Source organism: Zea mays, chromosome 10, assembly GCF_902167145.1.
Source record: "Zea mays cultivar B73 chromosome 10, Zm-B73-REFERENCE-NAM-5.0, whole genome shotgun sequence".
Classification (NCBI taxonomy): Eukaryota; Viridiplantae; Streptophyta; class Magnoliopsida; order Poales; family Poaceae; genus Zea; species Zea mays.
Window position 1 is genome coordinate 143,098,709 of NC_050105.1, and position 141,398 is coordinate 143,240,106.

General features: G+C 45.3%; 10 protein-coding genes and 1 pseudogene across 18 annotated transcripts in view; 3 read left to right on the plus strand and 8 right to left on the minus strand.

Annotated features, from left to right (window-relative positions):
* The first annotated feature begins 9,379 nt into the window (after positions 1-9,379).
* LOC100282688 (scramblase family protein) lies at positions 9,380-24,890 on the plus strand. 2 transcript variants are annotated; one of them, XR_004853004.1, is made up of 11 exons: positions 9,380-9,909; positions 13,785-13,871; positions 13,974-14,015; positions 14,128-14,172; positions 14,507-14,572; positions 14,641-14,697; positions 14,805-14,866; positions 20,990-21,110; positions 23,078-24,321; positions 24,412-24,518; positions 24,635-24,848. XR_004853004.1 is itself a non-coding variant. In NM_001155595.2 (11 exons), the coding sequence occupies exons 1-11, from the start codon at positions 9,610-9,612 to the stop codon at positions 24,663-24,665; spliced, it is 996 nt and encodes a 331-aa protein (NP_001149067.1). In that variant the 5' UTR covers positions 9,380-9,609; the 3' UTR covers positions 24,666-24,890. The 2 variants fall into 2 exon arrangements, 1 of the variants encoding a protein (NP_001149067.1); NM_001155595.2 differs by having other exon boundaries at positions 24,244-24,321; positions 24,635-24,890.
* A 2,326-nt stretch (positions 24,891-27,216) lies between these two features.
* On the minus strand, positions 27,217-33,523 carry LOC100501926 (uncharacterized). 3 transcript variants are annotated; one of them, XM_035963171.1, is made up of 6 exons: positions 33,318-33,523; positions 30,915-31,100; positions 28,472-28,869; positions 28,195-28,339; positions 27,626-28,086; positions 27,217-27,541 (listed from the first exon to the last, which is right to left on the minus strand). In XM_035963171.1, the coding sequence occupies exons 2-6, from the start codon at positions 31,020-31,022 to the stop codon at positions 27,463-27,465; spliced, it is 1,191 nt and encodes a 396-aa protein (XP_035819064.1). In that variant the 5' UTR covers positions 31,023-31,100; positions 33,318-33,523; the 3' UTR covers positions 27,217-27,462. The 3 variants fall into 3 exon arrangements, with proteins under 3 accessions (XP_035819064.1, XP_035819065.1, NP_001353872.1); XM_035963172.1 differs by having other exon boundaries at positions 30,915-31,092; positions 33,318-33,481; NM_001366943.1 differs by lacking the exons at positions 30,915-31,100; positions 33,318-33,523 and having other exon boundaries at positions 27,417-27,541; positions 28,472-28,972.
* Positions 33,524-37,762: 4,239 nt separating this feature from the next.
* Positions 37,763-43,582, minus strand: LOC103642031 (uncharacterized; annotated as a pseudogene). The gene is made up of 5 exons (NR_151622.1): positions 42,860-43,582; positions 38,836-42,429; positions 38,664-38,750; positions 38,165-38,579; positions 37,763-38,064 (listed from the first exon to the last, which is right to left on the minus strand). The product of NR_151622.1 is annotated as an uncharacterized protein (transcript).
* Positions 43,583-63,060: 19,478 nt separating this feature from the next.
* LOC100272676 (uncharacterized) lies at positions 63,061-68,022 on the minus strand. Of its 3 annotated transcripts, XM_008663337.3 has the most exons (14): positions 67,491-68,022; positions 67,283-67,390; positions 67,005-67,125; positions 66,769-66,898; positions 66,386-66,464; positions 66,213-66,301; positions 65,239-65,331; positions 64,924-64,950; positions 64,738-64,824; positions 64,490-64,561; positions 64,209-64,339; positions 63,652-63,859; positions 63,497-63,576; positions 63,082-63,415 (listed from the first exon to the last, which is right to left on the minus strand). In XM_008663337.3, the coding sequence occupies exons 1-12, from the start codon at positions 67,804-67,806 to the stop codon at positions 63,706-63,708; spliced, it is 1,407 nt and encodes a 468-aa protein (XP_008661559.2). In that variant the 5' UTR covers positions 67,807-68,022; the 3' UTR covers positions 63,082-63,415; positions 63,497-63,576; positions 63,652-63,705. The 3 variants fall into 3 exon arrangements, with proteins under 3 accessions (NP_001352930.1, XP_008661559.2, NP_001352929.1); NM_001366001.1 differs by lacking the exon at positions 63,497-63,576 and having other exon boundaries at positions 63,061-63,427; positions 67,491-67,933; NM_001366000.1 differs by having other exon boundaries at positions 63,159-63,576; positions 67,491-67,933.
* Positions 68,023-72,396: 4,374 nt separating this feature from the next.
* Positions 72,397-76,051, minus strand: LOC100101538 (growth-regulating factor 5-like). Of its 2 annotated transcripts, NM_001112554.1 has the most exon segments (5): positions 72,397-72,580; positions 72,672-73,100; positions 74,210-74,609; positions 75,473-75,669; positions 75,809-75,972. In NM_001112554.1, coding segments are annotated over 5 exon segments (1,125 nt in total). In that variant the 5' UTR covers positions 75,904-75,972; the 3' UTR covers positions 72,397-72,576.
* Positions 76,052-84,120: 8,069 nt separating this feature from the next.
* Positions 84,121-85,727, minus strand: LOC100281097 (EF hand family protein). Its single transcript, NM_001154016.1, is given in 4 exon segments — positions 84,121-84,571; positions 85,032-85,104; positions 85,219-85,330; positions 85,481-85,727. Coding segments are annotated over 4 exon segments (513 nt in total). The 5' UTR covers positions 85,536-85,727; the 3' UTR covers positions 84,121-84,298.
* A 120-nt stretch (positions 85,728-85,847) lies between these two features.
* On the plus strand, positions 85,848-89,503 carry LOC100280313 (uncharacterized). 2 transcript variants are annotated; one of them, XM_020545020.2, is made up of 7 exons: positions 85,848-86,304; positions 86,422-86,504; positions 86,757-86,834; positions 86,901-87,019; positions 87,158-87,252; positions 87,541-87,618; positions 87,720-89,503. In XM_020545020.2, the coding sequence occupies exons 4-7, from the start codon at positions 86,977-86,979 to the stop codon at positions 89,352-89,354; spliced, it is 1,851 nt and encodes a 616-aa protein (XP_020400609.1). In that variant the 5' UTR covers positions 85,848-86,304; positions 86,422-86,504; positions 86,757-86,834; positions 86,901-86,976; the 3' UTR covers positions 89,355-89,503. The 2 variants fall into 2 exon arrangements, with proteins under 2 accessions (XP_020400609.1, NP_001146711.2); NM_001153239.2 differs by having other exon boundaries at positions 86,175-86,304; positions 86,911-87,019; positions 87,720-89,495.
* Positions 89,504-93,374: 3,871 nt separating this feature from the next.
* LOC100192474 (Multiple organellar RNA editing factor 2 chloroplastic) lies at positions 93,375-96,386 on the plus strand. The gene is made up of 4 exons (NM_001137694.1): positions 93,375-93,751; positions 93,829-93,926; positions 95,255-95,320; positions 95,984-96,386. Exons 1-4 carry the CDS (start codon positions 93,414-93,416, stop codon positions 96,133-96,135), a joined length of 654 nt encoding a protein of 217 aa, NP_001131166.1. The 5' UTR covers positions 93,375-93,413; the 3' UTR covers positions 96,136-96,386.
* A 1,599-nt stretch (positions 96,387-97,985) lies between these two features.
* LOC100279590 (putative putrescine-binding domain family protein) lies at positions 97,986-101,114 on the minus strand. The gene is given in 6 exon segments (NM_001152587.1): positions 97,986-98,609; positions 98,685-98,846; positions 98,967-99,149; positions 99,341-99,475; positions 100,223-100,471; positions 100,632-101,114. Coding segments are annotated over 6 exon segments (1,593 nt in total). The 5' UTR covers positions 101,091-101,114; the 3' UTR covers positions 97,986-98,204.
* Positions 101,115-101,385: 271 nt separating this feature from the next.
* Positions 101,386-104,283, minus strand: LOC100384464 (uncharacterized). Its single transcript, NM_001176996.1, is given in 2 exon segments — positions 101,386-102,227; positions 103,898-104,283. Coding segments are annotated over 2 exon segments (816 nt in total). The 5' UTR covers positions 104,138-104,283; the 3' UTR covers positions 101,386-101,651.
* A 35,595-nt stretch (positions 104,284-139,878) lies between these two features.
* The window catches only part of LOC100217185 (uncharacterized), a 1,678-nt gene continuing 158 nt past the window's right edge, over positions 139,879-141,398 (minus strand). The window contains exons 2-3 of the mRNA NM_001143545.1: positions 141,148-141,392; positions 139,879-140,238 (exon numbers count right to left, since the gene is read on the minus strand). Of these exons, the coding sequence (NP_001137017.1) occupies positions 140,092-140,238; positions 141,148-141,291 (291 nt within the window). The 5' untranslated portion in view covers positions 141,292-141,392 and the 3' untranslated portion in view covers positions 139,879-140,091. The remainder of the gene's footprint in view (positions 140,239-141,147; positions 141,393-141,398) is intronic.

Below are 141,398 nucleotides of genomic sequence, written 5' to 3' on the forward strand. Positions count from 1 at the left end.
CCCTAAGGGTTTGCCTCATCCAAAGTAGTTGCGCGCAACAATGACCTGCGGCAATATACTCGGCCTCGGCGGTAGAAAGAGTTACGGAATTTTGCTTCTTTGAAGCCCAAGACACCAAGGATCTTCCCAAGAACTGGCAAGTCCCCGATGTGCTCTTTCTATTGATTTTACACCTCGCCCAATCGGCATCTGAATAACCAATCAAATCAAATGTGGATCCCCTAGGATACCAAAGCCCAAACTTAGGAGTATAAACTAAATATCTCAAGATTCGTTTTACGGACGTAAGGTGAGCTTCCTTAGGGTCGGCTTGGAATCTTGCACACATGCATACGGAAAGCATAATATCCGGTCGAGATGCACATAAATATAGCAAAGAACCTATCATCGACCGGTATACCGTTTGATCGACGGATTTACCTCCCTCGTCGAGGTCGAGATGCCCATTGGTTCCCATGGGTGTCTTGATGGGTTTGGCATCCTTCATTCCAAACTTACTTAGAATATCTTTAGTATACTTCGTTTGGCTTAGGAAGGTGTCTTCTTGGAGTTGCTTCACTTGAAATCCTAAGAAATACTTCAACTCCCCCATCATAGACATCTCGAATTTTTGTGTCATGATCCTACTAAATTCTTCACATGTAGACTCGTTAGTAGACCCAAATATAATATCATCAACATAAATTTGACATACAAACAAGTCATTTTCAAGAGTTTTAGTGAATAAAGTAGGATCGGCCTTTCCGACTTTGAATCCATTAGTGATAAGGAAATCCCTAAGGCATTCATACCATGCTCTTGGGGCTTGCTTGAGCCCATAAAGCGCCTTAGAGAGTTTATAAACATGGTTAGGGTACTCACTATCTTCAAAGCCGGGAGGTTGCTCAACATAGACCTCTTCCTTGATTGGTCCATTGAGGAAGGCACTTTTCACGTCCATTTGATAAAGCTTAAAGCCATGGTAAGTAGCATAGGCCAATAATATACGAATTGACTCAAGCCTAGCTACGGGTGCATAGGTTTCACCGAAATCCAAACCTTCGACTTGGGAATATCCTTTGGCCACAAGTCGAGCTTTGTTCCTTGTCACCACACCATGCTCATCTTGCTTGTTGCGGAAGACCCATTTGGTTCCTACAACATTTTGATTAGGACGTGGAACTAAATGCCATACCTCATTCCTAGTGAAGTTGTTGAGCTCCTCTTGCATCGCCACCACCCAATCCGAATCTTGTAGTGCTTCCTCTACCCTATGTGGCTCAATAGAGGAAACAAACGAGTAATGTTCACAAAAATGTGCAACACGAGATCTAGTGGTTACCCCCTTATGAATGTCGCCGAGGATGGTGTCGACGGGGTGATCTCGTTGGATTGCTTGGTGGACTCTTGGGTGAGGTGGCCTTTGTTCTTCATCCTCCTTGTCTTGATTATTTGCATCCCCCCTTGATCATTGCCGTCATTTTGAGGTGGTTCATTTGCTTGATCTTCTACTTCACCAACTTGAGCTTCATTCTCATTTTGAGTCGGTGGAGATGCTTGCATGGAGGAGGATGGTTGATCTTGTGCATTTGGAGGCTCTTCGGATTCCTTAGGACACACATCCCCAATGGACATGTTCCTTAGCGCGATGCACGGAGCCTCTTCAATACCTATCTCATCAAGATCAACATGCTCTACTTGAGAGCCGTTAGTCTCATCAAACACAACGTCACAAGAAACTTCAACTAGTCCCGAGGACTTGTTAAAGACTCTATATGCCCTTGTGTTTGAATCATATCCTAGTAAAAAGCCTTCTACAGTCTTAGGAGCAAATTTAGATTTTCTACCTCTTTTGACAAGAATAAAGCATTTGCTACCAAAGACTCTAAAATATGAAATGTTTGGCTTTTTACCGGTTAGGAGTTCATAGGATGTCTTCTTGAGGATTCGGTGTAGATATAACCGGTTGATGGCGTAGCAGGCGGTGTTGACCGCCTCGACCCAAAACCGATCCGAAGTCTTGTACTCATCAAGCATGGTTCTTGCCATGTCCAATAGAGTTCTATTCTTCCTCTCCACTACACCATTTTGTTGCGGGGTGTAGGGAGAAGAGAACTCATGCTTGATGCCCTCCTCCTCAAGGAAGCCTTCAATTTGTGAGTTCTTGAACTCCGTCCCGTTGTCGCTTCTAATTTTCTTGATCCTTAAGCCGAACTCATTTTGAGCTCGTCTCAAGAATCCCTTTAAGGTCTCTTGGGTTTGAGATTTTTCTTGCAAAAAGAACACCCAAGTGAAGCGAGAATAATCATCCACAATAACTAGACAGTACTTACTCCCGCCGATGCTTATGTATGCAATCGGGCCGAAAGATCCATATGTAGGAGCTCCAGTGGCCTGTCGGTCGTCATTATGTTCTTGTGTGGATGATGGACACCAACTTGCTTTCCTGCTTGGCATGCGCTACAAATCCTGTCTTTCTCAAAATGAACATTTGTTAGTCCTAAAATGTGTTCTCCCTTTAGAAGCTTGTGAAGATTCTTCATCCCAACATGAGCTAGTCGGTGGTGCCATAGACAACCCATGTTAGTCTTAGCAATTAAGCATGTGTCGAGTTCAGCTCTATCAAAATCTACTAAGTATAGCTGACCCTCTAACACACCCTTAAATGCTATTGAATCATCACTTCTTCTAAAGACAGTGACACCTACATCAGTAAATAGACAGTTGTAGCCCATTTTGCATAATTGAGATACATAAAGCAAATTGTAATCTAATGAATCTACAAGAAAAACATTGGAAATAGAATGGTCAGGAGATATAGCAATTTTACCCAAACCCTTGACCAGACCTTGATTTCCATCCCCGAATGTGATAGCTCGTTGGGGATCTTGGTTTTTCTCATAGGAGGAGAACATCTTTTTCTCCCCAGTCATGTGGTTTGTGCACCCGCTGTCGATAATTCAACTTGAGCCCCCGGATGCATAAACCTACAAAACAAGTTTAGTTCTTGACTTTAGGTACCCAAACGGTTTTGGGTCCTTTGGCATTAGAAACAAGAACTTTAGGTACCCAAACACAAGTATTGGAGCCCTTGTGTTTGCCCCCAACAAACTTGGCAACTACCTTGCCGGATTTGTTAGTTAAAACATATGATGCATAAAAAGTTTTGAATGAAATGTCATGATCATTTGATGCATTAGGAGTTTTCTTCTTAGGCAACTTAGCACAGGTTGGTTGCCTAGAGCTAGATGTCTCACTCTTATACATAAAAGCATGGTTAGGGCCAGAGTGAGACTTCCTAGAATGAATTCTCCTAATTTTGTCCTCGGGATAACTGGCAGGGTATAAAATGTAACCCTCGTTATCCTGAGGCATGGGAGCCTTGCCCTTAACAAAGTTGGACAATTTCTTAGGTGGGGCACTAAGTTTGACATTGCCTCCCTGTTGGAAGCCAATGCCATCCTTGATGCCAGGGCGTCTCCCACTATAGAGCATACTTCTAGCAAATTTAAATTTTTCATTTTCTAAGTTATGCTCGGCAATTTTAGCATCTAATTTTGCTATATGATCATTTTGTTGTTTAATTAAAGCCATGTGATCATGTATAGCATCAATGTTAACATCTCTACATCTAGTACAAATGGTAGTATGCTCAACGGTAGATGTAGAGGGTTTGCAAGATTTTAATTCTACAACCTTAGCAAGCAATATATCATTCTTAGTTCTAAGGTTGGAAATAGTAGCATTGCAAACATCAAAATATTTAACTTTAGCAATTAATTTTTCATTTTCATTCCTAAGGCTAACAAGAGATAAGTTCAATTCTTCAATCTTAGCAAGCAAATCATCATTATCATTTCTAAGATTGGGAATTGAAACATTACAAGCAATAGAATCAACCTTAGCTAATAAATTAGAATTCTCATTTCTAAGGTTGTCTATAGTCTCATGGCAAGTGCTTAGCTCACTAGATAATTTTTCACATTTTTCTACTTCTAGAGCATAAGCATTTTTAACCTTAACATGCTTCTTATTTTCTTTAATAAGGAAGTCCTCTTGGGTGTCCAAGAGATCATCCTTTTCATGAATGACACTAATCAATTCATTAAGTTTCTCTTTTTGTTGCATGTTGAGGTTGGCAAAAAGAGTGCGCAAGTTATCTTCCTCATCACTAGCATTTTCATCACTAGAGGATTCATATCTAGTGGAGGATTTAGATTTAACCTTCTTCTTTTTGCTGTCCTTTGCCATGAGGCACTTGTGGCCGACGTTGGGGAAGAGAAGGCCCTTGGTGACGGCGATGTTGGCGGCGTCCTCGTCGTCGGAGGAGTCGCTAGAGCTTTCGTCGAAGTCCCACTCCCGACAAACATGGGCATCGCCGCCCTTCTTCTTGTAGTACCTTTTCTTCTCCTTTATTCTCGCCTTCTTGTCGTCACCCCTGTCACTGTCACTAGAAATAGGACATTTAGCTATAAAGTGACCGGGCTTACCACACTTGTAGCAAACCTTCTTGGAGCGGGGCTTGTAATCTTTCCCCCTCCTTTGCTTGAGGATTTGGCGAAAGCTTTTGATGACGAGCGCCATTTCCTCGTTGTCGAGCTTGGAGGCGTCGATGGGTGTTCTACTCGGTGTAGACTCCTCCTTCTTGTCTTCCGTCGCTTTGAATGCGATCGGTTGAGCCTCGGACGGAGAAGGACCGTCAAGCTCGTTGATCTTCCGTGAGCCCTTGATCATAAATTCAAAGCTCACAAAATTCCCAATTACTTCCTCGGGGGTCATTAGTGTATATCTTGGGTTGCCACGAATTAATTGAACTTGAGTAGGGTTAAGGAAAATAAGAGATCTTAGAATAACCTTAACCACCTCGTGGTCATCCCATTTTTGCTCCCGAGGTTGCGCACTTGGTTCACCAAGGTTTTGAGCCGGTTGTACATGTCTTGTGGCTCCTCCCCTTGGCGAAGACGGAAGCGACCGAGCTCCCCCTCGATCGTTTCCCGCTTGGTGATCTTGGTGAGTTCATCACCCTCGTGCGCCGTCTTGAGCACGTCCCAAACTTCCTTGGCGCTTTTTAGTCCTTGCACCTTGTTGTACTCCTCCCTACTAAGAGAGGCGAGGAGTATTGTTGTGGCTTGGGAGTTGAAGTGCTCGATTTGGGCCACCTCGTCCTCATCATAATCCTCATCCCCTACGGATGGTACCTGTGCTCCAAACTCAACAACATTCCATATACTTTTGTGGAGTGAGGTTAGATGAAATTTCATTAAATCACTCCACCTAGCATAATCTTCACCGTCAAAGGTTGGCGGTTTGCCTAATGGAACGGAAAGTAATGGAGTATGTCTAGAGGTACGAGGGTAATGTAAGGGAATCTTACTAAACTTCTTGCGCTCATGGCACTTAGAAGTTATGGAGGGCGCGTCGGAGCCGGAGGTAGAAGGTGATGAAGTGTCGGTCTCGTAGTAGACCACCTTCCTCATCTTCTTTATTTTGTCGCCACTCCGATGTGACTTGTGAGAAGAAGTCTTCTTTTCCTTCTTCTTCTCCTTCCTCTTCTCCTTGTTGCGGGACTCTTCCGATGAAGCCTTCCCATGGCTTGTAGTGGGCTTGTCGCCGGTCTCCATCTCCTTCTTGGCGAGTTCTCCCGACATCACTTCGAGCGGTTAGGCTCTAATGAAGCACCGGGCTCCGATACCAATTGATAGTCGCCTAGAGGGGGGGTGAAGAGAGCGAAACTGAAATTCTCAAAAATAATCACAACTACAAGCCGGGTTAGCATTAGAAATATATAATTGAGTCTGCGAGAGAGGGTGCAAAACAAATCACAAGCGAATAAGGAGTGAGACACGTGGATTTGTTTTACCGAGGTTCGGTTCTTGCAAACCTACTCCCCGTTGAGGTGGTCACAAAGACCGGGTCTCTTTCAACCCTTTCCCTCTCTCAAACGGTCCCTCGGACCGAGTGAGCTTTCTCTTCTCAATCAAACGGGAACAAACTTCCCCGCAAGGACCACCACACAATTGGTGTCTCTTGCCTTGGTTACAATTGAGTTGATCGCAAGAAAGATTAAAAGAAAGCACGATTGCAAAAGCCAAGCGACAAGAGCGACAAATAACACACGGATCACTTTCTCTTTCAAGTCACTAATCACTAATGATCTCTTTTCTCAATTGTGAAACTTGGAGAGATGGAGGCTTTGAATGTGTCTTGGAATGAATTGCTAGCTCTTGTATTGAATGTTGAAGGTTGGAATGCTTGGGTGAAGTGAATGGAGGTGGTTGGGGTTGTATTTATAGCCACCAACCACTTCCTAGCCGTTGCTCCATTCTGCCGACCGCGGACGGTCCGCCCGCCTGGTCCGGACGGTCCGCGCCTGTAGATCAACTGCTGAAAACGCAACGGTCAGCAGTAACGGCTACATCAACGGCTATATTGTATTTAATGTGTCGTCAGATGTCAGATAAAGCCAGTCGCGGACGGTCCGGTCATGCACCCCGGACGGTCCGCGAGGACGCTATAATTCATTTTTCCGAACCCGTCACCTTCGGGTTTTTCGGTTCCTCACCTACCGGACGGTCCGCGCCTGAGGCCGGACGGTCCGCACGAGATCACAGACGGTCCTTGCTTTTCCTCCGGACGGTCCGTAGTGCAGACTTGGATTTTTGCATTGGTTCTGTCCGAGGGTTATCCTGGTGTTGCGGACGGTCCGCCGCAAGGGCCCGGACGGTCCGCGCTTGGTCTATTTTTCCAAAAAGCTTCTCCTATCCGGAATAATCTACGGTATTCCGGACAGTCGATTTAGTATAGTTGTAGATGAACCTTTGGCACCTGTAGAACATATAATCTAGAGCAAACTAGTTAGTCCAATTATTTGTGTTGGGCAATTCAACCACCAAAATTAATTAGGAACTAGGTGTAAGCCTAATTCCCTTTCAACGACCTCACACCGTTCCAGGCGTGGTACGGGAAGAAACCACCCGTGTACTTCCTAAGAGTGTTCGGGTGCGTCGCCTACATCAAACACCTGCGTCCGCACCCATCCAAGCTCGAGGACCGTGGTCGGAAGGTGGTCTTCATCGGCTACGAAGAAGGAGCGAAGGCGTACCGCTTCTATGACCCCGCCACGGAGCGCGTCCGGGTCACGCGCGGCATCGTGTTCGATGAAAACGCGTGCTGGGACTGGGGGAGCGCCACACCGAGCGATAGCTCGGTGCCGTTCACCGTCGAGGAGGAGTACGGGTTGCGTCGTCAAGCACCGGCATCATCTGCGCCCGAATCCCCGTAGCATGCTGCGAGTCCGGCGCCACCCCTGCCGAGCACGCCGTCGTGCACTGGAGGAGTGACGCCACCAGCTTCTGGAGCGGGCTCACCCATTATGGGCTCGACGTCGAGGCAAGAGCCCTCACCAACAACTGCTGCGCCGAACGCCACCGAGGTGACGTAGGTGGAGTTCACGACGCCGTTAAGCACCGACCCGAACCTCGACGCGGACGATGATGAGGACCTAGAGCACCGGTACAGGACAGTCGAGAACGTTCTTGGCACCAACACCGTGCCTGGGCGGGCTCACCGCGACGTCGAGGAAGCCGAGCTGCACAACGTCAGCGTGGAGGAGCCTAAGTCCTTTAAAGATGCTGATGGCGATCCGAACTGGAATGCGGCGATGGAGGAGGAGCTCAAGTCCATCCGCGACAACGACACATGGTCGCTGGCTGATCTCCCTCGGGATCAACACGCCATCGGCCTCAAATGGATGTACAAGGTGAAACGTAATGAGAACGGCGCCATCGTTAAGTACAAGGCGCGTCTCGTGGCCAAGGGGTACGTGCAGCGCCCCGGCATCGACTTTGAAGAGGTGTTCGCCCCCGTCGCGCGGCTGGAGTCAGTCCGGCTGCTACTTGCCATTGCCGCACACTTCGGCTGGGTCGTTCACCACATGGACGTCAAATTGGCGTTCCTGAATGGGGAGCTTCAAGAGGAGGTATATGTCTAGCAACCCCGGGCTTCGTCGACAGCAGGAACAAGCACAAGGTGTTGCACCTCCACAAGGCTCTGTACGGGCTCCGTCAAGCTCCACGGGCCTGGAGCCAGAAGCTCGACGCCTCCCTGCTCGGCCTCAGCTTCAAGCGCTGTGTCGACGAGCATGGTATGTGCACTCGTGGCAGTGGCACAGGGAGCCTGATCGTGAGCGTCTACGTTGATGACCTGATCATCACCGGAGGCGATGCGGTAGCTGTGAACAAGTTCAAGAGGCAGATGATGAACACCTTCCGCATGAGTGACCTTGGGTTACTTTCCTACTACCTCGGCCTCGAAGTGTCGCAAGGACCAGCCGGCATCACGCTCCGGCAGACTGCGTACGCTGCCAAGATCCTTGAGAAGGCGAGCATGACTGGATGCAACGCTAGCGCCACGCCTATGGAGCCTAAGCTGAAGCTGCTCAAGGAGGGAGACACGCCAAGCGTTGATGCAACGGAGTACCGCAGCATCATCGGCAGCCGCAGGTACTTGTGCAACTCCAGGCCTGACCTAGCTTATGCTGTTGGCTACCTCAGCCGGTTCATGGAGGGACCGCGCCAAGAACACCTTGTTGCAGTGAAGCGTGTTCTTCTGTACATTGCCGGAACACAACAGTGGGGGCTGCACTACCACCCACGAAAGAAGAACTCCGGCGCTCCGAAGTTGCTGGGATACTCGGACAACGACCTGGCGAGCGACGTGAACAACCGGAAGAGCACAAGTGGGCTGATCTTCTTCCTGGCAGGAGGTCCGATTGCATGGCAGTCGGCAAAACAAAGGGTGGTGGCTCTGTCTTCATGCAAGGCTGAGTACATCGCTGCTGCAGGAGCTGCGTGTGAGGCGATCTGGCTGGCACGTCTGCTGGCTGAGCTCGTCGGAGGAGCGGTCCTCGCACCCCAGCTCAAGGTGGACAACAAGTCCGCCATCGCCTTGATGAAGAACCCTGTGCACCATGACCGGAGTAAACACATAGATATCAAGTTTTATTTTATTCGGGAATGCTGCGACAGGAAGCTGATCGACGTCGAGTTCATTGGGTATTGAATTTCAACTAGGTGACCTCCTGACAAAGGCGCTCGGACGAAGCAGGTTTCAAGAACTCCGCAATGGGATCGACATGAAGAAGTTAGAGTAGTTGCTCAAGGGCTTAGGAGGGGATTGTTAAAATAAACCCTGAGCACCCGCTAACTATATTTGGTAGTTTATATTGATTAGTGGCTAAGCATGGCATGCAGCATGTCTAGGTTGTTGGGATGACAACAACCGATCGTGGGCATGCCATGATTGTCTCAGTTAGTTTATAACCATGTATGACTGCATGTATTTTCTTTTTATTTTCTTTATAATGAATAGAGACACCAGAAAACGCTAAAGCTTACGGCACCAAATACTTGCTCATGTATTTCATTGTCCATCCTCGTTAGACTTCTGACAGAGACACTGTAGCTGGACTGTACATTGATAAATTGCTAAGCCACATCAGCGGCCATCACACACACGGTCGACGCCATCTCCTGATTCGTCTTCGTCTAGAACGTCAGAATTCACCAAATCAGCCCTCGCGTTTCTCCCTTCCCCCGGCTCCCGGCGTCTCTGCGCTGCGGCCGTACGGCGATGCGGTGGCTATCGAGGCTGCTCTCTCAAGCCGTCGCCGCCAGGAGGGCCTCCGCGGCGGCGAGGTCCAACACTAGTCTCGTCAAGGGAGGATCCCACGGGTTCGCTAGTGGCGGCAGGGATGGGTCACCGGAGGTGCCTCGGGAGTGGTTGCGGAAGCTGTGGGTAGACGAGCTGAAGAAGCAGAAGGAAGCCGCGAGGAGATGGGGCGTCGGCTCATCATTAGAGGTTGCAGGAGCGACCGAGGAGGCACCGTCAAGGAGCTATCAGTACGAATACAGCGGCTCTAACCCCGTGGAGGCAAGCGGATTCTGAAACTCTAATTGAACCTTCCGATTGTATTTTAGTTTGTTTTACATTGTTATGTGTGGTAACATTTGATGGGATCCGACGCTATCTTAGACTATTCAACAAATGAGCTACGGAGAGTTAACAAAAACAGTATACTATCTTATTTTCAGAAATTAAGATGGTTTGTGGAATTGGAGGTCAATGTATATTTGTTAGGCTGAGTAATAGTTAATAAACAGTGTGAGAGTCCTATACTACCGAGTCACCAGGGAGTGGTGCGGATAATTATCTGATCTGAATCCTAATTGTACGCTCCGATCCAAATCCGAGGACAAAAACGGGATTAGGATATGGAAAGGCATTATCGGTTCCACTCTGATCCGTTTGCATCCCTACGAGTCAGTCATCGCAAACTTCTCAGCCATTTAACCATCTGTTGAATTATTGTTCCCTGTTTCTTAATCTTTCCTAATTGTTGGCGCCGATCTGGGCATTTGTACCTGTCTACTTGATGCCTTATCTTCATTGGGAATGTTCCATGTGCTCAAAATTGAACTATTTTCTGTAGCTATTGGAATAACTGATAATATATTTTTAATGTGTTTATTATAGACCGCCATATTAGTTACAGATGTTGCACAAAGATAGTATAGTCATGCATTTCAGAAATTAAGAAATTATTGGAACTGGAGGTCAATATGCATTTGTTGGACAGAGTAAGGGTTTGTTTGGAAGTGAAGTATTTTTATAGTTTTTTTCTCGAACACGCAGGAGAGCTGCGTATCATTTCATTAAAAGAAGGATGATAATTACAATGACCTAAACACCACTCACACAAACACACACAAACAACACTAGTAATAACCACCTTCTAACCGGGGTTGAACACAAAAGCTAGGTCCGAAAGACGGGTCAAGCCTTTGGCCCCCGCAAAACACCACATATTGAACTCATCACTGGCTGAGGTAAGCAATCTAGCTATAGAAGACTGAGCACCATTGAAAACACAGTCATTACGGTGTCTCCAGATAGTCCAAGCCCCAAGAATCACCAAAGAGTTAAGGCCATCTCTAAGGTCCTTAGGAGTAACCTCAGCCGATCTACTCCACCAAGCTTCAAAATTGATATCTTCCATCCCGGGGGAGAGTGCGGACAGGCCGACACGTTGGAGAAGAAGATACCAAATTTTTTTTTTCTCGAACACGCAGGAGAGCTGCGCATCAATATATTAAGAAGAAAAAGGGGAAAAATACCCCGAAACAGACAGACCCACATACACACACAAACACACACACACACACCGAAACCACCTAGCCAGAAAGAACAACTGGAACAGGGGCAGGGACAGAGCGTTTGTCAGCTGACAAACACCCCAACTAAAATAGAGAAAAAACTACACCACCCGTCTTTGAGCTAGGAGGTAAGAAAAACCCTTAGCCCCAGCCAAAGACCACAAGAAAGCTTCCTCCCTGGCCAACCGGACGACCCCCATCAAATTTGGATGGGAGCCATTGAAGACAACACCATTTCTATGTTTCCACAACATCCACGCGCCTAAAGCAACCAAGGAGTCAAAGCCCTTTTTACTCATTCCACCCAACCGAGCACTATTGAAGCACCACCAATGATCAAAATCATCTATATCCTGTCCTGGAAGGAAGTCCTGCAAACCATAAGGCCTTAGCAGCTCAAACCAGAAATGTCGCGCAAAGGAGCAGCCCACCAGCAGATGGTTGATAGTCTCTTCATGCTGATCACAGAGCGGGCAAAGAAGCGACTGAGTCAATCCACGTTTAGCCAATCTATCTGCTGTCCAACATTTGTTGTGAGCCACAAGCCATAGAAAAAACCGACATTTGCCAGGGGCCCAAGTCTTCCAAATTCGGTCAGCCTGCTTGAAAAGCACCGAGCCATGGAACATAGCACTGTAAGCGGATTTTGAAGAATAATCCCCAGAACTAGAAAACCTCCAAACATGACGATCTTGCACATTGGGCTGCAGCAAGGATCCTTCCAAAATCTCAGCCAAATCCAAAAACTGCACCCAGAAAGCATAGGAAAGAGCTCCCTGAACATCTTGAACCCACCTCAAATTAGTCAATGCTTCCTTCACCGATCTACTTTTGGTAACCTTTCTAGGAATAGAGGCAAACACAGCCGGGGCAATCTCTTGGATGCAGTGCCCATGCAGCCATTTATCAGTCCAAAAAAGCGTATTTAATCCATTTCCAATTACAGTGAACACAGCAGAATTGAAAAGGCACACCACTTCCTTTGTGAAATGAAGCGGAAACGCAGCCCACGGCCTCCCTGGATCTGATTTCTGCAACCAAAGCCACCTGACTCTAAGGGCCCAACCAAACAGTTTTAAATCAAAAAGACCAAGACCACCCAATTCTTTAGGACGAGTGACTTTACTCCAAGCCAAGGAACAAAATTGCCTCGCGAGGACACAAGAAACAAGCAAGTGATGAATAGAATCTCCTTCCTAGTCACATAAGGGGCAAGAACTAGGATGGGGAAGACCCCTCTTAGCGAGCCGGTCAGTCGTCCAACATTTATTATGTAGGACCAACCAGAGGAAAAACTGACACTTCGGCGGCGCCCAGGTGCTCCACACTCTTTCAAAGCCTGCCATGGAGGTAGAACCACAAAACATTATCTCATAAGCAGATTTGGCCGAATAGATACCATTGGAAGAGAACCTCCAATAATGTTTATCTGGAACTCCCGGTTGAAGATCAACATCAGCCACAACATCTGCCAGCAAAATGAAATCAGCAATGACCTCCCAAGATACCACTCCCCTTAAATCCCCAATCCATGATGAGCTACACAGAGCATCAGCCACTGTCCTTCGCTTCACCAGCCTTTTAGGAACCAAACTAAAAACATGAGGGGCCAAGTCTGCAATCCTCTGACCCAGGATCCATCTGTCATGCCAAAAAAGAGTGGACTGCCCATCACCCACTATGGAGGCTATTGCCAAAGAGCACAAGCTATCCAAGAACCGGTTTGAATGGAATGGCAAATCAGTCCAAGGTTTGGAAGCCAATACCTTGGTTTTGGGTAATACCATAGTATTTTATGCTACAAGATGTTTGATTGCATTCCTAAAAACTAAGTTTTCAAAACCATAGTATTTTAGATACCACGATATTTTTAGAGTATTGGAAACTCCACTCCAACCCAAAGTTTTCATGGCATGGCTAGCTTTTGCCCAGTACCATGGTTGGGAATGCAGTTTTGAAAATATTGTAGTTTTGAGATACCATAGTTTACAATTGTACGTGACACAAATACTATGGTATAATTTTACCACAGTAAAACCATAGTATTGCTCAAAACCGAGATATGTTTGGTTCCATTGAAAAAACAAAGAATATGTAGAGAGAAGAGAAGAAAACTGAGGTCCTGAGTGGAGTTTCGAAAACTCCAAAAACACCACGGTTTTGGGTAAACCATGGTATTTAAAACTGTGTTTTGCCTGTACAAACCAAACACCATTTGAGTTCCAATACTATAGTTTCATCAAATACCATAGTATTGTTTCAAAACTGCAAAAATACTACACTTCCAAACAGGGCCTGTAATTGTATCAAAACAATGTTTCTCAAAACCATGGTATTTTTGGAGCTAACTAAAACTACAGGTCCTTATTGATTTGTGAATCCTATGCTACCCTGTCAGTTTTTGTAAGCTGCCAGTCATATTAAGAAAAAGTTTAATTATTATCCCCAGTTTCTAAATCTTTTCTACCTTCTTTGCTTGATCGTTCCTGGCTACTTGGTGTTTTATCTTGATTGGCCATGTTTCCTGTGCTCAAATTTGAATTTTCTGTAGCTACTGGAATAGTCAATAATATATTTTTAATGTGATCGTAGGCCAAACTGGCTCCGCTTCTTGCAAGAGCTAACCTCGTCATTGCCAGGGATATTGAGTGGGCAAACATCATGTTTGCTTTTGAGCAGGTGAATTGTGTGTACAGACTAGTGCATGTACAACATTTTTCTGGTTTAAGATGTTTTTTCCATTTCTTTTCAAAATCTCACATATTATCATCTTGACTGCAGGAGAGCAGGTATATCATAATGGACCCACTCTTTCCACAATCTGTAAGTTTTATTATGTCCTTGTTGTAACCGGTTCCCTTGCTGCATTATCTTTATTATGTATTCTAATTCTATATGTTTTAAGCATTGACTTCCTTGTTCTTTTAATGTCCAGCCAGTAGGTTTTATTCGAGAGAAAAGCAACATCATCTTTAGACAGGTATGTCTATGCCTATGTGGTTTCTTGATCCTAGATAAACTTGTGTTAGCTTGTTCTATGGCTTCATGGTATTTTTTTGAGTTAAGTCAAGGATCATATAAATTTCAATTAACCCGCAGAGCTAGAAGGTTTCATTCTAACCATGTTATCGCATACCATCTCAATATTTCACTGCCTTTATTATCTTAAGTTCATAACTGGCATATAGATACTGTGATGCCATGCGTTAAATATGTATTGCCTTTATAATTGTGATATTTGGAACCCTTATAATTGATTTTTACTTCTTGGAGGTTACTAGCGCAAATCCAATCCCCTTTTATTCATGTTTCAGCTACTCAGAACAAGACGGCCATTTGTTGCAGAAATAACTGATGCTATGGGTAACGAGATATTTAAGGTAATATTTCTGCAAGCCACTACGGCATTTTTTAGAAAAAAAAAACTGAATTGTACTGCTGAGTTTAGGTTCGCCGGCCATTTTGGTGGATCAACAGCTCAATTTATGTAGAAGTGAATGATAAGGTATGCAGATATTCTTCACTAGATTGCTCTAACTAGGGTAGGATTATCATCTGCATATGACTATGTGGGGAAGTGCTAATAAAGCTTCATTGTTTGGCTTTCATCAGGAGATAGGTGTAGTCCACAGGCGTTGGCACCTTTGGCGGAGAATTTATGACTTGTACTTAGGGTAATACGGTATTCTGATACATTTTCCTTATCATGTTGACTAAGTTCAAATCTCCCAGTTTATTGAGTCGTTCCCAATTCCCATCATATTGTACTACATGAAACCTATTGGAGAGTGAAATATTAATCCTAATCCTGGGTTGGGTGTGTATTAAATAGAAGAGTTAGATGGGCCAAAGGCCATTACAGTAGGGGTATATAGGGAAATACAGAGAAACCCTAACAATATTCTAACACCCCCATAGTCACAACTCTATCCTGTACAGATGTTGAGACTGGATCGAAACTCAGTGCAAATGGTAGACAGAAGCCTCTTGGTGAGATGTCGACGAATTGCGAAGTTGTCGGGACGCGGAGAATGCGGACATCGTCGACGGTGACGCGCTTGCAGATGAAGTGAAGGTCGATCTCCATGTGTTTCGTGCGCTGATGTTACACGAGATTGTTGGAGAGGTAGACCGCACTGACGTTGTCGCAGTAGACGATGGTGGAGCGCTCGAGGGGGTTGTGGAGTTCCTGAAGTAGCTAACGGAACTAGGAGGCCTTGGCCACGCCGTTGGCCATACCGCGATACTCGGCCTCAACGCTGGAGTGGGAGACAATGGTTGTCGCTTTGAAGACTAGAAGACGAGGTTGGCGTCTAGAAACACGGCTTAGCCGGATGTGGACCAGCGCGTGTCGGGGCAGGCAGCCCAGTCGACGTCGATGTAGACCACCAGCTCAGAAGTCGGGGAGGTCGAAGGAGAAGCCTGAAGTCGATGGAATCATGAATGTAGCGAAGAATCCGCTTGAGAACTATGAGGTGGGGCTCCCACGGGTTGTCAATGTGAAGGCACACCTGCTGAACAACGTAGGCGATGTCAGGCCGGGTGAACGTGAGGTACTGGAGGGCGCCAGTGAGGCTCCGGTAGGACGTCACGTTGCTGACTAGGGATCCGTCATTGTCGGAGTGCTTCACCTGAGTGTTGACAGGCGCATAACAGGGCTTGTAGTCAGACATGCCAGCCTGCTCCAGAATGTCGAAGGCATACTGACGCTAGTGGAGGAAGAGGCCCTAGGACCGCCGCTCAACGGTAACCCCGAGGAAGTGGTGGAGCGGGCCTATGTCTTTCATCGTGAACTCGTGTTGAAGGGCCACGATCGTGCGCTGGTGGAGGGCGGTGCTGGATGCCGTGAGCACAATGTCGTCAACGTAGAGGAGGTAGACGGTGTTGTTGTTGTGCCGATGAATGAACAGGGATGTGTCCGACTTAGCCTCGATAAAGCCGAGGGAGACCAAGTAGGAGGCGAAGCGACTGTACCAAGCCCTGGGCGCTTGTTTGAGGCTGTATAGAGAGCGGTTTAGCTTGTAGACCCGAGTGAGTGGGGTCGAAAGCTGGCGGGTTGGCTGCAGTACACGGTATCGGCCAGAGTGCCGCGGAGGAAGGTATTCTAACGTCCAGCTAGTGGACCGCCCAATCCCTGGAGAGGGCGAGGGAGAGGACAACCCGAACAACGACGAACTTGATGACGAGGCTAAATGTCTCGTCGTAGTCCAGTCCGGGACGCTGAGTGAAGCCCTGAAGGACCCAACGTTCCTTGTAGTGGTCAAGTGAGCCGTCCGATCTTTGATGTGAGCCTGTGGCGGAAGATCCACTTGTCGGTGACCACGTTGCTGCCCGGGGGACACGACACCAAGTCCCAGGCGTGGTTAGCTAACAGGGCCGCATACTCCTCCATAGTGCGACGCTAATGGGGATTGGAGAGAGCGGCGCGAACGGAAGATGGGACAGGGGACACAGTTGAAGCAGCGTTGGTCGTGAGCACAAGCCAGTCGACAGGGTGGAGAACAGCGGCCGAGCGACGTGTCACCATCGGGTGGACGTGACCAGGGTCGCGGTGGATGGCAATCGGATGGTGCACCGACATAATGTCACGGGAGCAGGGGACTGGGGGATCGGTCTACCCACGACGGTGGTAGACGCGGGTGGGGTCAGCGAAGTGTACCGCGTCGGACACATGCGACATGGTCGTGCATGGCGCGTGTAGAGGCAGTGAGGTCATGCGTGGCACAAGCGGAGTCGGTGGGACCACGCGTGGCGCAGGTGGGGATCGACGGGGCCGCGCATGGCGTAGGTGGCAACACTGGTAAAGGTAGAGGCAGCACGGTTGCGCATGGCGTAGGCGAGGACGACGGGGCCGCGTGTGGCGTAGGCAGAGGTGATGCGGTCGTGTGGGGCGCAGGCGACATGGCCATGTGTGGCGTGAAAGAGGGCAACAGATGAGGAACATTGACACAATCGACATCAAGGTCGGGAGGTGAGGAGCTAGCAATGTGGAAAACGTCCTCATCAAAGACAACATGACGAGAGATGATGATGCGGCAGGTGAGAAGATCATGGCACTGGTACCCCTTGTGATTAGGGGAGTACCCGAGGAAAAGACAACAAGAGGACCGGGGTGAAAGTTTGTGATGATTGGTGACAGAGGTGTTGGGATCGCAGGCACAATCAAAGATACGAAGGTGCTCATAGGAGGGGGTGGTGCTGAAGAGGGTGAAGAACGGAGTGGGATGGGGTTGTGTTGAAGTGGTAGGTGGTTGTGTTGAGCGCCTCAACCCAATAACGGACCAGAAGATAAGCCTAGGATAAAAGGCAACACAACATGTTAGTGGTGGTACGAATCATGCGCTCGACTCGACCATTCTGTGGGGAGTTGTGAGGGCATTGACATCCGCAGCTGCACGTCGTGGGAGAGAAAGAAAGTGCGAGACATGGAGTTATCAAACTCACGTCCATTATCGCACCGAACAGCCCGGATGATGTGACCAAACTGAGTCGACACCCACACAAAGAGGTGAGAAATACTGGTGAAGGTGTCAGACTTGCGGCGGAGGGGAAAGGTCCACATGTAGTGAGAAAAATCATCCAGGATGACCAAATAGTACTGGTAAACGGAGATGCTTGGAATATGGGGTGTCCAAATGTCACAGTGGATGAGGTCAAAGGGATGAGTAGCTCGGGACATGGAAGAAGAGAAGGGTAAGCTAGTATGACACCCAAGCTGACAGGCATGGCAAAGCAAGGTGGCGGTGTCGCGGGGGCAAGGGATGGTTGAAGTGCCGAGAGTCGAGGGAGGACGTCGTGGCCAGGGTGGCCAAGACGACGATGCCAAGTGGAGGCAGAGGCAGTGGAGGCCATGGCATACGGTGTGACAATATGGGCGGAGGAAGGTGGGTGGGGACGCGAATGGGATATAGGGGGGGCAGAGCTATCACATCGAGCAACCACAACATGAGTGGTAAGATCCCGTATGGTGAGCCCCTAGATATTGAACTCCATAGAACAGTGGTTGTCAGTGAAGCGACGGACTAAGAGAAGGTTCTGGATGATGTTGGGGGTAACAAGGATGTTGGTGAGGTACAAAGGACCAGGAAGGACCGTGTCACCTACTAAGGTGACATGCATGGTCGACCCATTACCGATAATGATGGAGAAAGGGAAGGTGGGGCTATGGGGACGAGGTAAAGAGACAATTCTAGGTCGAGGGTGGTGTGGAACGTGGCACCAGAGTCGGCAACCTAGTCGGTGAGAAGAGGGGGCGACAAAGACATGGGGTGCGCGAAGAGAGCCAAGGAAGGCACCCCATAGAACCACCGGGACGGGGGTTGGGGCCGGGCGTGGCGAGCATGTTGACGACGATCATGGGTGGCGTAGACGATAAGGTCTCGATCGTAATGGAGACAATCGCGGCACTGCAGAATACAAATGGCCTAGTAGCGTGGTGGCCCTCCCGAGGGTGGATGGAGGCCCGGGGGGGGGGGGGGTGGAAGAGCACGACACGGTCACAGAGAACCGGGTTCATGACCAGATCGAAGCCCACGAAGATGCCCCGTAGAAACTAGTCGTCGTGAAGGGAGACACACACACGGTAGGGAGGCATCTGGACCGCGGCATGGCGAAGGACGAACATCAAGAGAGCAAGGGCGGGAGTTGACAGGCCACCGATAGGGAGGTAACCTGCGCATGTACCGGGGGTGGGATCGTTGGTGCGAGGGCGAGGGACGGTGAGGCCGGCGTGGGAGCCGACGCGTTGTTGGGGGAAGAAGGGGACGCCTGGGAGGCCAGTCGCGCCAGTGGACAGGGCGTTCGGGAGGTGGGCCATGCCAGGGAAGGTGGCAGTGGAGCCCATGGAGGCAGACGGAAGGGCTGCGACCATGAAAGTCGCCTAGAGGGGGGTGAATAGGCGAAACCTGAAATTTATAAACTTAAACACACACTAAAGGCCGGGGTTAGCGTTAGAATTAAATTCGAGTCCGAAAGATTATTTCTCTTGCTAGGAGTTGCTCAAGGAGTGCGGATGATGTATGGGAGCAAGCTCAAATTAATACTAGCAAAGAAATGTTAGAGGGAGGAAAGAGGGCAAACAAATCAGGCAAGAATCAAAAGCGAGTAGACACGGTGATTTGTTTTACCGAGGTTCGGTTCCAAAGAACCTAGTCCCCGTTGAGGAGGTCACAAAGGCCGGGTCTATTTCAACCCTTTCCCTCTCTCTCAAACGGTCACATATACCAAGTGAGCATTTTCCTTAATCACACGGGTCACAAGACCCCGCAAGGACCACTACACACTTGGTGTCTCTTGCTTCGCTTACAAAACTCTTGAGAATAAGAATGGGAAAAAGAAAAGGCCAATCCAAGCAACAAGAGCAACAAAAGAACACAAGGCACCCTCTCTCAAGTCCCTAATGGAATTGAATTGATTTGGAGGCTTGGAGAGGATTTGATCTAATGAATGTGTCTTGGAGTGAAGTCTTTTGCTCTTGCAATGAATGGAATGTTCAGAATCCTTGGATGCCAATGAATGAGGTGGTTGGGGGGTATTTATAGCCCCAACCACTTCCTAGCCGTTGGCAAGGGCTGCTGGCGATGGGCGCACCAGACAGTCCGGTGCGCGCCACGTCAGCGCAACCGTTAGGGTTTGGAGCAGTTGACCGTTGGAGACGTTTGTCTTCTATCTGCACCGGACAGTCCGGTGACCTCTGACTTCTGACGCGGCACTGTTCACCACTGTAGCTCTGCACAGTCGACCGTTGGCGCACAGGGAGCCGTTGCTCTGCTGGCTCACCGGACAGTCCGATGAATTATAGCGGAGCGCACCTCTGAATTCTCGAGAGTGGCTGATTGGAGACTGTACGGGCCTGGTGCACCGGACAGTGTCTGGTGCGCCAAAAATCAGCACACTCAAGTCCTTTTTGCTCCAAATAAATTGTGTCCCCTAACTGAATTCTTTCTTGGTTTGTGTTGAACCTTATGCACCTGAGATAAATCACATCTAGCCAAACTAGTTAGCCCATATGGTTTGTGTTAGTCATCAACCACCAAAATCTATTCATAGGAAATGGTTAACCCTATTTCCCTTTCAGACCACAACAGGGAGGTGAGGCACGCCTGCGCGCGCGAAGGGAAGAGCGTCTGGGATGCGCGCCCACAGGGAATGGCGTCGTCGGGCGCAGGGAGAGGCTGCGGGTGACTGTCAATGGCAGAGGAGAGGGAGGGCGGGGGCTATGCCGCCGCGGAAGGCGCTATTGGTGAAGGGGAGCCCGAGGGAACGAGTTACGCCGTCGGTGGGGAAGATGTTAGTTGCAGCCGCGTCGCAGGAGATGAGGAAGAGGGTCGTACCGCTGCTACAGGCGGTGGCTACGCGGTGGCCATGGGCCGTGCTGCCGTGGAAGGCATCCGCGCCGCTGGAGCTAGGGGTGAAGGCCTCATCGGTGGGGGGAGGAGGGCAGTGTCCGCACCGCTAGTGGGGAGAGGCGGGACACCGGCGTCCGGGTCGTCGGAGGTGTGGCTGCGCCCGCGTGGCTGGAGACGGCACCGGGAGGGGTCCTGCCATGGCGTCGTCGGGAAGGGAGGTGGCCGCGTCGATGGCCGTCACAGGTGAGGAGTCGGGTCGCGACTGGGAGGAGGGAGGAAGAAGTCTAGCTAGATACCATATTGGAGAGTGAAACCTTAACCCTAATCCTGGGTTGGGAGTGTATTAAATGGAAGAGTTAGGTGTGCCAAAGCCCATTGCAGTAGGGGTATACAGGGAAATACGGAGAAACCCTAATAGTATTCTAACATAACCATATTATCATATTTCAGGAATATGCAATTTGCAGTTGTTGAGAATCCAGGATTCTGGAACTGGACCTTTAACCTGGTGGATGAAGATGATAAAATGTTGGCTCAGATTGATCGTAATTGGAGGGGCCTCGGCTTTGAGGTAATACCCTCTTCATTGTATAATGATCAAATATACACTTTTGTTATACCAGATGGACATCCATGTCCATGCATGCTCTTATGAATTGATTGCATATTGACAACAAACAATGTCTTCATCTTAACATAGATGAAAGGTTTGGAGCAAGGATAAGCCCTTAGCACCCGCTAGACACCAGCCGAGAGCCTCATCCCTAGCATTTAGGAGAGCCACTTGCACATTTGGAGCACTACCATAAAAAACACATCTTTTCCTATGCTTCCAAATCACCCAAGCACCAAGAATAACTAAAGAATTGAAACCCTTCTGGTACAGCTCCTCAAGCTGAGAGCTTCGAGTCCTCCACCAATCTTCAAAGGAGTCTCCCAGCTGCGGCACAGCAGATTGGAGCCCCACTGAGCACAGAAGCTGAAACTATAATTGCCTAGCAAAAATGCAAGTGGACAGCAGGTGGTGCTTGATAGTTTCTTCTTGTTGGTCACTCAAGTGACATTGGTCTGGATGAGACAGCCCGGGAGGCCTCAAAGCACGAGTAAAAAACTATAAGAAAAAAACTATATTTACCCGGAACCTAGGTCTTCCTAATTCTATCTGAAGGCTCAAAGGAGGTAGAACCAATAAAAAGAGCATCATACGCTGATTTAGTGGAGAACTAACCATTGGAGGAAAGTCTCCAGCTGTGAACATCAGGAGTCTTGGGCTTGAGAACAACATTTTCAAGCACCTCGTACAACTCCATAAACTCCCAAATGACTCTGGCCGTAAGGGCTCCTTGGATGATCCACCCGTGATCCTCCAAGGCCCCGTAAACAGCCGCTTGTTTACAACATATTTCGAGACGAAAGCACAAACAACCAGTGCCAAATGTCTAGCACTCCTCCCTTGCAGCCAATTATCAACCCAAAACTAGAATTTTTGAAATTTGACATCTGATTTGCAAGCCTTTCAAGATTTAACATTCTAGCCCACATATCAATGACTCACTGTGACCCTACATATCATTTTTTATGAAAGGCTTACGAATTGGGTGTCAAATTTCAAAATCTCTCGTCCAAAACAGGGTTTCATTGCCATTTCCAACCTGAGAACCAACAGCCACCGAGAAAAGAACTTTGACCACCTTGCAACTCGGAATAGAAAACTCAGACCAAGGCCTGTTAGGCTCGATTTTTTGCAACCAAAGCCATCTGATCCGTAAAGCCCAACAAGCTTCTGAACATCATGAATGCCCAATCCTCCCAGTTTCTTTGGTCTAGTAACTTTTGGCCAAGCTAAGAGACAATGACCAGCTTTAACATCTTTTAGTCCTTCCACAAGAAACCATTGTGCAGCTTGTCAACAGTTTTAATAACCCAAGCAGGGAGGTCTAAAGCCACAGTAGGGTAGATTATCCTTGCCGTGAGCACATATTGGACATACGTAGCTCTAGACATTAACCCAGCCTTCCAACTTGACGGCATATCAGCAACACGATTAATGGCGGCTTGCAACTAGGTCATGCTCTACTTCTTAAGGGGTAAAGGCAGACCTAAATACTTGCAAGGGAACTCGGAAATCCCAGATGTCAGCAGCTGCTGAATGACTCCAAGATTCTCATGGCACATGGCAGCACCTCAGCCACCGGAGTAGAGGAAGTAAGTGAAGGAGCATCAACAGGAGAGACGGTGGGCTAATTAGCCGCCAGTGCAGCCTCCTCCTAGTGAGATCGTCGGGTTGTAGTTGTAATTGACGAAGGAACTAGATCCCCCTGATTCTACATGACCAGCCCATAGGGTGAGGCTACCCCAGGAACACCGGGCGAATAGGATGGGTCGGTCTGACTAGAAGACTGACCACCGCCGTTCAAAACTAGATGCGAGTTTTCTGAAACATCCACAATAATTGTCATGGACATTCCTAAGGTTGTTAATGACCTTGGACTCCTTGATAACAGAAGCATGATCTTCCACGAAATCCTCATTTGGCAGGGTCTCCAAAGCGTCGCTCAACCACTGGGAACTCGTCCTAGTGCCACCCAACCGCTCGTGAACCGAGAGCCTTGAAGGTCCTTCACTCCTTGCCCCTTCACCCTGCACCATCCAACGGTGAAAGCTACCTGGGGGCATGATCACCAAGGTTCCCATTTTGACGGTCATCTCTAACCGGAGGTGGCAAAGGCCCAACTCCTGTCGACGCCGAGACGACCGGAGAAGCAGCGAGCTGAACGCAGCAGGAGAGTCCTCGCGACTCAAAAGGACCGTCAGGCACAGAAGGCTCCATAATGATGAGGTCTATGACCTGAGGCAACCGCCTGGATCTTTGCACAATGTTCTAAGCTTGAAAGAAGATAAGTCACGCTTGAGTTAAGTATCTTCATGAAGCTCTTGAACATAACAATAATTATCCAAAACATGTTCCGCTATGGAGGGATGCCGTGCGTGGGACCAATCGACGAGTAGCGAGCTCAACAACTCTCCGTCTACACTCAATCTTGGAGGGGAGGGATGGGAAGCGGGTGGGGAGACAGAGAGGACATCTTTTGAAGCAAGTTGTAATTAGGGCATGTACCACCCCATTTAATACGGTGTCTTTTTGAGGGGTCTTTAAGGGGTTAAGTGAAAAAAGTATAAGAGACGGGGTTTTTTCTGTGAAGAGCCCGTCTCTACACGACTCTCTATACATATTATCTCTTAACTACATTTATGATTTAGTGGCTCTGAGTTATATCATGTGGTATTTTACATGTCTCTCTTATATTTGGAAAACCAATCTAAAGGTTTAGGGTTATACATGCCCTTAGGGCTTAAAAAGTTAATCCTCATCGACATATATGCAGATTGATGATATAAACTTAGGTAACTACGGACTGCCTATCTAAATTGCTGCGCTGCTTTTGCTTGCTTATACAGTTGGAATTTTTTGTCCAGAACTTTTTAGACATGCCATTGCCTGATTACACAGTTATGGTGGTATTCTATCTCAGAACAGAACCGTGTTGGAGTCTGATACATCTGATTTAATTATGCTACACCCTGCATCTTTTTGGACTGCTTTTCTTTTCTTGCATTTGCTCCTATACTAGAGAAGGATTGGGATTGTAAGAACTAACGAGTTCAGAATGATATACATTGCCTTGTTCTTGTGACCACTGTAGCTCTTCACGGATGCTGGCCAGTATGCTATCCGGTTTGGTGATGAGGGGCAAAGCCACAAGTTTGCTCCCGCAGAAGATGTAATTGCTATCACTTGTCGTTTGTTACGTCTGAATGTAATTGCTATCACTTGCCTTTTCCAGTTAGCTTATGTCTCAATAATGCTCCAGGTCGAAGAACTGCATGTTGTTCGCCAGCTGACTTTGCCTGAAAGGGCAGTGGCTCTTGCTCTCGCGATTTCCTTGGACAGTGATTACTTCTCTAGAAGAGGTGGCTGGTAAGTAATTGTCTTCTGTTCCAAATTTGACTTGTCATTACTTGTGTGGATTATGTTTTACTGGTTGACGACATCCGGTGTTTAAAATTGATCGGAGTGTCTTTACTCATTTTCAGGGGACTTCCGTTTCTGATAGCCACAGAGTAGACAAATGAACCACCCTCGCCCACACTCAAGGAAAAAACTTTTTTTGGGGCTCTCAATTTCCCAAGAGTGCAAGTGTATGATATGAGTGGCTTTTAGAATTGCTAAAACTCAATCATTACTACGCCATTGTCACATTAGTTGGTAAACAGGATGTTGTTGATGAAAGGGATGACTTTTGCTTCATCGGTGCCCAGTCGGTGTCCCAGTCTTGATCAGCTTGAACGGATGTGTTGCCTTTGCCTCAGCGGTGCCCAGCAACGACGTGTCCGATCTCGTTTACACAAAACGTGTCGTTGGAATAATAATGACAAGTTTCACTAATAATTTGGCTATCACTTTATCAAGCCGTGGGGATGGATTTCGCCCTTCTAGATAGCGAGAAAAGAGTTCGCCCTTTTATGTAGAAATTAATATGACATAACTATCGGATTTTTAGATTAATTAAGAATAATTATTGGACCAGTAGATCAATCTGGAGCACAAGCACAACATCAGATTATCAATTTAAATTGATCTGGCATGACCATCAATTTTTAATATTAATCTGGAATAACCGTCAGATTAGTAGATCAAATCGGCATAACCATCAGATATTTTTAGATTAATCTGGAATAACCGTAAGATATTAATCAAGTATGATGACATTTGATCAAATTAGGTCGAATAATATGACAACGACGGGCTCCAACTCGACAGAGAGCATTGAACAGAACACGAGCAGTGTGGTAAGGCAAGTTGATTCTTGCCATGATGCTTACCGTGATGGATCGGGGGTCTTGCTGCCTCCTTTGATTTCCTGTCTTGTGTGGTTGGTTAGAGTCTAAGTGTCTGATAACATGTTAGAACTAGAAGTAAAAGTGAAAGTACATGAAGTGGAAGAAGTATCTGTTGTATTGATCTCTGTACATATTTATATAAGGGGAAGAAGGGGTGCAGTGAATAGGTGTCTAATCTAGAGACAATTGTTCAATGCATCCATACCAAAGGACACACCATTTGATTACAATTAATTGTCTAATCTATGTCTTGATGTTGTCTTCACGATGAATGAGATCATCTCTTTTGGTGAATAGGTGTCTTTTTGAAGAGACAACTTTTCACAACAAACAGAGCGTTCACCGAAGCGAACCGGTTTTTGTTTGAGCGTTCGGTATCGGCTGCTAGTACAGATGCGTTTCCACGGGACTAATCAGGAAACTGAGAACGCCAAAATTGCCGGGTGCATGGTGCTATCCCCCGTTCTCCGTCAGAATGAATGGCTGCAAAGAAATACGATGGAACCGTTAACCCCCACCGAATTTCAATATGTGAAGTGCAATCTTTGCTCTTTACCCTTTGTGTTCTTCCATTCTCTATATGTGATTGATGGACATCCCAGCTTCACATGGCCTCGCATGGTCCATCAATGATAAGCCTTTGCCTGCTCTTCAATGTTGTATTTGGTCTCTCGTTGCCAAGTCATTTTTGTATGCTCCATCTAGCTAATCATCATTTACCCTTTCCATCTTGCCATACATAGCTATTTTGTATCTTGCATCCACGGTCGTAAAATCACATTGTCATTTTATCATAAACTTGAATTTTCATTCCATACTATCTCTTTGTTTATTTATTGACAACTCATGATGCTTCTCATTTCATAAAATCACTTCAAGTCCATTACTCCATCTGTCCCAAAGTTTTTTTTTAATTTGTCCAAGTCAAACTATTGTAGTTTAACCAATTCTAAGCCTAAGAAAACATTCAACTTTGAAGAAGTTTTTTTTACTAAAAAGTTAGTTTTAAAAAACGATCTTAATGGTTTCTGATATTTTTTTCTAAAAATGAAAGTGACCTTTTAAAAAAAAAGGTCCGTGCAAAAGTTTATAAAACTTGAAATTTGACTAGAAAATGAAAACTTGGAAACCTAGGACTATGGTAGATTGGTAGTTTTTTTATGAACATATGTGGTGCATAAGGGAGTTTGGTGCACACGGTACATATATGAAATTATTATCATCTATCTCAGATCTAACATCTCTGTGCGTTCGCTATATTTTAAAAACATCTCACGATCCAACGCACAACAAACGGCCAACGATACATCAGACACCTGAAAATCCGTGTCCCAAGCAAACAAAACAACCGATTTTTAAAAGTAAGTTTTTGAACAAGAAGTACAAGTATTCTATCAATTTTATTAAGTCTTGATCTATAATGCCATAGCAATAAGACACAACTTGGTGGACTATATTTGGGATCATAATATTACCCTCTTAATTCTAATTTATTTTAAGTTAGTTTAGCTAATTTGCTTTATGGTTTTTACTTATATATTTATATATCTAAATATATGTACAAAAAAACTATACGCATTCCTTTGCTCCATCTCAACTTATCCCGATTGTTGTCTAGAGTCTAGACCTGACCATTCCTGCACTACAAACTCCACCCCAGTTTGCCAGCATTATGATATTTTTCATGCACAACATCTGTTCTATACTACTCACGTAAACCTGCAAGAAATGGACATAGTTTTAAAACAAATTAAACCAACGAAGGAACCGAGATGTGCATCGCAAAGCAACTTTAAACCAGACACGGCACCAACAATGTACAACCTTATTGTTAGTTTATTATTAGGTGACTAAAGACAGGTACCATCCCATTTCTTACACTTTCAACAGTTTCACCCTTCACATTCTTTTCGCCATGTATATAGCGCGGTATCATCATCTCCCTAATCTATCCCCCTCCCAAATAAATTTGATTATCCCGTCAGGCCTGAAAATTGCATCAGCGCTTGTCTGATCGCTTGCTACAGATACTCCGCTTGTATTCTCTCTCTGTTCTGCTCCCACCACACCTTCGCCCTCTCCTCGCCGAACCTCTCCCGGCTGCAACACCACAGAAACATGGAACAGGCATCAGGCATGCATGGCATGAACCGTGTGATCAAGAAGGACTGATCAGTGCCATACCTGAACCGGATGCGGCGGAGCTCGCGGGTGCCGTCGCCGAGCTCGCGGATGGTGAGGCACACGCCTGGCTCGTCCTCCTCGACCCACTCCGTGGCCTCCAGGTCGCTCGCGTTGCTGAGGGACACGGAAGCCTCGTCCCGGGACGACGCGGTGGCAACCGACGACGGGTCGTACGGCGACGGGCCCCCGCCGCCCATCGCGGACGTGCCGGCCGCCGCAGAGTTGAGCATGTTGAAGTGGTGCGCCCACACGTGGTCCGACGGGTCGGGCACGGCCGCGGACGGGAAGTATGCCGCCCTGGCGGAATGCGCGGCCGCGTACGGTGCCGAGGAGGACCCTGCCGCCGTTGCCCTGAACGACGCGCTCCGGGCGAGCCGTTCTTTGCTTGCCACCGGTGGCGGCGGCACTGTGATCGGGCTGCCCCTGCTCGCCGAGCCGACACGGGAGTAGGACGAGTCCCTCTGCGTCGTGCGTGCGTGCATTCCAACACTTTGTCGGGTTAATTTTTAAAGCGGGTCGTCGAAACGATGGACGATGCAATGCATGCAGTGTCCTGTAGCGATACCCACCAGCGCGGAGTCGTCGACGGAGGACGCCGGAGTGGAGCACCCTTGCTGCCGGCCGCTGAACGTCACCACGTTGTACAGCTCCACGATGCGGTCGTAGTTCTCGCCCCACCACCGCTGCGCCTCCCACTTGTTGAACATCTCCCGACTACGACGACGTACGTAGCATATACGAGATACGACCATGCACTTAGGAGTCAGTTCAGTTGCAAGAATCAATGGTCGTCGCAGTGAGTCGTTGAGCAGGGGAAGCAGTAGTGGCCGCGTAACGACGACACACCTGAAGCGGATACGCTTGAGGTCGTTGCCGCCGCTCGGGATGGTGCCGAAGGTGATCTGGACGCCAGGCTCCACCTGCGCCGTCCACTCCCTGACATCGTCCCCGGCCGCCGCCGCCTCGGTGCTCGGAATCCATCCGCTACTCTGGGGGGTTTTGCGGTTGCTCCTGGTCAGGTCCAACGTATCCGACGACGCGGTTCGCGCCGCACCACCGGCGGCGCCTGCACCTGCCAATGCGTTGCCGAGAACCTTGTTCGCCGGCGCGAAGCCGGTGACGTCGATGAAGCTGGGGTAGGGGCGGAGGTACCTGCCCCCGCCGCTGCTCCTGAACGACTGGGCCCCGGGCGTCCCTCTGCACTGCTTGCTGGAGCCGGAGAACTTGAGCACCATGTCCTTGAGCTGCAGACAACATTGCATTGTGAGAACCTAGTTACCCACCACCACTCAAAGAGTCATGTCATGGGTCAGAGGGAATGAACGAGTGTGACGCACGTAAGCTCTGACGCGAACTAGCATATAAGTAGCTATCAAGTACTGCCCCTGATCAGTTTTAGTAGGTATACGCGCGCATACTAGTATTATATTTAGGGGTTTCAATGAAAGCCAAATTCGATAAACTTTGACCAATAGCCAGTCAGCTAATGTGGACAGTTAGTTTTGTAAAGCTTATACGAATAGAAGAATACTCCAAAAGTATTTTAACATGATATTGATTTTGTAGCAATTAACGATATATTTTTGTAAATGGAAGTGGTGGTCAAAGTACACTTGCAAAACCTTTTTCTTTTGAAAGCCTAATATGTTAATACAACTAAAAACGAACATCATATTATCAACATAAACATATCTTGGAAGCACTCACAGGTATGATTATATTGTTACATACAACTTTTTAGGTTTACATGATCAAGAAGGATCCATGGTGACTAATGAAGGATCCAGAATGACTATCATCACCTAGCTAATGATGCAGTACTCAACAAAGCACACCCGTAACGCACACGCTTAACTTAAAGCAGCTACGTCCATTACGCTGAACACAGCTACAGAAAGAAGAACTGACACCCCCTACACACACAGAAGAAGAAAAAAAAAAGAAGAGAAAGAGAGATTGAAGAACTGCAACTCTGAGGACCACTCTAGATACCTGATTGTAGGGACACACACAGGGTCCGGCGTCCGGGGCAAATCTTTACCCTTTTGTCTGTATCAAGGAACCATGCTGTGGCACAATGGCATGCATGCGAGGATTGCGGCTCATAATGGCAGCGCACGCAGCAGCTTATGGTCCTGGTCCTCATGCTGTGAGAGGGGTGCAACGCGTGCATGTGTTATGCCATGCGTTGGCGTTGCGTGCGCGCACGGAAAGACTACAGCCGCCGCAGATGCCAGGGTCGCCGCGGCAAGGCACGTCGGCACGTCGATGTCGCGGGCTCGCGGCATAATCCGCGCCCGCGCCCCGTGTCTGCGTGACAAGGGCGCGGCCGGCAGGCCGGCAGGGGGAGGCCCAGGCTGGGCGCGGCTGCGGGGCAGCAATGCAAGCAGGGCCGATGCCGTGTGGACCACGCGGGACCGCCATGCATGGCCCGCGACGCCCGCCTTTATTTCGATGGCGAATGCCGATTGCCGGGAGCTCAAGAAACGACGATAGCCAGCAAATCCCAGTACGTGGACGTCCCATCCCAGGTCACATAGAATGCAGGCGCGGCATGCCTTTCCACGAGGAAAAGAGGGCAGCCATGGCGTACGTACGTGATCCGGTTCCAGGGCGCGCGCGCGCAGTGGCTGCAGAGAGTTCGCTTGTGGGGTTCAAGTAGCTGCAGAGGACGACGGCATGGACAAGGAAAATGACCTTCAAAGACGACGGCGAGCTGACGACCGGGTGATGTGTAGCCGTCCACCAATTGAAGGCGCTAGCTCTGCGTACTACTACGTGCGTGGGGCGGCGGAACTACTCCTGTGGCTCAGCAGCAGCACGCGGGCGCTAGCTGCATGCAGCAGCTAGGCTTTAGCCAAGTAGGTAGCTAGGATCGATGCAGGCAGAGTGGCAGAGACAGGCAGCTGGGAGTATGGCCGCCGGCGGCCGATGCGGATGCGTGCTTTGTCTCATGCGCCCTCGTCAACCACCGGCCCGTTTGGATCGATGCAATTGGCGTCTTCCTCCGATTCGACGACACGGCCCGGCGCCCCGCAGGCGTCCGCGCGCTACTGGTTCGCTCTAGCTTGGCCAAGTTCCTAGCGGCATGTTGTTAGCACACAGTGGCGTGCGCAGCCGCAGCGCAGGCACACTGGTGTGCGTGCGCGTATAGCTTGTGTGGCAGTCATGTACGTAGAGGCAGGCACGAACAGGCTAGTAATAATACGTAGTAGGACGTAGCATGCATGTAGAGGCGTCGTGGCAATTAAAAAAGAAGAAGGGGCAGTGCAGAGAGGGACGACGGTACCTGTGAGGTGAGGGACTTGACGGCCTCTTTGCCGTGAGGCGTCGTGGCCGCGGCACGGGAGCCGTCCTCTCCGCCTTCCTTCGAGGAGCACGCAATGCATGCCAGCATCTTCTGTTGCCGCCGCCTCTAGCTAGCTGTTGCTCTACCGTCTATCTATCTCTAATCGTCGGGCTACAACCTGCACCCCTGTCGCAAGACGTGGTTAAAGTTTTTTCGTATATATACATTGTTTATAAATTATCTTCCAGAAGTGAAATGGAGATAGAGACGAGCTATATGCACATCTGTATGTTAGTATGTATCTGCTAGCTGCAGCTATATATCGAACAGTGCAAACAAGACGAAAACTAGCTAGAGATACTGGATGCCTTAGTGTATATATATGACGGTAAAATAATACTCCATCGTCGGTCGTTTTAACTATTGGTTTTGATGTCTGGACGAAGATAAATTTAGACACATATAAAACAGATACATAAAGTATTGTATGAATCTATCATTTAAGACGTAGGGAGTACTGTACATGCATTGCATCTGGTAACACCATTTCCATGCCAGCGTGCGTGTAACAAACAGTAAAACGCAAGCTAGCCAAAACCTGCATCGCCCTGCTGAGCGATGCTGACATCAAACCCGTAAATTAATACTCCCTCCGTTTCTTTTTATTAGTCGCTGGATAGTGTAAAATTGCACTATCCAGCGACTAATAAAAAGAAACGGAGGGAGTACTGTATATAAAGTACAGAGAGACAATGACCACTGTGTCTATATATATCTGCGCGCACGTACCGGCCAGCAGCAGGCCGGTGACCCATCCACGCGCACGAACGACGACGAGAACCCTACCTGTGCTCTGCCCTGCGTCGACAAGGTCTCGCCCCGTCGTCCCTGCATCACAGGCCCTCGTTTGGAATCCTTTACCCATCCAGGCAGGGGTCAACGACTCAACACTGCATATGCGAGGTATAGGCGCGGATAGAGCAGTAGATCGAGCTTATTGCGTGCAGTTTCCACCGGCGCTAGCTAGCTAGACGACGTAAACGAGGCAGAGCGGTGTATTAGCAGGTCGGTCGACGGAAGCAGCTACTCCAGCATGCATGCAAATGGCAATGGCGGCATGCCAATGGCAGTGTATCAGCTTCACGCATGCATTTCGAGATTTACATAATACTCCCTAATAGGTCTTTGTTAGGTCCAAAAAGAAAAAGAAGGCCGATCTGTGCCGTTCGATGTGCTTGGGGAACGGCCTAGACACGTCCTGCTCCATAATTCAGGTCAGGCTGTATGGGCCCGCTAGTAGGCACCATGCCGGACCAGGCTCACAACTCAGAAGCGAGCTAGGGCTGCATGCAAATCTACATGCCCGTGGTCGTCGAAGTGTAATCTAGCAGGCGGCAGGCCGGCCGCCATTGCCCTCGCTGCTTGCCTGCCCGCAGACGCCCTGCTGCTACTGCCCCAGCCCCACCACCCACGCTGCACAGTGGACAGGCGCGTCGTATGGGGAAGACTCCAAACGAAGCAGCAGCCAGCAGCTCGGCGCACGAGGCGTAGTACGTCGCAGATGTGATCAGTAGCATCAAGTCTATGCTGCTGTCGTGCTCCCAGCCTCCCCCAGCCTGGACTGTATTGATCTCCTCACGCGCCGGCCGGGCCCCGTCCCGTCCAAGCGCCCAGCAGCCAGCGAGGCAACGTGCGGGACCCGCCTAAGATTTACTAGCAGCGAGCGAGATCCCTTTCCCTTTCTGATTCTGAACGTCGTAGTAGGAATTGTTTTTCAATTCCGGCCAGCCCGTTGGAATTTATTAAGACGTGCTGCTGCAGATGCTAATGCTATCGCCGACGAAACGTTTACTATGTCGCATCGCATGCAGGCAGATGCAGCAGAACTGCGGCGGCGCGGCGCGGCCCTGCCAACCAACCTTAAACCCTTGCCTGCCAGCCAGGTGGCAATTGAATACGAGATGGATCGGGCTAGAGATGACGGACACGAGTTATAGAGTATAGACAGTGGCAGCGTCCGCGAATTTACCCGCCGCCGCCGTGCAAAAACAGTGTGCGCGCCCCGGCACCAGCAGCTAGCGGTTTGCATTGCCCGCGTACGGTTCCTCTTCTCCGTTCCCTGGCCGCGTCGGCGTCGTCGCCGACGAGCCCCCACCCCACCGACCAAGACAGTATGGGGTCGGAGTTGTCACCCCCAACTAAAAACCACTGGTAAGTAGTGCTCTTTAAAAAAAAACTTCAACCACGCCATAGAACAGAAGGAAAAAGATCGAGCGAGCAAACAAAGCAGAACAGAAAGAGAGAGAGGCAAAAAAAAAAATAGCGTGGAAGCTAGCTAAGCACGACGGGCCATGGGAATGTATCTCGAATCCATGCGAGCATGCAGTGGCGCTGGTGACTTACCCGCAGAGAATCCACGTCCGGGCGGTGAAGAAGGCGTCTCTTCTCCCCTCGCTCGCCGAGAGCCGATGGGTGGATGGAGAAACGAAGGAGAAAGAGAAACACGGGATGGGAAGGCGGCGTCGTCGGGCGCTCGGCTCGGCTGGACTCTCCTTTTCTAAAAAGGCGGGCCGGCCTGCGACCCCAACACAACCCAGGCGGCCAGGCGTGAAGAGAGCCAGAGAGAGGTCCGGAGCTGACGTGGTGTGAAGAGAGAGGTGGTCGCAGGACGCAAGTCATCGCCAGCGACTTGCGGCGGGCCGGCTGCGGCTCGGGTCGGACTAGAGATGTCCAAACAGGCGGCCCGGCCCGGTCCGGTCCGGGCCCAGTGAAGCCCGACCCATTTTGGGCCCGGCCCGCCAGGCACGATTAGAAAACCGGGCCGGGCCGGTTAAGTACGCGGGCTCAATTTCGTGTCCGAGCCCGACCCGTAACGGGCCTAAACAAGCCGGGCCGGCCTGTTTAGCACGAAAAAAGCGGGCTATGCGGGCCGAAAAGCACGTTTTAGTGTAAAAAAAGCGGGCTTAACGGGCTTAGAGCTAAACGGGCCGTGCCGGGCTAGCCCACCGTGCCTAATTTCCTGTCCGAGTCCGGCCCGCTTATTCGTGCCGGGCCGGCCCGGGTCCGCATATAACCGGGTCTAAACAGCGGGCTTCGTGCCGGGCTCGCGGGCCTCGTGCTTATTGGACATCTATAGGTCGGACCGCGTGTATCGCGGCCGCTCGTCGGTCGATGATGCTTCGATCTGTGGGCTGGGCTATGTGTGATCTCCTGTCGGCCGACGGTGGTATTCGAGATGGAGTCAGAGCAGCGGCACGGCAACACGTCGTCGAGAGGCGGCGGATGCTGGATCACATTCACGGTATGTATTCATGCATGTGAAATCAAATCAACGCGCAAAAGACTGACGCAGAAAATCCAATAGAAGTTCGTAACAAAAAAAAATATAGCTATACGGTACGCTAGATGCATGGTTGTGCTGTGTATCGACATGTGCTGTCAATCTATAACAAATGCCTAAGGCTGCTGTACAGATACTGTTTTTACTGGATTTTTTCCCCTAACAAGTGTTAATGAACCTTATCATATACTACCTCCCGTATTTTATATTTGACGTTTTTCAGTAGAATATTAAACTATCCACGACTTTCTTGTTCTTTTTATTCTGATCCTCATCTTTTTTAAGGATTTAAAAGAAACATCCATAAAACTATTATATTTATAAAAGCCACCACTATTATCAAGATTAGCTAATGCCATAGCCGAGGTATCAATGTGACACAAAAACATTGCCGTTACCAAACTTAGACTACCCTCGCGATCTCGTCACCTATTTTAAATTATACCCTATCTACAACACGTCCACGTGCGGTTTTAAAGTAGTATTTTGCGCGTTCATATCCATTCGTGCCGTGTTGTACTTTACGATCACTTGCTCTTATCTCATGTTTTTTTTCGTTGTTGTTGTAAACATCATACTAGATCATCTAATTATCCAAAAATGGGGAAAATAAGTTAAAACTAATATAAGCATGTTGTTAGTTGTCGACAATAACCAATCCACGTCGAATTAATAGAATATTTGTGGTTACCATAGCATTGGCTTATTGTCACCTCGACAAATAACCCAAAGTTGTACTAAGCAAATATTGAAGAACACATCATCAACTACATCGATCTGTGTGCGTCTGCTGCACGCGGTTATAAGTTATTTTAACTTTTTTTTGAAAGATAAAAAAATCTCAGTTTTGATCTTAATTATATAGCAATCATAAAGATCCACAACATTAAATAGATATACTATAAAATATGATCAATGTCAGATCTCATAATGATATCGGATATCATGACCATTATTGATTTATAATGTAATCTTATTTAAATTTGAAATACTTTGAATTTATGCACACAACCCTTCCAAACCAATGTATCCTCGACACAAATCCTTCAACCGGTCGTCTAAAAAAAACTGACGAACCGAGCAGCGAAGTCGCTGTCGACCGTGACATGGCTCCCCAGTAGGACCATGGTCTCGTTTGGTCACCGCAACCGCAACACCTGTCTGGGAGACTGGGACGACACGTGGGGCCGAGTTGACGTGGGTCCAACAGATCCCGCCGTTGGATCGGATCTGGGGCGTGTGGTGGCTGGCCTGAGCCCCTGGGCGCAGGACCCACCCAATAAGGGCCAAGACCAAGGATTCGGTGTGGGGGCTGGTAGACGTACTATGGGCTGTCGTCTTATGGCGCCCACGGCCCACCTCACCTGACCTGATCCACTGGAAGCATTTTTTTATATATACTAGATCAGGGTGCGTCCTTTCGGACGCCCTATCCAACACAAAGGAAGCAAACTGAACTAATGCCTATAAATGCATTTTAAATCAATATGATGCTAGTAATGTCCAACTTTTTTGCTAGCTTCAAGGCCATTTGGATCTCTCATTAAATCATGCAGTGCCTAGTTATCGTGTTATTATTTTTACTGTTGCAGTCTTATATTTGGTAATTCTATCAGAGCCTCTACTGTATGTGTGAAGGCGGAAACCTGAGGAAGCTTTTGTATGAACACTATCAAACTAATTAATAGGGCCAGAGGTATCACACAACAGAGTAACAATTTGCAGTAACAAATAGCACAAAAAATATTATCCTCTTCTACTCTTAAAGGCAGAACATGATGGACTCATGAATATCGATCACCATTCCAAACTTGTACGTGGATATATGCAGTTTTCCTTTTATAAAAAGAGAATCAAACGACTACACATGATATGAAGAAGCTCAATGATGAACCTATCTCTCGATGTGCATCAGGCTTCATGCAGTAAGATGGTTGCGTAGCTCCACATCGATGAGGACTATATGTCTTATGTTAAAAAAAGTGATATAATAAATTTTAGCTCCATATAATATATTGTTAATCAAAGTTAACTTTTTTTATTTAGGAGAGATGTAGATGGGCTAACATTTGTGACCAAAATAAATATGTTATAGTTTTATCAGTGGCAATACTATATTTCAAATATTGTATTGTGCCCAAAACTACATTTGTTTTCTAACAAAGTGGACACATTCAATAACGAAATAGTTTGTGCATGATTAATAATTTCAACCACACAATATTCAAGTCAAGTTTGCATACGAAAACGATGGTTCAGTATGCCTTACAGCTTTGAAAGTGAATTGAGGCTTCCAAATAGTACAACAATTTACTGAAATAGCGAGTTGCGGCTGAGAAGCGAAACCAAACTGGATATAGAATATTGATCCAGGGAAGCTATTTTTTTGCCAGATTCATGTATTTGCTTTGAATCAAATTTCAAGAATCGAATAGCATGAATAATATGTACAGGTTGTGAGGCATCACATAAAGGTAAGGTTTGATGGCAACTGGTATGTTTTGAAAATTTCAGCTACAAAATTAAGCCGAACAACATTTAATACTATCTTACCGGTGCAGAACAACATAATGTATGACCATAGCTCTCATCATAGCACCACAAAACACGCAGTCTGTCACATGAAAAATAACAATAGCCAGGTAGTGAACTTATTCCTCCTACCGAAGGCTGAGCAGGCGCACACATATAGATTACTGTAGCCTATTGATACAAAACATATACCAAAAGCTTTACTCTTACCAATTGTAAGGACGATGGCTAACAAGCTCATGGAACACATTTGGAGGAGCCATAACTCTAAGCTGGATGAAAAACTCCACAAGGTTCTACTGGATGTAGGTAGCTTGAAGTAAAAAATAGCCTAACCAACAACTATCGAGCATCGTAAGTACACAGTTCAGGAAACAATATTACTCATGCAAAAGTGGGAAAACCCAAAATCCAAGCAGTGTCGCGGCTAGGCCCTAGCGCGAGGGCCACGCGGTGGAGGAGGTCAACAAGGGAGGCGGCGAGGTGGGGCTGGTGGCTAGCACCAAGCAGGTGGGAGAGGAGACGACAAGAGTGCGCGAAGAGGCAGCCGCAGCAGTGAGGTCGGCGGTGAGGAAGATGTGGGCGAAGGAGGGAGCTGGTGGGAGAGAAGGTGGTCAAGGGCGAGAGCGGAGGAGACATCGGCGACCGGAGATTAGAGTGATGGCGACGGAGGCGGCTGGGCGACGACGGTAGGGGTGGAGGAGAGGGCAGCGGCGTGACGGAGGGCAGATACAAGTTTTGAGAATTGGGAGCAAGATTGGGGCCGAACCTGGACGGTGACTGCGGGTTGCTTTCTACAAGCCTAGAGGGGTTTTCTAGAAAATGTGCAAACACACGCGTCGGCAAGGCACGGATCGTTGCGGCCGTGAAGCGCGGAGGAGCCACCAATTCCGAGTGTCTTTTAATACTTTAGACTAGAACAGGAGGCGCCCTTACGGGCGCCCTATCAACAAAGTGTCAGCTATATTGGTGTATCAGAACATTTTTAATTCCTATCTTCGAGATTCCAAATGTTACAATCTGTAGTGTTACACTGATGATGAATTGATGAGCAAACACCAAACAGCTCTGTCGAAGCCTGATGCTGATGGTTCAATGTTTCAGCAACAGCACATGGCAAAAAAGAAAAGAAAAACTCTTTCTAGAATCCTAGCAGACAAAATCGTTGTCCTTGTTGAACATGGTCAGGTCTAACTCCTGCCAGTTGGTTCGCAGGGTGATAAAAAAGAGGACGCAGTTCTGGCAGAGGAGGCTACATATCTGCCCCATCCACAGCCCCTGGACGACACAGGCATGCATTGTTAATTTGGTACATTAACATTCATTAATTATTTGGTACATGAACATTCATTCATTCAGAATAGAACAGATATTGTACCTTGGTTTGGAAGGCGAGCGTGAATCCGAAGAGGATGGCGAGCGGCAAGCCGATGACATAGAAGGCCACCAGGTTTGTCCACGCCGCCAGGTGCTGCCACCCGCAGCCCCTGGTGACGCCGCAGAGTACCCCCTGCGTGGAGTCCAGCACGACGGAGCCGATGAGCAGCGGCGTCATGGAGGCGAAGGCGCTGACCACGGCCTCGCTGGTGGTGAAGAGGCGCACCCAGAGGTCATGGCCGAGGCCCAGTAGCAGCAGGAACACCACCCCCAGCATCAGGGACAGCGCCAGCGACACGGTGAGCGCCTTCCTGGCGTTGGCGATGTTCCGGGCTCCCAGCTCGTTGGACACCCTTGTGCTGATGACAGCGGCGAAGCCATAGGTGATCATGTATGATATGGCTTCGGTGTTTTGGCTGCTAGCAAACACGTAGAAATTACCACTTTATGTATTGTCGAAATGAATGATGATAGTAGCTAGAGTAAGTTAAGTTAATTACCACATCACAATGATGGAAGTGCTGAGCTGAGAGTCGGGCATCAGCCCTGCAAATAGCACAAGGATCTCGAACGACAAGTACTCGAAGCTGCAAGCCAAGCCATGCCATGCCACATTTTCAACAAAACAAATCTACAACACTCTGAAATTCAAGGATGGGTTACACGATATACCTTGGTATTTTTCTTATCATTCAGAATTGAATTGCCTTCTTTCTTCAATGGAACATAGGAGCTGCTTCGGCGTCTATTTCCTGTACTATAAGATAAATACCATAGCCTCTGACCATTATATGCAGAACTTCATAGTTTGGTTAACAGATAACCATGGTAATAGATAAATTTCAATGGAAACTAAGGAAAACCTTGAAATGGACGTGTCTGATTGGTTACCACTTAACAGTTACATGTTAAGGGGAGCAGAACGACAAATAGATGGTCGCCACTTAACGCGTCTGATTGATGAATAACAAAAGTAGTTTGTGCGAACAGAGCAAAAAATATAATGATATATAACCAGTATGAGGGACATAATGAAGAAGAGATCAAATTGTGTGCATAGAAGTTTTAAGTTACCTTGTCTCAGACGGTCGCCACCATCCATCACGTTGGGCATGCTGGTTATTATGTATCAAAGGGATACTTACATTTGTCCAATCATCACCTGGATTTATATCCATAGGTTTCATATGGCTGGAAAAAGGAAATGAATCAAAATTTTCAAGTTATTTTTTGCCTGAGCATATAAAATACTAAAACAACCAAATAATGCTCTATAACATGCATTACAATCATATATGTTTGGGAGATATACTTTGGCACAGTTAATATCACACAGAGATAGAATACATGAGAAATATGCTTGCACGATTAGATATCAGGCATTCATACAAGAAAGATGGCACCATTAACCATGCACAACCAAATAATGAATGCACCATCAAATAGGAACTGACCTTTTTGAGAGCACCTTATCCAGCATTAGGGAAAACATACTAAGGGTTTGAGAAATTATTCACCGCATTGATGCTTCAAAGGTTGAATTTCCCACAAAATTGGTTAGCAGGAGACAGCCAGAGCAACAATCAAACGAACACAGAGAAAGAGAGTCTGACCATAATTTCTAGTAAAGTTGCAAGTGTTTCTTGTTTTAGCACAAGCCACATACAACAGGGAATCGATCCAAAATAAGGTGACAAGGTCTGCACGTAGGGTTAAACACCACAACGGGAGGTATGTATGTGGTACTGGTAGGGGTGATAATGGATCACGATTCAAAATGTTTCTCCACAATTTGTTAGGGTCCTAAATTAATTTTAGTTCAATAATAAATATAAATATAACCTGATCATAACCCGATCGGATTCTTAAATTTTAGTGTAAAATTTAGAGCCCATTGTCACCCTGGTACTGGAAGACATATTCTAGCTAACGCAATCCGCATAGTTATGTATATAAACGTTACCAAACTACAAGTGCAGCTCCAATTCAATCAGCAAAAGCCAAGCGAACAGTCCATCCACAAAAGATAAGCATATCACCTGTCGTGTGTTCAAACTCCAGATTTGTGTAGGCTGCAAACAAGAAACACAAGAACATGAGTATAAAAGTGCCATAGATATTCCCTGTGATGCGCTTTTCTTCTCCAACCCTGCCTAATTATAATAGAATATATGGAGTGCTAAAGCATTGCTAAGACAACACAAGGAAGATTTTGACCACTTTTCTGCACTTGAGCAGGCACTAATATGTTAATAGGTAGTGCCTTTTAGACTTTCAGTAAAATAAGAAAGTTGACCTTCATAATATTAGATTTTCTGAATACAACAAGTAATGAAATCACATAGTCAAAGCTGGTAGCCTGGCACCGTTAGTACCTGCAACTGATAAATTGGCCAACGAGTAAAGCTAGAACTACTGCAAATGGTGGCAAAATAACATAAAAGACTACTTCTCCTTATCAGTGCAAAAAAATCATTGCAAAGTGAATGCATAATGATGCAACAGAAGGCTTTGTTGCCAATAGGTATGCACGGATGCTCTGTTCCTTGCAGTACTGGGTGTTAATCCATTTATCTAAGAACCAGTAGTACTGGGTGCTCTGTTCCTTGCATGAGTGCACAACATGTTAATGTTCTGCGTTGCTTCACACTAATTTCATGGAAATTTTATCTAAAGTTTTCCACAGTTTTATAAATGACTCATGTAACACTTGTTTGAAAGAGCAATGAAGCATCATCGATTATTCAAAGATCTCAGTGACTCATTGAATACTTTGAATTTTTTTGAATAATTTCACAAAATTCTCTACTAATTTGTGATTCACTGCTTTCTTTTAGATGATTTCAGAAGGCAGATTTTAAAAAATCCTAGTTGTGAGAATTTTTGGAAAATTCAGTCAACTGAATGAAGCAGCATATTTAAAATCTTCTGAACAACAAAACAAGCCTAACTGAATATTCTATTAACATTTAGAGACCACACTGTTCTTTACTTAATGTTTCTTTATCCATATCCATGTTTGGGATTTTTTAGGCTAGGCAAACATAATATTAATGAATGAATGGATAGACTACATGAGTGCTGCCATGCAGATCAAGAGGTAGTACCAGTTGCAACATCTGATCTAGTGTATTCCTTGCAGTCATCGTTTCTTGGATAAACTGCCAGTGGTTCACTGGCATCTTCTCATAGATGAGTCTATAGATCCTATGTATTTGGTCGTGATGACAGCAGCAGTAGGAACTTACCAAGCTTGTTTTGAAGCTCTACTCTGCTTTATCCATGAGTTTGAATCTGCCCTATCATGGCATTCATTTCTTGTCTCCCAGAATGTGCTTGGCTATTTTTTATTTCCATCCTGCAGGACCAAGCCAACTCCTCTCAACCCAAGAAGGCCAAGTTCAGTCCATAGCCAAAACCAGTGGGCACAAGGGCAAGTACGGGGTGTAACATGAGTTCAGGCGTTTCACTCTTCGACATCCTGCGCAGGACTTCGGAGCAGAGCAATCAGGAAAGCTGTAGCATAGTCAGCGGTGCATCGGTTCTCGGCATTCAAATTATTAATAAAGAGGTTTTCTAGGGTGAGCTCGAAAAATTGATAGCTCCCAGGAGGTTCAAGACAGATCACAGTCTCACAGATGGTGCCTGTATGGTTGGAGATTCTGAATTCTGACCACTGGCCTGGAAGTTCACGACGAAAGCTATCTAGAAAAAGGCTTCAGGCGAGGCTCGTGAAAAAGGAGAGGCGAGGATGGCTCCTGGTTGCCATTCATCTTCGTGCTGTTAGTGCCGTGAGGGTGTGCTGTTGGAGCTTATGGTTTAGTAAGGCGTTGAGTTAATTTCGAGCTTCAAACTGTTGAATATAAAGACCTTGCAAGAGTTTCTGGATTGCATCGTCACTATGGCGCCAGTTTTTTTTTCTGCACAGCTGGGGACGGTGGATGTTCCTGAACTAGGGGTGGTAATGGATCGTGATCCAAATGGTTCTTCACAAAATGTCAAGGCCCTAAATAAACTATAGTTCAAAAATGACTAGTAATAGAGCCCGATCCTAACCCGATTCGATCCTTAAAACTTATAGTGCAAAATTTATAACCCATTGTCAGCCCTATCCTGAACTGAATGTTGAAGCCTGGCCCTGCTGTAGATTTTGAACTCCAAGTCTTGTTCTATGTGTGCTCGTATGCCCTTCAGATTGCACGCAGAATTTCTTGAGAGGATCAAGGCCGAGTGTAATCTATTGCCTATAGCTGGAACACTGCTCCTCTGAAAGTTAAAAAAAACTTTAATCCTTGGTTGTGAAGCACTTAGGAGAACTACAAGCCATGAATATAATAATTGATCATAATAACCACTTATGTAAAATGATGTCATAAAGCTATACAAATGCACATCTATAAGCACTACAAGTCTACAACTAAGCTAATGAAGCACAAAATCCATTGAAAAAATAACGATATGGGCCACAATAATTGTAATGTATGTATGATCTATTACATATACACACTTTATGAGGATTTTGAAACAGGTACTCTGAATATATTGTCAGCAAACCACAAAAGGACGAATACATCTGGTTCTCATCTGGAGTTCATGTTCACGAGAGACGAATCAAAATCGAATCAATCGGTCGATCCGCCGGTACTGTCACGGAAGCGAACATCGATGAGCGGGGGATTCGGACCAGGATCAGTACCTAGGGCTGGGTGGACGTTGGTGGCGAGCGCGGCCTTCTTGTGGTGGTGCACCGCCGCCTTCTTGGAGACGCCGCCAGTGGGCTTGGTAGTGGCGGCGGCGGCGTGCGTCTTCTGCTGACGGTAGAAGGACTTCATGTCGCCTCCGCCGCCCCTCGTCATGGCTCCGGCGATCTCTCTCCTGCTGATGGCGCTGCTGGTGGCGCTGGGTTGGTCGTTGAAGACGATGGGAATGGGTTGGAATGCGGCAGCAGAGGAGTGGGTTTGGTGGATTTGGATTGAGAGGGGGATGCTGTTTATTTATACGAGAAGCGTGACGAGGTCGATGAGCGCCTTGCGCGGGCGGCGGAGCCGGCCCTCGTCGACCTACAGCGGCATCCGCCGTCTCACCCCGAGCTGTCTCGCTAGGGTTTAACCGCCGTCTGCATGCCTCGCCGCAGTGCATGCCTCCTCTGGCGCCTCCTTATGGCAACGGTGGGGGGAAGAGGAGGAGTAGCTGTGGTGCCTCGGTTGGGAGGATGTAGCGATGCGACCACGGCCTAGCTGCGGTGCTGCGACGACGGAGAGGAGGTGGCTAGCGAGGGTGCGGCGGGAGTCGCATCGACAAGGAATACGTGGTGGTGGCCGGTGGGATTGGGGATTTGGCTAGGGTTGCCCTAAAGGCGGAAGCTGCCTGCCTGCCTGGGTGGGGAGGAGGGGCCGGGGGCGAAGGTCGATGGGGGCATTCGACGCGGACGACTGCTTGCATTCCGCTGGATTGAACGATGAATTCGGGTCCGCTCTACGCGTCGCACGCAGATAAGGTGTCGCCCGCGGAAACGCGTAGAGCGTCCGAAACCCAAGCGTCTTTTAACAAGAAGTAATTAGATATATAAAAAGGTGTAGCATTATTTCGACAGATTTGTTTCGACACGTTGACCAACCTCTGTTGAAATTGAAAGGCAGATACGCATGTACGGATTATAAGTAGCATGCAAACAAGCTCAAACGCTCACATGCATGTCGAGTGAAAACTGGAAGTAACGACATTGTTACTACGTACGCGCAGTACTGTACTGTACTAGATAAAATTGCAGGGAGCACGGCCACTTTTTTATACGGTAGAAGTACATTAACATTTTATATATATATATATATATATATATATATATATATATATATATATATATATATATATATATATATATATTTGTGTGTGTGTGTGTTATAAGTACATTGCTGGTTTGGTAGTACTGACAGAACACTACTAGTGAGTAGTGAAGCCGTACTGAACGGCATGCGACGCTAGTACTGGTACTCACCTAGCGCTTGCTTATGGGGTGTTTGGTTGCTCCTGCTAAAGTTTAGCCCGAATCACATCAATCGTTTGACTTTTAAATAGGAGTATGAAATATAGACCCAACCAACTGGACTAGATTCGTCTCGTCTTTTAATCTTCGGCTGACAAATTAGTTTTATAATCTGACTACATTTAATACCCGGAACGGAGGTTCAAACATTCGATCGGACAGGGGCTAAATTTTAGCGGGGTGTAACCAAACACCCCTTGTATGCACATGCGATCGACCGACTAGTCTAATCTGTTCGAACCGTCACACACATCCTATCAAAACAGTTCATTTATAAAACAACTGCTAGTAGATCTCGTGCGCTATTTCGTTGATAAAACAACCAGTCGGCGGCTAGTCCGGCTCCATCCATCCGGCGGCAGGACATGGAAGACTAGTAGTAGTAATATTTCTACGCCGCTTTCTGCTTTCGTCCACTAGCTAGAGTTATTCAGCGTTCAAAAAGACGGCGGGGGCGGTGTGCAACTAACTGTGCATGAATTGGTGGCAAATGTGTACTGTATTGCGGCTGGGAAGCGCTGTGTCTAATCCTGAATTAATGCGCATGGTTTCTTGAGAAAGCTGAAGCGAAGAAAGCACGTACATGCACTTGCACTGTGACTGCCGACGAGGCGACGACGACGTTATGATTACAGAACAAAAGCTAAAGATGAAATAAAGCAGCGGGCAATGTGACTGGATGATAGTTCCTTCTTGACAAGGCAAAAATGAGCTAGCGAGCAGCTTAATTACATTACCGTTGTTGTGGTAACAATACCATCATCATCATCATCAGTTTTTTTTTTTTCTGGTATCCGCCTGAAATGGCAGCTCCAGCTATCATCATCTGTGGCAGCCACATCAACCACCTCACCGCACAGCACTCCTAAACAGGAAATGCTCCGGTCGCGACCCGCAACAGTAAATCTTATTCTATTTTTTTTAGATCCCAGCGAGCGTCGTATCGAGCGCGAGCGGGCGAAAGCAGATTCACCCTGACAGACGGCCGGCACAGGCGTCCTCCTATTGTTTTCTACGGAGTTCGGCCGACGCACAGCATGCAATCCAATCCAATCCACGCCTACAGCGGGCAGCCCCAGAACGCTGCACACACGAGCGCGCGCCGGGCTGCAGACCGTTCCATTCCAAGTCCAATTGGCAGATCAAGCGCGTCAGTGCCGGCGGGCACGGGCGTCGGGTTCCACGGCGACTTGGATCGTGTCGCGCGGCCGTGCGGGCGATGCCAACCGGGGGCGGGGCCGGTGCGGTTGCCATTGCCAGGGACCAGACCGTGCAGCATGCATGCAACGCAAGCAGCAAGCCGTAATGATCCAGCTGCGCTGCGTGCATGCAGCGCCATGCCGTGGTCGCAACTTTTGATGCTCGGGCGGGCCTAGAGCCTATGGGGGGGCAGGGGGGGGGGGGGCTATGGTATGCTGTAGCCCACACTGTTCCGAGGTTTGACTTTCAGCGGCTTTGGTACGGGACGGGACGAGGGGTCAGGTTTCGCAGTCCCTCGTCCTCCTCTCCGGCTCCTGCAAGTGCAAGGTCGCACCACCTGGCGTCACGACTTGTTTCTAGCAGTACTACGTACTCGTACCTGATGAGTGCTGGACCGCGCTAGCGCAGAGAGTAAATGTGCGCGAAAACAGATAGGACAAGACAAGGGGACGATCGGGGCATTGCACATTTGCACCGAGCCCCAGCCTGGACCTGGAGGGATGGGTCGCGTTGGCGTTGGTGCGACAGTGCTGACCTCCTCGCTGCTGGTCTGCTGGACGAGGATCACGTCGCCGAGAGGACGTACAGCCTTTGGGAAAAGGCGGCCACTCGAGTTCAGTTCAGTCCAGTCCAGTCCAGTCCAGTCCAGTCCAGTCGTGTTGTTGTTAGGATTTATGGGCTTGACCCAATTAAGAAATTCAAATAAATCCCAGAAAAATCTCAAAAGCCCATACAAGTGGATGGCTAGAGGATAGGTGGAACCAATAACACCATATTGCTAGCTCTAGTGGAAGCCACACTCACTCACCAAGTTATGGATGAGAGGAGAGAGTGTGAAGAGCCACACGCGCGCGCGCTCGCTCGCCTGGCCGGGGTGAAGGGCGCGGGCGCACGACATGCGCGTGAATGGTCCGCCGAAATCCGGCCCCTCGCCTTGCGGGGGCGCGGCTACCTTTTGCCGTTCGATTTTTTGGTTTCTTGGCTGTTACGTCTATCCTAACCGATCGCTATAAAATCTCAACTGATTGCGAAATTTTTGTGGGCGGATAAGACCAGGGGTCGCGCGGACTCGGCCCTATAAAAGGAGCCCGGCAGTCAGCCTCCAAATCATCCCAATTCGCTTTCGCCTCTCTTCACAGCTGAGCCGCCTTCCAGTTCTCTTCATCCCGATCGTAGAGGTGCATCTGCGATTAGGAGAGCAGGTCTCCGGAACCCTTCGCCTTCTAGATCCTGCACCAGGAGAGGCCGAATAAGGTTTTTGGGAAGCGTCTTCACGCGACTGCTCGTGATCTGACTGACCTCGTCGACCCTGCTGATTTCGCTACTTCGACGTCGTCGACCCTGCTGATTCCGGCGCGCGCCATCTATCAGTATGTCTAATCAGTACGCATCATCTGATTTGACTTTTTACTTCAGTGCTTGTGATTTTGTCATGATTTATATTCGGAATTTAATATGTAATTTGTTTAATTATTCAACAATCCAAAAACCTTATTGTAGACAATTTCCTAGTTTTTCTATGGCTGCTTTTGCCGATGCACTCAAGCCAGAAAAGTTCAATGGTATGCACTTTAAGAGATGGAAAGTCAAGGCCACGCTCTGGCTTACTGCTATGAATGTCTTCCATGTTAGTAAAGGCAGACCTGAGGGTCCACTGACTCCTGAACAGGAGAAAGAGTACGACCATGCCAATACTATGTTCACGGGAGCCGTTCTTAGCGCCCTTGTTGACCGTCTGGTTGATGCGAATATGCAGTACACAGACGGGAAAGAGTTGTGGGATGCACTTACTACTAAGTATGGTGCATCAGATGCTGACAGTGACCTGTATATCATGGAGAGCTTTCATGATTATAAGATGGTTGATAATCGCTCTATTGTAGAGCAAGCTCATGAAATACAGTGTATAGCCAAGGAGCTCGACCACCTTAAGATAGTCCTTCCTGACCGATTTGTGGCTGGGTGCATTATCGCAAAGTTGCCTTCTACATGGAGGAACTTCGCCACATCTCTGAAACATAAGAGACAGGAGATATCAGTTGAAAATCTGATAGCGTCTCTGGATGTTGAGGAGAAAGCTCGAGCTAAGGACACGGGATCTAAAGGAGGCGAGGGCCACTCCAGCGCCAACATGGTTCAGAAGAACCACAACAAGGGCAAAGGAAAGCCAAAATCTAACAAGCACAACAAAACTACCAACTTCAAGAAGAAGAAGAACACGGCTGAATTGACATGTTTCGCATGTGGCGAGGCGGGTCATTTTGCCAAGGATTGTCCTGATCGAGCGGATCGCCGTGGCAAAAAGGGCAATGTCAACACAGTGGTCGTTAGCAATGAGGAAGACAAAGGGTATGGTAATTTACCTTTTATCTTCTCAGTATTTCAATCACCTAGCTGGTGGCTTGATAATGGTGCTAATGTTCATGTGTGTTCTGACATTAACTTGTTCTCTTCTTATCAGGGCGCCCGGGATTCTTCCGTGCTAATGGGGAATGGGTCACATGCTTCTGTTCATGGCACTAGCACGGTGGATCTGAAGTTTACTTCGGGAAAGATCGTGCAGCTGAAGAACGTGCATCATGTCCCTTCTATACACAAGAATCTCGTTAGCGGAACCCTTCTGTGTAGAGATGGGTTTAAGGTAGTTTTGGAGTCCAATAAATTAGTTGTGTCTAAGTCTGGACAATTTATTGGTAAAGGCTATGATTGCGGAGGCCTGTTCCGCTTTTCTCTGTTAGATTTCAATAATAAGTCTGTGAACCATATTTGCGCTAATGTTGATGATCTTACGAGTATTTGGCATTCTCGTTTGTGTCATATTAATTTTGGCTCTATGTCTCGGCTTGCAACCATGAGTTTAATTCCGAATATCACCATAGTCAAAGGTTCTAAGTGCCATAGTTGTGTGCAGTCGAAGCAACCTCGAAAGCCTCACAAGGCTGCTGAGGAGAGACACCTAGCACCTCTAGAACTCATACATTCTGATCTATGTGAGATGAATGGTGTGTTGACAAAGGGTGGTAAGAGATACTTCATGACATTGATTGATGATGCGTCTAGATTTTGCTATGTATACTTGCTAAAAACTAAAGATGAGGCTTTAGACTACTTTAAAATCTATAAGGCTGAAGTTGAAAACCAACTAGAGAGAAAGATCAAATGTCTTAGATCAGATCGTGGTGGCGAGTTCTTTCCCAAAGTCTTTGACGATTTCTGTGCAGAACATGGCATTATTCATGAGAGGACTCCTCCCTATTCACCCGAGTCAAACGAGATTGCTGAAAGGAAAAACCGTACGTTGACTGACCTGGTGAATGCCATGTTAGACACTTGTGGTTTATCTAAGGCATGGTGGGGGGAGGCAGTCCTGACTTCATGTCATGTTCTGAATAGAATTCCTATGGGCAAAGAAGAGAAAACCCCTTATGAGAAGTGGGTTGGGAGAAAACCATCACTTTCATACTTGCGCACTTGGGGGTGCATGGCGAAAGTCAATGTACCAATTAATAAAAAGCGCAAGCTTGGTCCAAGGACAGTGGATTGTGTCTTTCTTGGATATGCTTCGTGTAACATAGCATATAGATTTTTAGTAGTTAAATCTGAAGTTCCTGATGTATATGTTGATACTATTATGGAATCACGTGATGCTACTTTCTTTGAACATATATTTCCAATGAAAGACATTCATAGCAATTCTAGATACTCTTCTGAGATAACTCCTGAACATAGTACACCTATTGAGAGTTTTGAACAGCCACATGAAATTTTCCTAGAGGAGGATGACAATGATGCTCCTAAAAGGAGCAAGAGACAAAGGGTTGTGTTGGGGACTTGTTCTCAAATGCTTAGAATTAAGAACAAGGCAACATAAAATGTTAAATGTTAATGTCCTTCGTCCATGAAACATTATTCTCTTGAGAATAATGGATCTTAGACGAAGGTTGATAAAAAGCATAATTACGAAGCTCGTATCTTCGTAATAAAATTTCAATAAAAATTATAAAATGACATAGAATAAAAGGTATAAAAGGAATACATACATCATAGATGAAATACATTGTATTTACTTAATATATTGAACTATTAAATACAATAATACCTTTGCCTTGGCAAAGAGTTGAATTCCGAGAGATGCGATTGTAATTAATCGAATGCCTGAACAGTAACGGAATACTGTTCACTATTTATAGGCACAGGACGCAGCCTGTGAGGAATTACAAGTATGCCCCTTATAAAAACTTACAACATTGACTCAGACCTTTATGGACTAAAAGGTCATTCTATCTTTAAGTCGGTTTGTAATGCCGAAGCTTTACGAAGAGGAACCTTCGGCTATCTTATACAAACAGCTTCATCCGAGGACCACTTCTTTCTATAAGACCTTCGGCGATGAAGCATAGACCCAACAGTAGCCCCTTTCGCGGTGCTAGATCGTTTTTCGTAACGAGCTTGATCCGTGAAAAAAGTTTCTTAGGCTTCGGAGCGCCGAAGGTCTCAAAAAACACCTTCCCTGAGCTCGTTGTCGAGAAACGATTCAATCTCCCTGCGCGTAGCGGCCCCACCTTGCAGAGTTACTGTTCGGTCTCTGCGGTCCACCGTACAGCGAGTGCGAGCGGGTGTCCGCCTGGTGTAAAACTTCTGGCGCTTCGCCTTCTTACCTGCGGCACTATATAAACAGACGAGTAGGTGTAAAGTTACCACAGCATTTACTGCTATTTGCACTGTTTTGCTGCCAAAATTTTTAACCGTCGCCGAAGCTTGTTTGTCGGAATCGAACGAAGCTCCATCTTGAAACCTGCTTCGGAGGAAAAAAGTATTAAAGTTTCACAAGTTCATAGTTAAATGGCCAGAGTCCGTTCTACCGCTAGGGTTGAGCGTGAGGGGGACGAAACTGAAGCTTCGGAGACTGTCCCTATCTCCGAAGCCATGCAACGATCCGGGCTAGTGACTTCGGAAAAGATTCCTATTGATGATGCGGAACAAGCAATCGCTGAAGCAGAAGGAGAAGATGCTGAGGAAACTGACCCCGAAGATGATTATCACCTTGCCACGCCAAGCAAACCCGGCCATTTGGACTTCGGGAAATCTACTGTTTCGAAGGCTGATCTGTCCAAGATGGTAAAGTCAGGCTATTTTACTGAAAATCAAAAGAAGCTATTACGCTTCGGGGGAGAAGAGACTACCCCAAAGCCGGAGAAAGATGAAATTGTTATTTTTAAGAGCTTCCTAAAGGCTGGATTAAGATTCCCTCTTCATGGGATTATTGCAGAGATATTGAAGAATTTCGGAATCTATTTTCACCAGCTAACCCCTAACGCTATCGTTAGGCTTAGTGTTTATATCTGGGCACTCCGAAGCCAGGCGGTGGAACCGTTTGCGGACAGCTTTTGCCGAGTTCACGAACTGCACTATCAGACAAAGGCTAGAAAAGATGGATTACATGACAATTTTGGTTGCTATAATTTTGCTTATCGGAAAACTATGAAGTATCCTGTGATCAGCTACCGAAGCAAATGGGCAGCAGGGTGGAAATCGGAATGGTTCTATGTCAAGGTTGATGACGATAAGGAAAAGCTTGTGCAAAGTCCACTTGAACTAATCTTCGGAGAAACCCGCCCCGAGTGCCACATGTTACCAGAGGGTCCGACTCAAAAAGCAATGTATGAATTCAAAATAATTGCAGAGCACATCAGTACAAGGGACCTAGTCCAGGAGTTTTTGGCTTTCAAGGTTTTTCCTAGTGTAAAAGAGTGGGAAATGCCGAAGCTGAAGGGGGAGAAGAAGAAAGGTGAACTTGTACGTTTACCTTACTACTTCAAATTTAAGAAATACTTTAAAACTCCTTGCCAAGAGTGGCTGGATACGATTGAAGTGATGTGCAATGAGATACTTGGCAATTATTCCAAGAAAGAAGATCAATTGATGACCGCGGCCTTCGGCACCCGTCCGAAACGAAGGCTAAATCGAGTGTTGGACGCCTTGGGTTTCGAATACCCAGACTACGAAAATCTGAACAAAGGTGCCGGAGGCCAAAAAAGGAAAAGGGTAACTGAAGCCTTAGATGAAGGTGAAAAAGAGCCAATAAAGAAGAAAATTCCGAAGAAAAGGAAAACTTCTTCTCCGAAGCAACAAATATCCGAAATAGAAGAAACCCCCGCATCACCTTCTGCTGCTGTTGTTGAGGAAATTCTGAAGGTAATGACTGAATCCTTACCTGCGAAGCTAAGCCCACTGGGTCCTCAACTGACAAAGTTTTTTCAGAAGGACAAGGAGCCCGAGAAATCGAGGAAAACAATCAAGGCAAAGAAACAAAGAATCATTACCGTGACAGAGGTAATTGACAAAACGCCGCCAAGAGCTTCGGCCCAAAAAACACGAGCAGCTGCAGAGGGGGCAGATATTGAAATTGCACCTTCGGAGGCCGCAGCTGCCGAAGCTGCCTCAGCTGAAGATTTGAATTTGGAGAGCACAATTGAACATATTGACCAAATGCTGCTAGACATGGCTGCAGAAGAAGCTACCACTGCTGCCGAAGAGGCCGTGACCGCAGCGTCAAAGAAAGGAAAAGAAATTGCTGATGAAGCTTCAGAAAACGAAGCCTTCGCGTTCCAAAACTTAGTCGGAGAACATCTATCAAAAGCTGAAATAGAAGAGCTTAAAGAGTATGCCAAATCCTATGGATACAAACCTGGGGCACTCCTCTTCGGAGGCGTTGATGATGAGAAATTAGAGTGTATTCGAGACCAAACAGGGGCCAAAGTTATCAGTACTCTGTCCAAGAGTATTGGATTCCCGAAGCTAGAAACAGACATCAGCCGCTATCGACGACAACATGTCGTTGGTAGTTTATTTTACTCCAACTTCAAGGTGAATAACTTGTCCCTTAACTTTTATTGCTTCTAATAAAACATGTCTGACGAAGGTTGTGTTCGTGTAGAGTATACTATTGAGCAAAGCCTTGCAAATGCAACAAGATCTTGAAGATAAAAAGCATGAAGTTATAATTGGAAATTTGGAAAACAAAATAAAGGAGCAATCAGATGCTTTTGAGAAAAAGAACTTTGAGCTCCAGGCAACCGAAGGTTTATTGGCGGAAGCTGAAGCAAAAATATCAGAACTGAACACGAAGCTTCTCCGCCAGTCTGAGCAGTTCGAACGAGAAAAACAAGATCTTAATGCAAAACTTGAAGCCGAAGCTCAGCAAAATTCAGATTTGAGAAAACTACTGACAAGTCTTCAAGAAAAATGCTTGGAATTTAGCAACAAATGCATTCAACGATTAAGAAAGATTTTTTACTCAGTTGGAGCCAGCAGTGAAAAATTCACCCCCTCAGCTGAAGATCTACCGAAAACCTTCGAACATATTGAGGGGCAGATTGACGAGCTCGACGAAGTCATAGCTGGGCATGGTGACTTCTGTGCCTGGGTGGCTTCTCGAGGGACTGCTGCAGCCTTCCTGAAGGCTGGCTGTGATCATGGGAAGATTGTCAATAGGCCAAATTTCACTTTGTCACCATCAATCCTGGATGACATCCCTGATCTCGCCCGAAGCATCTCGAATCGATTTGTAAAAATGATATGGACAAAAGGTGGTCGAGAGAAAGCTGGAGACGAAGCTCGTAGCCACCTTGATCCAGTAAGAAACCATACCTTGTGCTTACCTTTTCCTGTAAACTTGATTTTGACTTCCAACGACCTTATTCATGTAGGATGACGAAGCCGAAGCTGATGATCAAAAATAACGCCGAAGCCAAAGCTCCTTGGAGATTTAGATAGTAGACTGTAGACAGTACTTGAAAAACTTTTGAGATAACTTTTGTAAATGTAGCCAAAACTTGTCTTTAATGAATTCTGTTCATACCTTGTTATATATCCTTATCCTTCCATTGATGTATGAGAAATGCTTTGATGTGGACGAAATTTTCTTTTGAGCCGAAGGCGAAAAAACACCTTCCCTTCTTTTCGTACGCAGCGAAGCATAGAAAACAACATTTTCCGTTCTTCTTTGTGCACGAAGCTCTTTTTTTTCCCTTTCTTTTTTCTCTTTTTGCCGAAGCAACCATTTATGTGATGAAGATGATTATCCTACATATGCCTAGATGAATGTTTATGAATGCAAATGTTATGATGTAATGTGATGTGCAAATGAATGGCCAAACACGTATCCGAAGCCATATTCATAGCCATTATTTTCTTAAAAACAATCACACCTCAGCTCTGCATTCCCTTAGGAACGACTTTGGAGCTTCTTCGCCTTTACTTTTGGCGGAATCAGCGTTGACTTTTCGCTGTAAGCTCTGCATTCCCTTAGGAACGACTTTGGAGCTTCTTCGCCTTTACTTTTGGCGGAATCAGCGTTGACTTTTCGCTGTAAGCTCTGCATTCCCTTAGGAACGACTTTGGAGCTTCTCCGCCTTTACTTTTTGGCACTCGATGGTGCGCTGTCAGCTTTTACATTTACATTCTTTGGGGGATTTTGCTCTTATAGAACTAAAAAAAAGGAAATTACATATGATGGCCCCATTAAAAACCTTTCTCCCCCTTTGGAAAGGAAAAGGGTGCCATGAAAGAAAAAATAAAAAATATGAAAAATTACATCAAATTATACATAATATCGCCGAAGCTCATCCGCATTCCAAGACCTAGGAATGTCATTTCCGTCCATATCTTTCAATCTGTATGAACCGGGTCTTGATGAAGATGCTACTAAGAAAGGTCCGTCCCACTTCAACTGCAATTTGCCCACTGTTTCTGGGTTGGCCACCCTCCGAAGCACCAAGTGCCCTGGCTCAATATTTTTTAGCCGAACCTTTCTATCCCGCCATTTGACTGTTTCAACTTGATATTTATTGATATTCTCCACGGCTTGCAGTCTGATCCCTTCTAAAGCATCTTTTTCTATAGAATAAGCAGCTTCGGAATCTGATTCTGCCGAAGCTACTATCCTTATTGATCCGGTTTTAGCTTCCTCTGGAGTTATTGCTTCGTCACCGAATAACAACTTGAATGGAGTGAAACCTGTAGACCTTGATGTTGTCGTGTTGTGGCTCCACACCACTTTGGTTAACTGATCTGGCCATTTTCCTCTGGGTTGATTGAAGATTAGCTTCATTATTCCTGTCATTATAATGTCGTTGGCTCTTTCAACGAGTCCATTTGACTCCGGGTGCCTGACTGATGCAAAATGAATCTTCGTACCAATTTGGTTACAGAAGTCCCTGAAAGCTTCGGAGTCAAACTGTGTCCCATTGTCCACAGTGATGGCCTTTGACACCCCGAAACGACAAACAATATTCTGCCAGAAAAACTTTTGGACGGTGGCCGAAGTTATTGTGGCTAAAGGCTTCGCCTCAATCCATTTAGAAAAATATTCCACAGCTACTACAACATATCTCAGGTTCCCTTGGGCCGGTGGTAACGGACCTAACAAGTCAAGGCCCCACCTCTGCAATGGCCAAGTGGGTTGTATGAGCTGTGTTAAGGACGAAGGTTGTTTTTGATCTCTTGCACATTTCTGACAACCTTCGCACTTTTGAACCAATTCTGCTGCATCCGAAGCTGCCTTCGGCCAATAAAACCCTTGGCGGAAATTTTTTCCAAGTAATGGCCTAGATCCGATGTGAGATCCACACAGGCCTGCATGTATTTCTTTCATTAACTCTATACCTTCGGTTCTGGATAAACATTTGAGCAGCGGAGCACAAACTCCATGTTTGTACAACTCCCCTTCTATCATGACATATGGACGAGCTCTTGCCTCTATCCTCTTGTTATAAGCTTCGTCATCTGAAAGGAATTTACCCTGAAGGTAAGAGATGATCTCGGTTCTCCAATCTTCGCTAAAAACAGGAGATATATTAAGAACTGCTCTTTCAAGAAGTTCAACCGAAGGTGCTTTTATTGTTTCGAAGAACACATCCGAAGGTAAAGGCAGCCCCTGTGCTGCTGACTTAGCTAGCAGATCAGCATGCTCATTTTGTCCTCGAGGGATATTTTTGACAGAAAACCCTTCGAAGGAAGCTTCAACTCTTCGAACCATATCCAGATATTTTTCAAGCTTCGGATCCTTAGCCTTGCAACTTTTGTCAATATGACCCGAAACAACCTGGGAATCAGTTTTAAGTATGGCCCTTCTGATTCCCATTGCTTTTAACTTCCGAAGACCTAGAATCAATGCTTCGTACTCAGCAATGTTATTTGTGCAATTAAAATCAAGCTTTGCCGCATAACAAGTTTTGACTTTGGAAGGTGAAACCAACACAGCAGCCGCTCCTGCTCCGAAGGTTCCCCAAGATCCATCACAAAACACTGTCCAGGCTTCGTTGTCTTTATTCGTTTCCTCCTCCTGAGCCCCTGGCGTCCAATCAGCAATAAAGTCTGCCAGCGCCTGTGACTGAATCGAAGATCTATGAACATATTCAATACAAAATTCATTGAGCTCTGCAGCCCATTTTCCAATCCTTCCAGTAGCTTCTCGATTCCTCATAATATCCTTCAGAGGTTGTGATGAAGGAACAATTATGTTGTAAGCTTGGAAATAGTGCCGAAGCTTCCTGGAGGCCATCAAGACAGCATACAATACCTTCTCCAACTCTGTATAATTTTTCTTTGACAAACTAAGAACCTCGGATACAAAATATATTGGGGCCTGCCTCTTAACTTGACCATCAAGCTTCTCCTGGACAAGCGCTGCACTTACCGCTGAGTGCGAAGCTGCCACATATAATAACAAAGGAGCCCCTGGCATTTGTGGAGTCAATGTTGTTAGATCTATTAAATACTGTTTTAGCTCTTCAAAAGCCTTCTGCTGGATTGGTCCCCATTGAAAGACTTCGGCTGACTTCAGCACTTCGAAGAATGGTAAGTTTCTCTCTGCTGATCTGGATATGAATCTATTGAGAGATGCCAATCTCCCTGTCAATCTTTGAGCCCCCTTCTTTGTAGTTGGTGGCTCCATCCGAAGTATAGCTTCAATTTTACTTGGATTAGCTTCAATTCCCTTTGTTGAAACCAAGCATCCAAGAAATTTCCCCTTCTTCACCCCGAAGACGCATTTTTCTGGATTTAATTTTAAGCCAGCTTGCCTGAAACTGGCGAAGGTCTCCTGCAGATCAGCAATATGATTCTCCTGCTTCGTGCTTTTGACAATGATGTCATCAACATAAGTTAGCACATTTCTGCCTATTTGAGATTGGAGAACCTTCGCAGTCATTCGGCTGAAACTTCCTCCAGCGTTTTTGAGCCCCTCAGGCATCCGAAGATAGCAATATGTGCCACTTGGAGTTATAAAGCTAGTCTTCGGCTCATCTTCTTTCTTCATCCAAATTTGGTGATAGCCTGAATAACAGTCTAACAAACTCATGAGCTCTGAAGAAGCTGCTGCATCAACTAAAGAGTCTATCCTTGGTAGTGAGAATTCATCCTTCGGACAAGCCTTGTTAAGATCTGTAAAATCGATGCACATTCGCCACCTGCCATTGGCCTTTTTTACCATAACAGTGTTAGCTAGCCATTCTGGGTACTTCACTTCTCTGATAACTCCTGCACTGAGGAGTCTTTTGACTTCGTTGCGAGCACCTTCGGCCTTATCATCTGACATTTTCCGAAGCCTTTGCTTTCTGGGTCTGAAGGATGGATCGACATTGAGCGAGTGCTCAATAACATCTCTATTAACTCCGCATAGATCATTGGCTGACCATGCAAAAACATCTTTGTTATTGAACAAAAACCTTATCAAGGTTTTCTCCTGCTCTTCGGATAATTGAGAGCCTAACAACACCTTCTGCTCTGCTATGTCCTCACATAAGAGCATAGGCTTCGGCTGATCTGCTGAAGCTGCTTTCTCCCTTCTGAATTTGTATTGTTCACAAGCTTCAGCTCCATCTATGTTATGGATTGCTTTTGAGTCAGTCCAATTGCCTTCGGCCCTTCTTGCAGCTTCCTGACTTCCATGGATAGCAATGGGTCCCTGATCCGAAGGTATCTTCATGCAAAGATAGGCAGGATGAAGGATTGCTTCGAAGGCATTGAGAGTACCACGACCAATAATTGCATTGTAAGGGTATTCCATGTCAACAATGTCAAACACAACTTGCTCAGTTCTAGTGTTGTTGATGAACCCGAAGGTCACTGACATGGTGATCTTGCCCAGTGCTACAATCTGTCTTCCTCCGAAGCCACAGAGAGGATGTGTAGCATCATGAATCTTATCTTCTGGCTCTTGCATTTGTCTGAAGGCCTTAGCAAATATGATGTCAGCTGCACTGCCTGTGTCAACCAAGACATTGTGGACCAGAAATCCTTTGATAACGCAAGAGATAACCATGGCATCGTTGTGTGGGTAATCTTTGAGCTGAAGGTCCTCTTGGGAAAAGGTAATAGGAATGTGAGACCATCTTGACTTGATGAAGGGTCCTTGCACCCCAACATGTTGTACCCTTCTCTGTGCTTCCTTCTTCTGTTTCTTGTTAGCTGGCTCTGAGGATGAGCCACCTGTGATCGGGAGCACCAGCTTCGGGTCCGAAGCAGCTCCAGCTTGGTCGTTGAACGAAGCCATCAGCTCAAAAAGTGGAAGTGAGTTCACCGGAGGTGGGCGCCAATGTTGGGGACTTGTTCTCAAATGCTTAGAATTAAGAACAAGGCAACATAAAATGTTAAATGTTAATGTCCTTCGTCCATGAAACATTATTCTCTTGAGAATAATGGATCTTAGACGAAGGTTGATAAAAAGCATAATTACGAAGCTCGTATCTTCGTAATAAAATTTCAATAAAAATTATAAAATGACATAGAATAAAAGGTATAAAAAGAATACATACATCATAGATGAAATACATTGTATTTACTTAATATATTGAACTATTAAATACAATAATACCTTTGCCTTGGCAAAGAGTTGAATTCCGAGAGATGCGATTGTAATTAATCGAATGCCTGAACAGTAACGGAATACTGTTCACTATTTATAGGCACAGGACGCAGCCTGTGAGGAATTACAAGTATGCCCCTTATAAAAACTTACAACATTGACTCAGACCTTTATGGACTAAAAGGTCATTCTATCTTTAAGTCGGTTTGTAATGCCGAAGCTTTACGAAGAGGAACCTTCGGCTATCTTATACAAACAGCTTCATCCGAGGACCACTTCTTTCTATAAGACCTTCGGCGACGAAGCATAGACCCAACAGGTTGAAAAATCCTTTGGTGATGATTTCATTGTGTACCTTGTGGACGATACTCCTACTACCATTGCAGAAGCATTTGCATCTCCAGATGCAGATGATTGGAAAGAAGCAGTTCATAATGAGATGGACTCCATTCTTTCAAATGGTACGTGGGAAGTCACTGATCGACCTTATGGATGCAAACATGTGGGTTGTAAGTGGGTGTTTAAAAAGAAGCTCAAGCCTGATGGTACAATTGAAAAGTACAAGGCTAGGCTTGTGGCTAAAGGCTATACTCAGAAAGAAGTAAAAGACTTCTTTGATACTTACTCACCTGTTGCTAGAATGACCACTATTCGAGTACTACTTTCTTTGGCTGCCTCGTATGGTCTCCTTGTTCATCAGATGGATGTGAAGACAGCTTTTCTTAATGGAGAGCTGGACGAGGAAATCTATATGGAACAGCCTGATGGATTTGTAGTAAAGGGTCAAGAAAGCAAGGTGTGCAAGTTATTGAAATCTTTGTATGGTCTGAAGCAAGCACCAAAGCAGTGGCATGAGAAGTTTGACACGACTCTAACGTCTGCAGGCTTTGCCATTAATGAGGCAGACAGGTGTGTATATTATCGCTGTGGTGGGGGCGAAGGAGTTATATTGTGCTTATATGTTGATGATATATTGATATTTGACACAAACATTGATGTGATCAATGAAGTCAAGTCTTTTCTATCAAAGAGTTTTGATATGAAAGATCTGGGAGAAGCTGATGTGATTCTAAACATCAAGCTGATTAAGGCAGATGGTGGGATTACTCTCTCGCAATCTCACTATGTTGAAAAGGTTTTGAAGCGATTTGGCTTCTCTGAGTGCAATCCTTCTCCAACACCTTATGATCCCAGTGTGACACTGCGAAAGAACAAGAGAATTGGTTTAGACCAATTGAGATACTCTCAGATTGTTGGTTCACTCATGTATCTTGCTGGTGCAACAAGGCCCGATATCTCGTTTGCTGTGAGCAAATTGAGCAGGTTCATGTCAAACCCCGGGACTGATCATTGGCATGCACTTGAGCGGGTTATGCGCTACCTGCAAGGTACAATGAGTTATGGAATTCACTATTCTGGTCAGCATGCAGTACTTGAAGGATATAGTGATTCGAACTGGATATCTGATGCAGACGAGCTTTATACCACCAGTGGTTATGTCTTTACTATTGGTGGAGGTGCGGTATCATGGAGGTCATGCAAGCAGACCATTTTGACGAGGTCAACCATGGAAGCCGAGCTAGCTGCACTTGACACAGCAACCGTTGAGGCAGAATGGTTGCGTGAACTCTTGATGGACTTGCCGGTGGTTGAGAAACCAATACCAGCTATCCTTATGAACTGTGACAATCAGACAGTGATTGCTAAAGTGACGAGTTCTAAGGATAATGGAAAGTCATCAAGACATGTCAAAAGACGATTGAAGTCTGTCAGAAAGTTGAGAAACTCCGGAGTTATAAGTGTGACTTATATTTCAACAGATAAAAATCAGGCAGATCCTTTTACCAAGGGACTACCACGTAATGTGATAGAAATCGCATCGAGAGAGATGGGCATGAGACCCGAATAAAGTTGCCATGGTGGAAACCCAGTCTATGTGATCGGAGATCCCGTGAATTAGGTCCTGAGAAGAACAAGCCATTGGTGAACTGAGGAGAGTAACCTTTGACCCTCTCTAAGTAAAGATGCAATACTCTCAAATGCTGTAAGGCAGGTTGGCTTTGTACCTTAATGTGTTCTGTTGGCTTGTATTAGCGAAGATGTTGTCCTGCAGAACATTCTTTGAAAGAACACACCTATATGAGTTAGACTGTCTAACGTCGCAGTCTATGAGATTTGGGTGATCTCTAGTAAACTCGTGAAGAGACCTTGGAGTACGACGTATATGCTCCACCCGAGAAGGGGACTACTGGTAGCCAAGTACTGGTCATAACTTCAAGTGAAACTCATTCACGCAAAACTTGCAATTCAAGGCATAGTCCATTGTCCAAGTTGTGGGTTGGTGTAGCTTGGAGTTCTAGGCGGAAGTTCAACTTAACAGTCTCTGCTGAAAAACTAGTATATTAAACAGTAGTGAACAGTGGCGAAAACTGCAGATGGGCATTTGAGATCTGGTGGGGGATTGTTAGGATTTATGGGCTTGGCCCAATTAAGAAATTCAAATAAATCCCAGGAAAATCTCAAAAGCCCATACAAGTGGATGGCTAGAGGATAGGTGGAACCAATAGCACCATATTGCTAGCTCTAGTGGAGTAGAGCTAGCTTAAATATGGAAGCCACACTCACTCACCAAGTCATGGATGAGAGGAGAGAGTGTGAAGAGCCACGCGCGCGCGCGCTCGCTCGCCTTGCCTCGCCTGGCCGGGGTGAAGGGCGCGGGCGCACGACATGCGCGTGAATGGTCCGCCGAAATCCGGCCCCTCGCCTTGCGGGGGCGCGGCTACCTTTTGCCGTTCGATTTTTTGGTTTCTTGGCTGTTACGTCTATCCTAACCGATCGCTATAAAATCTCAACTGATTGCGAGATTTTCGTGGGCGGATAAGACCAGGGGTCGCGGACTCGGCCCTATAAAAGGAGCCCGGCAGCCAGCCTCCAAATCATCCCAATTCGCTTTCGCCTCTCTTCACAGCTGAGCCGCCTTCCAGTTCTCTTCATCCCGATCGTAGAGGTGCATCTGCGATTAGGAGAGCAGGTCTCCGGAACCCTTCGCCTTCTAGATCCTGCACCAGGAGAGGCCGAATAAGGTTTTTGGGAAGCGTCTTCACGCGACTGCTCGTGATCTGACTGACCTCGTCGACCCTGCTGATTTCGCTACTTCGACGTCGTCGACCCTGCTGATTCCGGCGCGCGCCATCTATCAGTATGTCTAATCAGTACGCATCATCTGATTTGACTTTTTACTTCAGTGCTTGTGATTTTGTCATGATTTATATTCGGAATTTAATCTGGAATTTGTCTAATTATTCAACGGTTGTCCTGGCTGTTGGCTCCCGGCGCTCCGAGCGGAGCGGACTGCTGACACGACGTGGCCGATTGTGGAGTTCTCCCGAGCACGCTCTGGCCGGTCAAGAGCGCCCGCCCACATTGCGGCGCCCCACCAGCGTTCCCCCACCGCCGGCCGGCGCTCTTGATGACACGCACGAGCACGAGACAGCAGAGCACGTATATGCCCAAGTCGCACCAACAGAGCCCGGGCTCGATGGGGTCGGGTCCGCAACCGCAAGCACGCGCGTTTTTTGTGCATCCTTTTTCCGATCGATGCACGCCGCCGTACCGCCGGCCGGGGATCAGTTGGAGTAGTCTGTAATCCTCCGGCCGTGCTCCTTATTGGATCGCGCTGCAGCCTTTTGAGCGAGCCCTTGTTTTAATGAACACGGACGGAACGGCAGCCAGCTCCGGACCGAGACAGTACCTGATGACTGACGTGACGTGCTTCCTTTTCGCGCGTGTGTGTTTGTGTTTCTTTCTGTTGTTCTTAATGACTTTGCTAGCTCCTCCGGCTCGGACGTCAAACCGGTCGCGCCATTTTGGGCTCGAGGGGTTTCCTTTCCTAGTTCCTACGTCAAACCGGTCGCAGCATTGACCGTGCAGTGTCAGGCGAACCGCACGTACGGCCCATCCCTGTATGGCCCTCGTAAGGGCTTGTTCGGTTCTACTCCAATCCATATGGATTGAGGGGTATTGAAGGGGTTTCAATCCTTATTAAGTCAAAATTCTTTTCAATCCATATCAATCCCCTTAAATCCATATGAATTGAAAATAATCGAACAATCCCTAAGCCAGAACTAAAGTTACCGCGCACCGGCCGTGCCGCTCGCTCGCTTTTCCATCGCTTAATTACACATCGATCTTTCCCTCCCCTGGAGCTCATGTACACGCATGCTCCAAAAGAGGACGGCTCCTGCCCGGCCGTACCTCTGCAAACATTAGCACCGCATCGGGGCCGTCAATGCGAGCGTGCATGCATGATGCATGCAGCCGACTGAACCGTGCGCATGCACTCGCGGTTGACCTACTATGACTACGCAGCGACGGCGCAGCTTCTTTTTCATCGAGGCGTGTATCAGTGTACTGTATGGCGTACAGCGGTACAGGGGGTGGGGTGGCAGGCCTACCTTTGCCACTCGCAGCGTCGCCGACCATGTCTTATGTGACAAAGCTGGACACATCGGTTCCAGACTTTTAATTGATTAATGTCTAAATATAGTCATCATCTGTTCCAGATTTCTCGCTAAACAAAAACAAATAGTGAAAAAAATACATAGATCAATGACACGGACACCACGCTACCCACTTTCATAACAGCACGAGAATTTCATAGTGAAAGGGGTTGTAGTTTATATGTATGTCTATATTTATTATCATTCGAATGAATGTGGACGAAAAAAAAGAGCTAGAAAGAACTATATTTTGGAACTCCGAGGGAGTAATATGCATGGGATGGGTCACCAAAGAAACATCATCAATATAAGAGCATATGCTTACGGATTGCAAAGTACGTACCTATAAGGATTCAGGTATATAGTTGTCATCCTGAAGTCACATGAAGAAACAGATCTATCTACCATTCAGAGTTGTCGCGAAGTGTGTTATACATGAAACAGCCAAAAAAATATATAAGATACACCAACATACCGTGCTACGGTGCTACGACACTAGTTTCAAGCTATTTTACAAAGTCATAATCAATTCCTAATATGGGCTTCCACAATTGTCCTAGTCAAAAAGTAGTATCGTGCAGACTGCATTACAATGAATCCCGTGTCCCGTCACTGCATCACCAGACGTGACTCAGATAGCCGCTGTTGGAGGAACTGTTTACCATAAACCAATGCAATCGGGAAACATATTACAAAATAGAGACTTTGTTCAAGTTAACTGACGTATTATGTTTTGTAACTGTGTATGGAAGTGTATGGAGAAACAGTGCTCTGGAAAACTGTGGTACAAAGAATGGGTCAACCTGACAAAACAAGTGGGATAATATCAAGAGAAGTTAGAGCAGTCAATTGGTGCAGTTTATAAGACAAGCACATACCTTGGATGAATACTGGTTAAAAAGACAACATGCACACATTGTGGGCAAGATGCATCAATCAATCGGATGCTTGTCTGTTTGCCTGGTGGTGTATTGGGCAGATATAAGAAGCAAGGAGAGGAACGCACTAGCCACAAATATAGCATCAAACCAGCGATGGTAGAAGTCAAATTGGATATCACCACCCAAGACATCAGTAATGATCACCCTGAGCACAACAAATGCATCAACAATCATATATTACATTGACGGAACTTTATCATGATTGAAAATTTCAAACCTTATGGAACATAAAAGGCACCGAAAGAAGCCTAACATCATTTCATTCACAAAGGTTGTTCACAAGGGGCCCAGAGAGTCAGAACCCCTTTAATTGTGACATTAATTGTTAAATTGACATGTTCACTGTTTTTTCTTTTAAGTCTTAGTATGAATTATCACATTTTGAATATTTTTTCCTTCTTTTACTTGATTTCAAAAGGTAGTGTAGGACCATTACTGAAAATACATAGAGAAAATCAAGTTACACTAATGCAGCAGGTTCAGTTATGGAATACCTATATTCATTTGCCAGGCTTTTTCTTATAAGAAGAATGGAAGATATGAAGTACATTCCCATGATCTCTGATAGGAAAAGGACAACATTGGTTGTCGACCCACTCCCAACTCTAGAAACAGCGAAGAAGAACTGCACAGAAAATGAGACACGACAATTCAAGTTTAGAATTAGATTCTTAATAGTTAATACAAAAGATATTAAGACCAAAAATAAATGTAAGGCACCACAAACTCACGTACAAAATAGATATAGCAAGTAGCATCCATGAATAATACTCACCTTCATAACATTTGCCAGGAAACCTCGAACAGATATGACAACCAACATCCCGATGAACATCAAAGATATGTACTTCAAGTACAAGGCAGAAGTAGGACAAAGGTCAGAACCTCAATAAATATACAACTAGAAGAAGTCAGCGATGAAAAAACAAGCCAACCCAATATTGCATTTATTTATGTAGAGTACACTACATACGGGCAATTTCCAGATTCATTTTGCATTTGTTTCAGCTATTGTATACTTACCTGAGATAACAGTGCAACATCAATGCCAATGTCAAAATGTCTCAGGAAAATCGTTATTGACATTGTTACAGGATCAACAGAGCCTGACTGGGAGAAAGAAAACATAAGAAAAATAATTAAAATGTTTGTGGATTTAAAAATATCAAGCAATTGCATTTCGATCCACGAAGGCTGAGAAGTATGTACCTCCTTAAAGACTACACTCTGCAAGGACTGAAAAAAAAATATAATACATTTAAGGTTAAATCACAAATGTGAAGTGTGATACTGTGATTCGAAGACTGAAAACAAAGTTCCATAAAAATAATCTTTGCAGCAACATGTAAAGCTAGATAAAACTGTTGCAAAATGGAGTGATTAAACATATTTATGCCCATCAAGTTCAGTGTTTCCTGCATGACTCATAACTTATGGTACATGAAATGAGATGATTTGATAATGTGCAAATAAACAATATATGCAAGATGTATACTAAATTACTAATGCAATTTGGAGTAATACCTTGAGCATCTTATAAACACAATAGACTGATAAAGCATATCCAAGTAGATTCTGAAGATGACCTCTCCAAGTTCGAGAATACGCAGCAGCTATCTGCATGGCAATTGCAGGAGAGCACAGCAACAGCTAGATTACTTAGCCTAAGAAAGATCCACTGAAATCAAACATGCCCAATAGTCACTACTGTTAAATGACGTTTAAGATGCAAAATCTCAAAGGACTGCGATGCTGTTGTCCCTACACACTAAAGTAAAAGATTCCATAACACATGAGGATTGTAGTTTGGAGTGTGGGTGTGGGAGACAAAAAAAATAGTTAATATCATAAAAACACAACTATTTGTGTCTAACTACAAAGGAACTACGACTTCTAGGATCAGTTCACAGAACTACAATTACTTGCACCATCAATTCCACCATCCTACAACATTTGGCATTGGACCACATGGCAGCCACACAAGTTGACATAGGTCCACACATAACTTGTGTGGCTGACAGAGGTCTCCACATGCAAAATGCTGTAGTTGCTTGAAACAAATGCCCCAATTAGTTCTAGTTTTGTGAAACTGATACATGAAGATGTAATTCCTTGATACTTATGTGCGCATAGCTAGAAATTAACTCAAAATGTGAAGTCCTGTGAATTTTGTGGGAGATCATGAGCCATGGAAAAACACTCTCATCTACAAGACTACATAGGACAAAAACAGGGGGTGTTAGAACATTTATGTTATTTTTCTAAGATTTTATGGCATAGAGTATGGACTATGGAGAACCAGTTATATCGATATCACTGAATACTTATTGAAGGTGTCGACACCACTACCCATATGAGGATTACAGCTACTAGATGATCTGTACGATACTAGGATGAACAACAAGGTTGAGAAAGTAGTGGGGAGTATCCACTAATTAGTACAACTACAAAATGTACTATTGATAATTAGATATCATGCATTGCACACACAAAAATACCTTAGCTTGACGAAGTTCATATATCTCAAGAAACAGCTGTTTGGAAAGCTCTTCCAGTGCCTGGACTTCTGCTTCTAAGTTTTTTATATCTTCAAGATAGAACTGGGAATCAATGCTTAGCACCAACAAAGAAACGTGTAAAAAAAAGAAAGAAAACAAGGATACAAGTATACCCTGCTCAGTTTGATCTTCCTGCACAGATCTAACAACTGTTCCCACTATACGCTTCAGAAACGATCTGGCCTTTAACTTCTGCAAGTAAGTATTCTTTATTCGCTCATGCTGTACATGGTATGCAACAAACAATAAAAGAATTTGCCACTTGCAAGTTGCAACCGTGTTGTGAACTTGTGACTTGTTCCATTGAGTGTTATATGGAATAATCCATCACCCCTTTGATTGCAATACATGACCACATAAAAAAACATGGCAATATCATGTATTAAAATATTTTAAGTTTTACCATTTTTCACCTAGAGTATATTCCCATGTTAAACCAATGTGAATATAGGATTATTTTCTATGAAACATAAAGCAGGGCTAGTAAAGTAAGTGCCTCCTCTGATCCTTGAATCCTCTCCATCTCCATCTGGGACAAAATAATTTTCTTCTTCTTAGCAGTACATGTCTCGATGGATTGCATCAACTGGCGTTCCAAGGTTTTGATGTCTGTTTCATCAATTTCCCTGAAAAATCATGATAGTTAAAATGGCCAGTATAACATCGTAAAGATGTAGATCAAAGTTAGTCATCAGAAGTGACAATACAGTATTGATGAGATAAGCTCCAAACCTGATGAATAGCGACAGATAACTGTATGGCAGATTGACGGCACCAAAACCAGAAAGAACAGCCATGACACTAACTCCAATCACCCCAATCCTACTGACCAACTGCGGCATCGTAAAGAAACCTGCACGACGAACATCGTGTCAAACACTATGATACAACTAGGTATGAATTGAGCAACAAACAATTGGCTAGCATACAAAAAGGAATAATCCAGATATAGTTATCCTAAGCTGTACTACTTATATACAATCAATCAATAGTTTGCAACGTCAACAGACCCTTCTCCGGTGAAGGCATGGGGAAGTGAATCCCCATGCGCCAGAACCCGTATAGGAAGACCAGCAGAAAGAGCGCCGCGACGAGCCACGCCCGGTCCCTCCTCATCCCTGCAGCCAACAACCAATGACATGAGATGATCAGCACAGCCGCACACCGCGCAGAGGGAGAGAGAAATGAAGCAATAGGAGATTGATCGGGGGCCGGGACCTGAGTTACGGAGCAGAAGATAGCAGTGGTAGTAGGGGAGTACGAAGACGAGGAGGAGGATGAGGCAGAAGAGGTCGAGGTGCCAGTTGAGGAAGCGCGCGTGCTTGGAGAGGACGGGCAGGATCTCGAAGAGAACGAGCTCGAAGAGGTTGCAGGAGAAGGCAAAGACGAGGCCGAAGAGGATCTGCACCAGCACCCGCCGCTCCTCGTACTCCTTGTACAGCCGCCGGTTCAGGAACCACAGCCCCGCCCAGCCGAGCCCCACCAGCGACGAGCCGACGACCGCGCCCTCGTAAACCACTGTGCCCCACCCCATCCCTCGCTGTATTCCTCGCGCGCCGCAGACTCCCTGTGCGTAGCAAGCTGCCGCGACGGTGGCCGGCGAGGAGAGCTTCGTCCGAGTCGGGATCTCGTGGGAACTTGGGGGGGGGGGGGCGTCCGCTATACTCTGCCGGTGGCGTCTCCTCCACCGGCAAGTCGGGAACCCCCCGCCGCGGTGATGCGCGCCGTTCGTGGGCCGGGATAGATTTTGGGCCTCATGGCTGATTGTTGCCATTGCAAGCCCTTTGTTCTACGCTTTCTTGGGCCGGCTTCGGCAGTGATACATGGGTCGGTCACATGAAAGCCTACGTATCGTTGCTCGTGGGCCGTGCTCGGCTATTCTGTTGGAAATTTGACTGTGTGTGCACCGGCCCAACAATATGGAACCAGCATGCGTGATAACTCTTGTGGTCCTGCCATGTTGTGTCGTGTTCAGTGTTCTTTCTCCGATGGTAGTGGGTCAGCTGAGCCCGGTCCCGTTGATCTTCACGTGCACTTGTTGTCGTGGACACTCGCACGATCCAACGCCGGGACCCTTCGTCCTGTACACCGGAGACCACTATTGCTTCATGCCGCGAGACGCAACCAGTTGGCTTTTCTAGCTTGTCGCCAACGACCGCTACGACATCATTTCACCCCGTCTCCCAGCCAGATCCAGACTACCCAGCGCGCGATCGGCCGTCCCGTCGGCAACGCAGGCGACACAAGGCAGCGGCTCGAAGCAATCTGGATGGATGACTCATGGATAAATCGCACGCTCCATCAAACTGGGGGACCGTTCGTGGTTTACCACCAACCAAAAGTCCGACGACCTAACTCCGTCCAACATCAGGCGCGCCACTGTCCCCGACGAGTCGACGACGTTCCCAGAATCCCAGCCGGTGCCTTCCCTCCTCGTGGGACGCCCGCACTAGCCTACTCCTCAGCTCCAGCTGTCGGTCGTGCCGGCAGAGACGCGAGAGAACACCGACCGGCTCGCACGAAATCTTGCTCGATCGGTCACATGCGTTGGCACCATGTACCCAAATATCCATAGAACGGTTAAAATCACGTGTGACTTTAAAAAAACACGTATGGTTAAAAGCGTTTCACTTTCTGTATAGAGCTAATGTCTATGTATTCATATAAAAGATTTAACATTTGTTTTATCTAATAAATGTTAGGATGTGTCCTCTACACTAGCCGGTTAACAGTAACCGGGGTAGGGTTAATCCTAACCGTCTAACCGCGCCCCTGATCGGGGGGGCTATCCTAACCGTTGGTTGCAGCCCCCGGTCACACGACGCCATATAAATAGATTAAGGGGGCCGACGGGTTTAGCTAACGCTAATCGCTCGACCACAAACCCTAATCGACACTTTGAGAGGAACCGACCCCCTAGGCGCTCGGAGTGACTGGAATCGCTGTGACTATGTCTCAGATCCCCGTTATCCCATCGGGATCTGAGATTCCCCCTGCAGGCAACATTGGAGGAGCTGATCCACCGCCGATCAACGACGGGAACCAATCTCCTCGACACCAGCAGGGAGATCGACAAGAAGGAGGAGGCGGGTCTTCGCTGCAAGACGCCGCCGCAATGATGGCTAGGAACAACAACGACGGTATGTGTTACTCCTCAGTAGATAGATCTACTCATCATCGAAGTATTTTAGACACGGATTGGTATTCTAGGGACTTAGGAAACGATCCTAAGCACCAGTAATTTCTAACAATAAAGTGTACAATTGGGATTTCAAGTTGATATAGATTGTTACAAAATTGATCTATAACTCAACCTAATATAGAAAACTTGATGTAAAAAAAAAGAAATTAGTATGGACATATATTTTACTATACTTAAAGTTTTCTCGCTGATGCACCAAAAAAGCTTTGATAAATTCATATGTAACCTAATATCTAGTGGGTACAAAATTAATCTCAACATGCTTCTTTGTAACCATTTCTTTTATAAAATGATAACCGACCTCTGTATATTTAGTTCTGGCATGAAATATGAGATTGCAAGAAAAATATTTTGCATCCATATTGTCACATTACAAACACACTATCTTCGGACTTTCAATCTTTTTAACTAATTCAATATGGTCGGAATCCATGCACATAACCTCCATTGTTGCAAATGACAAACTCTTGTACTCTGCTTCGGTCGAACAATTGTCTGTTTTCTTAAAATTTAAGAGATCAGATTGAAGCCTAACATGTCCAATCTGCATCTGAATATACAAACTAACATGCTAACTTAAGTAGCATTAGTCTGACTTTTGATCTTGATTTGAGATATCATAGAATCCTTTTGACTGAAGCCCAATCAATAACAGTGGGAGCATGTAAAAACTAGTAGACCCTGTTGATAGAGAATGCTATATCGGGCATGTCGACATGAGGTATTAAATGATCCTACCACACTCCAATAACATGTTTCATAATTTGATCCTAAAAGCTCCCATTAATGAACAGTGAATTTTTGTTTGTCGACAATAGGATGTTGACTTGTTTGCAATCAACCATCCCAATCCCTTTTAGAAGATCATACACGTATTTTTATTGTGTAAGCACAATGCCTTTAGAAATCCATATCACCTTAATACTAAATAAATAATGCAGCTATCCTAAGTCATTTAACATATAAACTTTTTGTAACTCATGTTGGAGAGCAGACATATCTTCCCAATTCAAACTCACCATAACGATATCATCGAAATAAACTAGCATTAACATGTTAACATCTCTGTGTTTGTAGAAAACAACGACATATCAACTTTCGACCTTTCTAAATCAAGATCACATAGTTTCTTACTCAAGCATTAGCACTGAGCTCTTGGCACCCTATTTGAGACTATAGAGCCTATTGTTCGACTTTTATATTTAATCAGGTGATTTTGAGCCCATATTAAAAATAGCCGGCACAAGGATACCCCTGTGCATCCCTGCTAGCTGTTTTGACACCAGCACTAGTCTATGGCATGACGCCAACAGTAGCCTACGCCTTTGTGTCTCCGCTAGCTCTAGCTATCGATCATGCCGGGGAAACACGATACCACACCACTCGACTCGCACGAACTCTCGCTCGCTCGATCACATGCGTTGGTAGTTAGCACCATGTACACAAGCTCCTAGAAGCGTTAAAATTCGCGTATGGTTAAAAGCGTTTGAGTACGTTTGGCGTTAGATATTGTAGATGTTAGAATTAAATTAGATCCAATACTAAATCTGCTTACTATTGGAAATGTGTTGCAATACAAATATGATATTTGGACATAAGTATAGTTGCAATTCTAGTTAACACAGAGGGTCCGAACATCTAGACTGAATTGTGAGATACAATTTCTAGTTATAATTCAATACCAAGGAACTGGACTTTAATTCTGATTCTAAATTTATTAGACAATCAAACATCAGAAATCAGAAATCTTAGTTCTAATTTTCAATTTTAGACTTCAATGTCTACATACCCAAACGGGATGTTACACTTTTTATAGATCCATGTATTTATTTAAAATATTTACTCTTTTACCTAACAGTACATAATTAAGACTTCTAAGTTGATATATATTGAGTCGGCGGCTGATATATAAAGCCAACCCTGTGTTGAGTAGGCGGCTGATATATAAACCCAGCCTGTGTACTCGAGAAAAGATTATGGAATAACAGAATACATTGCTCTTTTCCCAAACTCTTTTGTCTTCTGACTCCTATTCTCTTCCTCCTCGTTGGTGATCGCCGGACCACTATCGCCGGGTCGTGACTCGTGACATAGCCCGACAAAATTTGTGGCGCGGGGAGCTCCCTCACGCGTCTGATTTTGGACGTTTCATCAAACCAAAGAAGACTCTAGTGCCTATAACAACTCTGGAAGCTTTGCGACAATTCCGCGTTATGCGCTTTTCTTCTCCAAAGTCTCAAGGTTCGACCTGACTGACGGGTGGGCATGAGCGTGGCTTGGCCTATGCCTATGCGTCATGTTCCCTTCCGCATCAACACGTCAAAGGGGTCATCAGAAAAAGAAGCATGCCGGTGGAGTCTGCCCATAACCACAAGCAAAGGCAGGCTGGCAGTAGCAGATTACCCTGTCACGTTTGTTCGTGTAAAACTTAAGCTAGCTCCACTCGCTGCTCCTAGCGACGGAATGATGACAATGACAGATTTTGTTTCATGTTTCTTGATGAGTTGTTGGTCCAAATTTTAAGAAAATTAAAACTAGGCTAAGTTATAAGTATAACTTTGTAATGAAAATGTCTTTTTTTCCAAATAGAAAAGTTGCTGGGCTGACGTTCGCGAATTAGTGGGCTTGGTTGTTGGCTCGACCGAAAACTCAACGGTTTTACGATAGCTTGCCGCCTCGACAAAATCGCAGGCGTTGCCGGCTTGCCGCAACGACAGATGTAAGAAGCTCTGCTGTCCACGGTAAGTCGGTAACGAGAGGTACAGTGAACATTTTCGATCGAGTTACTGATGCATGCAGCGATTAATCTTTCACATGCAGTGCAAGCCAGAGACATGCATGGACCGAATCATTGCACTTGCACAGATCACTGAGTACAAAGAAACGGAGTTTCCAAATTGAAAAAAGGTCGAATGAACAACCGAGCAACGCAGACCATCCACTTCAACACAATTCCAAACGGGTAAAGGGTGTTGTAACAATGAGAGAAATAGCGTTACATAAGGCATATATCGTTCGAAAATTTAGGAGCATGATACGACGAGGCCAGCACCGAAGAGTCGTCAACCCTAAGACGCTGGGATCCACATGCACGGTACTCGTTCATCTGCAATGATTGGAGGCCGTGCTAAATTTAGAAATCAGAAGAGGTTTGCTGAACGACGGGCTCAACTCAAACCTGAGGAACTTGCGCTTACCTCGACGGTATTCCACCCGGCGATCTGGAGCTGGTGTTGGAGAAGTCGGAGGTCGCCATGGGAATGGAGATGGAGAGCTGGGTGGCCGAGAAGCCGAGGCTGCTGTCCTCGCCCAGCTCCGGCCACGAGTCCCTCGACTTGGGCCACTCGTCGAAGAAAGGGCGCAGCGTCTGGTTCTCCTGCTTGGCGGCGGTTACGAAGTCGCTGCCGAAGAAAGAGAGGGGCTCCCTCTGGGTCTTCGGCAGCGACGCGATGGTGCTCTCGTCTAGCCCACTCAGCGTGCCGAACACAGGGTAGCTTGTGGCTTGGAATGTGTTGGTTTGGGATGGCAGCAGGCGCCACGAGTTGTCCATCATCGACGGATCCATGCCGCCCGACAAGAGCGTGCTGTGCTCGTCCGACAGAGATTTCACCCCGTATGCAGAGTACCTGGATTTCAGACGCCACACAGCAGCAATGAGCACGACAGCCTAGAGATCAACATGATCCACCAGCACATCACATGGACAAACTCTTGTCGATCGGTCACGCGACGCAAACCATGTTTACTGTACTGAAACAGTGGCATTATTGGTTGCGCTATTGTGTAGCAGGGATTCTCTGAAAAGTATGCGGCCATCCATGACAAAAGATAAAGGAGCAACAGTGGGAAGATCAATCATGTAAGCAACCACAAAGACCATGTGCCTTGCAGGTAACCCCTACAGCGACAGAGCTTGGGTAAAGCATTGCGAATTTGCAAAGTGCCAGCACAAAAGCTTCGGCGTGGGCGTGCAAAAGCAGGCGGCCAAGGGATGCTACCGATCTATCATGGTACTAGCCTTTTCAGTTTTATCAGGTTCCAGGCACATGGATGAGACGTTTCCGTCCAGAAAAGCAAAGCAAAAAAAAAAAACGCCAGTTTTCTTTGAGCAGTTATGCCGCCGTTATCTCCATTCCGACAACGAGTATGCAGATGCAGGGCAAGGAGAAAACCAGCAGCTGTCAGCAACAGAAGAAGAAAATGGTGGAGGTCTAGTACGACAGAGCAGGGACCTAGAGATGCAGGCACTAGTTCTGAACGTAGAGCCCAGATGTGTTTCATCATCACGATGTAGTGAAGGATGGAACACCCTGCTCTGCGTACCAGAAAGCTTCGTCTCCTCAGGATGAAATCAAAGGCAGCAGAGGGCTAAGCAGAGATCACTGTCTTTTTTTTTTCTGTGGCAGTCCCGAGCGCAGAGGCAGAGATTTTTCAGTTCGTCCCATGACAGATCTCAGATAACGACCGGGGCAGATAATAAAAAGTGCTCCTGGTGCTGCGCTAGACACTAGTCTGATCCACACTACTGCTGTTTGTAGTACTGAATGCGAAGCGTAAAAGCAATCTAGCACAACGATGAAAGCAGTGCAATCACACAACGGATCAGCAGGCATTCATCGTCCGACGGGAGAGCCATGACCCATCTGACACCGATCAGGGAGCTAACTAACACCATGTACTAGTGCTAAACAGTAGAATACGTGACAGAGGTCGCAGAAAACATAATGAGACTCACCTGAGATATTTGCTCCCTCCACCGGCAGCAGTCGCGTAGGCAGCGGCACTGTCCATGTGCAGCTGAGAGGTGGGCCCCAGGCCGAACGTGCCACCACCAGCACCAGCACCTACCCCGCCGCCGCCGTTGCCGGTGAGGATCGACGGGTACAGCGAGTGGTTCTGGAAGCCAGCAGCGGGCGCGGGGGCCTGCTGCTGCTGCTGCGGCTGGGCGTGCGGCGGGGGCGCGAGCTGCGCTTCCACAGGCTTTCTTGAACGGTTGCGGCCGCGGTGCATGTGGCGCTCGCAGTACTTGGAGTCCGGGGCGGCCTCCTTGGAGCACCGCCACTTCTTGCCGTCCGTACGCCGGCACCGCCCGGGCTCCGGGTCCACCTTCTTGCCGAAGTAGGGCCCGTACCCAACTGCAAGGAAACCACACACACGCAAGAGGAGTGAACCCCAGTGAGAGAGTGAGAGTCAATGGCTACGGCTGGCAAGATACACGTGTACGTGCGTACGAACACGCTTGGTGTCGGTGCGTATCTGGAGGCCGGGGAGCAAGCGATACCGGAATGGGCGCTTTTCCAATCAGACGAAAGAACCGACCGCGTCCCCATCTTTTGCTCCAATAAGACCAAAGGATCAAATACGAAACGCGTCCAATCTTCACAACAGGTAGATCTACCGAGTACCGAGTCATTTTTTTACGGTTTACTTACTCGCAATAAAGCAGCAGCAGCAGTGGAAGGGAAATGGTTGGAACGGCATCTCGGGGTCCATTATTTAGGTGAAGTGCAGTGCAGCAGATGGGAGATGGCTAAACCGCAGCAGCAAGCAGTGGAAGCGTGGTTAGGCCCCCCAACAACCAGACAGGAATAATCCCCAAGGAAAGGGGAGATCATCATCATTAAACTAACCACCGCTTTTGGTCGGGCCCAAGCCTAGCAACTTATCTAATCACATTCAAACCAATAAGAAACTACATTGGAACACGATGCTAATCTACATCCGAGAGCCAACCTCACGCTCCGGATTAAAAAAAAGCCGCTACTCCTAGCTTTTCGTGACCGAATCCAGGACGAGATTGATTAACAAATGACCGAACCGATTAACAAACGGACAGGGAGGACACCTGAATCCCTCGGTCCGAATAAACAACCGGATCATGGGATGGAAGACGACGAGGACGACGCCGCCGCCATCGCCATCGCTGCGCAACGCAAAAGGGCGAAAAGCGTGCGTGGGAAGAGGAGACGCAGAGGCGGCGCGGGGGAGGGGTGCTTACGGGCGGGTGGCTGGTGGAAGACGAAGCCTCGGCGCAGGGGGAGGAGGAGGTCCGGCGGGACGGGCACGCCGGCGACGAGGTACTTGTATATGAGCGCCTGGTGCTCCAGCTCCTCGTACTGCGCCGCGGTGAAGAGCGCCGGCCTCGCGGCCCACCTGCCGCTCATCGCGTGCTGCTGCGCGGCGTCCTCCCCCGCCCTGCAAAGTTAAGCTTGTTGCATTAGTTAGATACCTGGCCGGCTGGCCGCCCGCAAGCCTCCCGGTGGCGTAAAGCCCAAAGCGACGAGGAGGAGGGGGGGCTTTCCCGGACGAGGAGAGGAGGAGACGGGCGGCTTACGCGGAGAGAGGGGCGGCGCGGCAGAAGGGGAGGAGGGAGGAGGGGCGGTGGTCGGCTGCCGGAGACGGGGAGGCAAAGGGCATCGCCATGCCCATATATGCTCTTCTCTCTCCCTCTCCGCTCTGCCGCTGCTTCCGCCCTCTCTCTTTTGCCTTACCTGGCTGGCCGTGTCTCTTTCCCTCTGTCTCGCTCGCTCTGGGCTGCTCCTACGCCGAGCAGGGCGGCTGCTGTGCTGTGCGTGCTACCACTGGCTGGGCTAGCCTTATAGGCGACCGCGGCCGTGCAGGGCTGCGCGGTGGGGTGAGGTCGACACGGGAGGGTTCCAGCTAGGAGACAAGCACCTGCCTGCAGCCCTGTTACTGCCTGATCAGCGATATTTCTCTCCCACATGCACTGCACCGGACGTATGTGTATATGTATATTTGTCGATCTGTATACTTGAGTTTGCTTGATTCATAGCCTAGTAACCGCAAGGAATCCGATTCGTTGGGCAGAACTTTATATTAATCGTATATTACCGCTTCATCGGTACATATGTACTCCCTCCGTTTCTTTTTAGATGTCGCTGGATAGTTCAATTTTACACTATCCAGCGACATATAAAACTTGAGTATATGCATATTTTCTTTTTTTTTTCCATGGAGCAACCCTCGCTTATTTCTGTTCGCGGTCGTCCTGGGTTTCTCCGTCTCTCTCTTGGGCTTTTCACTTTTGTTGTACGCAAGGGGAGCAAGCGAGAGAGAGGGTGGGGTGGAGCGCGGCACGCGGCCGTGGTACGTTCGGCTCCGCGGGTGCTTTTACCAGAGGCCGTGCCATCTGCCATGCCAATTGCCAGCCAGGGCGTATCAAAAACCCGACCGTTTTCTCTGCTTCCCGCGGTAGCCGCTAGCAGAGTAGCAGGTTCCACACCGCCTACTATACTAGGTCACATTAGTCCAACCTCGCAGGGGCATACAGACAACAGGGCGGATCTAGAATAAAATTAGAGTAAGAGCATCCTTATAAGATCAAGGATTAAAATGTAAAAGCAGGGTCATCTAAGTTAAATAGAGAAGAGAACTCTATGGTAAAAATCTATATTATACCATGTGCATCATAGAAATGAGCAGGGCCTAGATCCTTACTCACCATAGTGTATAGGTCCGCCCCTGCATACATACGGACACGGGACAGAAATTAGTAGCCGACCACACCACACACGGCGATAGTACACGGGAGCTGGACAGCAGCATTCTGTAAAAGCGCGGTTAATACTGTACGTGGGAGTAGGTAACCACGTCTGAACGTGCAGAGAAAAAGTTTGAACATCAGGTTAATAGCCAGGCCTACTGCTACTAGCGACAAAAAAACGTACTACATCGCGGTCAGTTCCAACTGATCGGCGAACAAAAAAGCCACACAGATGCGTACGGACGGACACTTCACGTAGGCAACTGAAGGGGCGGACCCAGCCCAACAAGGTCTAAATAGAGACCTACTATTAACTAACACATGTTGGAAGAAGAGATATTATAGAGTTAATCATGTCAATATTTTATGTCCATTGCTCTTGTAGTACGTGACAGTGGTTTAGTCAATGAAAATGATATGTTTTGGTTAGCCCGTTAGTGTGCATCTTGTATATCGTCATATCTCCTCAATCGATGTTTTTTTTTGTTGGATTAGGTGATAACATTTGAACTTCTGATGCGACCTGGGCATGCTACTTCGTCCGCGATAGCACCCAACCGCCGGACGTTTTGCTTCGCCATTCGCATGCAGCGCAGAGCGCAGGCCGGGGCACTTCACCCCCTGGCCCCTGGCCCCGCGCGGCCGGGCATCCACGATCCATTCCATGCGACAGGGGTACACGCGCAGGTGCGTGAGGCGCGCGCACCAGAGCAGCCGCCGCTGACACAAGCAGTGCATGCAGCAGCGCAAACCTCCCGTTGCCTTGCCTTGACGGCTTGCGCTTGCGCACCGGCACCGCGCGCGCGCCCGGGGTAAAAATCTGTCGCAGTCGCAGCCTTTCCGAAAGGGCATATGCATGCTTGCTTGCTTCTCGGGTGATCACAGGACGATCGTGCATGTCTGGCTGGTCGAAGTTGAACATGTCTTGGTCGCCCACGTCGCGGGCCGGCCTGCTGCCGTGCTGCGTGTTCCGTCTTTATCGTCGTCGTCTTCTTTTTCTTTGTTTTTTTTGTTTGTGTGTGTGTATGAGTGTGTACGGGAGAGTCGACGAGCTATAGAATCCAGATCCAAAAACAACTGGTAACCATCGTCGTGTCAAATCCGTCTCGAAACCGCTTCATCAGGCAGAGGCGGCAGGCATTCGCTAAAGTCAGACGCAGCAGCTTCTCGTTAGCAGGACCGCACCGCTACCCCCCTGTTCCAGGTACTGTGCAATACGTGACGTCTGACACGCATGTCACTGCACACTGCATGCAACGTAGTAAAATACTACTATCGTCGTAGCATCTGGTAGATACCGTAGCCTGGCCAGGCCAGGCCAGGCCTGGAAGCAAAACAACAGTACAGTGGGCCCCCCAGATTGACCAGGAGTCAAACGCAGAGCTCCTCATAGGAAAAAAGAAAAAAAACAGGTAAAGCTGCAACGAAGCCGCTAGGCTGCTCTACTCCAGTGCAACTGTTATCTTGAATGGGGCCTACCTACCTCTCCGCTAGTCAGGACTCAGGAGCGTGTGTTATTTCTGGTTTTCTTCTCCAGGAAATGGCTTCGCTTGCCAGTTGCTAATATACACCGCAACTCCAAAAGGTCTGCAATGCAGACGGGTAAGATCGTAGGAGCAGATCATGGACAGTGGCAAGGTTTTCTCAATGAAACAAAGGGAAGGTATATAGGTAATGAAACAAAAGAACAAAGGCAAAGGCAAGCTTTTGCCAGACGGGTACGTTCACCGCTGGTTGGGCATCGCAGAACAGCCAGCCGGTACACGTGATGGACCGAGAGGAGGCAAAGGCAAGCTTTCCCTCCACTCCAGGTCTCCAGCTTGCGGACAAAAGGATGCGGGCGCTGCTCGGCTCGCGCTCGTACCCGTGTTGTAAATTTCGCTGTTTTCCTTTTGCCGATCCCTTCCTCCATTTTGGTGGTTTACATTTGCCCGGTGAAGATGCGCGAGCTGCGCACCGCTTTCGTTACAATGCATGCGTGCCTTTATATGGCATCATCACGTGAGGGTTCAATAGCTGTCAAAAAAACTGGTTCTGAAAGTAAGTCATCGGTCGGTCTTGGGCTGCACACAATGCACAAGCACAGCAACTAAGGGGGTGTTTGGTTTTATGGACTTCCCTCTATTTTATTCCACTTTAGTTCATAAATTGCCAAATATGGAAACTAAAATGTAGTTATAGTTTCCGTATTTGGCAATTTATAGACTAAAGTGGAATAAAATAGAGGGACTAAAAATTAGTCCCTAGTAACCAAACACTCACTAACTCTTATGCTCCTACACTTTCGGACTTAGCTACAGGACAGCAGGACCTGCAGGAGCACACCGTACGCGTTGCTTTCTCAGTTCTCACTGCATGAGATGAGAGCGCCGAGAGCAACTCTATGTTCGTTCGTGGGATTGTCGAAGCCACAGTGTGCCACACACAACTTTTTTTGTTGACTTTGTAGGACTAGAACGAGGGAGGAAGAGCCAGCGTAGAGGCCAAATTTTCCATAGACAGCTGGCACGTTATTGTTGTGTGACGACTGACGAGACGGGAAATAACTTGGCGTTGCATCAATTTGGTCCAGCTGTTCTCACCCGGCGACGTGTGGGGCAGCTAGCGCCCTGCGCCCCGTAGGCATTGGCCACAGCCCTGCACCCCCACATGTGCCCAACGACGTTGTCCTTCTCGAGGACTGTGCAAATGTAGGAGTATTGACTATTGACCGCCTTGACTTCTCGTGCACCTCTTTACTCTTCACGGTCCGATATCAATCCACGGACTGGCACGCTGCCTCCTACAAACCAGAACCCTACCGCGCCGCCGAACACACTGGGCAGTAGGTAGCCTAGCCAGACAAGACAGTCTTGCTCTATGCCTCGATCGGCATGTGGACGTCGTCGCCGACTGGGAGTCAGGGACTGGCACGCTCCGAGCAAAGCGCGGCCGGCCGCCGTCGATAACACGCCCCCCAACCAACCCCAAACATGGGCCAGGTCGACACAGCTCACGAGTCACACGCTGCGAACCTGCATGCGTCATCGTCGGCCTACTGTGTATCGGACACGAGCACTGGGTCTGCCGTCTGTGCGTCTGGATGGCAAGAGCACGACAAGACCCAACGAGCGCGGGCACTGAGCCTGAGCTAGCGGCGGCGGCCGCGGCCGCGGCGCGGTGGTTATAGCACGTCATGGATTTCACGGTGGCTGACCTGCCCGTACGGTGCGGTGCGGCGGGCGAAAACAACGCCTTCGCGGGAGCCAATAATGCGAGACACACCAGCCAGCAGCCCGCCAGCCCGGCGGGAGTGCGGCGGCGTCAGAGCGAGTGGTGCGCGCCCGCGGGGTGCTGCCGGTGGTTGCAGGATGGCTGCGATGCGGCGCGGGCCACCCCATCACGTGACGCGCGCTAAAAGCCGAGGGTCGGATCGGGTCGGGTGGTGGGTGATTTGCTGGTTGGTGTCGGGTTAACTTATCATCTGGTAGTAGTAGGAGGCTAGGAGCGGCCAGCGGGCGGACGGAACTGGGAGGAGTGGCAGCCGCGCGCACGTCGTACTGCGTACGCCGCCGCTGCCCACGCGGCGACAGCCCGGTTGGCTCCAATCCAAGTACCGTACTGGCGGGTCAAGAAACCACTGCGATTCATGGTAAAGAACTGATAAAAATTATTATTAGTACAAATTCGATGATCTGACGCATCATTCGTCGCACCAGGATCACGGCACAATTCGCGTAGGTAAAAGGTTCACAAAACATAGCAAAGGTACACTGGTTACGTCTAGATACTGTTACTATGATCAGCAGACACGCACCAGGCAGAGATTCTGTGACGCTATAGTTTTGTGTAGTGGTTTTGCTGCTGAAATTACAAACTACTAGTGTATGTAGACCTTAGTAGCAAGTGGTAAGAGTCTTAAGATGTGCTGGTTGGATATATATTTGGCGTCTATACTACTGTACAGAGTCCCTCGAGCTAATGTTTTCTCTGGCGAGCTTGTACTGGAAGAATCTCCGACTATTAGAGAAACGACGGTACATAACTCTAGCAAAACTGTAAAAATGGTTTTACTCCCAAGGATATTCTGAACATATGGAATCAGCAGCGATAACATAAACCAAGGCTCAAACTTCATATCATATTATATATCTATCTTATACGCCCGCCGTTCCAAAATAATATCCGTTTTAGCTCTTAATTTTTTGTGTCTATATTCAACTAAATGGTGATGTATATAGACACACATATATAGAGCACATATATCAAGTATTGTATAAATATACTAAAATGGAAAAACAAAATTTATTTTGGTATAGGGGGTGTAGTGTATTTTAGGTGCCTGATTTTTTTTTATTGCTCATGAAACATGCAATTCTATCGTTGTTTGGCTATAGAAATATTACGAGTCAATTGTCGTGAGTTGTTCTTCTAAATGTATTAGGTTATTGTCTAAATGTTTTCTAAAAAAAATCAAACACTTAGAATATAACATCTCCCTACAATGTATATAGGCTCTAACTGAAACTTTGAACACTTTAAATTCGTATGTTTTTAAATATATTTTTTATAAACTACTAAGATTTCTTCCGATAGACAGTCCATGTTTTTCAGTCGTTATAGTGTTTTTGTCTATAATATATTAGGAAACACATACGACGATAGCATTTTATTACAAATCTAGTTAAATAAAATTTGGCTCCTGGAAAATGGTAATCGGTGTCACTTTAGGATGAAACGAGTAAATAACTGTTAGTTAATTACTAACCATGTTCTTATGATGTTTGCGGCAGCGACAGGAGGCGCCCCAATATGGGAAAAGAATTGGATAAAGACGAACTCTATGTAGCAACTATAAGCACTTACCTAAATTGCGTCGAATGTTCATGCGCATGAATCTAACGTATGATAGATAGGTATAGTTTTCCTTCCTAATTATTGCTCCTAAATTTGAACAGCGTACGTATTTATATTTTGGATTTATAACCTTGTACACTTGTCACAAATCTATGGTGGTGCCTATATGGCTGCTGTATGGATCGTCCTGGTCCTGCCTTTTTTCCCGTCTGCCAGAGACCAACCAAGCTGACGCGGCGACGTGCACCTGAAACATACAACAAACACGGGTTCACAAGCATGGCCAGGTAGCAGTGAGGCATCCCGGGCGGAGGGAAGGAAAAGCACGCAGAGCGCCATGCATCGTCCAGCCTGCTACTCTGACGTCTCTGGTCGTACGTGCCGCTGCCACTAGTTAGAAACACTGAAAGGAGACCAGAGAAGAGAACCCAAAACAACAAATAAATAAACCAAAAAAAAAAACTTCGCCACAAGACACGGCGACCGCGCTACGGTCACTGCGGCGATGGCATGCTATGCTGCTACGTGCTACCCGACACGAATGGGGTAGTGCGTGGTTTTGCAGGTCAACGAGTAGTAGAAGAAGTTGGGTGCCCTCCCGTCCCGTGAGACAGTCAGACAGAGACGCCGGCATCGGCATGGTGCATGCATGGCCAATGATTCTAGCGTGGATACGTGTTAAAGTAGCGTCCAAGCGAACCTGTCTCCCCAAGCAGGTGCGACCGTACGACGAACGCTCACATGCGAGCGGAGCGCTATGCATGGCAGTCCTCACGAGCGGAGGGAGGTTCATCACGAGTTCGGAGCGGTAGCATGTGGCTGTGAATCATCATTTGATGATGCGTGTCCAAAGATCTGGAGCACAGTACAGGTCGTTAGGTTAGGCCCGACGTGTCCCATGGGACCAAGCATGCATAGTGTTGGGAGAAGTGGGGACAAGGGTAACATGACGGAGAGATGAAAAAGAACCCGTGGATGGTGAAACAGAACGAAACTCTCAAGTCTCAATAAATGGAAGAAAAAGGAGGGGAAAAAAGTGATCTCTAACGGTGTCGGTTATAACACTCATCAGGTTCTTCCCTCTACGAAAGAAAAATGTTTGGGAAGCTGAACGGGGACATCTTTGTGGTATTTACCTTGTACTTACCGCTGAAGAAACGGAGGCAGTACACGAGCAAAGTTTTCACGCGTCACTCGGCTTCCATTGCATATAGATGGTTGACACTTGATCATATAGATGGTTGAGCAAGTCCCGTCAAATGATCGTCTCTGAACCCAAGCCGATCGACGGCACGGCACGTCAAATGATCATATAGATGGTTGAGCAAGTCCCGTCAAATGATGATGGACATGGGCTAGGCGCAGCGCGGGGGGCCACCCACGTGACCGAAGCCGGAGCCGCCATCAACCGCATCGTACTCTAGCGGGACGAAAGGGAGCAGAGTACCCGGAGCAGGGAGGCGCTGGGGGGTTTGGGATTGGGGGGACGACGGCGACAATTACGCTGCCGCCGATGCGCCGACAGGCTCTCTCAAGTTCCTATTGACGGCCGGGACGACGGCGGCGGGCGGGTGCGGGGTTGGCTAATCGCCTGGCTGTCCAGACTCTGAGAGTCCAGGACTCCAGGCCACGACAGCTGCTCCTGATGCCTTTGCACGGGGAAAGAAGAGGCTTCTGGGGTGCCCGTCCCACACTTCAGCGGAACGGAGACACCACGCGGTCGGGAGAGGCTCGAATGGGAGTATGGGACCCACAGGCGGTGTCCGCCACGCACAGGCGCTAGCACGGGTAGACTGATCTAGAAGGCCCACATGTCGGCGCTTCCCTGCGGCTGGGATGGGCTGGCGGGTCAGGGGTGCATTGGGCCGGCTGGTAATTCATCCCAGGCTACAGGTTTGTCTTTTTTTTATTTTCCATTTTTTCTTTTCTATTTAAATTCTCAAACTTTAAACTAGATTCAAACAAAGTTCAATTTTAAAATTCAATTATAAATGCACAATAATATAAATACCAGCATTATAAGCAAGTTATATTTATTTCTGGTTACTTTATTTATTTATTTAGACAATGTTTCAAATACCAAATGCACACACATACTTCATTTATGTTAGGAACCTGCCATTCTTAAATGTATATCCAAATGTAAAGTACATTCAGACATTATTATTAATTTCTTAGTTTCTTTAGGATAAGATAGTATATAATCTTTATCAAGAGTTACTTTAACCCACATATATTTTTTGTTACATCAAAAGTATAACGATTTTAAATTTAGAATTGTATATATAATCAGAGTAGCGTGGTAATAATATATATAATTTTTTTCAGATTTTTTTGTGAACTTACACACATCAAAAGCTCATGTGCACTAGGGAGGCTGGGACCATATCCTGACTCCTGAGTTCCTGACATCCGTGAGACTGCGGCGAGGCAGTGAAAGCGAAACCTCCAGGCGTGCGCCTTGAGGTGATTCCGGTAATGGATTCACCCCCTCTGCTTGCCCAGCCGGACGTCCTGCAGGAGCATGAGCCCGACGGAGAAGACGGCGGCGAGCAGCGGAGTGGGCACCTGCTCCACGGCGTCGCTTATCCTCGGCACCTGCCTGGCGGCGTTCTTGGCCGTGACGGCGAGCAGCGGCGCGCCCAGGATCGCGACGGCGGCCTTGTTGGCGAGCACCAGCCGCAGGTCCTTGTGCACCCACATGAGGATCATCTCCTGGAACTCCGTGAACAGTATCCCTTTCTTGGCGCGGTACTCCTGCACAGTTGCGGTCATAGCGAACGAGCAAGCGAGGATTAGTCTGCTGGGCTCTTGCGCGCGACAAGTCTTTGATGGGCTGTTGTGGGCCTATATTTCTTTCTCTGCCAGAGAAGGCCGCACCTGAGTGCAACTGCAACTGCAAAGTTTTTAAAATATGGAGATGGTTTTCCAAAAGAAAAAGAGGGGGACTATAGGATGGTTTATCATTGGCGCAGGCGCTAATAACTGCCGTTCTTCCTTCCCTGAAGAAAAGGGTTCTTTGCCCTCGCAATCTCGGCTCTCGGGGCGCCCCGCGCCCTGCTACCTGGTTGTCCGCCGGGGACACGTTTTCCGGCCACCGAAAGGTACGTCGCATAGCCATGAATCCAGTTCGTGAAATAAGAAATCACATGGATATATACTTCTTCGCGGTGCGAGACTGTTGGGCCACGGCCATACGCGAAACGTGGAACCGTACCTCCATTTTCTCGGCGATGGTGTTCATGCAGGGAGGGTCCTTGTGAGGGCCGATTAACTGCCTGTTAATTGAACTGGCGGAAGCCGGCCGTAGTCGAAAAGGGGCGGAAGCGCGGTCAGCACGGACAGATCATCGACCCGACACTGAAGCGAATTAGCGGTTACTAATAAGCAGCGGCATTTCTCACTTGTAAACCATGAGGGTGGCGACGTGGAGGGAGTTGATGTCCAGGAGCCCCGTGTTCTTGTCTGCCATGTCCTCGAAGACTTCCTTGCAGATCCTCTCGACGTCAGACTTGCCTGCAAAGCGAACACACAGCGTTAGGATGGACTGGACGTGGACGAACTCGATGCGTGAGCGGATCAGAGAAGAGAAACGAAAAGGTTGCAGAAATGGCGGCGATATCGAGAGATGCGTGCGTGTGTGCAAGGCAGGGAGACGTGGTTTACCGCGTGCTCTGTCCCACGCGCGGCCGAAGAAGCTAGACTTCTTGGACGAGGACATCGTTGGCTCCCTCGAGATCTGGATTGATGGCAACTAGCCAACTACACGACGAGTTGGAGAAGGGAGGGTGGTCGGCCGGTGGCATTATCAATGTGGCGGAATAGCTTTTTCAAGTGTCTGACGAAGAAGTCGCTTCGCTTGCTTGCAGGGAAGGGCAGAACAGAATCAGAAGGCTGCCGACTGGCTAATGGCGTCTCTGTTCTGTGCAGCAGCCTGTGCTTATCTCCCTTCCGGCCGGCCCTAGCGCCGGTACTTCTTTCCTTGCTCCGTCAGCAGTTGAGCACCTAGAACAAGCCCTGGATGCCTTCCTTATCTTTTGTCTGACAAGCACCTGCGTCAGGATCAAACTTGGGACCTAGTCCTCCACCGCTGGAAGGGGGAGCATCAAGCAAGCCTCACCAGTTTTCTTCACTCTCTCTCTCTCTGCCAAAAAATATGTATTTTAAAGTGGTGGCCTTAGTTCTGCGTTTTCCTTATTTTTACTCTTAGTTGACCATAGATTTATAGCGGGTTTGGCCCATACGTATTTACGACTTGACTAGTTGGGCTTCTTGGTCCATGTAAGCAAGGCCCAGGGTATCCGGTCGCCACAAGGTGCAGGAGGAACCGCACCGCACGCCATTGTTCTGCATTCTTGCAGCAACATCCTTTTCAAAGTTCCTTACCACATGGCATCTGGTGAGATTTGTATAGCTTTCTGATTTCTAGCTGTTTCCAAGGAAGATGGATAAAACAATGAAGCCGATTTCCGCGACTTGTAACAACGACGGTAAGGGCTCCGCTCGAATAATCTTGTTATTTACGGAGTGTTGTCTTTGCCATCCCTCTTGAGGAACGGGAGCCCACGTGCTTATTAATCTGTCATTTCTTATTGTAAAACTTTCAGATGGAGTGCCAGAAGAAACAGGGATGGACGAAGTATTTTCTGATCTACAAGCGCTCAAGAGGCTATACGGGTTGCTTCAAAGGGTGAGAACAAGTCACAAACAAATCTCATTGTTTAAGTAGAGATCTGTGTCCAGATATGTCTGGAGAAGGAAAAAGATTAAAGACTAGGCACTGGTATCCGAAACAAAGATCTAACTGCAAGGATGACCTACGCAAAAGTGACTTAAAAGGGAGCGGCTATGATTTGTGTGTTTGTGTGTGTGTGCGCATGTGTGGTGGTAGAAAAATGTCTTTGCAATTCTGAAACTTCAATTTGGTCTTCCATTTGTGCAGTTAGATGAGGCCTCGAGGGCCCTTCTGAAGAAGTTGCTCGACGATGCTACCCGCCGGGCTCTCCTGAAGCAGACCAATGTAATTTGTATAAACTGCATCACCTTCCCAGCAAACTCTCGTAGAGTTCCTTACCTACCCATACAGCGTTTCGCAGGCTCTCACTGCTACCTCTTCTAGTTCGGCGATTCCGTTCTCGCTTGGTTCGGGGTCTCCAAAGCAAATGGATCGTGCGACGTCGTCGAGTTCGTCATTTCTTAACAACAGTGAGTGGTCGTTGAACCGATCTTTGTTCTTGGCTGTCTTTCCATCCCTCCCGGCATTTCTCCTTGCGGGGAAAGATACATGTCTCTGTGGCAATGAGTTTTGTTACTCATTTCTTGTTCTAATTTCGAAATGGGTAGAGTTGCCTGAAGAAACAGCGATGGAGCAAATTTTGACTGATCTGCAGGCGCTCACGAGGCTATACGGCCTGCTTCACAGTCCAGCAGACGAAAATGTAAGGGAATTTTTTTTTTGGCTTCTCTGCTATGTCTTGTGACGAGTGAGAAAAGTATATTTTGTTGTTTAGTAGAAACTAAATTTAGGCATGGTAAACCGAAGCAATAGTTCTACTTTCAATATGTAACTGCAAGGCTGAGGTGTAAAACTGAAGCTGATCTGAGCGAGCCAGTTTCAACGTTTATTTTGCGAGATCGAAGTCCTCAGTTTTTCTGCGATAGAGAAATATGTTTGCGCATTTCATGTAAACAGCCGCAAGTTTGATCTGTTCTTAGTTTTTATGCAGTTAGATGAGGCATCCAGGGCTCTTCTGATGAAGATACTAGAAGATGCTACCCAGGAGGCTGTCCGGAGGCAGGCGAAGGTATCGATGCATTTTAACTGTAGACGGCCACACCTTCACAGCACTTATTTTTCTGGTCAAAATGCCAATGATCTTCAAATTTAAAATTTCCCTTTCTGCAGATGCTAATGCCATCAGGTTCTCTAATGTCCCCTGTGCTAGAGAGAGAGCTCTCCACACAATCACACTGCCGGACACGCCATGCCGATCCAATCCTGAGGCCACTGGCCTCGCCCCGCCCCAGCCTCCTGGCCAGTGAGCGATCGCGCCGGCTAGACCCGCAACATTCTACAGTGTCACGCCGATCCGGCCTCTACGCCGACGGCCAGCGCCATGCAGCGGAAGAGCCTCCTCCCCTTGCTCGCCTCGCCTCCAACCGCTCGTCGAGAACCGCATTGACGGCGCGGCACCGTCCAAGCCAAGAGCAGCGGTGCCCCAGCCTCAGCCTGCACCGTTTCCCCGTAGCTGGAACGTCGAGACATGGCACGGTGATCGGAAGTACTCGGCTTGCCCGTCGCCGGGACAGCATCCGTCACAGCTCCGGTCGTGGTGACCAGTGGTCGCTGGAACGCAGCAATAGCAATAGCAGCAGCAGCCGCCGTTCCGTGTCACGGCGAGAGCTGTCGTCTCTGCGGCCGTCGTCAAGGCTGCGTGGCCGCGCCACCCCGCGGCACGTGGGAACGGAAAACTCCTCCTCGGTGTCTCCCTTCGAGAGGCTGGACTCTGGGTTGTCCCTGAGCTTGACGTCGCGTCATGGCGTGGAGCATGCCGGACGCGGCGTGGCTACGCCGGAACGCTCTTCCTCGAGCAAGACGGTGGCGACCATTCAAAGCCGCATCCGACCAAGCAGTACTCCTCTCAGGGAGCGCTCCCTACACCGACCTGCAGTAGAAGCGAAGACTCTGCGCGGGAGGCAACAAGACAGCCACGTTTTAAGCGAGGAGGACACGTACAGCAGCATGTTCAGCGGCAGCGGAAGCTCATCGGACGCCGCCAGCCTGTCCGCCTCCACGAGCCCGACGGCGTCGCCGGCGCCGGCGCCGGCGCCGCGTGCTTCTGCTACTCCCTACTACTACTACCCGTCGGTGGCGACACGTGGCATTGCGCCACCACCGTTGTACGCACCTGAGGTGTCGCGCTCAATGAGGAGGCGACGTCTCCAGGAACGTCGGCAGGAAATCCTGGAGAGGCGGGTGGCGCGGCTGCGGATGCTCAAGAACAAAATCGCCACGGTGTTCCATGACTTCCATCACCGCCACGACCACCACCACCACCTCCTCCTCGGGGGCGGCCAGGAGGCGGGTCCCTCGTCCAGGACTGTCGTCCGCGGCGCAGGCCACCACCACCACCTCGGGGGCGGCCAGGAGGCGGGCCCCTCGTCTAGGGCCGTCGTCCGCGGCGCAGGCCACCACCTCAACTCGCCGTGGCAGTACCTTACGAGAATGTTCCACCGCGCGAAAGGGAAGATAGACAAGAATACTAGGAGCCGGACGGCGGTAGGCGTGCCGGAAAAGAGGCACGGCGCTGGCGGTGGCGGTGGCGGGAACATGCACGCGCTATTCGACGCGCTGCGGCGGCACCTGAAGAGCAAGCGGAGGGCACCGGCAGGCATAAAACTGGGGAGGAAGGGCAACTGGGTGCGGGGCAAGAAGATGCATTGGTGGCAGCGGCTGAGGCGACGGCGCGGCATGCCAGGGTTGACGGCAGGCAGTGGACCACGGCGGCGTTTACGACATGGAAAGGCAGCGTGGCTGTAGTCTTGTTACTTACCGATTGCGCCACCGCACATTCACTTCCGGTGCTGTTTGAGGTTTCATTGAGTTTCAGTTTTCATGTTAATGATGCAGAACAACGACACGAAAAGTTTGTTTTGAGCTCTGAATGATCCAATTTTTGAGAAGTACTCTAGCCTGTGGGTGTTTCACTGTTATGAATATGTAGTTCTGATATAAGAAAGGTTACCCCGTTTCTTGGCTAACTGTTTCTACTTGTTTTGATTTCGATCCGTTCTAATTTGGTTTGAATTTCCAGATAAGATGGTTTCAATTGGTTCTGAGTACAACGAATTGCTCGTCTCATAATTCATAACCACGATCAGTTTCTGATGACCATAAAAACACATCTGACATGGCATGAGGTGTTTATGTTTCTACTCGATCCATGGCAATCTCACTGTACAGTGATCAAACTTGTACTCCCTCGGTACCAAATTATAATTTGTTTTAAAATTTTTATAGATACATACGATAATTGATGCATGTGCTTTTTATATATGTCTAGGTTCATCATCATCCAATTGAATATAAACATAAAAATCAAGAGTTAAGATGAATACTATTTTGAGATGAGTACAAATTAAAGTTACTACAGTTTAAATGAACATAAGCCATGAACATTGCCGCTAGATACACAGATGTGTCAGGCTATCAGCTACACTAACCAGCAAAATTACAGTCTGACTGGGTGTCAAACTAATATCTTGTTATCATAGTTCCTTATGACCTTATTTATGCCCGCTTCTATATATATATATATATTACATTATGAGTATTAACTATTTTCTGTTCACTTTACACATACATATATATAATGTCTATTTTATATTAACTCATATATAATATTTATACACGATTTAAAATCTCACAATCAAACTTGACATCACGCACAGGGCCCACGACATACACTAGTCAACGAGAATGATGATAATAATGGGACATAAGGGCCAGATAAGGGTGTCATGGCTAGAGGTGATCCAAACTCATTTGGATCTTTGCATTGATACCAATGAAACATCATATGATCATTGACATGTACATGTACTTATAGTATCCTAAGAACAACACAAAGAGTCCACAACTTCGCATGACCTAGAATGACCCAAATTAGGGTAACCCTAACCCAACAACCCTAACTAGGCTAGGTCTAACCAGGAAAGGACTAGCCAATAGTCCCCAACTAGGTTACCCCGACTAAGATTAGGCCTAAGCCAACATACCTAGGAGTTCCTCAAATCGGTCCCTCAATCGGGGCACCTCAGGCGAAATCCTAGCCTAAGTCCCCTCGATCGGTCCCAAACCTGGCCACACCGAGACTGCCTAGGACATACTCCCTAAAAAGACATCATAGCCCAGGGGTGTTGTAAGCCTCTAAAAAGGGTCAATGTATTTATGATCCCCTAATCGTTCAACACATGTCCATGGCTGAGGTATGTGATTGATATAATATGAAGGACCCTGAAATCTCCCTTGCCTCGCTATCTCTCTTTTGGTAGAGGTCCTGCAAAGTCATGGAGGGCTCTACTTTAAGGAAAGGAAAGTCAATAAAAATGTACATGATGAAGGCAAGTAGAAGGATTATGAGGCAAACCGCTCATACAAATTGTACCCAACAACAAGGCTTTGTACACCTACAAGACTCAACCACCCCTATGGCCTGATCAGCTCAAGGATAATGAAGCAGACGCACGAGCAGCAACACGTAAGAGGGACTACATGTCTGAAGCTATGAATTGCATATCCCATCGAAACCTTCATGTATCAAAAGATTGCTTGCTTCCTCGGATATATAAAGGGACAAGGATCAAACTATAAAGGCATGTGAACTTAGTTTGTAGTGCTTCTCACACAAGCACGAGAGCAAAGTGCTCTGCCTTGTAATGCATAAAAGCCAGCAATAAAGACTTCAACACCATACTGAATGTAAGAGTTCACTTTGAACCAATCTAAACTCCCTTCCTTAGGATCGTCAAGATTAAAGCCATCGGGATGGTGGTCCGCGGACCCCATCCCAACCTAAAATTCACTCATCATGAGGAGAAACCATGATAATCGTTGTAAGTGCGATCAAGCCCTAAGTGAATTTTGGTGTTATTGACCACATAATTAAAGGTTAATTGGCCTAATTTGTAAGTGTTTGGCAAAGTATCATCTATCATGGGTGCAAGGAATAATGTTGGAGAACCTCCAACTCAAAAGGATGGCTTGAAAGGCTCAGAAGCTAAGTCAATGGGGATACTAAAGATGTGCTTGAATCAAGTGCTCAAATCCGTATTCAAATCATAAACAACCAGCCAGGAAAAGCCACAAATTTCAATTCCTATTACTCCTCTAGGATGTACGGAACCTCTACACTTTGTCTATTCGATCGGTTGTGGAAGCTGAGGAGTATATTCTTATGTCAAGTGTTGTGCTTGTTATTTTCCATTACTTGTGTTTGGATCGATTTCTAAGGTTTGCATTTAATCCACTTGCTCCGTAAGTTCTAAGTGCAATCACTAAGATGAGAAGGATAACACCCTCCACGTAGAAATTCGTATCACATTTGATCTAAGTGGAAGCACATGGTGAAAGCTTATCTCGTTAGAGTGTAACACCTCGCCCACTCCTGGACCAACGCTCCTGACAGCCTTAAAGGACCATAGACCATCCTCACATGTCAACACGAGTCCTTTATACGTACTTTGTCTACTCATGCGCACCCGAGAAAACTTTCCGGTCGGTCACCCATCCCAAGATTGCTATAGACCAAACACGCTTAACACAGAGGTTTTTTCGAGACAAGCTTCCGAAAAAGAAGATTCACGTTGTTGATATGAAATATTCTATCAATTTTATTAAGTCTTGGACTTGGATATCACATAATTCACCCAGGCTTGGATATAACATGGAGTCAATCCAAAGTTGTGAATTGTTGCGTGAGATCTAAATGAAAGTGAGATAGATATAAAAATGAAGTTGTTCAAAACATTTTAATAAACACAGTTCTACAAGTGCAATTATTTTATAATAAATCTAAATAAACACTAAATCTAGTTTACATTTTAAGATCATGAAGCTATATCCGTAGCGCCATAGATGTGAAAGAAAAGTTGACAATCGGGATATTTCGGAGACATAAAATTGTCTCTAACCATTCTTTCCATATTTCTCCTCTTTATATGTACTTTCTGTTATATTTACTATATTCTCTCTCTCTTATATATATATATATATAAACTATTCTTTCTATCTAGCTCTCCTTATACGCTGTAACTTAGTTATTTAACGTTTTTATCAGTTTTTGAGTTTTAAAAAACCTTAAAATATTTGTACTAGCTTAATGCACATTATTATTAAGTTACAAAGATTAAAAATGGTTAATATCATAAAAAATAAAGTAATTAAATAATAAAAGGATACTAGAACTTTCTCCATGTATGAGGAGAGCAACCTCTCTTTCTCGTGTAGGGAGCCTATCCAAAGTACACTATATATGAGATTGGGGAGATGTGAGAGACATCCTTGGAGATGGCTTAACGTAAACTTTTTGCATATCATAAACGAGGATGCCACTATTTTATTTGAGCCTTCAGTCTGAGTTATGAGTAGCAGACCGTGTATAATTACCATGAATAACATTGTATATTTGTATTGTATGTACTGTTTTACACTACACTCTTTTGAAATAAGGTGCCGTTTGGTTCACATACGTAATGAGTAACTAATAACGTTAAATCTTGTTTGTTTTAGTCTAACCGTAATCAGATATCACACTAAAACTTGATACTAGCCTATTCAAACTTGTTACCGCCGGTAATCGAACGTAAATCATTACTATTATGATTTGCGTTACATTTTTTTTTAACCAAACAGCAACGGGCCCATCGGAGTGTCAACGAGCTCAAGCACAGCAAATATCTCCCGTCGTCCGGGTCGCTCAGCAAAACCCCATCCAATTCCAAACAACTCTTCTCGCCATTTCACCACCGCCTCCGCCCCCATCCTCTCCCCCTCCCGTCGCGCCAGTCAACAGCCTGTCTGCCTCTTCCCTCGCCACCCATGGCCACCGTAGCGCGCACCCTCGTCGCCGCATGCCCGGCACGCTCTCTCCTCCGCTTCCGGTCTCGGCGCCTCCCGTCCTCCTCTTCCATCCGTCCCGCGCGGCAACGTGCCGGCGTCGGGTCTGTCCGCTGCATGGCTCGGCGACCGGATTCCTCCTATTCCCCGCTGCGTTCGGGGCAGGGCGGTGACCGTGCACCGACTGAAATGGCGCCGCTGTTCCCTGGTTGCGATTACGAGCACTGGCTCATCGTCATGGACAAACCCGGGGGCGAGGGCGCCACCAAGCAGCAAATGATTGATTGCTACATCCAGACCCTTGCCCAGGTGCTAGGGAGGTAATGGTTACTCCTCAGGTTTATTTGTTTGGCGGTATGAGAAACAATTTTTGATAATTCGCTATCTGTTGTTGCAGTGAAGAGGAGGCGAAGAAGAAGATATACAATGTGTCCTGCGAGCGCTATTTTGGATTCGGATGCGAAATTGATGAAGAGACCTCCAACAAACTCGAAGGTGACTTGTTTGGTTCCTTGTTAAAGCGTAAATACATGCATAACATGGAAGATTAAGGTCATGTTTGAATGTACTAGAGCCATTGTTTTCAAGTCAGGACGGCTTGCTGGTGGTTCTGTCTGACCAACTTGGACACGATTAATCACAGACGACTTGGGCGATTAATCGTGATTGGTCCAAACCGACTTGACTATTACTTGTGACTAATCACGATTAATCTTATGACTTGAAAATAATGACTAGAGCTAATAGTTAGTTGCTAAAATTAGCCGAAGACATTTAAACACCCTGGCTAATAGTTCAGCTATTAATCACTTTTAGCAGATTAGCTAATTGCTATTTGTTAGCTAGCTAATTCCACTAGCAATTTTTTAGCCAAACTAACTATTAGCTCTAGTGCATTCAAACACCCCATTTCTGTGTGTGCAGAATGCTTAGGCCATGTTTGAATGAACTAGAGCTAATATTTAGCTACTAAAATTAGGCCGTGTTTGAATTTACTAGAGCTAATAGTTAGCTACTAAAATTAGTTGAAGATATTCGAACAGTTTAGCTAATAGTTTAGCTATTAACTATTTTTAGCAAATTAGATAACAGTTAGCTAGCTAATTCTACTAGCAATTTTTTAGGAGTGCTTAAATGCACTAGAGCTAATAGTTAGTTGGCTAAAAAAATGATAGTGGAATTAGCTAGCTAACAAATAGCTAACTATTAGCTAATTTACTAAAAACTGTTTGGATGTCTTCAGCTATTTTTAGTAGCTAACTATTAGCTCTAGTGCATTCAAACATAACCTTGTCTAACTAACTATTAACTATAATGTATTCAAACACTCATTTAGCTAGAGACATCCAAAAAGTCTAGCTAATGTACAGCTATTAGCTACTTTTAGCAAATTAGCTAATAGTTAATTAGCTATTTGTTAGCTAGCTCATTCCAATAGCAATTTCTTAGCTAATGAACATCCCCTTAGTTATATTCAGCGATTTCAGCGTTGCTGTCTATTTGTAATTATGTCCGTGACACATTACTTTGTTGAGCTTAGATACTACTTGTATGTTATTTTCTTCTGGAACATTACTTGGTTGAGCTTAGGTACTACTTCTATGTTATTATATCATGTTCATTGAGCAATTATATCAGGAAAGTTGACGTACGTGTTGACATCTACCACAAGAAACACACTATGCTTATACTTTCTTCGGTGACCATTTGCTATGCGTGTGCTTATTTCTATAAGCATTCACAGATATAAATCTTCTGAACTTTCAGTACACTACATGTACCACTAGTAGCACTAACTGTGGTTTGTGTTTTGGATAAAACAGGTCTTCCAGGGGTTCTTTTTGTGCTTCCTGACTCTTATGTTGATGCTGAGAACAAGGATTATGGTGGTAAGTTTATTGCTTAAGTTAAGTTGAGTGTTGTTCATTTCATTTTTTGAGGACTATTTCTTGCTAGCTACTAATATATATCGAACTGTCACTACCCTGGAAGAAAAGCTCACTTTGTGCTGTATGGTTCCCACTTGCCTATTCTTGTTTCTCAATAATCTTTGTCTTGTTACTTTGTCATACTTCTACTTCCTGGATCCATTAGATGGTAGTTTTAATCTAGCAGACTAGCAATCATACTATTGCTGCATTGCACGTTTCTTGGACATAAGTGAAGAAATGTTATTTGAAAGAGATGCAAAGCAGCGTGAAACTGTGTATAACATTTACCTTTTTGTTGCCATTCAATGTTACAGAATCAGTTGAAAATTCCAACATTTCCTGTGGATGTGATTATTTTTGCTTAGCTTGCCGTATAGCACCAAATTTCACATCTATTGGAAGCATCACGTTTCAATTGTTATATTCATGGACTACAGTTCGTTGTTTTTTTTTGTCGAAATGCGCTGTCACTTACCAATTTATCAAGTGTGCTGACGGGTGTCATTTACATTTCAATCCTCTCCAAGTTCAGATTGTCATTGAAATTCCTTTTCATTCGTAACCAACATTTCTTAATACAAACACATGTTAGGGTTTTCATGAAGTTATCTTTCTTCGCAGCTGAGTTATTCGTGAACGGTGAAATCGTTCAGCGGTCGCCAGAAAGGCAGAGAAGGGTGGAGCCAGTGCCTCAGAGAGCTCAGGATCGGCCACGGTACAGTGACCGGACCCGCTATGTGAAGCGGAGGGAGAACCAATCTTACCAGAGATGATGTCTCCGTTTCTGGAGATGGAAAATGCCAGGGTTTCCACAGGTGTGCCATACTGGAGATGCAGGAGCAACCCCCACTACCCACATGAGAATGACATCCGTTGTGTTTGCTGCGCTTTCTAAGCTTGACAAGTTGACATTGCTTATGCGTTTGGGCTTGTACCTCTAGTTGATATGACGGTGTATCCTTTTAACTCCGCATAACATTGTGTTTGAAGTCTTCTTTAGTCAGAAAATATTGACGATTATCAGATGGCGTACTGCTACTGCATTGGGCCCGCCCGTTCCCCTCATAAACTGCTCAAGTGCTCCAATCTGTTTATCGTCAGGAGACATGATGCCACATTGTGACTGAGTCATATGAATGCCGTCACCATCACAAGCGTCTAGGCCATTCTGGTCGAGACAACGGCGTCTAGGCCATACTGTCACCCCTAGCCATTACTTAGATTGTTGGTTCCATCACATTCTGATTGGAGGGGTATTAGATAACACTCCATTTTTTATAAGTCTGTACTCGATTATGGCTCAAATAAATACCACATCCGTTATGTCACCGAACCAAACGGCACCTTACTTGTTTACCTCTGCAGATTCCATTTTTAGCCCCGACGGAATCACGTGATCCTTGTTTGCTTGTGCAGATCCGAATGTGACAGGTTGACCTGATAACCATACTCACAAACCTAGCCGGCTAGCCCCTTGGCCGGAAGATAAATATGATGCCTACACTTACCCTAAGCAAAAGATTGACATGGACAGACTGAAACTTAGGTGTCGTTTTCCGTTTGGTTTACATAATTGTTTTCCGTTTGGTTTACATAATTGTAACCTAATAGGTAATAGATAACGTTAAATCATATTTATTTAATCTCGATCATAATCAGATAACATATTGAAAATTGATATTCATCTATTCAAACTTATTATCGCTGTCACTCAAGTGTATATCATTACCGCTATTAATGCATTACAGTTGGTGAATCAAACAGCACCTTAAATGCTTGTTTGGTTAGAAGGGTTCTCTCTCAATCCCCTTCAATCCAAAGTTCCAAACAAGCCCTGCCGGGCACCTGCATCAGCCATATCCAGGAATCAGGAACCCATGACGTGGTAGGCTCTGGCTGCTAGAGTGATTTGATTCAGCACCGACGTCCATGTATTGGCTACACATCAGCTGTGGCATTCCTTCCATGGCAACTGCCAACTAGGATGGTCCCTGTAGATGGTTATAATGGTTCTCTAATTTTGTTTTGTGCGAACTTGAACAGCCAAACGCTTGTGAGAAGTGAGGTGCTGTGTTATGGTGTAAATCCCTTCACGATTGAAGAATCAATAGAAACAAAGTGCAAGTGTTATATCTGTCTGAAGACTGAACTCATGTTTCTGATCAGAAGCAGGGCAGCTGGCTCGGCATTTTCACGTTGGGCCGCCTGCCTAGTGCTTACGATGACGGACACCGTATAAAATGATCCGCACGACCTCATGGTGCCATCGCACTGACCGTTGAGCGGCGGGGCAGCCTGAGCCCTCACGGCCATCTCTGACTCCACCACTCGCAACCACTGCCGCCAATGAGAACCACATGACCGTCAAACATACGGAACTAACGCTGGCTCCAACAAGGCCCCCTAAAGGGTTCTCTACCCTAAATATAGAGGATCAAACAGTACTCTACACTCTCCAGCAACGTCCTCTAAACGGTCCTTTAAATTTAGAGGACGCAGCTGGATTCTCTATATATAGAGTTTCTCTAAACGGTTCTCTATCCATTTGACTACTTTAAATAACCGGTTTAGCAAAACTAAAATATGTACAATACATTTGCTCAAGTATGATAAATACGTATGTACAAAAAATAAAATTAAAAAATGTCTTTAATATGATTATTTGAGTATAGAGGACGTGATTTAGAGGACGTTGTTGGAGAGAAATGAGATATAGAGGATGAAATCTTTTAGAGGAAACTGTAAAGGACATATATAGAGGATGAATATAGAGGACGTTGTTAAGAGTTGCACCACGAAGTAAAAAGAAAAAAAAAACTTGGTCAATCACAGTACAGTGGCTCTAAGATCTTCTTTTGAAGTCAAGTACAGCTGACATCTTCTGCAACATGTTCCCAAACAAACCAAGACGAGGTCTCTGCACCCGAGACATCAGCCACTGGTAGTCCTCCAGCGCCTTACCTGACAGGGGTTCCAGAAACTCGCACCTCTCCAGGATCTCGGGCGGAGGCACTCCCCTGACAAGGTTCGTGTCCAGCTTCGGCTTCCTCTTGTTCTTGTCTTGAGGGACCTCTGGCACAGGGCTCTCGAGGTGGAGCGGAGATGCTCCGGGGATGACGTCTTGGCGGAAGGGTAGGCTCCTTGCGCTCTGCAGGCAGAAGTCGAACCACTGGTGAACCAGTGGAGACGGGCCTCTGGCTCGGCTCCCGATTTGGTCAGTCTGAAATCTCGTCGCGCATGGTATTGCCTACAGGGTATAGAAATCAATAAGATGTATAGTTCATAATGGCAATGCATTATACATGAGAAAGTCATAGCATACCCATAGATCAGCCCATAGGCTGCTGCCTGACTTGGGAACAACCACCGCGACATTAGACATTCGCTTTGCAGCAGGGATCACGTCGCTGCTCCAACCCACTGCGACCCATACATCTCCAACACTAAACGACTTCAGATAGTTCATGCTGTCGAATAGTTGGACCTACCGAAGACAACCAATATCAAATCCAGTGCAACAGATAATAACAGAGTTTTGGATGCCCCATATATAAATCATATATGCTCAAGGAGACAAAAAGGAGGTGCCGTATCTGGTGCAAACCTGCTTCTGTAGTTGCGTAAAGCTGTTTAGGACTGCTGCTCTACCACCATTGACGTCCATTTCCATATCAACTGTGTTATATGATGAGCCCAGATGCTTCAGAACAGCACCAATCACCTCTCTAGGAGAATCGACCATTGAAATCCTCCCGGCAAGCTCGGGCCTCCACAAATCCTCCCAATCCTACAGATAAAAGATCAATATGCTTAACACCTAAAGATAGTCAGCATCAATAAGCACGAGCAAAAAAGTATGTCTCGGTAGTTAGTACTATCCTTCACATTTCCATTTCCATAGAAAAAGGGAAGCCTACAAACATGCCCTTTGTAGGTTTAGGCTAATATTGCATACTTTTCTCAAAGAAAAATGTTCACCTGTATTGGCTTCAAATTATGTCTTTTGAACTTGTCTTTCTTGTAAGCAATGACCATGGTGCCCCATCTGTATGGAACTCCCCATATTGTACCATTAGGATCTGCTTCTCCGTTCTGGTTCCTGCACAAATGGACCTGATAGACTATAATGAAAATGCAAATTACATAGAGGAGTATTGTTACAGCCAATTTATAAATGTTATGCTACAAAAATGAATCTTATGAGATCAGAGAATTTGTGTGGTGACTGGTGACTGACAAAACCCAAGACTAGAAAATGTGCATGGCTGAAGCAACTAATGAGTGATACACTACTTAATTAATCCTTCGATCTCCATTATAAGTTTCTTTTGCATTCTCTTTCTATATAGAAACAATTCAACGACCTCTAGGCATTTCGCTATTTTTTGTTTCTTTTATTTCATGCCCCTTGCAAAAGAAACCCAGTTTGCACCAAGAAATGAACCATCTTTTCCAATCCCTCCCTATGCCTATGTCTTTGTGTGGTCCTACTCCTAGCTTCCTCCCAATGTTTGCCAACCAACTCAACAGCTAACTCCATTTAGCTATGCGCCTATGCCTACTGAACATAAGAGCTAAATGTCAGGCAATGATCGAAGATTCTAATTCTTGAGAACAATTCTAGAATGACTTATAAGCAGAACTGATGGAACATTGAATATTAATAATACGCGAGATCCAGTAGAATAGAAACCTATACAGGTCATGGATTTCTCATGATAGACTGTTTCTTACAAGCTTATATGATCTAATAAAATTCAACAAGTAAATTATTTACCAAGCAATGCAAGATCACAAACTTGTTCCAAAGTATACAAATGATAAGCATTGTCAAGGAAAAGTAAAGGTTCCACTTCTCACCTTCCATCTGTCACTCAGGCTATGAAACCAATCCTGTTCTTCAGCATTCTTGATAGGCTCTAGCAATCCCTTGCGGATGGCATAGCCGAGCCAAGAGTCCCCAAGGGAAACAACATCAGCTGCCATTGCAGACTTCGGCTGAACTTGACCCTTGTCCATACATTGTGACATCTCAGAGAAGATCCCATCAAGATTAGCACGGAGCTCAGGACTGAATTTGAGTCTCTTCCCCTGAGCTTCGACGAAATCCTACACACACAAAAAAAAATTCTCACTAAATTGCACACCACCCACCATTCATTTTTCTTTTAAAGAATTCCAGGGAACAGCGACCCTGGCCATACATCTTCCATGCTCACACAAATTTATGCAATCATGCTTTGTTTATGGTGGATGAAGGCGACCAGACCTTAATCCAAGATGGAGGGAAGGAGCCGCGGAGCGCCACGACCCGGAGGGGCACCGAGAGCGCGTAGGTCTTGGTCTTCCACTTCTGCAGCGCAGCCTCCCACTCCTGGTCCTCCTCCTCCTCCTCCTGCGTCGCCTCAACCACCGCAGCGGCCCCCGGAGGGGGCGGGAGCGCGAGGGCTCGGGCACGGTTGGGGAAGAGAAAAAGGAGCGAGCACACGGTCAGCTGGAGCACCAGCGCCGCCACCGTGTTAGGCACCGGCACCAGGCCAGGCGCGTCGGCTTGGCTGCCCGATGGACGCCTCGAAGGCACTGCGGCGAGCTGCTTCGGCTTGCGACGCTGTACGCGGAGTCGGAGGCGGGAGGTGGGCAGGTAGTGGGTAGGGTAGTTGGGGATGAGACCGCGTAGGCAAGGGTGGTGGAACTGGGCGATGAGGAGATGGAGCGGCTGTCCCTCCATTGCCGCTGCCCGGTTCCCTTTCGGAAGCTCCGTCCGGGCAGTGGCCTTCTGCTGCCGATGGGCGATGGGTGATGGGCTTATCCAGTTGTTCTCGCATAAGGCCGGTTGCTAGCTGAAAGCATTTGCTGAAACCTGTGAATAAATGTGGTTGATCTCAAGATCTATCTGACTGTACATGAGCTTATCTTCGAACACATACATTACATGAACTTCTTTTCTTTGATGCCACATGAACTTATTTTTTTGAACAAGCAGATTACATGAACTTCTGTCCATTACTGATAGAGAGCCAACTGCTAAAGCGTATTAGCATTGATCTGTATACTTACCTGACAGTATGATACTTACAACCACAATTAAACATAAAATTAACTTTTACTCCACCAAATAACTGGAAAAGAATGCCTAGGAACCTAATACAAATGCTATAAGAAACAATTTTCTTTGAACAAACACATGTTAATATATGTAGCAGCTACAAAGAATTGCTAAAACAAGGTGACAAAACAATGTCCACTACTGCAACTATACCCTGACGAAATGAAGAGCAAGCTTATCCGGCTATAGATCTTCCTGTAGGAGTTTGTTCAACAGAGCAGTCAGGAGTGCATCCCTTTTCTCTGCCCGTGTTTCTTCTCTCATCCTTCTTTGCTCCTCCCGTTCCATCCACGAGTGTTCCAACAGCAACCTCTCCTGCTCCAGCTTCTGCATTGTCTGCCGCCATTGCTGTTCAAAAACAATCCGCTCCTGGGCGCGTCTCTCCATCATCTCCCGCCACCAGACATCAATGTGCTGTTGTTGCACAAGGAAATCCTGCAGCAGTTCATGTATGCTTGAAAATCCTGCTCTTGATTTCCCAGACATTCTTTGATGTTGCTGTTTCTTGTCGTCAGCTTTCCTCTTCCTGCTGGGCAACGGTTTCTCCTCATCACTTTCTTCACCACCATTGCCCTCGTCATCAGACAGCCCAGATGACCGGTCACCACCAGGTTGCTTCAGTTTCCTTTTGACAGAAGCCCCAGATTCAGACTCAAGGAGTTGTCGTTGCATATCTCTTGCACGGTCTGTGAAGACGGCATGCAGCTCATCAAAGAAGGGACACTGCCTACCATTTTCTGGATCAGAAGTTTCTTTCCCCTGATGAAATGGAAGGATGCATAACGTATGAGCTTGTGCTTACAATAAACTAAAGAATGAAAGTACTAACTATTTGTTGAAATCACAAAGCAAACAAGGTGGACAGACCACAAGGCAAAGATGAACCAACTATGTGTCCAAACAATAAACAATCGGCCAGTCTCTGTAAGTAGGAACTGGGTTTTCTTGAGCATAAAAGAAGAATACATTATAATGCAAAGCTTGAAATTGGACCCACCACCCAACCAACCCAACAGCAGAGTTAATCTGAACCTAACATGGAACTTCCAATTTTTCATTAGCTCCTGATGAAAAAAATATAATTGATCTATTTCCTGACGTTATCATTGAGATTGGGACAAAATACGAAGTCTTTTATAACTATTGCAGCAGAAGACCAATATTACATGACTATTGTGGTCAGCAGGAACGTCGGCAATAATGTACAGCTTTTGCACATTTTTCTCTCAATAAACCTAATCAACGCATCCATGCTCTCTCTCGCACACACCTAACAGGTAGTATCATAATTTTACCACCACTCCCTCTTTTTGCCGGTGCAGGACAGATGTCGCACTCTGAGACAGTTCAAGTGCAATTTCTCAGACAAACTAACCAATGTGAAGAAAGCCTCCTTTAGGGTTCACAATGAATCCACGCTCTCAAAAAGTGAAAATCTAACTTTAACTGAACCACCAATTCTGGACAATTTGCCACTCAATTCCCCTCAAACCCTTGAGATTCCACATTGACTTTTCATGCATCATAGACTCACAATCAACAAAGATAATGGTAGGTGGATTCCCCTTTCTATCACTAGCAATAATTCACTGTACTAGATAAGTTATCCTAGTTTCTTAGAAATATTTGTGCCATGTTTTCATTTCAGAACAAAACAAAGTGGAATACACCTTTTTAAATGCCAAAACATACAAAATATAGTAACAAAAGCAAGCATTGCTTCTATGTGAAATTTGTGAAGAAAACTTGAAAACAGAAACAACAATTGGACTAAGAAAGTTTTTAAAAACCCTAATGTGCTGTAAATTAATCAGTACTCTCCCGTTCCAAATTATAAGATATTTTAGTTTTTCTACATACTTTGCTTTTACTATGTATCTAGACACGGTGTATACCTAATTACATAATAAGTGCATAACAAAAGCTATGTATTTAGAAAAGTCAAAATGTATTATCATTTGGAATGGAGGCGGTATGTACTATCCATAGATCTTAGCATTACTAATTTACTATCCACCTACTTCAAAATGTGCAATTGAAAGCATTACGTTCCAACATGTGTGGCACAATGCAAGGATAAATTCTGCAAAATCAGTTTTCTTTTCTCTACTTATCATGAACATATAAAGACTAAGATTTCTGAATGCCCTTCACTGATGGAAATGGTTGCGCAAATAATGCAGCGAAGGTGAACAAGGGGAGTTGTGGACACACTCCTAAACAACTCAAAGTGGACCTATCAAGATAGAAGACCAATTTGGGGACGCTGAGCCTAAAGACGAAGTCACGAACCAGCAATGCATATCATTTTGCCATCAACACAAGAACAATACAGCAGAACATCGTTGTCTGGTGGTCCAGAACAGACCGGCCAATCTAGCGTTACGAGACTAGGGTAGAAAGTTATCTGCCGGACGAGGGATGAATGCCTTGTAGCGGTTGACGAGGTTCTTCCACTTGCACTTGCACTGCTCGGCGGTTCGTCGGTAGCCTCGCTCCCGGAGCCGCGCCGCGACGGCCTCCCACATCGTCTTGGCGCTGCGGCGCGCCGCGACGGCCTCCCGCTCCATCTCCCTGCGCGCCACGATCAGCTCCCGTGTCTCCTGCACGCCCCACTGCGGCACCCTCTCGTCCCTTCCCCCCGCTCCCGCGCCGCCGGCCTCCATCATCTCGCCGCCCCTCCAGCCCCCGTCTCCCCAGAGGCCCAGAGCGACTTGCCCAACGCCAGCACTCCCTAACTTTCTTGCCTCGATTGCAACGGCGAGGCAGCGGCGGCGACGGGGGACAGCAGATTGCAGGCTCTGCGCCTCTGCCCTTGCTTTCTTGCCTCGATTTCCTTGCTCCCCTCGTTTTTCTTCTTGCTTCTCGCCTCTGCCTGCCTCTGCCTGCCATTACTTTTCTGCCCATTCACACAGCTCGGTCTCAGAGAACGGGGCCTGCCGCATTCACACTAGCTGTCTCCCTGCATCCATTTTGATTTCTTTTCTACTCTTTTTCATAGGGGAAAAGGGGGAAATTGACGTTGTTCATTAATGCAAGTGGGCTTTTAGCTGGACTAGACCCTACCGGGTCCGGGCCCGGTGCCGCCCAAGATAACGAGATAATATTCCCTGTCAAAACAAAGCATGTATACTCTAAGATCACTCTTAGACTATTTCTATCAGCTTACCAATCCCTATACTTATATTCAAACCCTATTTTACAAGCAGTGCACTCTACCGTACAAAACAGTTTATAAGGGTAAATTTTAGGTAATTTGCTGGAGTCCGTCTTAATAGAAGTTTCATTATAAATTTCATAAATGAATTAGTACACTATATTTATTATGAAATAGGTGAAACTAGTTTCATCAATATAAAACTATATCAACTCATTTCCAAGGTATTAAAAAGCGTTTGAAACTACCATTAAGACTAACTTATTTCATCTGCATATTTTTCATCTAAATCTATTGACTGTTTAGATGTAACATTTAAATTTTAATCACACGTTAGTCTATAAAATTATTTTATGAAACTCTTTACTGAGAAAACATATTTTATTCTATTTTTCATCTTACTCTTATTGACTGATAACATTGAAAATGGTGTGATAAAACTATCACTAAGAATGACCTAATGCACTCCCAAGAAACAACAATGCTGGGCCCAGATCAGCAACAGCTATTGGAAGTTCAACCATGGCCAATGGGTACAAATTTGCACGACAGCAAGAGCTGAAATTTCACTGGTTTCAAAAAAGAAAATCCCATTCAAGACAATATGGGATGGACAATATAAATTTGTTCTTATATTAGACTAGGCTAGCTTGCTACTGTACCCACTACCAACCCTGCCGGATGAAGCTGGTCATCACGCGGTGGCTTCTGTAGAGAGGCACATGGTGCTTTCTACAGGCTGGGGAAGTTGGAGCTTCCAGTCTGTTGACGCCTTTTCGGAGCGCCAAATACTCAAGAAGAACCGACGGCGGTGGTCTCTAGTCAGGCGCGAACGGTCCGCGGCCTGGGGCCGGATAGTCCGCGACCTGGCGCAGGGGCTAGGGTTTCCTGCCTGACGGCCGGACGGTCCGCGCCCTGGGGCCGGACGGTCCGCGCGTGCGCAGGGGCAGCGGAAGATCGCCGGCGGCGCCTGGATCTCGCTCCCGGGAGGGACCCCGTCGGGGAGAAGAGATCCTAGGTGTTGTCTAGGCTCGGGTCGGCCGACCTAGACTCCTCTAATCGGCATAGAGTCGAAGAGAGGCGAAGAATTTGGGGATCGAGAGGCTAAACTAGAACTAGACTAGAACTACTCCTAATTGTACTGGAAATAAATGCGAATAGAAGTTGTATTGATTCGATTGATGATTACAAATCAGCCGTAGACCTCTCTTTTTGAAAGTTGCCTAGAGGGGGGGTGAATAGGCAAGTTAAAACTTTTTCAACAAAAACTAGAAGCAAACTGGGTAAAACTGAATTGATCTCAAAATTCACCCAGTTAACTTTGGAAATGAGATGTTCTAAATGATCCACAGGGTTCAAAGTAGTAGATCTGAGAAGGGCACTTCTCAAAATCCACACACCAAAAAGATATAAACAAATCTTCCACGCAATGGTGAGAGAACGAAGAACACAAACACACAATGAGCAAGAACACAAGAGACACAAGATTTATCCCGAGGTTCGGTCACACCACTAAGGTGCCCTACTTCCTCGTTGAGGCGCCCACAAAGAGTCGGGTCTCTTTCAACCCTAATCCTCCCTTTGCCGACCACAAAGGTCAAGCCCACACAATAATCTTTGCTCAAACGAGCGGGTAATACAAACTTTCTTGTGGTCTTCCACAAGATTTGGAGACTCACAAGAGACACCTAGTCGTCTAGGAGCTAGAAGCTCCAAGAGTAATGAATCCACAAAGAACTCGATGTAGTACCAAAGCTCGAATCAAGAAGAGCAAGAGAGATTTGGAGATGAAGCACAAAAACCGCAGCTCTCAAACTCACTCAAAGATTTCTCTCCAAAGATTTGAAATGGGAGAGGCAAGAGGTGTGTGAGAGAGAGTGGGAGGTGTTTCTCAGGTTGGGAATGAAGTTTTGTGCGTGCTCTGCTGTGGGGAAGAGTGTGGGAGGTGTATATAAAGGTGCCCCAAAAGCTGGTGGTCGTTGGGGAAATCTGACTGAAATTCGGTTGAACCGGTTCTAAAACCGGTTGAACCGGATTCCACCAGTCGGTTTTCGGTTCACTGGCGGACTCAGCCGGAGACTGAACCGGACTCAAATTCGGTTGAACCGGTTTTAAATTCGGTTCAACCAGTTTCAAATTCGGTTGAACCGGATTCAAAATTCGGTTGAACCGGTTTTCCAAAAATCTGCACACGACTTTTTCTAACAGGACTGACTGGCAGACTGGCAGTGACAGAGGGGAACAGTGCAGAAACCGGTTGAACCGGTTTTAGGTCCGATTGAACCGGTTTTTGAACTGTTGCACAAATTTTGAGAAAACCGAAGTGAAACCGGGGTAAAATGGAAGTTTTAGATCAAGGATTTTGAGCTTTAGTACCAACACCAACCTTCTTTTTGGACCCCCCTTGATAGTACGACAATTCCTATACTCAAGTTAAATAAAATATAATTAAGTAAACTCCTTGAGTAATTGGTGTCTCATGTGTGATTTCTCCATGGTGTTGCTTCATAAGGATCACTAACATCCTTGTCTCACCTTTTGAAGCAAACACAAATCGAGCCTGTGACTTGTGCCATTTCACCATATATGAGTTCAAATCATGGCTTCAAGTCACCTTACTGATGCATCAACATGTTGTAACTTTTTATCGCTGATTAGTTCATCGACTTAGTGCAAGTACTCTCTTCTTCACCTTAGCCATGGTACCTCGGTCTACAAGTCGTCGCTTGGCCTTCACCTTCGCTTAGTTCCTCGAAGTCCTTTCCTTGCTATCTTCACCCTATCAAGCCATTCTTGAGTCACATCCTATTGAGCATCCATTGAGAGAATCATTTCTTCAATATTGTGAACCTTGCTTGAATGACATCTAGATATAACTGCTAAGATCAATCAAGCTCTAGTTTGATTCTCATATATTCATATATGGACTAATAGTAATATGGTCAAGCCAATTTACGATTCCTCATATCTTATTCACTTTGGCTTGACCAATCCTCTTAATCACTTCAACCTCTATTATGATCATATTTATGCATAGTGATTTCTCAGGACTTGTCCATATATCCAAACCAATATAGAGACCATATTATATCCATTTGCATTGTCTCACTGGTTATTTGACCTTGTGTTGAACCTTGTTCACTGATCATTATACACTATTCAAGTATGTTCATCATACTGAATTTCCTGTTCAACACTTAGCAAACTTGTTAGACCTTTAAATGTGTTGTTATCCAAATCACCAAAACTCACAAAAGGGATGAATGCACTTTCAATCTCCCCCTTTTTGGTGATTGATGACAACACATTTAAAGCTTACATAAGTGTTGGGGTCGTGCTTCGGTGCGCCGAAGGTCTCACACGAAGAAGCAGCTTCGGCTGAAGTCGTCTCCAAGAGATGGCCGAAGGTCCCTTTTCATGGAGCTTCGGCGTTTTAAACCGACATAGAGATAGAATGACCTTTTTATACATATAGGTCTGAGTCAATGCTGTAAACTTTCGCAAGGGGCATAATTGTAATTTGTCACAGGCTGCGACCTGTGCCTATAAATAGATGAACAGTACCTCTGTACTGTTCACGTGAACCTGTCATTTGCTTTCGCATCACGCTTGTACTTTTGCCTTCCGCAGGAACGAAGGTACATTTGTAATTCAAAGTCATTTATATTCATTAATACAAGTAGAGATAACTCTATGACAATATTTAAATGTTTATTTCATATTCTAAGATTTATGTGAATGCTTCATTCTTCGTTGTTATGCTTACGAAGGTATGTCCTTCGTAACCTTCGTCCGAGATGCTTTATATCCCGAAGGGATATATCGTTATGGAGGACGAAGGACCTTAACACTTAACATTTTTTGTGTTGCCTTGTTCTTAATTCTTAGCATTTGAGAACAAGTCCCCAACATTGGCGCCCACCTCCGGTCAACTCACTTCCACCTTTCTGAGCTGATGGCTTCGATCAACACTCAAGCTGGAGCTGCTTCGGCTTCGAAGCTGGTGCTCCCGATAACAGGCGGTTCTTGCTCAGAGCCAGCTAACAAAAAGCAGAAGAAGGAGGCTCAGAGAAGGGTACAGCATGTTGGAGTGCAGGGACCCTTCATTAAGTCAAAATGGTCTCACATTCCGATTACCTTCTCTCAGGAAGATCTTCAGCTCAAGGACTATCCTCACAATGATGCTATGGTCATTTCTTGTGTGATCAAAGGGTTTCTGGTTCACAATGTCCTAGTTGACACAGGCAGTGCAGCTGACATTATATTTGCCAAAGCCTTCAGACAGATGCAAGAGCCTGAAGACAAGATTCATGATGCTACGCACCCTCTTTGTGGCTTCGGAGGGCGGCAGATTGTGGCACTCGGGAAGATTACCATGCCGGTAACCTTCGGATTTGTTAATAACACAAGGACTGAGCAAATTGTGTTTGATATTGTTGACATGGAATACCCCTACAACGCCATCATTGGTCGTGGTACCCTAAATGCTTTTGAAGCAATTCTTCACCCAGCTTATCTCTGCATGAAGATACCTTCGGACCAAGGGCCTATTGCTATTCATGGGAGTCAGGAAGCTGCCAGAAGGGCCGAAGGAAGCTGGACTGATTCCAAGGCAATCCATAATATAGATGGAGTTGAAGCTTGTGAACAGTACAGGTTCAGGAGAGAAAAAGCAGCTTCGGCCGATCAGCCGAAGCCCATGCTGCTGTGTGAGGATATAGCAGAGCAGAAGGTGCTATTGGGCTCGCAATTATCTGAAGATCAAGAGAAAACCTTGATAAGGTTTTTATTCAACAATAAAGATGTTTTTGCATGGTCAGCCAATGATCTTTGTGGAGTGAATCGGGATGTTATTGAACATTCGCTCAATGTTGACCCATCCTTCAGACCCCGCAAGCAGAGGCTTCGGAAAATGTCTGATGACAAGGCCGAAGGGGCTCGCAACGAAGTAAAAAGACTCCTAAGTGCAGGAGTTATCAGAGAAGTGAAGTATCCAGAATGGCTAGCTAACACTGTTATGGTGAAGAAGGCCAATGGAAAGTGGAGAATGTGTATTGATTTCACAGATCTCAACAAGGCTTGTCCGAAGGATGAGTTCCCGCTGCCAAGGATAGACTCTTTAGTTGATGCAGCAGCTTCTTCGGAACTCATGAGTCTCCTGGATTGTTACTCAGGCTATCATCAAATCTGGATGAAAAAGGAGGATGAGCCGAAGACTAGTTTCATAACCCCAAGTGGTACATATTGCTATCTTCGGATGCCTGAGGGGCTTAAGAATGCTGGAGGGAGTTTCAGCAGGATGACTGCGAAGGTTCTCCAATCTCAGATAGGCAGAAATGTGTTGACCTATGTTGATGACATTATTGTAAAAAGCACGAAGCAAGAAGACCATATTGCTGATCTGCAGGAGACCTTCGCCAGTTTCAGACAAGCTGGTCTGAAGCTGAATCCAGAAAAATGTGTCTTCGGAGTAAAGAAGGGTAAGTTCCTTGGATGCTTGGTTTCAACAAAGGGAATTGAAGCTAACCCAAATAAAATCGAAGCTATACTTCGAATGGAGCCACCAACCACAAGAAAGGGGGCCCAAAGATTGACAGGAAGACTGGCATCTCTTAACAGATTTATATCCAGATCAGCGGAAAGAAATCTACCCTTCTTCGAGGTGCTAAAATCAGCTGAAGTCTTTCAATGGGGCCCAGCTCAACAAAAAGCTTTCGAAGAACTCAAGCAATACCTGATAGATCTAACAACATTAACTCCACCAATGCCAGGGGCTCCTCTGTTGTTGTATGTGGCAGCTTCGCACTCAGCAGTAAGTGCGGCACTTGTGCAGGAGAAGTTTGATGGACAAATCAAGAAGCAGGTCCCAGTATATTTTGTATCTGAGGTCCTTAGTGTCTCAAAGAAAAATTATACAGAACTGGAGAAGGTGTTGTATGCCGTTCTAATGGCATCCAGGAAGCTTCGGCATTATTTTCAGGCATATAATATTATTGTTCCTTCTTCGCAGCCGTTGAAAGATATCATGAGAAATAAAGAAGCTACTGGCCGAATTGGAAAATGGGCTGCGGAGCTTAATGAATTTTACATTGATTATGTGCACAGATCCTCGATCCAGTCTCAAGCATTGGCAGATTTTATTGCCGACTGGACGCCAGGGGCTCAGGGCGAAGAAGCGAATAAAGATGCCGAAGCTTGGACAGTGTTTTGTGATGGATCCTGGGGAACCTTCGGAGCAGGAGCAGCTGCTGTTTTGGTTTCACCATCCAAGGTTAAAACTTGCTATGCAGCAAGACTGGACTTCAGCTGCACAAATAATATTGCTGAGTACGAAGCCTTGCTCCTGGGTCTTCGGAAACTAAAGGCGATGGGGATCAGGAGGGCGATCCTTAAAACTGATTCTCAGATTGTTTCGGGTCATATTGACAAAAGTTGCAAGGCTAAAGACCCGAAGCTTGAAAAATACCTAGACACAGTCCGAAGGATCGAAGCTTCCTTCGAAGGATTTTCTGTTAAGAATATCCCTCGAGGGCAAAATGAACATGCTGATTTGTTAGCCAGGTCTGCAGCACAGGGGCTGCCGCTACCTTCGGATGTATTCTTCGAAACAATAAAGGCACCTTCAGTAGAGTTACTTGAAAGAGCAGTTCTTACTATTTCTCCTGTGTACAGTGAAGATTGGAGAACTGAAATAATTTCTTACCTTCAGGGCAACTTCCTATCAGATGACGAAGCTTATAATAAAAGAATAGAGGCAAGAGCTCGCCCGTATATCATTATAGAAGGGGAGTTATACAAGCATGGAGTTTGTGCCCCGCTGCTCAAGTGCTTGTCTAGAGCCGAAGGTATAGAGTTGATGAAGGAGATACATGCAGGCCTTTGTGGATCCCACATCGGATCCAGGCCGTTACTTGGAAAAGTGTTCCGTCAAGGATTTTATTGGCCGAAGGCAGCTTCGGATGCAGCTGAGTTAGTTCAAAAGTGCGAAGGTTGTCAGAAATGTGCAAGAGATCAAAAACAACCTTCGTCTTTGACACAGCTAATACAACCCATCTGGCCATTGCAAAGGTGGGGCCTCGATTTGCTGGGCCCATTACCACCGGCTCAAGGCAATCTGAAATATGTTGTAGTTGCTGTGGAATATTTTTCCAAGTGGATTGAGGCGAAGCCATTAGCTACAATAACTTCGGCCACTGTCCAAAAATTTTTCTGGCAGAATATTGTCTGTCGCTTCGGAGTGCCGAAGGCTGTAACTGTAGATAATGGAACACAATTCGACTCCGAAGAATTCAGAAATTTTTGTGATCAAATTGGCACGAAGATCCACTTTGCGTCAGTCAGGCACCCGGAGTCGAATGGTCTTGTTGAAAGGGCCAACGGCATCATAATGACAGGAATAATGAAGCTAATCTTTAATCAACCAAGGGGAAAGTGGCCAGATCAGCTTACCAAAGTGGTATGGAGCCATAACACAACAACATCAAGATCTACAGGCTTTACCCCATTTAAGTTGTTATTTGGTGACGAAGCAATAACCCCGGAAGAAGCCAAAGCTGGATCAATAAGAGTGGTAGCTTCGGCAGAATCAGGTCCCGAAGATACTTGTCTCGTGGAAAAAGATGCCTTAGAAGGGATCAGGCTTCAGGCCGTGGAGAATATCAATAAGTACCAGGCTGAAACAGTTAAATGGCGAGATAGAAAGGTCCGGCTAAAAAATATTGAGCCAGGACACTTGGTGCTTCGGAGAGTGGCCAATCCGGATACAGTGGGCAAATTGCAACTGAAATGGGAAGGGCCTTTCTTAGTAGCATCTTCGTCAAGGCCTGGTTCGTACAGACTGAAGGACATGGATGGCAATGAAATTCCAAGATCTTGGAATGCGGATGAGCTTCGGCGGTTTTATGTATAACTCGATGTAATTTTGACTTTTCTTTTCTTTTTCATGGCACCCTTTTCCTTTCTAAAGGGGGAGAAAGGTTTTTAATGGGGCCATCTTATGTAATTCCCTTTTTAGTTTTATAAGAGCAAAATCCCCCAAAGAATGTAAATGTAAAAGCTGAGAGCGCACCATCGAGTGCCGAAACTAAAAAAGAGAAGAAGCTCCAAAGACGTCCCTAAGGGGATGCAGAGCTCACAGCGAAAAGTCAACGCTGATTCCGCCGAAAGTAAAAGGCGAAGAAGCTCCAAAGTCGTTCCTAAGGGAATGCAGAGCTTATACCGTCTAAGTAAAAGACGAAGAAGCTCCAAAGACGTCCCTAGGGGGATGCAGAGCTTACAGCGAAAAGTCAACGCTGATACTGCCTAAGTAAAAGGCAAAGATGCTCCAAAGTCGTTCCTAAGGGAATGCAGAGCTGACGTGTGTTTGCTCCTAAGAAAATGATGGATGAGTGTGGCTTCGGACATACGCTTCGGACATTCATTTGCACATTACATCATGGCATTTGCATGCATAAGCATTCATTCATAGCATTTGTGTTCCTAAATGGTTGCTTCGGCACAGAGAAAAGTTTCGGATAAATGGTTTGTAATGATTCGTTATGTAAAAGAAAGGTTTCGAAGAAGTGGTTTTTTATGAATCGTTGTGTATAAGAGTAGCAGTCTTTTATGTTTTGCTATGTAAAAGCTTTGGCAGAAAGAAGAAGTAGTCTTTTATGTCTTGCTATGTAAAAGCTTCGGCAGAAGGAAGAAGTAGTCTTTTATGTTTTGCTGTGTAAAAGCTTCGGCAGAAAGAAGAAGTAGTTTTTTATGTTTTGCTATGTGAAGAAAAGCTTTGGCAAAAAGAGGAAGCGGCCGTTTAGGCTTCGTTGTGTACGAAAAGAAGGGAAGGTGTTTTTTCGCCTTCGGCTCAAAATACTGATTTCGTCCACATCAAAGCGACTCAATCGAAGGGTAAGAATATATTACAAGGTATGTACAAAGTTCCTTGAGAACAGTTCAATTGTATTTACAAAACTTGTTACAAAAGTATCCTGAGTTTTTTCCTATAGTACATTTCTACTGATCTTCATTAAGCTTCAGCTTCGGCGACAGTTTCGGCGACATAACTTAGGCATCATCTTCACCTTCGTCATCCTACATAAATCAAGGAATCGTGAGTAAAAATCAAGTGCAAAGAAAAAGGTAAGTACGAAGTATTATCTCTTACTGGTTCAAGATGACTTCGTGCTTCATCTCCAGCCTTCTCCCGCCCGCCTTTTGTCCATATCATTTTTATAAATCTATTGGAGATACTTCGGGCAAGGTCAGGCATATCATCCAGGATTGATGGAGATAAGGTGAAGTTGGGCCTGTTGACAACTTTTCCATGTTCGCAGCCGGCCTTCAGAAATGCAGCAGCCGTACCCCGAGAAGCCACCCAGGCACAGAAGTCGCCGTGCCCGGCTATAACTTCGTCAAGCTCTTCGATTTCAGCTTCAATATGATCGAAGGCCTGGGGTAAATTTTCCGCCGAAGGGTTAAATTTCCCACTGCTGGCTCCAACAGAGTAAAATATCTTCTTTAATCGTCCAATACAATTATTGCCAAAGTTCAAGCATTTGTCTTGAAGGCTTGTTAATGCTTTCTTCAATTCTGAGCTGGTCTGGACTTCGGCTTTAAGCTTCGAATTCAGTTCTAGCTTCTCCTGATCAAATTGTTTTGATTGATTGATAAGCTTCGAATTTAACTCTAATATTTTAGCCTCAGTTTCAGCCAGCAAGCCTTCGGTCGATTGGAGCTCGAAGTCTTTCTTTTCAATGATGGCAGATTGCTCTTTTATTTTGCTTTCCAAGTTTTCAATTATAGCTTCGTGCTTTTTGTCCTCCAAGTCTTGTTGCATCTTCAGAGCTTTGCTCAGTAGCATGCTCTGAACAGAAACAACTTATGTTAAGTAATATTTTCATTGTTAACGGCAATAAAAACCAGAGAAAAAGGTTGTTTACCTTGAAGTTAGAATAAAACAAGCTGCCGACGATATGTTGTCGTCGGTAGCGGCTGATGTCTGTCTCTAGCTTCGGAAAACCGATACTCTTCGATAGAGTACCGATTACCTTAGCTCCAGTCTGGTCTCGAATACAGCCTAGTTTTTCATCATCTACACCCCCAAATAGAAGGGCTCCTGGCTTGTAGCCGCAAGATTTGGCATAGTCTTTGAGTTCTTCTATTTCGTCCTTCGTCAGTTTCTGCCCAATTAGATTCTGGAAAGAATAGGCTTCGTCGTCCGAAGTTTCTTCGACTATTTCTTTCCCTTTCCCTGGCACTGTGGCCAGGATTTCTTCAGTAACGGTGGCAGCTTCTTCAATGTTTTCCGTCAAAATTTTGTCAATATTTTCAAGAGTAGTTTCTAAATTTACATCTTCGGGTGTGGCAGCTTCGGTAGCCGCGACTTCCGAAGCTCTACCTTCGGCAGCTGCCGTTTTTTGGATTGACGCCCTTGGCGGCGTCTTATCGATAACTTCAGTTACCGCAATAATTCTTTGCCGTTTGGGTTTGCTTGTCTTCGTCTGATCCGGCTCGTCCACCTTTTGAAAAAGCTTCGTCAGTTGGAGCCCTAGTGGACTTAGCTTCGTAGGCATGGGTTCAGTCATTACCTTTAAAATTTCATCCACGTCGCTGGTAGAAGGCGGTGTGGGGGACCCCTCTTCTTCGGGCGATTTGCGCTTCGGAGTGGATATTGTTCTTTTCTTGATAATTTTCTTTTTCTTTGCTGGTCCTTCTTCATCTCTGATCAGAGTTTCGGTTTCGGCTACTCTTTTTCTTTTATGGCCCTCGGCACCCTTGTTCAACTGCTCGTAGTCTGAATACTCGAAGCCCAGGGCATCAAATACTCGGTTCAGTCTTCGTTTCGGTCGGGCACCGAAAGCTGCTGTCATTAATTGATCCTCTTTTTTGGAGTAATTCCCCAGGATCTCATTGCACATCACCTCAATTGATTCTAACCACTCTTTGCAGGGTTTTTTGAAGTACTTTTTAAACTTGAAGTGATAGGGAAGCCGGACGAGTTCACCCTTCTTCTTCTCTCCCTCCAGCTTCGGCATCTCCCACTCTTTTAGAGTAGGGAAAACTCTGAATGCCAAGAACTCTTGAACTAGATCCCTGGTGCCAATATGTTCTGAGATAATTTCAAATTCACCCAGAGCAGCCCAGGTGGGACCTTTTAGGTCACCAATGTGGCATCGTGGCCTTGTCTCTCCGAAGATTAACTCCAAAGGGCTTTGTACCAGTTTTTCTTTGTCTTCGTCAACTTTTACATAAAACCACTCAGATTTCCAACCTGCTGGCCATTTGCTTCGGTAGCTGATGACAGGACACTTTGTTGTCTTCCGGTAGGCAAAATTATAGCAACCGAAATTATCATGTAGCCCATCTTTTCTGGCCTTTGTTTGGTAATGTAATTCGTGAGCTCGGCAGAAGCTGTCAGCAAATGGTTCCACAGCTTGGCTTCGGAGGGCCCAGATATAAACATTGAGCCTAACGATGGCGTTAGGAGTCAATTGATGAAAATAGATACCAAACCTCCTTAGTATCTCCGCAACAATACCGTGGAGAGGGAATCTAAGCCCGGCTTTTAAAAAACTCTTGAAAATAACAATCTCATCCTTCCTTGGCTTCGGGGTGGTTTCTTCTTCCCCGAAGCGGAGTAGCTTCTTCTGGTCCTCATTGAAATAACCTGCTTTCACCATCTTCGAAAGGTCAGCTTTTGAAACAGTTGATTTCCCAAAATCCAGGTGACTGGGCTTGCTGGGCATAGCAAGGTCATAGTCATCTTCGGAGTCAGTCCCTTCAATGTTTTCTTTTCCTTCGGCAGTTGTTGGGCCTGCTTCAGCAGCAGGCATTTCTTCCGTAGTCAGTAGACCGGAACGCTGCATTGCTTCGGAGATGGGCACAGTGTCTGAACCTTCGGCTTCGTCTCCCTCACGTACAACTTTGGCAGTAGATCGTATTCTCGCCATTTGATTCTAAGTTTGGGAAGTCAAAAACTTTTTACTTTTTTCTTTTCTCCGAAGCTCTTCTTTCTGACGAAGCGGACGTTGAGAAGCACCTTCGTTCGATTTTGGGACTTAAGCTTCGGCTATGATGGAAAATTTCGGCAGCAAAACAGTGCAAATAGCAATGAATGCTGTGGTAACTTCACAACTACTTGTCAGTTTATATAGTGCTGCAGGTAAGAAGGCGAAGCGGCGGAATTGTTACACCAGGCGCGCAGTAACTTGTACCCGCTGCGCAGTGGACCGCAAGGATCAAACAGTAACTCTGCAAGGTGGGACCGACACGCGCTCGGAAGTCGGATCGTTTCTCCGCAACGAGCTCAGGGAAGGTGTTTTTTGGACCTTCGGCTTCCCGAAGCTGAAGAGGCTTTTTTCACGGGTCAAGCTCGTTACGAAGAACGATCTAGCACCGCGAAAGGGGCTACTGTTGGGGTCGTGCTTCGGTGCGCCGAAGGTCTCACACGAAGAAGCAGCTTCGGCTGAAGTCGTCTCCAAGAGATGGCCGAAGGTCCCTTTTCATGGAGCTTCGGCGTTTTAAACCGACATAGAGATAGAATGACCTTTTTATACATATAGGTCTGAGTCAATGCTGTAAACTTTCGCAAGGGGCATAATTGTAATTTGTCACAGGCTGCGACCTGTGCCTATAAATAGATGAACAGTACCTCTGTACTGTTCACGTGAACCTGTCATTTGCTTTCGCATCACGCTTGTACTTTTGCCTTCCGCAGGAACGAAGGTACATTTGTAATTCAAAGTCATTTATATTCATTAATACAAGTAGAGATAACTCTATGACAATATTTAAATGTTTATTTCATATTCTAAGATTTATGTGAATGCTTCATTCTTCGTTGTTATGCTTACGAAGGTATGTCCTTCGTAACCTTCGTCCGAGATGCTTTATATCCCGAAGGGATATATCGTTATGGAGGACGAAGGACCTTAACACTTAACATTTTTTGTGTTGCCTTGTTCTTAATTCTTAGCATTTGAGAACAAGTCCCCAACAATAAGATTTGATAAATAAGATTTTGAATCCTATGATATAGTTTCCTCCCCCTAAATATGTGCATTTCAGAAAATACCAATTTTGTACTCAAATGCCAAAACCACATATTTGGGTCAAAGAGTGAAGATAACTTATATCATACTATTCATAGGGTGCTTTGTGTCATAAATAAACGTGATGCTCATGACATATTATGCACTCATCAATTTCCTTCATCTTATGTTTTACTTATGATTCAACCCCCCTTTTGTCAATTATTTCTCCCCCTTTTCAAAAGTCTTCTTACACTTAGTTACATAAGACTAAAGGTAAGCTTTAATGCACAATTTCTCCCCCTTTGTCATAAATCTCCAAAAAGGATATAAAGGATATAAAGGGAAGAAATTTTGATTAAGCAAGATTTAAACACACTATCATGAAAAATGATCCTTAGGTGGCACAAAGGTAATGGATAAGTGTCACAAGTGATGTACCTTTGCGTTTTACCTTTTCAAAGGGGTGTTCCACACTTGTGTTGTATTTAGAGTTCATTTTGCAATCTCTTGTTGGCATAATTGTTACATAGGTCCAAGATATCAAATGAATATTGTCATACTAATTGAAAGATAAATCTTGATACCTGGAGTCTAGATGTCACCTAGCATTTTCTTATCATAACAAGAGGCATCATGAAAATTGCACAAGTATGGATTATACAACTAGTGATCATGTATGAAAAATATCAATTGAAAAACACCAATTGATACAATTTGATAGATAAGCAGATCACTAATAGCATATTACACTAAGTTCTCCTCAAGTTTTAGTGCACACATATATATGAATTCAATTGATATCTGTTGAGAGTACTTATTTGCAATTTAAAGTATCACTGGAATAAAATGAGTATCAATTGAACATAATCATGCAACATAAGGAACATGTGCACTATTTAATCAATTAAGTTCTAGACAGGAAAATTTATAAGCTATGCTACTTCAGACATTTGCAATCCAAAAGGATGTGATACATATTTACCAATGTTAGATGATGTTGGAGTAGCATATACAAGAGAAACTCATTCTCTTATGAAATGTATAGAAGATACATTTATTGGAGCAAAGAATCTTTGATACCCATCAAAATTTGCAGTGGAAGCGATTGTCTTTGCTTGAAGATTCCTTTCTAATTTGAGACTACACACATAATAGACTTGAAAATGAAGTTAGTCTCAAAGATTCAAATTATAGACCATTCTCCCCCTAAATGTGTGCATACAAGTGATGAATACTTGTTTTACCTTATGCACTTGGACTTGTGAGGCCAGGGGATTAAGTTCTACAATTTGAACATTGGTACAAATAAAGTATGAAAATGTGAAATTGTACCAATTGAAGGAATTACTCATAATCAAAAGGTATACTAATAGATATGATATGCAATATTTTAAGCCAAGATTCAAGTGCAACCTTATGATGTGACTTAAGATATTGCATATACATGCATACACTAACTTGTAGGATCCTAGATACACAAATGCAATACAATAGTTTATGGAGTGACACACCTTTGTTCTATGCCATATGGTCTTCATTATAATCATGAATTTCTATCTTAGCTTTTGTTTGGCTTGACATTTCAAAGAGAAACTTATCCTCTTTAAATGATCAAGAGAAACTCATTCTCTTCAAAGAGCTACACAAATTCACTAAAAGAAAATGTTAGTCTTTAAGGACACAAGATATAGAGTGAGCTCCCCCTAAATGTATACATCAAGTACTCGAATTACTTGTAACATGCACTTGAATCAATTAAGATTCTTAGAGGAGTTCATCATATATCTTGGTCAAGGCATAATATATTTGAAACAATTGAATTTATGCTAGAGAACACATATTGTTCCCCAATAGAACTAATCCATGAGGTGACATGTGGTAAATATTTGATCATTTCCTTGGAACCACTCATCCTCATTTGATGTTCTCCAAGGTGTGAGACTACAAAACATGAACTTGAAGAAATCATTAGCCTCACAAGATATAGGCTAAACTCTTCCTCAATTTGTGCATGCAAGAGTACACAAAGTACACTCATGCACACCAACAATACAAGGTTAAAGGTGAAGTTTGCGCTATATCTTGGTTTAACATAACATGCTTTACATAGATGATGAAAATCAAACCAATTGAAAGTTTAAGAACTAAAAGTATATCAATTGAAATCCTAAAGGGTAAAGCATGCTAAGATGTACCTCAAACCTCATAATGAAGGATATCATATAAATATGTCACTACATCTTCATTATTTGGTTGACAAAAAGTGTAACTCCCTTCTTGAATGACTGTGCTTTCTTTTCTTTTATGATTTCATCCAACCAAGTGATCTTGAACTTTATTCATCTTTGCTTGGTTCGATCATACTTGATATGAGACCCATTGAAACTCAATGATTGAAAGAACCAAGACTCTTATATCCGTAGATTTTGAATCCATCTTGAGAGCACTTGGAAAGACCTTATTGAAACACTTAGAAAAGAGAGAATTAGAAACACAAGGGAGGGTTTCACAAATGATAATCCTTATATGTGGATAGAAAATGAATAATCATTCTTGAAACCCAAAAGGATAGATTAAATTCCTTTAAATTAGTGCACACATATAGTTGATGTCAAAGTTATATGCACTATTGAACATTTTATATTGCAAGGAAATTTAACCTATACTATGGTACATCCCACTAAGGATAGAATACTAAAACAACTGAAGGAGAGGAAGTTTTTATACCTTGGCCTCTTATCAACTTCTTCTTACTTTAGTTGAATAGTATCCTTTAAGCTTGTGATTTATACAATTTAAAACAAGCACCATCTCTTAACATAGATTTTCTATGGATAAACTCAACACAAGAGATGACATTAGTAGCACAAGCACTAGTTACTTATTTAGCAACCCTTTATATGTGAAGGGCAAACGAGTTGCTAAAATAGAGAAACATCATAATATGGACTAAATTTCCCTTGAGCCCTCATGCACAATATATTTTGAATGACATGGATAATATGCATGGTTATTCAATGAAGTCTAAAGGGCTGACTTAATCCATATTATGGTGAGTGTCTAATAAAGAAGAATCAAATCCAAATTAACTAGATAGAGAATACGTCACATAATTTTGGATTGTTCACCATATGATAATATTCATTCAACTTCCAATTAGACCTTTATTTCATAATCAACAACTGATGTATATCCTCAAATGCTTCTTTTTCCTTAGTGGCTACACAAGTCACAAAAGGTAAGATTTGAAAATAATATGCATTTGAGATTCAGTTGTTACCACCCTTGCTACTATCTCCAAATATGATTTATACATTCATTATTGAGCACCCAACTTGATCCATTGAAGAAGTGATCCTGCAAAACAAGTTTAAGCTTCGTATTTTGGTACCCAATTTGAATTGGGTCCTTTGAGATTAGTAGTAAGAGCCTTGAGTACCCACACAATCCTTATTGTGGCCTTTCTCTTTGTGTAGGCACCCACATATACTTGACAACCATCTTACATGGTTTCAAGTCAATATTTAATCACATAGATAAAAACTAGAGTTAAGAATAGGAGCCTTTTCTCCTTTTATTAATACATCATTGTGTTGCCTTCTTGATGATTGATAGTCGCCTAGAGGGGGGGTGAATAGGGCGAAACTGAAATTTATAAATATAAACACAACTACAAGCCGGGTTAGCGTTAGTAATAATAAATGAGTCCACAAGAGAGGGCGCAAAACAAATCCCAAGCGAATAAGCAAATGAGACACGGAGATTTGTTTTACCGAGGTTCGGTTCTTGCAAACCTACTCCCCGTTGAGGAGGCCACAAAGGCCGGGTCTCTTTCAACCCTTCCCTCTCTCAAACGGTCCCACGGACCGAGTGAGCTTCTCTTCTCTAATCAAAGCCGGGAACAAAACTTCCCCGCAAGGGCCACCACACAATTGGTGCCTCTTGCCTTGATTACAATGGAGTTGTGATCTCAAGAACAAGTGAGAAAGAAAAGAAGCAATCCAAGCGCAAGAGCTCAAATGAACACGGCAAATCACTCTCTCTAGTCACTAGGGTTTTGTGTGGAATTGGAGAGGATTTGATCTCTTTGAATGTGTCTAGAATTGAATGCCTAGAGCTCTTGTAGTAGTTGAGAAGTGGAAAACTTGGATGCAATGAATGGTGGGGTGGTTGGGGTATTTATAGCCCCAACCACCAAAAGTGACCGTTGCTGGCAGCCTCTGTTCGATGGCGCACCGGACAGTCCGGTGCACACCGGACAGTCCGGTGCCTCTGCCACGTCACCATTGCCGTTGGATTCTGACCGTTGAAGCTTCTGACTTGTGGGCCTGCCGAGCTGTCCGGTGCACACCGGACATGCACTGTTTGATGTCCGGTGCACCGGTATGGGCAGCCCTGACGTCTGCGCGCGCTGCGCGCGCATTTAATGTTGCGCAGGGAGCCGTTGGCGCCGCAGAGAGTCGTTGCTCCGCTGGCACACCGGACAGTCCGGTGCACACCGGACAGTCCGGTGAATTATAGCGGAGCGGCTGTCGTGAAAACCCGAGGATGATGAGTTCCGGAGGCCGCGGTTCGTTGGCGCACCGGACATGTCCGGTGCACACCGGACAGTCCGGTGAATTATAGCGCGCCGGCCTCCGCGAATTCCCGAGGGCGAAGGGTTGAAGTCGAAGTCCTCTGGCGAAGGGTAGAAAACGAAGTCTACGGGCGCACCGGACACTGTCCGGTGCACACCGGACAGTCCGGTGCCTCCAGCCAGAGGTGCCCTCGGTTGCCTTATTGCTCCTTTGTTGAATCCAACACTTGGTCTTTTTATTGGCTAGATGTGAACCTTTTGCACCTGTATAACTTATACACTAGAGCAAACTAGTCAGTCCAATATTTGTGTTGGGCAATTCAACCACCAAAATTATTTAGGAACTAGGTGTAAGCCTAATTCCCTTTCAATCTCCCCCTTTTTGGTGATTGATGCCAACACAAACCAAAGCAAATATAGAAGTGCATAATTGAACTAGTTTACATAATGTAAGTGCAAAGGTTACTTGGAATTGAGCCAATATAACTACTTACAAGATATGCAAGGAATGTTTCTTTCTTATATAACATTTTGGACCACGTTTGCACCACATGTTTTGTTTTTGCAAATTCTTTTTGTAAATCCATTTCAAAGATCTTTTGCAAATAGTCAAAGGTACATGAATAAGAGTTGCAAAGCATTTTCAAGATTTGAAATTGTCTCCCCCTATTTCAAATGCTTTTCCTTTGACTAAACAAAACTCCCCCTAAAAGAGATCCACCTCTTAGTGTTCAAGAGGGTTTTGATATACCATTTTTGAAATACTACTTTTTCCCCCTTTTGAACACAATAGGATACCAAATGATAAAGACTTTTGGAAAGCACTAAGTTTTTGAATTTGGTGGTGGTGGTGCGGTCCTTTTGCTTTGGGCTCATTTCTCCCCCTTTTTGGCATGAATCGCCAAAAACGGAATCATTAGAGCCCTAGAAGTAAGTTCCTCCTTTTTGGTCATAAGTAAATGAGTTAAGATTATACCAAAGACGAGGTCCGGTCCTTTTGCTTTTGAGCTTTTACTCTCTCCCCCAAGGATAGAGTCCTTTTTTTTGATGCTCATTTCTCCCAAGGAATAGAGAGTTGCTCGGAGTGATGGCGAAGCATGAGTTACGGAGTGGAAGCCTTTGTCTTCGCCGAAGACTCCAATTCCCTTTCAATATACCTATGACTTGGTTTGAAATAGACTTGAAAACACATTAGTCATATCATATAGAAGAGATATGATCAAAGGTATTCAAATGAGCTATGTGTGCAAGCTTAGCAAAAGAAATTTCTAGAATCAAGAATATTGAGCTCATGCCTAAGTCTGGTAAAAGATTGTTCATCAAGTGGCTTGGTAAAGATATCGGCTAATTGATCTTTAGTATTAATGTAAGAAATCTCGATATCCCCCTTTTGTTGGTGATCCCTAAGAAAATGATACCGAATGGCTATGTGCTTAGTGCGGCTATGCTCGACGGGATTGTCGGCCATTTTGATTGCACTCTCATTATCACATAGCAAAGGGACTTTGGTTAATTTGTAACCGTAGTCCCGCAGGGTTTGCCTCATCCAAAGCAATTGCGCGCAACAGTAACCTGCGGCAATATACTCAGCTTCAGCGGTGGAAAGAGCGACCGAATTTTGCTTCTTTGAAGCCCATGACACCAAGGATCTTCCCAAGAACTGGCAAGTCCCCGATGTGCTCTTCCTATTGATCTTACACCCCGCCCAATCGGCATCAGAATAACCAATCAAATCAAAAGTGGATCCCCGAGGGTACCAAAGCCCAAACTTAGGAGTATAAGCCAAATATCTCAAGATTCGTTTTACGGCCGTAAGGTGTGATTCCTTAGGGTCGGCTTGAAATCTTGCACACATGCAAACGGAAAGCATAATGTCCGGTCGAGATGCACATAAATAAAGCAATGAACCAATCATCGACCGGTATACCTTTTGATCCACGGACTTACCTCCCGTGTCGAGGTCGAGATGCCCATTTGTTCCCATGGGTGTCTTGATGGGCTTGGCATCCTTCATCCCAAACTTAGCAAGAATGTCTTGAGTGTACTTCGTTTGGCTAATGAAGGTGCCCTCTTGGAGTTGCTTGACTTGGAATCCTAGAAAATATTTCAACTCCCCCATCATCGACATCTCGAATTTCTGTGTCATGATCCTACTAAACTCTTCACATGTAGACTCGTTAGTAGACCCAAATATAATATCATCAACATAAATTTGGCATACAAACAAGTCATTTTCAAGAGTTTTAGTAAAGAGTGTAGGATCGGCCTTGCCGACTTTGAAGCCATTAGCAATAAGGAAATCTCTAAGGCATTCATACCATGCTCTTGGGGCTTGCTTGAGCCCATAAAGCGCCTTAGAGAGCCTATAGACATGATTAGGATACTCACTGTCTTCAAAGCCGGGAGGTTGCTCAACATAGACCTCTTCCTTGATTGGTCCATTGAGGAAGGCACTCTTCACGTCCATTTGATAAAGCTTGAAGCCATGGTAAGTAGCATAGGCTAATAATATGCGAATTGACTCAAGCCTTGCTACGGGTGCATAGGTTTCACCGAAATCCAAACCTTCGACTTGTGAATACCCCTTGGCCACGAGTCGAGCTTTGTTCCTTGTCACCATACCATGCTCATCTTGCTTGTTGCGGAAGACCCACTTGGTTCCTACAACATTTTGATTAGGACGTGGAACCAAATGCCATACCTCATTCCTTGTGAAATTGTTGAGCTCCTCTTGCATCGCCATCACCCAATCCGAATCTTGAAGTGCTTCCTCTACCCTGTGTGGCTCAATAGAGGAAACAAACGAGTAATGTTCACAAAAATGTGCAACCCGAGATCGAGTAGTTACCCCCTTATGAATGTCGCCGAGGATGGTGTCGACGGGGTGATCTCGTTGAATTGCTTGGTGGACTCTTGGGTGTGGCGGTCTTGGTTCTTCCTCATCCTCCTTTTCTTGATCATTTGCATCTCCCCCTTGATCATTGCCATTATCTTGAGGTGGCTCATCTTCTTGATTTTGCCCTTCATCAACTTGAGCCTCATCCTCATTTTGAGTTGGTGGAGATGCTTGCATGGAGGATGATGGTTGATCTTGTGCATTTGGAGGCTCTTCGGATTCCCTAGGACACACATCCCCAATGGACATGTTCCTAAGCGCTATGCATGGAGCCTGTTCTTCACCTACTTCATCAAGATCAACTTGCTCTACTTGAGAGCCGTTAGTTTCATCAAACACAACGTCACATGAGACTTCAACTAGTCCAGTGGATTTGTTAAAGACCCTATATGCCCTTGTGTTTGAGTCATAACCAAGTAAAAAGCCTTCTACAGTTTTAGGAGCAAATTTAGATTTTCTACCTCTTTTAATAAGAATGAAGCATTTGCTACCAAAAACTCTAAAATATGAAATGTTGGGCTTTTTACCGGTTAGGAGTTCATATGATGTCTTCTTGAGGATTCGGTGAAGATATAACCGGTTGATGGCGTAGCAGGCGGTGTTGACCGCTTCGGCCCAAAACCGGTCCGGTGTCTTGTACTCATCAAGCATGGTTCTTGCCATGTCCAATAGAGTTCGATTCTTCCTCTCCACTACACCATTTTGTTGTGGCGTGTAGGGAGAGGAGAACTCATGCTTGATGCCCTCCTCCTCAAGGAAGCCTTCAATTTGAGAGTTCTTGAACTCCGTCCCGTTGTCGCTTCTTATTTTCTTGATCCTTAAGCCGAACTCATTTTGAGCTCGTCTCAAGAATCCCTTTAAGGTCTCTTGGGTTTGAGATTTTTCCTGTAAAAAGAATACCCAAGTGAAGCGAGAATAATCATCCACAATAACAAGACAATACTTACTCCCGCCGATGCTTATGTAAGCAATCGGGCCGAATAGATCCATGTGGAGTAGCTCAAGCGGCCTGTCGGTCGTCATGATGTTCTTGTGTGGGTGATGGACTCCAACTTGCTTCCCCGCCTGGCATGCGCTACAAATCCTGTCTTTCTCAAAATGAACATTTGTTAATCCTAAAATGTGCTCTCCCTTTAGAAGCTTGTGAAGATTCTTCATCCCAACATGGGCTAGTCGGCGATGCCAGAGCCAACCCATGTTAGTCTTAGCAATTAAGCATGTGTCGAGTTCAGCTCTATTAAAATCCACTAAGTATAGCTGACCCTCTAATACACCCTTAAATGCTATTGAATCATCACTTCTTCTAAAGACAGTGACACCTATATCAGTAAAAAGACAGTTGTAGCCCATTTGACATAGTTGGGAAACAGAAAGCAAGTTGTAATCTAATGAATCAACAAGAAAAACATTGGAAATGGAATGGTCAGGTGAAATAGCAATTTTACCCAAACCTTTGACCAACCCTTGATTTCCATCCCCGAATGTGATAACTCGTTGGGGATCTTTGTTTTTCTCATATGAGGAGAACATCCTTTTCTCCCCGGTCATGTGGTTTGTGCACCCGCTGTCGAGTATCCAACTTGAGCCCCCGGATGCATAAACCTACAAAACAATTTTAGTTCTTGACTTTAGGTACCCAAACGGTTTTGGGTCCTTTGGCATTAGAAACAAGAACTTTGGGTACCCAAACACAAGTCTTGGAATCCTTGTGTTTGCCCCCAACAAATTTTGCAACTACCTTGCCGGATTTGCTAGTAAGCACATAAGATGCATCAAAAGTTTTAAATGAAATGGCATGATCATTTGATGCATTAGGAATTTTCTTCTTAGGCAACTTAGCATGGGTTGGTTGCCTAGAGCTAGATGTCTCACCCTTATAGATATAAGCATGATTAGGGCCAGAGTGAGACTTCCTAGAGTGAATCTTTCTAATTTTGCTCTCAGGATAGCCGGCAGGGTACAAAATGTAACCCTCGTTATCCTGAGGCATGGGAGCCTTGCCCTTAACAAAGTTAGATAAGTTCTTTGGAGGAGCATTAAGTTTGACATTGTCTCCCCTTTGGAAGCCAATGCCATCCTTAATGCCAGGGCGTCTCCCATTATAAAGCATGCTACGAGCAAATTTAAATTTCTCATTTTCTAGATTGTGCTCGGCAATTTTAGCATCTAATTTTGCTATATGATCATTTTGTTGCTTAATTAAAATCATGTGATCATGAATAGCATCAATATCAACATTTCTACATCTAGTACAAATAGATACATGCTCAACAATAGATGTAGAGGGTTTGCAAGATTTTAATTCTACAACCTTAGCATGCAGCATATCATTTTTAGTTCTAAGGTCAGAAATTGTAACATTGCAAACATCTAGTTCTTTAGCCTTAGTAATCAACTTTTCATTTTCTACTCTAAGGCTAGCAAGAGAAATGTTCAATTCTTCAATCCTAGCAAGCAAATCATCATTATTATCTCTAGGAGTGGAAATTGAAACATCACAAACATGAGAATCAACCTTAGCATTTAAAATAGCATTTTCATTCCTAAGGTTGTCAATTATTTCACGGCAAGTGCTTAGCTCACTAGATAATTTTTCACATTTTTCTACTTCTAGAGCATAAGCCTTTTTAACCTTAACATGTTTTTTGTTTTCTTTAATTAGACAATCCTCTTGGGAGTCCAAAAGGTCATCCTTTTCATGAATAGCACTAACTAATTCATTTAACTTTTCTTTTTGAGCTATGTTAAGGTTGGCAAAAAGGGAACGCAAATTATCCTCCTCATCACTAGCATTATCATCACTAGAAGATTCATATTTAGTGGAGGAGTTGGATTTAACCTTCTTCTTTTTGCCGTCCTTTGCCATGAGGCACTTGTGGCCGACGTTGGGGAAGAGGAGTCCCTTGGTGACGGCGATGTTGGCGGCGTCCTCGTCGTCGGAGGAGTCGCTTGAGCTTTCGTCGGAATCCCATTCCCGACAAACATGGGCATCGCCACCCTTCTTCTTGTAGTACCTTTTCTTCTCCTTTCTTCTCCCCTTCTTGTCGTCGCCTCGGTCACTGTCACTAGATATAGGACATTTAGCAATAAAATGACCGGGCTTACCACACTTGTAGCAAACCTTCTTGGAGCGGGACTTGTAGTCCTTCCCCCTCCTTTGCTTGAGGATTTGGCGGAAGCTCTTGATGACGAGCGCCATTTCCTCATTGTCGAGCTTGGAGGCGTCTATTGGTTGTCTACTTGGTGTAGACTCCTCCTTCTTCTCCTCCGTTGCCTTGAATGCAACGGGTTGGGCTTCGGATGGGTCGCCAAGCTCGTTGATTTTCCTCGAGCCTTCTATCATGCACTCAAAACTTACAAAATGCCCGATAACTTCCTCGGGGGTCATTTTAGTATATCTAGGATTACCACGAATCAATTGAACTTGAGTGGGATTAAGAAAAATGAGAGATCTTAAAATAATATTTACCACTTCGTGGTCATCCCACTTCTTGCTCCCGAGGTTGCGCACTTGGTTCACCAAAGTCTTGAGCCGGTTGTACATGTGTTGTGGCTCCTCCCCTTTTTGAAGCCGGAACCGACCGAGCTCCCCCTCGATCGTTTCCCGCTTGGTGATCTTGGTGAGCTCATCTCCCTCGTGTGCAGTTTTGAGCACATCCCAAATCTCCTTTGCATTTTTCAACCCTTGCACTTTGTTGTATTCTTCCTTGCTTAGAGAGGCAAGGAGTATGGTTGTGGCTTGAGAGTTGAAGTGCTCGATTTGGGCCACCTCATCCTCATCATAGTTTTCATCCCCTACGGATGGTACCTGCGCACCAAACTCAACAACATCCCATATGCTTTTGTGGAGCGAGATTAGATGAAATCGCATTAAATCGCTCCACCTAGCGTAATCTTCACCATCAAAAGTTGGTGGTTTGCCTAGTGGGACGGAAAGTAAAGGTGTATGTTTGGAAATGCGAGGGTAGCGTAGAGGGATCTTACTATACTTCTTGCGCTCTTGGCGCTTAGAAGTGACGGAGGGCGCATCGGAGTCGGAGGTCGATGTTGATGAAGTGTCGGTCTCGTAGTAGACCACCTTCCTCATCCTCTTGTGCTTGTCGCCTTTCCGATGCGGCTTGTGGGAAGAAGATTTTTCCTTCTTCTCTTTGTGGTGAGAAGAAGATTTCTTCTCCTTCCCTTTGTTGGAGGAGCTCTTCTTCTTCTCCCTCCTTTTGGTGCGGGACTCTTCCGATGAAGTGCTCCCGTAGCTTGTAGTGGGCTTTTCGCCGGTCTCCATCTCCTTCTTGGCGTGATCTCCCGACATCACTTCGAGCGGTTAGGCTCTAATGAAGCACCGGGCTCTGATACCAATTGATAGTCGCCTAGAGGGGGGGTGAATAGGGCGAAACTGAAATTTATAAATATAAACACAACTACAAGCCGGGTTAGCGTTAGTAATAATAAATGAGTCCACAAGAGAGGGCGCAAAACAAATCCCAAGCGAATAAGCAAATGAGACACGGAGATTTGTTTTACCGAGGTTCGGTTCTTGCAAACCTACTCCCCGTTGAGGAGGCCACAAAGGCCGGGTCTCTTTCAACCCTTCCCTCTCTCAAACGGTCCCACGGACCGAGTGAGCTTCTCTTCTCTAATCAAAGCCGGGAACAAAACTTCCCCGCAAGGGCCACCACACAATTGGTGCCTCTTGCCTTGATTACAATGGAGTTGTGATCTCAAGAACAAGTGAGAAAGAAAAGAAGCAATCCAAGCGCAAGAGCTCAAATGAACACGGCAAATCACTCTCTCTAGTCACTAGGGTTTTGTGTGGAATTGGAGAGGATTTGATCTCTTTGAATGTGTCTAGAATTGAATGCCTAGAGCTCTTGTAGTAGTTGAGAAGTGGAAAACTTGGATGCAATGAATGGTGGGGTGGTTGGGGTATTTATAGCCCCAACCACCAAAAGTGACCGTTGCTGGCAGCCTCTGTTCGATGGCGCACCGGACAGTCCGGTGCACACCGGACAGTCCGGTGCCTCTGCCACGTCACCATTGCCGTTGGATTCTGACCGTTGAAGCTTCTGACTTGTGGGCCTGCCGAGCTGTCCGGTGCACACCGGACATGCACTGTTTGATGTCCGGTGCACCGGTATGGGCAGCCCTGACGTCTGCGCGCGCTGCGCGCGCATTTAATGCTGCGCAGGGAGCCGTTGGCGCCGCAGAGAGCCGTTGCTCCGCTGGCACACCGGACAGTCCGGTGCACACCGGACAGTCCGGTGAATTATAGCGGAGCGGCTGTCGTGAAAACCCGAGGATGATGAGTTCCGGAGGCCGCGGTTCGTTGGCGCACCGGACATGTCCGGTGCACACCGGACAGTCCGGTGAATTATAGCGCGCCGGCCTCCGCGAATTCCCGAGGGCGAAGGGTTGAAGTCGAAGTCCTCTGGCGAAGGGTAGAAAACGAAGTCTACGGGCGCACCGGACACTGTCCGGTGCACACCGGACAGTCCGGTGCCTCCAGCCAGAGGTGCCCTCGGTTGCCTTATTGCTCCTTTGTTGAATCCAACACTTGGTCTTTTTATTGGCTAGATGTGAACCTTTTGCACCTGTATAACTTATACACTAGAGCAAACTAGTCAGTCCAATATTTGTGTTGGGCAATTCAACCACCAAAATTATTTAGGAACTAGGTGTAAGCCTAATTCCCTTTCAATGATGAACCTACCTTGACTTTGGGTGCACCTAGCTTATCAAGGTTAGTCGCACAAGCATTCATATCATAAAGACAAGTTATGCATGGAATTTACAACTTAGTGATCCAATTCAATGTGAAGCATATGATATCGATTGAAGTAGATTTCTAAGATATCAAAATATGGGTTTCCAAAATTTAGAGAGTATGGATCACTAATTGTACCTTTTACAGTTTAAAAATCAAACCCATGTTAGTGCATATGTATGTGATGAATATCAACAAAATGTATTCTTATGTATTTTTAGAATTAACGATAAGGGAATTTTAAACTGCATCAAGAGTAGCTATTTAGAAAACAAAGATTACAATCCATATGAATGAGATACAAATTTATCATTTTGGATTGTCTTAGTATAGCTTACTCAAGTGAAACTTATTCTCTATGACACAAGATATATAATGTTCTCCCACTAGATATGTGCATCAAGTATTTGAATGACTTGCCACATGCACTTTCAATTCAGTTAAAAGTCTCATGAGGAGTATATTACATATCATGGTCAAGGCATGACAAATTTGCAATGAATTAACTTATGCCTAAGAATACTTACCACCATATAGAATGTACCATTTGTTATACCAATTTGACAGGTCTTACTATCGGTGGTGGTGTCACCTTAGTATTCTTCTTTTCATCATTTGTGGAGACTTCCTTCTTTGTTATCTCTTTTCCTTTTAAAACTAGTCGATAAAACACTTTGAAAAGAGGTATTAGTAGTACAAGTAAGTATTTAATGAATGATTATATCTATATATGAATGGCAAACAAATCATCATTTATGAGGCGTAAAGGCATAAATTAAATTCCTTTTAAGTTAATGCACATGGAGCAGTGAATTCACAATTTGCACTAATTTACAAATTTAAGCCAAAAGGAATTTAACCTTCATATTGACATTCCTTTCCATAGAATATATTATTACCAATTGAAAGAATGCCACTTGGAAGGAACTACTATTGAGCAACTACTAATTGAAGCAATTTGTTCCATACCTTTGCCTTGAGCATTCCTAATCTTTCTTTTAGGTGAAGATTAACCTTTAAAGCTTATGATTTTACCAATTGAAAGAGCACAATCTCTACTTATGAATTTCCATGAAATATCTTAAAATTGATTGTATTAGTAACACAAGCAATAGTTTCCTATTTAGCAACCTCTAGTATATGAATGACAAGAAGGTTACTAAAACAAGGAAACCTCATGATATGAACTAAATTACCCTTACAAGCATCATGCATAACATCAATTGTAAAAAAGATGAAAGTAGCATGATTATTTAATTAAGTTTACATGGCAAGTTTAATTCATAGCATGGTGAGTGATTAATGGAGAAGACTCAAAACCAATTTAAACAAGAATGAATACATCACATAGTATTGGTTCGATCTTCTTTGAATGTTGAATGACACACTCCATTTGGGAAACACATTCTCATGTTGTGAGACTACATAAACACTTAGATAAAAACATTAGTCTCACAACTCTAGTCATATAGAGAATTCCCCATTTGGTAAGTGCTATAAGAATTTGAATTTCTTACTTAGCACTCTATTCATTTAAGAACATGGGATAATACTCTTTATGTCTAGGTCATGGCAATAATATGATGATTAACTTGAAATATGCCACAAGATACATACAATCAATTTAAAGCATGTAGATTGTCACAATATAAAAATATGAACTTGCAATCTACCATATAATTAGATCCTTTCCAAAGCAAGGTAAAATCTTTTAAGTCCATTCTCAAGTGCTTCATTTTTCCTATGTGGCTACAAAAGACACAAAGGAACATACCAATTAAAAGCAATGTGCACTTAAGAATTAATTGTTACCATCCTTTGGATATCACTTGGTTGTAGGCTTTTTGCTTGATTCCCACAAAGGTTAATCCTTATTCCCTACAACACAAGTTCTTGCTAGAGATGAATATGAAGTTAGTGATATAATAACAACTCAATTCATCTTTGGGTCAATCTTAAAGGATAGACAATGTAAGATTGATAGCTTGAGATAAGAATTGAGTTGAACCGCTCAAGCACCCCAAAGCTTCATATCATCTCTGGGTACCTACAAAACTTATTAAGTACATTTTGGTACCCATCTCATGATAGGTCCATCAAGGTTAGCCAATAAGGACTTAGGCACCCAAATAGCCTTGGTCCTAGAATGTGGTGAACTCATCACCTTTCTAGCACAAGAGTCAAATTTGGGTCTCCTAAGCATATTTGAATGTATTGACAAGTTAGGCTTAGGAGTTTTACCCTTTGGACAAACCTTGAATAGATGACCTTTTTCACGGCAATTGTAGCAAATACGATGCTTGTCCTTGCAATGCATTTGCCTTTTTTCATGGCCCTTCTCCTTGCATCCATAGCATCTCCTATCGCTTCTCTTTGATCTTTCTTTGATGAAGCACATAGGTACATTGTTAGAGAAAATCATATGAGCATTAATTTTCTCACCATGGATTTTGCTCATGCCCTTCTTGGAAAGCTTGGTATTCTTTTGAAGGGGTTTTGTGCATGCTACGGTTGTCCCCTTCTCAAGCTTTTTCACCATATTATCACGGCTATCTTGAGAAGGTTGAGCATGACACTTTCCCTTCAAACGAGTTAAGCTCCTTCTTAGCATTCCGACTTCTTCCTTGAGCTCTTTATTTTCTTGTGTGATAGAAATATCACTAATTCCTGAAATTTCTAGCTCAATGGAAGATTGGCTTTCTTGAGAGCAACATTTGTTAGCACATGATAATATAGTTTCTACTTGAGTACATGTGCATATGTGAGGTTGGTATGATTTCAAATTAGTTAACACAACCTCATGAGCCATTTCTAACATGATATGTGAATCCATCAATTTATTATGAGAGCACACAAGCATATCATGTTTTTCTTGTAAAGCTAGATTTTCAATATTTAGCTTTTCTATTGTGTTCTTGAGCATATCATTTTTACTTTCTAATTGAGCAATATATTATGAATGATTAACAGCTTTAATTTGCTCAATTGAAATGTCTTCATACCTTTGGACCAAATCATCATGAGAGCACTTTAGCTTCTCATGCTCTTTGGTCAACTTCTTTAAGTCTTCGATTTTTCTGATGAGGAAGTCTTCTTGCTTATGAAGCATTTCTTTTTGTTCTTCCACTCTTTTCATGAGTTTGAGCAAGCTCATCCGATGTTTCTTGCTTAGCTGAGCGAAGAATTGTTGAAGATCATCCTCATCTTCACTATCACTTTCTTGCTCCTCCTCATCCTCACTTTCGCTTTCACTGTCACTCCCATTAGCGATAAAGCACATATGAGAAGTGGATTTGAAAGACGAACCTTGTGAAGAGGTGGATTCATCGTTTGGTCTCCATTGATCATTTTCTTCTTCTTCAATCTTGTTCTTCGCCTCATCTTCCTTCATTTTGAGGAACATCCTTTCGGCGATTCTCATGGCAAGGTCTATTGCCCTAGGATCAACATATGCACCAAAAGATGAAGTCGAGACAACCTCAACTTTTTCAAGCTTAAAAGCACTTTCGTTTCTTAGTCCCCTCGACATGATCTTTCCTCACGCGGTTAAGCGTTAGAACGAGGATTAGGCTCCGATACCAATTGAAAGTTGCCTAGAGAGGGGTGAATAGGCAAGTTAAAACTTTTTCAACAAAAACTAGAAGCAAACTGGGTAAAACTGAATTGATCTCAAAATTCACCCAGTTAACTTTGGAAATGAGATGTTCTAAATGATCCACAGGGTTCAAAGTAGTAGATCTGAGAAGGGCACTTCTCAAAATCCACACACCAAAAAGATATAAACAAATCTTCCACGCAATGGTGAGAGAACGAAGAACACAAACACACAATGAGCAAGAACACAAGAGACACAAGATTTATCCCGAGGTTCGGTCACACCACTAAGGTGCCCTACTTCCTCGTTGAGGCGCCCACAAAGAGTCGGGTCTCTTTCAACCCTAATCCTCCCTTTGCCGACCACAAAGGTCAAGCCCACACAATAATCTTTGCTCAAACGAGCGGGTAATACAAACTTTCTTGTGGTCTTCCACAAGATTTGGAGACTCACAAGAGACACCTAGTCGTCTAGGAGCTAGAAGCTCCAAGAGTAATGAATCCACAAAGAACTCGATGTAGTACCAAAGCTCGAATCAAGAAGAGCAAGAGAGATTTGGAGATGAAGCACAAAAACCGCAGCTCTCAAACTCACTCAAAGATTTCTCTCCAAAGATTTGAAATGGGAGAGGCAAGAGGTGTGTGAGAGAGAGTGGGAGGTGTTTCTCAGGTTGGGAATGAAGTTTTGTGCGTGCTCTGCTGTGGGGAAGAGTGTGGGAGGTGTATATAAAGGTGCCCCAAAAGCTGGTGGTCGTTGGGGAAATCTGACTGAAATTCGGTTGAACCGGTTCTAAAACCGGTTGAACCGGATTCCACCAGTCGGTTTCCGGTTCACTGGCGGACTCAGTCGGAGACTGAACCGGACTCAAATTCGGTTGAACCGGTTTTAAATTCGGTTCAACCGGTTTCAAATTCGGTTGAACCGGATTCAAAATTCGGTTGAACCGGTTTTCCAAAAATCTGCACACGCCTTTTTCTGACAGGACTGATTGGCAGACTGGCAGTGACAGAGGGGAACAGTGCAGAAACCGGTTGAACCGGTTTTAGGTCCGGTTGAACCGGTTTTTGAACTGTTGCACAAATTTTGAGAAAACCGAAGTGAAACCGGGGTAAAATGGAAGTTTTAGATCAAGGATTTTGAGCTTTAGTACCAACACCAACCTTCTTTTTGGACCCCCCCTTGATAGTACGACAATTCCTATACTCAAGTTAAATAAAATATAATTAAGTAAACTCCTTGAGTAATTGGTGTCTCATGTGTGATTTCTCCATGGTGTTGCTTCATAAGGATCACTAACATCCTTGTCTCACCTTTTGAAGCAAACACAAATCGAGCCTGTGACTTGTGCCATTTCACCATATATGAGTTCAAATCATGGCTTCAAGTCACCTTACTGATGCATCAACATGTTGTAACTCTTTATAGCTGATTAGTTCATCGACTTAGTGCAAGTACTCTCTTCTTCACCTTAGCCATGGTACCTCGGTCTACAAGTCGTCGCTTGGCCTTCACCTTCGCTTAGTTCCTCGAAGTCCTTTCCTTGCTATCTTCACCCTATCAAGCCATTCTTGAGTCACATCCTATTGAGCATCCATTGAGAGAATCATTTCTTCAATATTGTGAACCTTGCTTGAATGACATCTAGATATAACTGCTAAGATCAATCAAGCTCTAGTTTGATTCTCATATATTCATATATGGACTAATAGTAATATGGTCAAGCCAATTTACGATTCCTCGTATCTTATTCACTTTGGCTTGACCAATCCTCTTAATCACTTCAACCTCTATTATGATCATATTTATGCATAGTGATTTCTCAGGACTTGTCCATATATCCAAACCAATATAGAGACCATATTATATCCATTTGCATTGTCTCACTGGTTATTTGACCTTGTGTTGAACCTTGTTCACTGATCATTATACACTATTCAAGTATGTTCATCATACTGAATTTCCTGTTCAACACTTAGCAAACTTGTTAGACCTTTAAATGTGTTGTTATCCAAATCACCAAAACTCACAAAAGGGATGAATGCACTTTCACTTTTTTATAGAAGAGGGGGGCTGGACCCTTTACATGACTGGATTCCGAGCTAATTCCGCAAATCTAGCCAACAAACATAGCACAAAACTCGAAACCCTAATCTACTCTGCGCAGGCGCGGACCGTCCGGCCCACAGGCGCAGACTGTCCGGACCGCGGACCGTCCGGCTCTAGGGCCGGACCGTCCGCTGGCTCTTTTTGGTGCCAAACTCAGTCCAAGGCCACGACAATGTTTATAGCCTTCAGCTGACCAGTAAGTTTCACGTTTTCACCCGAAAATGCCAAGACTGAAGCACCATTCTTCAGAATGAATGAGGGCAATTGAACCACTGTTCTTGACAGTCACCATGAACTATTGCAGGAGAGCTTCCTATCCGGGAACAGTTAGCAGCTTCAAGTGCAAGAGAAACAAGGTTACCGACGGCTCATCACTTCCCAAAAAATAGCTCCTTCAAAGAAGTCAAGGGCGAGCTATTGCCATAGGCAATGGTATCTCTCCATAGAGTAAACCCTAGCAAGCAACCCGCAGATAGAAAGACAATCTAGCGGACTTGCAGCGCCACAAAAAAAGTTTTGTATTAGTTTTAAAACACTGTGCTCTTCACAAAAAATGCTGAAACTCTGAAATGCTTGTGCTCCTCACAGAATTGCCAAAATTAAATGTTTGACATTTATATTCAGAAAGAAAGAAAGAAACTAGATATTGTAAAGAGAGAAGACCTAGCCATAGAAGCAGATCAGCTGATGTTGCAAAGAAAAATTCTCGACTGATGCTATTAAAGCTGGAACAAAAAAATCAAAGGTTAATTGTCTTTTATGAGTCATACATGATAATTACAGAAGGGATATCACAACTATGAGAAATACATTACCAGAACATGTGTCATGTACGACCGGTCCTACGTAAGGCAACGGCGCGACCAGGAGGCAACAACCGTCGGCTCTAGTGGATAGAATAGAAACTAGATAAATTTGTTTGCATGTCTAGAATTAAGGATAGAAACTAGATAAATTTGTTTGCATGCCTAGAATTAAGGGTTGTTTGTATGTCTAGAATTAAGAGTTGTTTGTATGCTTAGAATTAGGGAGGAGTTAGCTCCATGCGGTTAGGCCTAGGGACCTATATACAATCTTGTAACCAGATGTGAGTTGGAATTAAGAAAGATCATTATCCTAATATCTCTCTCTCAACTAAGCCGACGACAGAGGGGCATAACCTCGCCGGAGAAGATGACGAACCGCGGCTGCACAATTGAGGTAGCGGTGTAATGGTAGAGGAGGTTATGTGTGTGAAAGAGGTTGGGAGTTCGAATTTTATCGGCCACAAAAAATATGTATTTGGTTCAAGAAATTTTAAAATTGATAGGGTGATGGGTTAGATAACGTGTCCGAAAAAAACACTCGGCAAAGAGCTCTTTACCGATAAAATATTTGTCGGGTGTTCTTTACCGAGTGTAACACTCTTAAAACGAATTCCAGTAGTGATAGTACTTCATGTAATGCTTTCTAATGGCAACATCTGTAGGTGCCATCATCCACCTCTAGACTTAGCTACGGGGAACAGTCACCTATCCATGTTGAGATATGGAGAATGGCTTTCCTCCACCGGTGATGGCAACTTTGAAAAGGACATCTACCGGGTTAAACTTGAGCCTCCCTGATGAGCATGATTCTTAAACTGAGCCTTAAAAAGCTTCTATTTCTTAAGGGGGTTTGTTTGATCTGATTACTACATGGTCACTCCTCATGGTTTTAAATTTGTTCGCTTTGTAGATATAGATAGAAATAAGCTTTTCTATTGTTCACTTTTCTATATTCATATTATATTCCACCAATGATAAGCTTTTTATAGGAGGAGATCTCAGTGGTCATGTAGGTTCAACAAATGCATGTTATAAGCTGACTCATGGAGGTCTCGGATATGGTAGTAGGAATTAAGGAGAGGATATTTTGGACTTTGTTGTATAAGGAGCGATATAAGGAGTAGAAGGATTTGCACATGTTTTTATTGACTTAAAAAAGTCTATGATAAAATACCTAGAAATCTCATGTGGTGGACATTGGATAAGCATAAAGTCCCAATAAAGTATGTTACACTCATCAAGAACATGTATGATAGGGTTGTGACTAGCGTCCAAACAACTGATGGTGATATAAATATTTTTTCGATTAACATAGGACTACATCAAAGTTCAGCTTTGAGCCCTTATCTATTTGTCTTAGTTATAGATGAGGTCACGAGGGATATATAAGGAGATATCCCTTGGTGTATGTTTTTCTCTGACGATGTTGGTCTAGTAGATGAAAGTCGAGAAGGAGTAAATAGAAAGCTAGAGTTATGACGTCAGACCCTAGAGTCAAATGAATTTAGAATTAGCAGGACCAAAACCGAGTATATGAGATGTGACTTCGGTATTACAATTAGTGAGGATTAAGATGTAAGCTTGGAAGGCCAGGTAGTACCAAAGAAGGCCACCTTCTGTTATTTGGGATCGATGCTATAGATAGATGGTGATATTAATGAAGATGTTAGTCATAGGATCAAAGCAGGGTGGATGAAATGGCGTCAAACATCGGGAGTCCTATGCGACAATAGAGTGTCACAGAAGTTGTAAGACAAGTTCTATAGAACGGCGATTAGGCCTGCTATGTTATATGGGGCTGAGTGTTGGCCTACTAAGCGACGACATATCCAAGAACTAAGTGTCGCAGATATGCATATGTTATGTTGGATATATGGGCACGCAAGATTGGACCGAGTGAGAAACGATGACATATGCGATCGGCTAGGAGTAGCGCCAATTAAAAAAGATTATTCAACACCGATTTAAATGGTTTGGACATGTCCACCGGAGACCTCAGAGGCACCATAAAATGGGACAATAATGTGAAGAGATGTAGAGGACGGTCAAACTTGATGTGGGAGGAAGCAATCAAAAGTGACTTAAAGTAATAGAATATCCCAATAAAGTTATGTTTGGATATAAGTGCTTTTGAAGAAGCTATCCACGTGTCCGAATCGTGATTATACCTTTTTTCTTTTAGTGCTCTCAAAAGCTTTTCATCTTCCATTTCTCTTTTTTTCTTTTTGGTGACATCTTGTTGGGTTTCAACTGTAGCCTACTCTAACTTATTTGGGACTAAATGGCTATGTTGATGTTGTGATGTTGATATTATAGTTCACAATAAATATCTAGAGGCATAGTATAAAGCGAAAAAAGTTATTTGCAGCACGCTCTGCTGTTTAGTTCGTTGTCTAACTTGCCACACTTTGACTATTTTTTCTGACTAAGGTTAGTTCTTTAATTCGAACAACTAACCTTAGATAAAGTATGACACATTTAGCCACGAATCAAAGAGCCCTTTAGTCTACCTACATCACGCCTTCATATTACACCGGTGACAATGGTACAGTATTCAGTACAGCCACAATGCAGTCAGCAATTAGGGGAACACCCAAACTTCTGATTCCTAAAAAAGGTTACAAAGGAGTGCTAATGTCACCGATCATATAGTGTATATATCCAGTGTGTTCACAAAGGACCAAGTGGAGGGATGGAGTAACAACATCGAAAACAATCAACCAGAATCATCGCACTCCAATTTCGCTGATACAAATAATTTACGCCTGCAATGAATCAATGACGTTCCTCCGGTCCACAACTCCACCCTAAAAGATGCTCCCATAATCCTTCCTTGTCGTAAATGAGTGCCCTCTTGTTCCTCCTGCAGATTTGGGTGTTAAGGTTTGTATCATTGAAATTGAATTCTATTCTAATTTAATAATAGTAATTTACGTATATATCAATTAAGCTAATTCAGTTTATTCTATTCTAATTTAATAATAGTAATTTACACATATATCAATTAAGCTAATTCAGTTTTATACAAAATATATTTGTATACTATTATTAGCAGTATACTATTATTAGCAAGATGTCGGAAATATTTATGTGTGCTACAATTTTACTATAAAAGAGTGAGTAAAGAGGGTCATGTAAGTTATAAAGCAGAAACAAATTCTACTAATACATAAAATCATTTCTCATCCTACACATCATGAATTTGAGATAGACTTAGGACCCGTTTGGTTCCTTTACTCCAGTGACTAAAGTTTAGTTAGAAGACTAAAGATTAGTCACTACCATGTTTGGTTCTAGTGATTAAAAGTATTCAAAATGCATTAAATGATTCATAAGAAGACTAAAATACATCTTAGCATTTTTCCACCATTAGCGCAACTGAAATAAAGGAGGGGCAAAAAGTGAAATTTATATGGTTTAGTTCATTTTTGTCACCCCTTAAGGGACTAGAGACTAAAACAGTTTAATCCCTGTTTTAGTCCCACCGTTTGGCAATTTAGGAACTAAATAGGATTAAATAGAGAGACTAATCTTTAATTCCTCGAACCAAACGGGGTCTTATATCTGAACTTTAGAAAGCAATGCAATGTCAAATTCTAAGCTAGATAAGTTACTTTATTAAGTGAATTCTAATTCCTCTATAACGAAATGATCCATACGTCGCGGAAGGGATTGGGAGGGGTTGGCATGGATTTGAGTTCAGTTTTCCTGCCAATTCCCTTCATTCCCTCTCGAAACCGAACATTTCTTTAAGATAGAGTGGATAGCTTACCCCAGGGCACTCCATCGCCCATGCCAAAACTACTAGGCCACGCAGGCTGCCCATTGTGATGGCTTCCCATTGGCCGCATTGGACTGGAAGTTGCCTGATTATATCGCTGATGGAGAATTGGCTGTCCATGACGAGGACGGGCATTTTGCTGAGGATAATTTTGAGGGTTGTAACCACCGTAGTTGATGAGAACACTGGAATGGGCACTCACTCCTTGAGAGGACACATGAAATAATTGATCTCCTCTGTAA

What these genes read in the sequence shown, in the direction of transcription:
- LOC100282688 (NM_001155595.2), top strand. Translation starts at nt 9,610, where the DNA reads ATGCGGTGGCTATCGAGGCTGCTCTCTCAAGCCGTCGCCGCCAGGAGG. An exon ending in GCGGCTCTAACCCCGTGGAG is followed by an intron (nt 9,910 to 13,784) that starts GCAAGCGGATTC and finishes ATGTGATCGTAG; the next exon opens with GCCAAACTGGCTCCGCTTCT. An exon ending in ATGTAGAAGTGAATGATAAG is followed by an intron (nt 14,698 to 14,804) that starts GTATGCAGATAT and finishes GGCTTTCATCAG; the next exon opens with GAGATAGGTGTAGTCCACAG.
- LOC100501926 (XM_035963171.1), bottom strand. Translation starts at nt 31,022, where the DNA reads ATGCTGGCATGCATTGCGTGCTCCTCGAAGGAAGGCGGAGAGGACGGC. An exon ending in CTCAAGCGTATCCGCTTCAG is followed by an intron (nt 28,340 to 28,471) that starts GTGTGTCGTCGT and finishes ACGTCGTCGTAG; the next exon opens with TCGGGAGATGTTCAACAAGT. An exon ending in CTCCGCCGCATCCGGTTCAG is followed by an intron (nt 27,542 to 27,625) that starts GTATGGCACTGA and finishes GTGGTGTTGCAG; the next exon opens with CCGGGAGAGGTTCGGCGAGG.
- LOC100272676 (NM_001366001.1), bottom strand. Translation starts at nt 67,806, where the DNA reads ATGGGGTGGGGCACAGTGGTTTACGAGGGCGCGGTCGTCGGCTCGTCG. An exon ending in ATGTTGCACTGTTATCTCAG is followed by an intron (nt 64,562 to 64,737) that starts GTAAGTATACAA and finishes TTGTACTTGAAG; the next exon opens with TACATATCTTTGATGTTCAT. An exon ending in AGCCTGGCAAATGAATATAG is followed by an intron (nt 63,860 to 64,208) that starts GTATTCCATAAC and finishes TGTTGTGCTCAG; the next exon opens with GGTGATCATTACTGATGTCT.
- LOC100101538 (XM_020544839.3), bottom strand. Translation starts at nt 75,903, where the DNA reads ATGGGCATGGCGATGCCCTTTGCCTCCCCGTCTCCGGCAGCCGACCAC. An exon ending in CGCGCCGCCCCTCTCTCCGC is followed by an intron (nt 75,670 to 75,808) that starts GTAAGCCGCCCG and finishes TTAACTTTGCAG; the next exon opens with GGCGGGGGAGGACGCCGCGC. An exon ending in GGAGGGAGCAAATATCTCAG is followed by an intron (nt 73,101 to 74,209) that starts GTGAGTCTCATT and finishes TCTGAAATCCAG; the next exon opens with GTACTCTGCATACGGGGTGA.
- LOC100280313 (NM_001153239.2), top strand. Translation starts at nt 86,259, where the DNA reads ATGGATAAAACAATGAAGCCGATTTCCGCGACTTGTAACAACGACG. An exon ending in CGCGACTTGTAACAACGACG is followed by an intron (nt 86,305 to 86,421) that starts GTAAGGGCTCCG and finishes TAAAACTTTCAG; the next exon opens with ATGGAGTGCCAGAAGAAACA. An exon ending in TATACGGGTTGCTTCAAAGG is followed by an intron (nt 86,505 to 86,756) that starts GTGAGAACAAGT and finishes CCATTTGTGCAG; the next exon opens with TTAGATGAGGCCTCGAGGGC.
- LOC100192474 (NM_001137694.1), top strand. Translation starts at nt 93,414, where the DNA reads ATGGCCACCGTAGCGCGCACCCTCGTCGCCGCATGCCCGGCACGCTCT. An exon ending in GACCTCCAACAAACTCGAAG is followed by an intron (nt 93,927 to 95,254) that starts GTGACTTGTTTG and finishes TGGATAAAACAG; the next exon opens with GTCTTCCAGGGGTTCTTTTT. An exon ending in TGAGAACAAGGATTATGGTG is followed by an intron (nt 95,321 to 95,983) that starts GTAAGTTTATTG and finishes CTTTCTTCGCAG; the next exon opens with CTGAGTTATTCGTGAACGGT.